A 110,183-nucleotide genomic window follows, 5' to 3' on the forward strand; every position below is an offset into this window, starting at 1 on the left:
CTCTTATGCCTCATAGGGGATTCAGTTTTCCTGAGACCTGGCACAGGCTTTATTCACCCATAAGGTCATTTAAGGCCCTTGGCATGTGTGTCACTCTCTTTGGGGGTGCTAAGGGAAGCTGGACAACAACAGTATCTTGTGCTAGTCCCTGATGTAGCCCGTGCAAAGCTTCTTCAGCCTCCTGCAACTGGGCTTGGAGGTACCATGGACCACCTCATCTCTCCAACAGGAAATGCTTCCGTCTTACCCCCCCAGCATTCACACACAGCACTTCCTCTGGCTTAGACCTCCAGCAAGCCCTTCAGCCCTCCACCTGAGTCAGCCACCAAACCCCGAATACCCTTTCTTTTCTGGGGCTCTTCCCCTCACCTTATGAGATCTCAGCACTACTGAAGAAAGCAAGAAACAAGACAGCAGCAGTCTGCAGACCCAGAAAGTGAAGCAGTTTATCCTCCCTTTGCTCCTACTATCTGAAATGCAGTTCCTGCCTAGGCACCAGCCTGCAGCAGTTCTGCTGCCCTGTGGGACTTGACCTGAGGAAACACTGGCCCCAAAAGCCTCACAGAGCACCACAAAAGCGATAGCAGAGACTCAGCCTTGAAGAAACGAGCTTTGCAATAAGGCAATTTCCGTCCACAGCCTTCATGTCCTCCTTGGGGATGTAAAGAGGAGTAAGGAGTGCACACTGGCCATCTGAGGTTACATCTGGTGAGTACTGGTCTCTATCACCACTGGGGGACCACAACTGTCGGTCCATGGATCAAAACAGCTGGGAAATCTCTGTTTAAGGCATTGCCAGGAGCAGGAAGCATTGCCAAGAGTCAGCTGCAAGGGACTGAAAGGGACTGAAAGGGACTGGCAGAGTGAGGAAAGGCACTGCAGGGAAAGAAGGTGATCTCTCCTCAGCATCCTTCTCAGCACGCAGGGAGTAAGAGTATGAGGCTAGACCAGGATCACTCTTTTCAGCAAAATGAAAAAGGGATTGCAAAGGATTGAGAGGCAGGAACAACCTAACGCATCCAGAGATCAGGAAGGCACAGAGCCTCAATGGTTTATCCAGGTCTTCTAATGCTTTTGATATTTCATTAAAATAAGGTACTGTATTGAAGGAGGATTGGAGGGCAGTAAAAGCGTATCTATCTTTAAAATTGGCATTAGTGGTGATCCTGGGAATTACAGACCAATGAGCCTTACTCTGAACTAGGCAAATTAGCTAAAAAGATAATTAAAGTGCAAAGAATAAAACATCTAGATGACAGTGGTGATATAACAGGAACAAACCAACACTGCTTCAGCAAAAGTATTCACGCCTCACGCATCTAATAGGATGCTTTGTGCATGTCAGCAAAACAGCAGATAAAGGAAAAGTGAGGTGGTTTATCTGGACTTTCAAAAAGCCTCCATCTACACTCCTCACACTGACTAGCACCATTTGAAAGCAAAGCAGTCAAAAGTAAGATGTAAGCAGCTATTGAAGATGAAAAACAGGTTCAAAGAACTGCTAAAACACAATCAGTGGTCAATCTGGTGAGGGATTTCACATGCAGCAGCATCTATATGGGTAATAGAATTAACAAGTGATCACAGAGGCAAGAAGACTTTAGCAATCTCCTCCTCTCTTTATGTAACTCTATTACAAGAGTACCTCTGCCACCTCTTCAGATCACACAAGAGCGTCTGTGTTCATCAGTCCTGGAGGAAACTGTGGAAAGCCAGTTGAGCCTGTGTTATCAGCCTTCACCCTTCTTCTGTAAATCCTATACTATTTAATGGATAGAAAAAGGGAGAGTCTCAAATCCTCACTTCCTAGAGGCACACTCTTTCCTGAGCAGCTCAGCTTGCCTTCTCCCTGTAGATTTTCAAACTGCATGATTACGGAAAAGAAAGCTGGAAGCTGCATTTTAAAAACCCAGATAAAAGGAAACTCAACAACAACAACAACAAAAAACTATTTACAGCAACGTGACTTCGAAGCCAACTTTATTTTGGAGCTGCCTCCTGCCTTGGACAACAGCCATGATGATGCAGGACTCTAATGACAAATGTGAGAGGTGCACAGCAAGCCATGCTGATAGGAAGCACACCTTTCCTTGCCAGGTGTGGCACCCCAAAGGTTGTCCATAAGACCAATGCAATCTGGGCCATGTGTCACCAAGGTCAACACAGCATCTGGGTGCATAAAGGATGACATACAAAGAACAAAAGCTTGATAATGGCCTGTCCTTTCTCTGTCACTGTGTCACCAAAGTGCAGCCGTACTGGATTCTGTGGGATTGAAACCTGGGACACACAGGGGTGAGTCCCATTTCTGGGTTTGACTATGACAGCTCTGCCTCCAAAATGACACAGGAGGAACAGAGAGCGTAGCAAAACCAAAGCCAGTAGAGCTTTCTGAATGGGGAGAGGTAGGGAGATTGAGGCAGGGTAATATAGAAACAAGATGAATACAAGGAATGGAAAAAATAGGTACAAAATAACACTGGACAGGCAGAAGTAAATCATATAGACTGCCCAATAATACCAGAACAGAGGATATGCAATTAGAGTGAAAGGCAATGCATTTTGAACTGATCAAAGGAGAGACTATTTTTACACAATGAATAATTAACCTGTGAAGTTCACTGCCACGGGATTTTACCGAGGACAGAGGCTTAGCAGCATTCAGAACAGGAAAAGCCATTGACATGAATAATGAAAATATCCACTGTTACGCTTGACAGAATAAAATCTCTCTGGAAGGGATTTTAATCCCTCCTGGCTCAGTGTAGGACCCCCGCCACTTGACTAGGAGGTGAAAGAGGAGATGTCTCCTGGGCATGTGTTCTGTTCTAGCGTACGGATGCCCACCGCAGTAGCTGCCACCTCCTTCTCTGCAACTCTCGGTGCTGGTAAGAGAAAGAGGACAGATACCAGGCTGAGGGACAGCAAAACCGCTCTCATATGATAATTCCAGTGTTCTGGTACAGGGATTTTAATTGCTTTTCATTTCCATGTCTGCATTGTTTAGCCATCTGCCGGTTCCCAAAGCCTAAGAAGCTTGGTGTCTCTGGAGGAAAGGAGAATTCAGCCTGCCTTCTGCCAGATGAGGCTTTTGCTTTATCTCTTGGAAATCTGACCAAAGTATCCCTCCTTAACAGAAGAGTTGGCCAGTTTTCAGCTAGTCATCTTGACATCACCCATACATTTAGCATTTTCACAGGAAAGCAAAAGTTATAAAATAACTTCAGTTATCTGAAGATGGAGAGTAAATACTTAGGTGCTAACAACTCTTTAACATCAGAGGAGATTGGACTTGCTTCTGTGCCGTTTTGCATTCAGTATTTACCCGCTCTCAGAAGAGCTCCACTGCTCACTGAGGTCAGCATTGATGGCTCCCCATAAGATGTTTTGCATTATCGCTTCTTTCCAGAAGGAGTAAGTGTGGCAGAGGGATGCAGTTCACCGTATATCCTAGGCCTTCACACTAAGGCCACCTTTCCCTGCCTACGGCTGATCACATTTCAGCTCTTGTCTCTGCAGACCATCTTCCATCCCAAGAATGCAAAGCATTTCATTAAGATTACCTAGGCAGCCCGACACGCCAAGAAAGCAGGTGGGTGAATACCATCTCCATTTGGAACTGAAAAATTAACATGTGAATTAAGCGGCATGTGTGAGCACAAAATGCAGATACTTAAAACATCCCTGCAGAGCCTATAAGCTACAATTATTGCTCCATGAGCAGCTAAGAGCGTAGCAATACATCAACCAGGCAACCCTCCACCTGCCTCCTTCCCCCTCTAGGCCTTTTCAGAGCGTGCTGCCAGAGCCAGCCACCATGAAAAGCACAGCTGGGGGAAATGGTGCTGCTGCCTTCCCTGTAACGCCGTAGGTAACAGGCACAGCCAAAGCATGGCAAGCCCAAGTGTGGTTTCTACAAGTGCCCTTGGAGAAGGACTAGGGAATGACCTATTGCCACCAGTTCTGGTGTTCAGCTTGCTGGCTCCTGTGAGATTTGGGCTTGATCCCTGCAAAGCACACCACTGGGAGGTGAACCTGTTTTCCCCATGGGGTGAGGAGTGCAAGAAACACCCTGAGGCTAGCTCGGTCACACCAAAACCCATCTAGCCAATTACCTTCATTTCTGTATATTTAGTAAACTAATTTGGATTCTTTCTCAATGAATCTATCCAACTTCCCCTTGAACATAAGTAAAGTTTAAGCACACACAGCACCCCATGACAAGGACTTCTACCACTTAGCTACATGATGTGTGAAGAACAGATGTTTCCTCTTTTGAACCTGCTACCTGTCAGCATGGCTTAATGAGCTCCTGGTTCTTGCACTGGACAGGTGAGAAGTGGAAGACAGATTGAGAAGAGGCTGTGTTTCAGGCACTGCTTCCTGCTCTCAGGAGAGGACAGCAGAGAATGAAGCGCACGTACAAGTCCCAGAGGAAGGGCGGATTGGCTGTGACCTTCTCTCCCCCCATCAGAAAGCCAAGGTGCTAAATCTGGGGCTCTGTGGGGCCAGGCACTTCTACGGTGAGGTACCAATCAACTCATCTTTGCAGGTCCAGGCAAGTGGCAGATGCTTGCTCGCTCTCACGCATCAAGCACTACTGCACCCAGTAGCCCTTGCTCCCAGGTATTGCTGAGGGATACACCAAGTCACATCACAGGGTCACCCACACGGAACAAATCAAACCTATGTGATACTAGGGGTGGGGGGGGAAAGGAAGGAACTAAGAGCAGAAGGCAAAGCAAATAAAAACCAACTGCTTGTGATGGAGTGCTAGTAAAATATTGGAAGAGATGCTGAACTTAGCCTCAAAGAACAGTATATACCAGGCATGGGGAATAGTCCAACACCCATGGGGGTTGTGATAAATCCAGGAAATTATTAATCTGTCTAAATAAAAAGGAAGAAAGAGATAAAAATATTCCTCCTACAGAGGATAAAGTGTTTTTTTAATATAACTCAAGCAGCAAGGTATCAGTGCCGTTTTTGTGGATTACTATAGGCGATTATATACACAGCTAAGTAGGATGAAGTCAGAAGAGGGCTGATCGTCTTCTGGGAAGACATGAATTAAAGGGATTTTAGAAAATGAATAAAGAACTCTAGATAAGGCTCTAATGGATCAGAGGATACTGCAGCCATGCTGTTGTTACATTAGGGTAAGAGCTACCTGGGGGAGGCTTTTCAGCAGCAATTAACCCTTAGTCAGTCAACCTTTCTAAAGCAGGTAGCAAAGGCATGGTGCTGTTGCACTGCCTACATACTGAGCCTGTCAGACCTTGAAATGCCTCTTCTTGGACTCTCTTGTGTAGCCCCAGACAAAGGTGGCCAGCTGAAACGTCCAAAAAGCTTGTAATTCATCCCCAGAGAAGCTAGGGAAGACCACTGCTGATTTCTCTCCCTCTGCCTTGCCTTGCAACAGATCTGGCTGCAGTTCTTAAGGCCCCAGATCCCAAAGGTTGCTGGATTCTTCACTGGCCACAGCCAGGCAAGAAACAAGCTCTTGGATTCTGACACCTATACCTACACCTCAGGATGTGAAACGAGCTTGCCAAATTCATTTCACACAGAAGCTACCATGCATTCACCAGGCCTTAATAACACTAGCTGACAAAGATTTTGCTAAATAGAAAATAGACTATTCCAAGAGAAGCTAGAAGACCTGAATCTCTTCTCACCTGAATAAAGTAGAGGACAATTTGCCTTTTCCTTACATGAAAGGTTTCCTCTACTGAACTTAGATAAGACTGGAAAAAGGTAAAGCAAATAACTTCCCATCTCCCTCCTGTGACTAAAACCCCACTGTCCTTCACAGCAGGGCTTACGCTAGGTCTCAGGGTGACTACTCAAGCAGAGCCCCTGGAGAACAGATCCTGCAGCAGCAGTGCTCAGCAAAAGGGAAGGTGGGAAACACTGTGCCTGTCACTGCGGAGGTGAAGAAGCCAAGAATCAAATGCCAGAAACATTTCCACAGGAGAGACAAATCCTCCCAGCCAGCAGTGAGGAACAGAGCTCAGTGTAGAGAAGCGGAGGGAGCGGTCTTTCTGGCTGATGTGTGTGACTATCTCTGCAGCTGGATGCGATACAAGGGACCAGCAGAAACTTGTTTTACACATGAGGGATGAGATACTGGTTTGTCTGGCCTATGAACCACTGGCTGTGCCTGTAAAGCTCTGAAAGAGCAACCTCCAGAGTGCTCTGGAGTTGCACTCTGGAGCAACCTCCAGAGCGGTCACTCAAAACTCCAGAGTGACCACAAAAGAGTCATTGCCTGCCTCCCATCCATGTGTCCCTCTCACAGGCACAGGCAGGGAGTCAAACACACCTCACACACACACAGCCTCACCTGTAGACCAGTGCCTGGTCACCTGGAGAGCATATCCCTGCTCCCACAACTCTGCCAATTAAAAGCACTCAATTTGGTATCTTTCCTGGGTAGGACAGAGGGGATTTGTCTATTGTTTGTCTTCTCTTGAATGTGCTGGGTTTGCAGCTCACCAAATAGAGGCATGTTGGTAAGTCCCAAGCTTGCAGTGAGAAAAGAAAAGCTCGCACAAAAAACTTCTAGAGAGGCACCAGCCACCCAGCGATAGGGGGGTTTTCTTGTTTTCCTCACTCCTCTACTACTTTGACCCTCAGCAGAGGAGCTTTCAAAGCATTCCGGCGTGTACTCAGTTCAGCCTGTCTTTCAATAGGCAAAACAGTTTTACTCATCTCTACTTCCAGCTTTCTGCCAGAGAAGGGCAGCCAAAGCTACTGCAGTTCAAGCTGAGAGAGGCAGACAGCACGGGTCAGGATTTCCTACAGTCCTGCAAGCTGCTCCTACAAACTCTGGGACAGTTGTCTCAGGAGATGGCTGCAGATCACCCCATGCTCTGAGCAAACAGGGCAGGTTGTTTTCCCCCACAGTGCCTCCAACCTATTCACCTGCTGCTTCGTGCTCACCTGGCATCATGCAGGAAATGTATTGTCCGTGTGCCTCAGTTTCCCCAGGTACAAAAACCGATTATTTTTCTGCTGTGTTTCCCAAGGAGCTGCAATCCGTTACTAATTAGTGTCTGCAAAATGCTTTCAAGCTCCTCAAAGGAAAGGTGCAAAAGAAGGACTAAACATCATTAACAGCTTTATTTTACACACAGCAGAAAATTAATGAGGTGTTGGCTCCTTGTGAACTGCAACTACCATCCTGCTGAGTAAATTTTTGCTTTCTTAGCAGGTATAGCCCACATCTGTGTTCCTGGAGCACTACCGTTTGGGATGTTATCCTCTGAACCGAACCGCTACCAGCTCCTGGTGTCTGCTCTCTTGCCAAGGCCTGTGGATCTGCCACACACAGCTTTTCCATTCATTTCCCTGGAGGTGCCTGAGATGCTGGTGACAGGAGACGGAAACTGGAGGGGGAGAGCCAGGAGACATTGCAAAGGGGTGAGGTGTCTGCTTCCAGGTTTCTAATAATAAATGGCAAGGGGAGGCAGAAATCAGTTAATATCAGTCTCCGAAGGGAATGGCTCTGAGGGCTTCTCCAAGCAGCTCATCCAGAGTGTTTCTGTTGCCAGTCCCCCATTGTTGGGGCATTCGAATGGCAGCTTTGGGTCCCTGCTGCTTGCAGGGCTGGCAGCCACTCAGGGACTGCAAGAGAAATCATAAAAAAATTGTTCTTGCTAATTTAAAAGTCAGGTCTCCCATGGAGCACATTTGGAGTTGGAAGGAGCATTGCCTCAATGCAGACAGTTCACAGAGTGGGTCTTGCCTCAGCTGGCATACCTGCTGCCTTCATATGCCAAACATATGCCTGCTGGCGAAAAAGCATTTCCCTCAGCAGAGACAAGGACGCAATAGGTCCCAGCCGTGCCCCAGGCTCCTCCAGGGCAAGGCACCTGGAGGTGCTGGGTGTTGGGGACTCCTCCTGCACCTAGGTTCTGCAGCACCCTCTGCTCCCCATGGCCCCTCTGCCCCTGTGGCAGGGAAGCACAGAGGCAAGGGGTTCACAGCTGCTGCTCCCCCTGCCCCACTCTTTCACCCTGACATCAATTCACCCTGACATCAATTCACCCACATGCTCCACTACTGCCCACAGACCCTCAGGGCTGCCAGGGAAAAACAGGCAGGCTCAACATGGAGTTAGGGCTGCCACAAGCTGGATTCTCCATCACGTTGTCTTTTTATTGCCCACACGCTGGGCACCATGGGATGAAGAGCACTTGGACAAAGCTGTCAGCTGCCAGGGCTGCCCAAAGTCAGGACAGCCTGCACAGGAAAGTGCTGCCTTCAGTGTACCCCATGGATCTGCACGTGGGAAATCCCAGGAGAACAGGGAACCCTTCGTGGTCTTCTTGTCTCTAATCCACTGCAAGCTCTGCTGCTGACAGAGACCTCCAGAGTCCAAAAAGCGAAGCAAGGGAATGGCATGTTTTTTCAAGGAAGGAACCAAATGACCTCCACCTGCAAATTTCCCAGGATGGGGAGCAACCCACCTCACAGGAGCAGAGTGGCAGGAGCGCTCTGGGACCTAACACTTTCATGGTATTTCAACATCTCCAGTCCCAGTCTGGGTCCTCTTTCTTCAAAGGAAGTTACAGCAACCCTAATACATCAGAGACTGGTGCTCCAGGACAAGGTCGCAACATGTTCCAGTGAGACACAGGTCAGTTTATCTGTAAAGGCCTCAGAAGAGCATCTATAAGCGCGAGCGAGGTCAATAAGGCATGGTGTTTGCTGGGTTGTATGTAAACAGAGTCAAAGCGCTCCCCTCGAAGATAAACATGTGTGGAAAACACCCAAGTGCTCTCCACCTGAGAGCAAAATATGTCTAAGCCATGTTTGTCAGTCTTAGCAGCAGCTGGTATGCAAAATGGCTCTGTCTGTCTATTTGTTTCCCCTATAGATGTCTTCCTCTGTTAAATGGCACTTCTCCAGCCTCTTCCAAACCCTGACAGCATCTCTGAAGCAATACGCTTGATGTCATTTCAAGGACTGGACTTTGGAGGTTGTAGCTAAGCAGTTTGGCTTATTTCCTTCTCTCCAGGTTGTGAAATCTGGGAACAGTGGAGTCCTGGAGTCCTTTTGTAAAGTCACCAAAAAGCATTCAAATCCCACCTGCATGTGCCACATGCAGTTCAAATCCCAAATTAGAAAAGAAAATGCATGCCCTGTGCTGCTGCCTCTTTCCCCTACTGCTTCCTTCCATGCCCTGGTGTCCCTACTGCCTGCCAATGCCACGCTCACAGCCAAGGTGATGGCTGTGATACACAGCCTGGAGCAGCACAGCCAGCTATACCTGGCCTCATCTTGGAGATGTGCACGCTGCCTCAGGTTCAGAGCCATCAGAGGAGCACAGGGCGGTCATATTCTTCCTGCAAGAGGAATGAGCCCAACCAGGGCAGCTGCTTTATCCCTAATATATGAGGGATGTTCTCTAGTTGGAAAAGACAGATGAGCTTTTGGACATTTAAACCTTTTCTCAGGTCTGAGACACAAGTAGAGATGGCGCTGATGTTTAACTTCTTTACTTTAATCAGCCAGACAATCTGAGAAGAAAAGGTAACAAGGCTATTAGCCTGCCTCACACAGCCACAGCCTCTGCTGTCCACAGAAGGAAAACCTTGCAGCAAAGGCAACTCCCCTTTCACACCAGCATCCTGATGGTTGAGGTGCCACCCTTGAAACAAGGCAGGAGCACATCAAACTGTGCCTGAACCGCCTCAACCACCTCCCAGCTGAGGTAAAAAGTCTCTCGGACTGTATCCACATTGCTCTGTCAGAGCAGCTTCCAGAACCAGCAACAAAAAGCATGTTCCTGCATGCCCCCTGCACAGCTTGGACACAGGACCCCATCCAACCTTTAGGCTGTGTTTAACCTGTATGCACAGGTTCACTCGACCTCCTTGAGGATCCCATATTTGAACACAGTTTGACTAGGCTAAAAAAATACACTATCAACCCTGAAGGAATGCTGGGAGGCTGGCTGTAAGGGGAGAGCTGGAATGGGATCTCAGCAAGGGCACAGACCCTGTAAGCATCTCATCCGAATGTGGGTTCAATTCCTGCTCCCACATTCAGGACTGCTCAGGCCCAAGGAAGGGCAACATTGCCCAGCGCAGCTCACAGCCTGTGGCTTGAGCCCAGCTCTCTGCAAGGGACAGGAATACAGTTGATACTTTGCATCAGAAACAGTCTTCAGGGTTCACCCAGAGCTGGTTCACCTTAGCACGAAAGGGAAAATACTCAGTTCTCAGCACTGATTTCAGGAAGATGCCTATCTAAGGAGGCACAGCCCACAGTCTTGCTTGTTGAGGGGAGAGGACTGGGGGCACTCCTCCATGGACTGCTCTGATGCTCACGCTTCAGGGTCTTGCAAAAGATAGGGAGGGGTGCAAAGCATCTCTGAAATGGGGACAGTGTCACATTGCCAGGAAAAGGGAGGAAGTGGGAGCTTGAGCCTTGCGGAAACACAGCCCTCTCTTGCTAGCAATTTCACAAGAAGTGCCTTCATGCTGTGTCGGAAGAATCCCAGCAGCAATTGACAGGGAGTATTTCAATCAGAAATCCATCTCCTGTAAGGACTGCTTTGGGGCCCGAATGGAGAAAGCAACCTGCAATCTACTTTGTATTGCTGAGCACTAATGGGGCCAGCTCAGATGGAAAGCAGATGGAGAGAAAGTGAATAAGGCCTCCAAACACTGGGGAGAGCGCGGAAACAATCAGAGCACTGACTGCCACAATACGGGCCAAGGCCACTTCAACCAGCTCTGCAATAATCAGAGCCCCAGCTCTCTCTCCCCTCTACGTTTGCCTCGTGACATTCAGCCAGTGAGCAAACATTTTCCTGACCGCACACTAGATTTAAAACCACTTTGGCTGCAGCTTATCTCAACAAATAAAAGAACAGGAGCTGGTCTGAGTGCGTGACTCTGCTCAGCTCTGTCTACAGACAGTTTGTGCACAGCTGCCTTCACTCTCCCTGCAAGATTAGCACCCACTGTACACACAACCTGATGGATAAGGTGCTGTCTGACCATTGCTCTGTGTAGTGCCTAAACCAGAGCCACAGCTAGCTGGTCCAGCTATTGCTGCCACTGATGAGGGGGAAGTGAAGGGAATATCTGCAGGGCATTTGGGAAGGAAAAGGTTGCCCAGGGAGGTTCTGGATGCCCCATCCCTGGAAGTGTTCAAGGCCAGGCTGTATGAGGCTTTGAGCAGCCTGGTCTTGTGGGAGGTGTTCCTGCCCATGGCAGGGGGGTTGGAACTAGAGGATCTTTAAGGTCCTTTCCAACCCGAACCATTCTATGATTCTAGGAAAGCACCAACTCAGTCACCATGCACATCCCACATCCTCTCACCAGACAGAAGCAGCAAGCCTGCTTCTCCCAGGCTCTCCCTCTCTGGGCTGGCCTTGGCTCCACCACTCACTCCTGCCAGGATTCGGCCGGCTCTGCCTTGGAATCTCCACCAGCTGCCTACACTGCAGAGAAGCCTGGAGCTGCCTCAGCAGGTCAGCTGGGGACAGCATCACCCAGCCAGCTCTGCCCAGGCACGGTCCAAAAGCTGCCTTGCAGACAGACCCTTGCCCTGGAAGGAAGCCCGAAGGACACAGCAGTCACACAGGGCAGCAAAGCCCAGCTATTGCTGGCCTTTCTCATGTTGCCAAAATAAAGAACTGTGATCTTTTTTGATAATCTCTGCACTAAATGGAAATCTTCTGGAACTGATTTTATTCCCCAAATCCCTGCCCCAGTAGGTTCAAGGGATAACTTGGAGTGAACATGAACCGTGGTTAGGTTGGAGAAAGGCTGGAATATATCAACTAAAGTAACACAGGAATGGCTACTTGGTGCCGAGAAGGATTTCTGGCCAAAACAGAGAGGAGCACAGACCAATTTAAGGCCCCATGAGGAGAGGAGTGGCATCCTGCTCTCTTCACCAGGTGCCTTTCATTCTTCCCCCTCATGAGGCACACTGCTTGCCATGGGGTCCTCCTGAAGCCAGGGCACTGGCCAGATTGGACTCCTCATCTGCCCCAGTACCTCTGTTCTTCCTGAAGAGTTTCGGAAGGCCGCAGACACACCCCTGTGCAGTGAGGCAAAAGGGACTGCAAAATCTCCGAAAGTTTTATATAACTGCAAAGCCGTTTCCCAGGAAGCTGTATTTGTGCCATCGTTTTATATTTCAAGCCTGTTCCAGTTCTCTTATCTTTTTTTTTTTTTTCCCCAACACTAGCAGCAGCAGTGTACTTAGCCTGGTAAATAATGCATACTGCTCTCACTGCTATGCAGACAGACAAAGACAGGTAGTGTATCAAAGAATAAAATTGTACAGCGAATTGCGGTGTAATAGCTGTAATTTAGTGCCCTGTGGGTGATCAGAGATTCAGAAAGTATCAGAGACCCATGCTCCGCACTGACTGGCAAGGTGACTGGAGATACAGCACAATGTTTGACCCTTGGATTGTTTCCAACCTAAGCGGAGCCATAAAAAATTCAGGAGACCACGCTGTCTCCCAGCAAAATGGTTTGTGGGGTGGATAAATAGATGGATTTTGTGTGTACGCACACACAGTATATTTATGTGGGCGCACAGAGATAATCAAAGAAACACTGATCAAGACCTGGACTACTTATATAACAGAAATGCCTGGGGAAGCCGGGGGTGTATCTGGGTTGTTTTATATTGTCTGCTTGCAAGAACGAAGGGAAGTCTTCGTTAGGGCGCCAGCTGGATCCCAGCTCAGGAAATCTCAATTCATTTCACATGCAGGCTAGCAGCTAATGATGTGTGTGTGCATGTCTGTCTGATTTCAGCTCTTTGGCCATTTCAGACTTGGGGGCATTCAGATTCCTTGCCAGGTTCCCATTTCTGGAGCATTTGTCTCCACCAATCACCCAGGAAGTCATTTGAGAAAGCAGAAATGATAGTAGGAGAAATAATGCTATTTTCAGACTCCCTAGTAGCCCCTTGATCAGAGGCAGTGAGCCACACATAGAGCTCAGCAGAGACCTGGAAGGATATAACCACTCTCTTTCTACCTAAACAACACAAAAGCATGCAGGGATGCAGAGGGCTGTCACCTCCCATTTGCAGACAATTCGGTGTAGAAGCAAACTCCTTTATTCTCCCTGCTCAGGAAGCCCAGGGCACACCTCCTGTCCTCACAAGCCTCTTTCCCATTGCCCAGAAGAAACGAGAAGCAAAGGGTTGGCCACGTCCTTCTAGGATCACAGGGCCTGCCCACAAGTAGCCAGCACCAAGCTAAGCAAGGGGGGCTTTGAAGCAGGAGGGTGACAGGGAATCTTGTAGGACAAATACCCCATGGAATCTGGATAAAGAACATGGCACTTTTGACAAGCAGCAGATGTGGTTCAGCTTCTTCATGCCTTTCACAGCACCATCAACCAAAAGTAGAGATCTTAATGACCCTTGGACAAGGAGATGGGGAAATGCCACACACAAATTGAGTGGGAAAGTCAAGATGGAAACAGAAGAGAATTGGGCACTGGCCCATTAACTCCTAACAACTGCCAGGCAAAGGAGGAGATGAAAACGGGATGACTAGGCCAGAAATGGAGACTGTGGTCACCAGATGACTGAACTAGAAACCAGCTGCCCAGCATGGGACCAGAAATGCAGTCGCTGCCTCCGATGCCAGCACAGATGCATGTGTGAGCTCTGTCTCACCAGGCCAACCTCATCACCCTAAATGTCTGCAGCCCATTTGCCAAATAAGTACTTCCTGTCTCCCAGGAGCCTGTTCAAGGGGACACATCTCCAAGAAAAGGCTAAGGCTCTTCTGAATGTAGCTGAGGGACCCCAAGGTAAAAACACGGCTATAAAACCAGTCACACAATTTTGTAGTGGCATGGAAGCCCAGGGAGGGTCTCCTCAAGAGACTCTCCAAGACCTCACACACAGCTCAGAAGCAAACTTGTCCTAGGGAACTGCGACAGCCACGTTTTCCCTCCCCTGATACTTGCCAAATGTTAAATGCAGGGCACACTGTTCCACTCAGCCATGCCATGATTCAGAAATACACAGCTCCCCATGACTTCCTGGGCAACCAGCGGGACCCCGTATTGCCTCTGCACCACGGCACCCGTCTCTGTGATGGATGCACCTCTGCTGGCTGCAGAATATACTTGGCCATGGGGTTGTGGCCCCAACAACACAGCACTTCATAACGCTGCTTGGGTCTCTCTCTGTGTTCTCAGATATTTATAAGGGACGCATCTCCACAATATATCTGAGCACTTCACACACGATCAGATATTTCTTCTTGTAACTGTGCTCTTACCCTTGCTCAGTAGATAGGAACTATGCCCACACAGCTTCTTAGACCCTTGAGGTGATGCAGTATGTTTTGGGGAGGACAGCAATGCTTTCATAAAACAAAGAACATAAATGGCTGGGACAGGCCCCTAAAAATGCCTCCAAACTGGCCCCTGCCATAAGAAAACTTGGGCTGACATGTTCCGGGAGAACGGGCAGAGACTAAAGCAAAGGGGAATCTCCAATTTTCAGTAATTCATTTGGGCAAATCTGTACCCCTCAGGTTTTCAGAGTGCGACGCACCCACCGGACCCACAGATCTGTCTTAGATCACATCTCTAAAAGCCGTTGCTCCAGTTCTCCCACGTCCTCCAGACTAACACAGCACGATTTGGAGTTCAGGTTCATCCAGCATCAAAGCGAGATCTATGATTACATGCTGTGCCTGGCTCTGTGAAAAGCAGAACTCCATCTGTTCCCACTGCAATTACTGCACTGCATAGAGAGTCATGATCTTGCATGAGGCACAAAACTCCTCAGAGCCCCTCATGTTTGACCGAGGCATGTAGGACACAGGATTTCATCCAAACAGAATCTATTGATGAGGGCAAACATCAGTCCCTGCTACAGAATCCCTTCTTGGCCCAATTCTGCATTTCATCGATGCCAGTTTTGTCTCTGGGTAGGTTGTTTTGATTAATTTCATTTAATTAATTCTATCATCTCAAGCTGTTCCCAGAATTTGTGTGGAACCCGTCAAGGTGGGAGCAGAGAACATGATGCACACAAACTGAAGATGCAGCTCATTGGCTTCTCTATATTTATCTTCCCAGAGGAAAAAAACACTCCACCCTACAGGAGCACCTTTCAGCCTGCAAAAGCCTGACGGTGTTTTCTGTCACTCTTCTATTCCCTGGTGGCATTTAATTCTGCAACTGTCCCCGCTAGGGATGGACACTTCTAAAGTGGAATTTGTGTTCCCTGGTCATCATCACAAAGATGCAATTTCACCCCTGCTTATAGGGCTTGGGGAGAAAGGAGGGAATTTATGTGTTAGTCCTATAGGAGGGAAGTGGGGGAAAAAAAAAGCTCCACAGATCAGTTCTAGCTCACAGCACCTCTCAGCTTGCTGTCTGACTCCCTTGCACTCAGTTTTCTCTTCCTCTGGGAGGTCAACACATAGCCTCTGCACCTGGTGACATCTCTTGCTTATTCCTTTGTGCTGGGAGTCATGCTGTCCCTGGGATCCCCCATCCTTGGCTGCCCCCAGCAGCAAGACGCTTCCCACCATCTCTTCACAGGTGCAAGTACACAGACAGAGGAAGACTTGCTCTGCCTGCTCTCACCTTGGCTTTCCCCTGCCCCCTAACACAGGGTAGTGACTTCCTTCCTTTTGTGATCCCAGTAACCAGCTGCATTTGGTACAGCTGGGAGGGGAGAGGAGACATGGCACTGGGCTAGAGCTGGACAACCGCTATGTTGGGGAAACATGTTCTCAGAAGGTGCCTGGAAGGTCCCTTCCTGTCTCATGTTTCACGAGGCATTGCCTAACAAGCTGGGGAAGGACACGCTTGGGGAACAGGTTCCCCATGGTATCCCCAAGGATAAGAGGTCAGGCCCCTGGATTCAGTGCTAGCCCAGCTACCCATTTGCTGTAGAGACTGGGTCAGATACTGCCTCACACTTCACATCTATAAAGTGAATATCTAGCCTCAGCTTCCGCTCGGACTTGTCAGAGGACTGATTCATTTATGCTTACAAAGCACAGTGAACCTTGTAGATGGAGAAGGCAAAAAGAGGTAGGAAGGCAGTAGATCAGGAGTGCCCGGGAACATTCTCCTAGACACATCCTGCAAATTAGTACCAAATGGCTCACATCCATATTATTAAACTCTCTTAATCTCTAAAACAGACTGACCTCACGCAAAAGCCCACTGGGAATGGTCCTCTACCTATTATGACTCCCAACTCATGCCTGGAAATTGTCTGGGGCAGTCCTAGTGGGACCAAGCCAAACCATGCCTGGGGTGTGCTGACACTTAATTCTGATGATTGCGTTTGTATTCTGGGAACACTTCCTGATGTTGTTTAATTTACTAGTAAAGACTTAATTACTAGTGAAGACTTACTGTCTGTTCTATTAAATTACCCTCAAAGTCAGCATTGCCCTGATAAAAATCAGCAAGTGTCCCTAAACCTTCTTGAAAATGTTGATTCCTCAGTCATTACCTCTCCATCTCCTCAATGAATGTGGAACAAATTATTAAATAATCAATTTGTTATCACTTAAAGATAATCAGGTGATAAGAAAAAGCCAGCAGAGAGAAAGCCAAGAACAAATCATGTCACATCAGTTAACTTTCCCTGTCACAGTAACTGGAATAGTGGAGAGAGCTGGTGCAGAAATTCAGGCTATCTTGATGTGTAGTAAAGGCTTTTTGAAAAAATCCTGTATGATATTTGTCATGGGTATGCACTCTGAAACTAGTTATCAGTAGTTTGCAGTCAGACGAGGAGGACTTACAGAGATCAGTCCCAGGACTGCCTGGCCAGATCTACCAACTAGTTTTCTCAATGACTTAGATTACAAAATAAAGTATGTTTATAAAATACATGACTGGCCCCAAGTCTGGAATAGCTTGGAAGACTGAAGGCAGGATAGGAAAAAAAATTATCTTGACAAATTGGATAAATGGCTCATAATCAGCCAGCTAAAATTCCATAAAACTGGTGCAAAATCTTGCACTGAGAAGGAGAAAAAATCAAATGCATCACTAAAGAAATGGGGAACAGCTGGCTAGACCACAGCACTGAGGAAACGGATTGAGGAATTACAGGGCCATGAACCGAATATGAATCACCATTGTGAAGGTATTGCATAAAAAGTCAAATTTCATTATTGGCTGTATTACTAGGGCATACTGCCTATAGGACAAGGGAGGTGATTTTTTGCTTTCTCAATACCCCCAAGTTAGAGAGGTTTAGTAAGACAGGCTTAGTCTAAGTTTGGACTGGAGGAAGGTAACAAACACTGTAAGAGGTGCAAAACACATCGTGTTGAAAGAAGCGGATTGAGTCTAGCAGGGAGAAAACAGAAGAGGGAATGATGAACCTCAAATATATCAGGTTGTTATAAGAAAGGTGCTGATCAACTGTTCCTGATATCTCCTGAGAATAGGTCAAGATGCAACAAGATCAATTAGGTTATAAAGAGGAGGGAAACCTTCCCAGCTATCAGTCAATGAGCAGTGTAACAGGTACCAAGGAGGTGGTAGCATCCCTGATGTGTTAAGGGCAGGTAAGGCAAACACCTGCTTGGGTGTTGTCAGTGTATCTGATCCTGCTTCTGGGCATGTAGATGGAGTGACTTCTGAATGTTCCTTTCAGACTGACACTTGCGAAATTTTTAGTTTCTCTAACATCACTTCATCACTCATTTTGGCAGCAGGGATTTGACCCCCAATGCAGCAGGGACAGCCTAATCACAGACCCTGAGCAGGGTCTCACCAGGGCCTTATCCAGTCTTGTTACTGGGTATGTTATTTGGTGTTCTCCTGTACATCATCACATCCTGCACCTTCCTCTTACAGGCTTTGTGTTAGACCATCCCATTCAAGACATCATTACTAAAAACTATTTCATTCTTTTCCTCTCACCCCTCTTGCGCAAGGTTCGTTCCATACCCTGATTGCTCTCACAGCTAGAAACTTCTGATTCCCAGCTTAAATATGCTTGTGGCCAGTCAGCAGCCACTTGATATGGAGTATCAAAGTCATACTCATGTCTGTGGATATTCTAACATACAGAAGCTGATGTCATTGTATGTGAAAAACTTCCAGATCTGTTCTTTAGGTTTCAAGGAGGAAAAGATTATAAATTCGCTGAAGAAAAGGAACAGTTATTATTTCTTGCGTCAGCACATAGATGACCTGAATGACATTACAAAAGAAATGAAGATGTAACACAGGAAAGGCTGAAGAGAGGGTGCCAGCTGAAGGCAGAACCAGGAGACACAAGACCAGGTGACAGGCATAATGAGGTCATCAGCTTAATGTATTCAGGAGGGCCAGGAGGAGTAACACATGAACTGAAAATTGCTACTTGCAATGGTGGCTTGCTTGTGAGGGGGGAACCAGTTCCCCTTTTCTGTCTTCCCAAAAGATGTGACAACAAAGGTGACGCTCATCTGCCTGCAAAATAGTATGTCTTTCTGCGCTGAAGCGTGTATGTAAGAATTGACAGTCCTCCCCTGAATCAATACTCACCTTTGTAAAGGAGAAAATGCTTTCTGCTGAACTGATGGCTATTTCATCCCATTGCAAACCATAACAGATGGGTTTTCTTCAAACCTCTATGCATTTTAAGATTGTATTTACACTCACCAAACAAGTCTAAAGGGGGAAAAAATAACATTCTCCCACTTCTTCATTTTCTCTCTCCCCCTGGTGCTGTGCTTTCCTATGGCTGCTGTCTGGGTCCTACTCAGTTTCTTTACTGCCTTCTGACTGAGCTGTTTCTGCTAGGAAGACAGTTATCTGTGTCTCACCTTGGAGGTGGGAGTTCTGGCTCCTTTGGGTTCAGCAGTGTAGGCTCTGTAACGTAGAGTCAAGTACCAGATTGGGAAGCAGAGAAAAGTACAGCTATCCCTCATTTTCTCCAGACAGAAAATGAGACTGATGCTGTTACCAACATGTGCCACCTCCCCTAGTAAAAAAAGTAGGGGTTTTTTTGAAAGAAAAGTGAAACACACAAAGTACGTATCAGTATTATCACTCCTTCAATGACAGGCATCTGCACTCCTGCCATCCTAGCAAAATTTCAGTCAGCAGAGGGTACTTAGCTAAAATGAAAATTCAGTCTGTGTTTCTAATAAATGCTGCTGCTGCCCAATGTTCCATTTTTTGGTCAGCAAATAGCTCTTCTGTTCTCTGTCATGTAGCAGTCATGTCCTATCCTGAAAACAGATGCATTTCAGTGGTGTTTCTTGCCTTTTTTTTTTTTTTTTTTTTCTACAAGATAGCAGTGTTTCACAAAAAGCCTTCTTGGGTCAGGACAAAAGCTTCCATGCATATGTAACGTGCTCATTAGCATCTTGCAATGAACTGGCTAGTGTGCACAAAGCGCTGCCTCCTGGTAGGTCAAGAAGGTGGCTTTTCCTGCATCTGCTTTAGCATAAAGCTAGTGTTTGGGAAAGAAGGCCCAAGGACAACCTGAAGTTTTCAGTGATCATTAATTCACAGCAAAACAGCGGTCCTGTCGGTGCCTTGTTTTTCTGGGGGATCACCTTCTTCCTAGGCGAGCCCCGGCCCCCAGCAATACAAGAGCTGGGCTGGAGTGGCCTGAGCAGCGCAGAAGCTCGAAGCTGCATGGAGCTGGCTCTCCTTGGGGGAAAACGAACTGATCAGCCCAGGTTTGCCTTCTGACAGGCCCTGAGAACGTGCCTGGCCAGAGAGCACACTGGGAACCCCCTCCAATAGCTCCTCCCGAGGGAGCAGGGGTCTCCGAGGGGGTGAGAGGCAGGTCCAAGAGGTCCCACTGCAGCTTCCCAGCCTGCTGGTCCTTCCCCAGCCGTCCCTCAACTGCCGCTGCTGGAGCAGGCAGAGCTTACTGCGGGCAGCACCCGCACAAAGCAGCAGGCGCCGCTCTGACTGCCGTAGGGCACCCTGCCGTAGGCCCTCGGCTGTCTTCAAACCATGCCAAAACGGGCTCACACGGCCTGAGGAACCGCCGCCGCCATCCCCAAGCGGCATCAGGCAGCAGCGCCCTCACCAAGATGGCGGCCGCCCCACGGCGCAGCCCCTCACCAAGATGGCAGCGGCCGCGCGGACGTGGCCGCTCTCGGGCGGTGGCGCGGAGGCGGCCGCCTGCGCATGCGCGACCGCTGCCGGGCCGGGGACCATGGGCAGGAGGCGAGAGGGGCTGAGCGTGGCCCGGGAGGTGAGGGGGGGGGCCGGTGGTGGCGGCGCCCGGCTCGGGTTTGGCTTGGAGCGAGGCGTTTCGTAAGAGAGTGGTGGGTGCTGGGGAGGAGCGGGGCAGCGGGGGCTCAGGAGCACGGCGCTGACCAGGCTGCGCTGTGCTGGTGGAGGCCCGGCCGCCATCTTAACGTGCGAGGGTGGCAGAGGAGGCTGAGGTGGCATCAGCCCGCACTGGAAAGTTCGGTGCTTGTCCTTCGTCCCATGCCTTTGGATGAGGGATGGCGTTTGGTGCCCTCGCTCCCGCTGAGCCTTCGAGCTAGTGCAGGGAGAGGCAGTAAGTGCCTGCGCCCATGGCGGCTGCTGCGGCGGCGAGCTCTTGCCCCTCGCCAGCAAACCTGTGCGCAGCCCGGCCTGTGTGTGCGGTGGTGGAAGCCAGCAGCGTGCTGGGCACAGGCCGCTGCTGTTGAGGAACCCAGTGATAAACGAGCATGTGAGGGGCCTGTAAATCACAGCAAGGAGAAGGGGAAAGGACTGGTTTTTAAAGAGTGTGCCTTCCTTATAAAGTTGCTTTTTTTTATTGCTGTGTTTGGGTGTTTTGTAATCTCCTGAGTGGCAGGAGGGCTGCTGGTAAGCTTCATTTAAGCTTTCTATTTGCGTTAACAATCTGAGCTTAGTTAAGGTCTCTCCGAAGCATACTTAATTCTGGCTCCTGCCCTGGGCAGTGCTATCTGGACTGACTTGGAGGAGGCAGTGGAGAGCCTGTAGTTCAAGTCTGTGGGTTGTGGGTACTTTGGGGATGGCAAAAGCCTGAACCTTCTTAACAAATGGCTGAAATGGGGCAGAGTCAATCCACTGGTCACCTGTTTGTCCTGAAGTCTTTCAGATGAGCATATGTGCAGCAGACCAAGATAGCCATGGTGGAAAGGCCAGGGACAGAACTTGGGTCTTGTTATATATGCTTCATCAGCCAGTAGCGTAAAGATGCGTGTCCTTCTGCGTCATATGAATGGGAGTTTGGTTTATAGTAGTTTTCTGGTTTATTTCATCTAGTTAGGCTTTCATTAGAGAAACAGACATTGCTGGGCACTCTAACCCAAGTATAACCACTCTCCAAAGGGAGTCCAGAGGGGAGTGTGCAGACTGTCCAAGCTTCTCTTCACTAAGCCTAGCAGGGAGAGTTGAAATAATGAATTTTTGGTGTTTGTTGTTTGAGATGTGACAGACAAGGAGAGTTGAGCTATTAGGGTCTACCTTGCAAAAAGAGCAGTGGTAAAAATGGCGAGCCGTGCTGCCACAGCAAATTCTTGCAAAGTGTTTGGGGACTTGTGGTATCTCTAGATTTTTATATATGTTTTTAGAAGTTGTGATGATAGAATACAGTACTTTTGAAAGGACTGTAGAACTACTCTTCCTCAGTGTGTTATAGATGAAAACTTAACCTCCCACTGCAAAGATAGTACTAAAAGATAAAATTCTTCCCCCTTGCAGTGATGAGAAAGGTACTGAATAGAAGTTAGGGAGGAAGAAAACAAAAACCCTTTAAGCCAGAGGAAGAGAGGGCTGTGTTTTAGGTGTCAGAAATGCGTGACAACGAAGATATTGATTTCATAATTGAAACTTTCATTTGGTTCAGTATTACCTTCTGAGCTGTTATGATTGTAAAGAAAACTGTCTAAATGAGTCTTAATATGACATGATGCATGGCTAGCTTTGAAAGGCCTAATCTAGGCAGAGTCATGCTTGTTTAACTGAAGTCATGATGGTAAATGAATGCCATTTTCTATATGGACACTTATCAGATTAGCTTGCACTTACAAATTGCAGGTGTAATTGATATGACCTGGTTTAAACTGATATAAATGTGTCTCCATAATGTGGTGGTGGTGGTTTAAACTCATGCCACTTCTCCTTTCATATAGCTCCATAGTCTTTTGACAGCCAGCCCCATTGACAGTGCTGAGCTGCGCAGAACTTTCTTGATGAAACCCATCAGGAAAATGAAACTGGGAAGACTGGTTCATTTTGTAGTAAAATATCAAACATGGAACGAGCTTAAGAGAGTGACAAGGATGATCAAAGGTGTGGAAAACTTCTATGCAGGAAACAGCTAAGCATACCAGGTCCTTTTAAGCTTGAAAACATGACTGCAAGGGGACCTGATAATAGGTCTATATCCTCTGTATGCTATTTGTAGTTTTAAACAGAGAATGAACATTCACTGTCAATACAAAACTAAGGCTATCAAATAAAACTTAGCAGCTGACAAGCTCAGAACAAACAGGAGGGGTTGGTTCTTACCATGGTCTGTGGCTGTGCTGTGAAACTCCCTGCCACAGGATGTTGTAGCCCTTAAAAATATACTTGTGGCCCAGACAACTGGAAAAAAAAATCATGAAAGCAAAAAAGTGTGGCTATTAAACACAAAGAGAACACCCTGTGCTCAGGCAATGCCTGAGCTGCAAAACATCAAGCGTGTGTTTGGAGAAAGTATTGTAACGTGTATTGCTGCTTCTGACAAGGCAGTGGCTGATCAGTGTATGCAAGAGTATAAAGAATAGGGAAAAGGCCAACATAGTCTTCACTCAGTTAAGCTGTTCTTACAGCTTTTTTCAAAAAGCTGTGGGTGGTGCTGTGCGGTCACGTCTGTGTGCTATCCTGCAAAGTCACTGGTCTGAGCTGAGGCAGGGTGGGAAGACTAACTGGGTAGTCTCTGCAAGGCTGAAGGAGGAGATGCAGGTAGGATCCATCCCTTTATCCTTTACCAACACAGAGGGTTGATCTGCAGAATTTGTCTTCAACTTTGCTGGTGGATCATCCTCTATTGTGTAGTAGCTTGCCTAGTAAATACTTCCAAGCACGCTGCAGGCACAGCATCCGCAAAACGATTTGCCAGCATGCAAAATGATTCCAAGAGCATGGCGAAAATGGAAGTGTGTACATGAACTGCAAGTTATCATTTGAATTTAAACAAAACTCATCTCTGCTGGACTGATTTTAATAATCCAGACAAATTTGTGGATTCAGGAACCACTGATTCTTCTGTAAAAATAACTGCTCGAGTGTGCTGGCAGGTGACAAGGCATGAGAAGACTGCTTGGGGAAGGTTTTTTTTTTCCTTTGCCCCCACCTCTTCAGTTGGCTTTGATCTGTTTTATGAGGGTCAGAAGACGAAAACCTCATTACCTAACGCTGTTGGATATCGACGTATGTGTGATATGGCTCTTTGCCAGTATCTTAATTAGGGAATTCATAAAAGCGGAGGGTGGATGCCAGTTCTTGAAAAGCGCTTTTAGCCTTTCTGCTGGAAAGAAAGCTTTTATTAATTCATTACAAAATGTATTAAAAGGGATCCAGCTCAACTCTGTAAGCAAAGCTGCTTCCTTGCCTCTTTGTCTCTGCCTTTATGTGAGCCATTTCGGGCTCCCTGCCCAAGATGGTCCCAACAAATGAGATTTGTAATACGCATGTAAGTCAGTTTGGATTGAAATCCGCTCCAGGTCTCTCTGGTTTAAAAAGGTCTCCAGATTGCGAGCAAGCGTTGCCAGAATTCAATGAAAATGGCTCAGTGCCTTGTCATACCTTGTGGAGCAAGGGAGGCATCTGGTCTTAGATCCCTGTGTGTGTCCAAAGCTGCTGGGACTTGACTTTCTGGAGTGGCTCTTGAGGATCAGAAGGGCAGCTCTGTGTGCCCTGAGCTGCTGCCTGGATGTGAAGCACCAGTTTCACTTGCCCCTTTTAACTGACACTACTTAAAAGATGTTGCTGTGCGTGAAGTCCTGCGTCCCTGGTACAAGCCATGTGAACCTGAGGAGCTGTCATGTGAGCTTTCTGCGTGCTGCACTTCACCTCTGTCCCAGAGGATCCTCTTCATGGAAAGCAGAGCCAGAAAGAACGAGGGTTCGTCTTTGTGACTTGTAAGCCACTGTGCTGAGATTGCCACTAAAAAGATAAGTCAGTGTGAAGTGCAGTGATGGTTCGGCTAAGTGAGCTTGGCCCTTTGTTTTCATGCGGGCTTGCAGTAGGCCTAGGTGCATATCTCAACTGACCTCCTCATGTATTAGTGGGAGGGAAAGCTTTCCATCCACAACAAGCTCAGGTGTGGACGTGCTTCTAGGACTGCTCTCCTGGAGAGCTGCTGCAGGGAATTATGCCAAAGCTCTACAGGTTTTCTTGTGCTACAGCTTTACAGGCTACAGCCCCCTGGGAGTTTCCTTAGCAGCCCACAGAGTAATCAGTAATTCCCAGGCATTACTCTGATTTCTCCCTGTGCTTATTTTCTATTTCTCTCTTTCCTTTGCCCTACAGTGAAGAGTTACTTGGATGGCTGAGCTGCTGAGAGACTCCTAGCTTGCAGGAACAGATCCCAAATCCCAAGTGAGGCAGTGGCACCGACGTATCAAGATAGTGCTCTGCCCATAATTTAGGTTGGCGTCTGAGGTTCCTTGTGTAAATGAGCCACCTCTAGGAGGCAGATAGTATTGTCCTAATTTAGAAGTAGGAAAACTGAGGCACAGTACATGGATAACATTTGGGAATTCTCACTCTTGTCCTTCCTTACAACCCCTAATGCCTCAGACTAGTCTGAAGAAAAGAAATAGTGAGATTCTGTAGGAAAAATATTTTGTTAATTCAGCAATCTGTTCCTCCTTCCTTGCTTTTTCTTATTTTATTTTTTTATTATTTTCTGTCCCTTGTGCCCCCAGCTCAGCAAAGCTGATGGTGCAGTTCTAGGGCATGTAGTTTATTAGCAAATTATTGCTCTCCAGCAGGGGACCCGAACTTTGGTTTTGATTTAAGTGCAGTAAAGCCAGTTGAAACTTTTAAAGTATTATGTGGAATCTGGAGATTTTTAGTCAGCAGAAAGTAAAAGCATTGGCAGAGTTGGGTGGAATATCCTCTTGTTATGTCTCATGAAATGACAGAAGTATGGGCAGAGAACCTACTAGTGAGAGCAACTGCAAACTGAGCAGGAGGAGCAGTCCTGGAGAGGATAGGAAGTGCAATGATATGGGTAATTTAGTGGTGGGTTTGGCAGCTGACCAACCAAAGCTGTCATTAAATCGTATTATTTAACATGAGTTTTAAATGTGTTTCCAGAGAAGGCGTGGTGCATTGTAATAAGTTTACTGGCTAAAGAGGAGTCAGGTAACACATGCTGAAGTTCCTCTTGCTGTGCGTGTATGTGAGGGTTTCCAACAGATAAGGGAGCAGAGACGCAGCCATTTGCAAACAGTAGGAACTGGTGAGGGAGATAGTAATTTTTAAATAGGACTGGATGGACACCCCACCTCCACTGCACTGCACTCAAATTATCTTGCTGATAAGCGTGGTCGGAGCTGACGTGGGTGAAGCTCTTAGTTGGCCCTGAAGCAAACTGGGGCAATGCATCTCGCTGATTGAGCTGTAGTGGATCACAGATAGTGATGAGCAGCTGGAGTTAACATTCTAAACTGGTACAGCTGGATATGGAGGAGGACAATTATCTTTGCCCTAACTGAATGCATTTTCAGCTAACATGCTTCAAAAATAACCGTGTCACCATCCAGGCAAACCCAAGCATTGCCAAACACAGAAGTGCCATTCCTGTGCTCTGGGATCAGGTGACATGCCGTGGTGCTCCCCTTGGGCTCAGAGGAAGCTGTGCAGGTGCCTCTGGGAAGCTTGGCATCTCAACAGCCCTGGCAGAGTTGCCTAATAACAAGGGACTTGGAAATTGCTGTCTGGTAAGATGCAAAGATTTATTTGAGCCTTGTTGTAGGTAGACCCTTCCCCAGGTCTGCTGTACTCCTTGCAGTGAGACTGTTCAGCTGACTCGCTAAACTTCTTTTGGCAGCCTGCTTCGTTCTCTCCTTTACGTCAAGCCTGTTCTCCCATCCTACTTAGTTATAATGTTTGCCTACCTTTCCTGAGCAGAAAGTGTGAGATTGCTAATGAGCTCAGGACAGAGATGATCCCCAAAGTAGCAATAATTAGGGATCACTACTTTTGATTTTGTTTCCCAGATCACTGTTTATGGAAGTGTTTGTGCTCTGGGTCACCTCTGAGGCTGATGTCCGGGGCAGCTGGTGTCTCATTCCACCTCAGTACTTTGCTCGGGACTATGCTGCCTCTTAGCTTCTGGTTTGTGAAGGCTCCCACCACAGAGAGGCCGTGCTGCCAGCCATCTAGTCGGCCTTGGCCTTGCTTGGAGAACTAGGCACAGCAGGAGTGTTGCACTGAGTAACTAAAAAGATTGCCACCTCAGGTCACCAAGGGTATTTTCTTTCAGGCTAGGATATTTTGTTCTTATTATCTGATTAGTCCCACTGTTGCCCTGCTGGAAGCAAGCCTGAAAGACAAACTTTATTCCTAAAGATGTACACACTCTGGTTGTCAGGCAGAAAAGAGGAACAATTCCCAGAACTGTTGTCTGTGGTAGGATTCCCTACTGGGCAATCCATTTGCACACAAGTCGATCAACCTTCTTGTACGTATCCACAGTTACTCTCCTCCACAGGAAGACACGGGGGGAGGGTGGCTGTTAGGAGACCTGACAAGGAGACACAATAAGATGACCATTGTTTTTCTGCACGGGAACACGTTGCTTCCAAAACTTGGTGCAGGTCGAAGGTGTGGAGGCAGTGGTGAATGCGCTTTTGAGCATACTGTGCGCACTGCTGTTGGTGTTGTAGATCTAGGTAAATGAGACAGGAGGTATCAGTGTTTCCCCTTTGTCCCCTCTTCATCCAGGCAGACAGCCGAGAGTGCTTTGTAGTCACATCCTGTGAACTTCTGCATCCATTCATAGCACTAAATCAAAACCTTGTCCCTCAGGCTTTGGCCAAGGCCCGTCTCTCTCATTTTATCGTCTTTTAATTGCATAAAGATGTCTTAGATCACATCTTTGCGTGCAGAGCCACATGCAAAGAAACTAGAACAGGCTGGAACAGGATCAGATCTTAGCAAAAAGGTCCTGGCCAGCCACACAAGTGGGAGTGTAAGAGCTGGCTTGGCCATGTCTGGGATTGCAATGTCCCAGTTGCCTGGGGTATAATACACGCTGATCCAGGAGGCGATGGGCTCTCTGTGCTGTGACGTCTACGCAGAGCTGGGGCTGTTCGTCCCTTGATTTGGGGAGGAAGGAGGTGGAGTGGCTGAGCTGCCACCCTCCCCATCTGAGTGGGGATGGATCCATATTAGCTGGGAGAGAAAATGACAGTGACTGCTGTGCTGTTTTTCAGATTGATGGACTGGAGGAGAAGCTGGCACACTGCAGACAGAGCATGGAGGAGGTGGATCTTAAACTGCGCAGGGAGAAGCTCAGCCCTGAAGGAAGGTATTGTTGACTGCCTCCTTTCACAGCTGTAGCTGTGGACTTCAGCTAGCTGTCATCCTGCTGTAGTACTCAGCAAGGGCTCTTGAAGGGATGGGGATGTGTGGTTCCCTGTGACAAGGCTCTCTTCCCTGAGCTTGGAACTTGCTTGGGGAACTTTCCAGGATAAGTTCAGCGATACATGGAGAGAGCTTTATTTTACTAACACCCTCACTCTCCAGCCTGCATTACAACCAGCAAAGCAGTGCCCGAAACTTGCCAGTTCACTTGCAGAGCTGGCTCCTGGTCTGCTAGGAAACAGCTCTGTGAATCTGGCAAAGGTTCACGGCACGCTGCTATTCAAGCCTTGCTGAAGCTGCCTGGGTTCAGTCAGGGGAGACATGCAGCAACTACTACTGAGGGCCAATCCAGGTGGGATGCAACTGGAAAAGGGGCTGAGGGAAATTACTCTCTGCCTGTATTGCAAATGTGCCTGGATGTAGGGATGCAGTGACACGCTGGCTTTTCTTGGGAAAGGGAAGAGGGACAATTCCCCTGAAATCTGTCACTGACATAGAAGAGGCAACTGTAGGCTTCTAGAGCTGGGACTCAGGCAAGGAGTTTGACCTGGATTTTGTATCAGACACAGGCAGAACCTGCTTTTTTCTCTAGAATGTGAAGCAAGAGATCCTAGATCACCCAGCTGATTCTCAGATCTCTCTGCTTGAGGACATTCTTCCTGTCACCAGCATCCTACTGCCCTGCTCCTAGCAATAATGGTAAACTCAATCACAGGCCCAGGGAGCAGTCCTGTTGGTCCTGGTGTCTACAGTACTGTCCTACAGAACCCAGTTAGAAATGATCCTAGCAGTGGTGACATCTCCACATCCTGATACTTATCAGCCTCAGCTTAACTTCCCAGCTTTACTGGGGTTTTATATCCCCATCCATAATTTGACAGGGTTCTGTATCTTCCTGACCTTCATCTCTCTAGCTCCTTTTCTCAACCGTCCTTTTCTAGGCCTAAATTATTCTTATGTTTCCTGTCTTTATTCTTTATCTGATACTTTATTCTTTATCTGTACCAAACCTACAGTTGTGGTAACCTGACAAGGGGGAATATATCTGTATGGTTTCTCTCTGAAATATAGGGCCTAGAGCAAAGAATTAGGAATAGAGAGTCCTGGGGCCTTTTCTGAATTTTACAACTTGTATGGAAATGGAAACAGAAATTCTGTTGACCTAATCCAGACCATTCGAAAAACCCTGGAGGAAGGGGCCATTATCAAAATTATTGATTCAAGTGAGTAGTATACAAAGGAGAGCTCTGCTTTCCCATTTTGAAGTTCAGTTGTCATGGTTTCTTCGTGTCTCATTCTCAGAGCCTCTTCCCTTGACTCTCTTCACAAGGCAAGTTTCTGAGTAGCAGCTCAGTCATGTTGGTAAATCTGTCTTCTCACTTCCTCCTGGCTGCACTCCACACTGCCTTTCCCCAGTTGCCTTTCCTCTCCTGTTGCTCTGACGTAGCTTGCTTTCTTGCCATTCCTTACTTAACTAGCTGTACACATAGATTTGGATCTCTTTCCTCCTACAGGTTCTTGCTCTGCCCCAAGGGGAACAACAAACTCTGTTACACTTACTGCCTGCTCTGTCTCATCTGAACTGGGAGATAAATTTGTTAGTGCATGTTTATTTATATGCACACAGTCTGAAAGGAGTGACCGCGTCGTCACTGCTGTAATGGAAACGCTGCTGCTTTCAGGCAATTTGTTTTGCATTTATATTTTAAACTGTATATTAATTAATCATCTTGTGCAGTTTAAGACAAGGGCTGGGTTGGCCTGACTTATTCTTTATTGTTGTTATCCTGAGTCTTCAGTCTAATAACAGGCTATTTAACTGGTTGTTACTGGGCTTGGATTCAGCTTGTTTCCTTGAGTTAACCAATTTGTGTATATTGGATACCTCTAACAAAGGGATCCCAGCATCAATTGGTGAGAAGAATTAGCATTCCAGCACTGAGCCAGATGTACTGCAGGGGCCGGACCCTGCAGAGTGTGTGTAGGGACCCTGCCCCATCCCCCAGCTGTGTCAGAACTTCCTACCCGACCTGGGGAAACAGAGCAGGGGGCTTTGACACACTCTAGCCTACTTGCGTACGCTGACACTGTCCTGAAAGGACAGACATGAAGCCATTTGGGGGGAGAAAAAGTAATCTAAAACTGCTGCATATCTTATTTTGCACAGCTGGGGGTTTCTAAACTGTCACCTCTCCACAGTGAAGGGTGAGGGGCTCATTCTGTGAGCAGATATCCTCGGCAGTAGGACAGTCTCTCTTCCATCATATAAGCAAAGAAATAGGCTGTGTTGTGCCTCGCAGGTAATGAGCTCCTCTTCTCATTACAGAAAGTCACTGGAGAGAGAGAGAAACTTACTAATGACCAAAGCTGACAACTATGGTAAGAGCTTCATTAAAAATGGTCCCTCTGGGCTGGATGGGATCAGTGCTGCAGCTTAGCTTCGTCTTCAAGCTCCTGCCACCTCTGACTTCTGCCTTTGAATTTAGGTTCAACCAAAGGGAGCTAGACTGAGGGAAATCTAGTCAGCATATTATAATAGGAGCCTGGATCCTCCCGCTTGAGCTGTGCTATCATAGGGAAAAAAATAAGCATCAGCTAATGAGGGGGGAAGGATTTCCCTTTCACATACCTCAAATTATCAGTCTTCAGAAAATCTTAGCCAACAGATTGACTTGAGTGGCCTTTTAACATCCTCACTTCCCCCCCCCTTTTTTTTTTTCCTTTTTGTTTTTTCATAGAGGTTTGGTAAGCAAGCTGGCAAGTGCTATCTGGAGTGTAGCAAAATATACCTTCCTTAGGGAAGTTTCTCACTGCATCAGTTTCTGGGGCTGTTCAGAACAGGAGCATAGGGATTCCCACTGATGTGCTGTAGACAGTTAAAATGAGAGTCCCTCTGAGCTGCCACACATTTGACAGCACTTCCATTCCCCTGGGGATGCTGCTTTGTGTGTCTTCAGGTTCCTGGTGTTGATCAGTGTATTAACTGCTTGACAGCACTGTGCAGCAGTGCAAGCACCAGAAGTGTTCTAGACCTGGAGAGTTGAAAGCTGAGGCATGGCTAGCAAATTTATAATTTTGACTCATGTTAAAGGACTGTTTCCAGAAGACTAACAGTTATTTTAAACAGATTCAAAGCTGTTCCCTAAGGGCCTACCACTAGAGAATGGCACAAGAATGCACGTTGCTGCTACCCTTTTACCAGCAGTCAGCCATCATTGCTAGCATCAACAGAGCAGTCTGACAGGCTGCTCAGACAGCAGCAACAGCCTCACCTAATGGTGACGGCTGCTCCTCCTGGAACAGAAGAGACAGCATACACAGCCTTTTTAGATCATTGCTATGGCCTCTGATTAAATCTCTGTTTATTCCAGCTGACATGCTTGAGGCCATGAACTGCAGTTGCTAACAGCGGCATTGCTCCATCAGTTTAAGCTGGCACTGCTGTGCTTGGAGTTATATGGCCTCCTGCCCCTACCACCTCCTCTGTAGCCTTGCAGGTTCAAGCAGTTTGCTCTGTGATTGCATGTGAATGCTTGTACCATGTTGAGGAATGGGGGCAGAAAGAACAGCTAAAAGCCTCTTTGGCTACCAGCATCAGTTTGGGAACCTGCAGCACCAGTGAATTCCCCCTGGAGGCTGCTAGTGCAAACTGTAGAGGTAGTAACTAGTGCAGTCACTGAAGCTGAATTCAGCAGCAAGAGCAGTCTGCCTCTGGAGACAAAGTCTGCACCCAGCCTTTTCCTGGAAAATAATTATAGCTGTTGGGCCATGTAGTGCTTTAGGCCTCACTTCTCACCTATACCATCAAGCAAAGTCTTGTGGAACAGAACTAGCAAGAATCTGGTTCTCATCTCTGGTAAAGGGAACGGAACAGAAATGGAGAACAGTAGGACTCCATACTTTTGGTAGCCACCTCCTTCCTCTCTTTGCATCTGTGTTTCTTCTTTTGTAGGCCAGGGAAAGTGACCTGTCTCTAAAAAGCTGCAGACCCCAACAGAATGGGTGTCCAGGCTTAGACCTATTCCACACTCATCCTTCTGGGGCACAAGGAAACCCAGATTCTGCAACATTCAAAGGTGGCCAGAGTTGTATTTAAGTAAATTTAGGCACTAGGAAGAGGTGCTGAGCTGTTATGTCTAGAAGATAGTAAAAAATAGCTCTCTACCCTCTGTCTTCTTCATTCTCTTAGGGGAAAGGTCATTCTAATGACCCATTCTGTCCTTAGTAGGGTCCCAGAACAAGGTCATTTGCAAACAGGAACTGCTCTGGCACTGAAGTATTCCTAAGCACAGCGACTGAGAGTGACAGGATAAGAGTTTGCAAATGAAAGGGTTCCTGCTAGTTTACTTCCTGTTCAGCATATCTTATTATTAGCAGCTTTGCATACTGATCCCAAAAGAGTTGCCCATGGCCAAGGTAGTATTGTGCTTTTAAGACTGTTTTGAAAGGAGATGTAGCTGCAATACGAATAACATTCACAAGCAAGGCTTTTGTTTGTTTCTCAGAGAAAGAACTGAGTGCACTTCGTAAGGAAAATCGCAAGAATGCTGCTCTTGCTGTGGCCATGGGGTTACTGATTGCTCTTATTTATGCCTGCTGGACGATGTGATTGCACTCCAGAATTCTCCCTGCTGACCCAATGACTCTCCCGCAAGGGTGAAGATCAGCATTCCAAATTGTTGTTCCTGTTTATCCTCTCCAAGCCTCCTTGTAGGGAAGCTTTTTCTTTGAGAATTGAGGGGGACAGGAGACCAACCAGAAATCAAAGCACACTTGTAGGTGGAAATCAGGTCAAGCAGAGCTCAAAGTGGTGCTGTCTTAACCCAAAAATGCAGTCAAGACCATCCAGCCTGAAGCAGGAAGGCAGTATGTTCTCCCTTTTGGAGAGGACTTCTGTGGTTGCAGACAAGTGCTCTCTGCCCAGCCCAGTTGGAATACATCCCACCTTCTCGGTTCCGTTCCTGTGACCTAAAGACTCCACCTGTCCCCAAAGCTGAGCTAAACAGAGATGTTTTCTCCTCCACAATGACTTACAGGACCAAAGGAATCCTACTACCTCCACAAAACAGATGGGAGGTAGGTATCTCCTTTTCTCCAACTTGACATCTAAGTGCTTGGGCTTTGAGGAAGTCTCCAGTGTATCAGAGTTTGGTAGCCATTTTGTGTCTCTGAGAATCAAAAACTGCAAAAGAGAATTTACTATTAACTCCTAGGGATGGAAGTGCCTCTGCAGGGCTTTAAATAAAATAATTTGACCTTGTAACTTCTTGGTTTTTTTTTTTTTCTGTTTTGTAACATACTTCTCAGCCACTGTTTTATTCTCATCCTGCCATCTCCCTGCTGGCACGCACTGTGTCAGTTAAGCCTAGACTGGGTTAGGCACTTAACATCACTGGTCAGTGAGGTCTTAACAGTGGGTTATTGGTCTGTTGTGGCGTGGTATCTACACAAGTGTTCGCTTCCTTTGAGTGGAAAAGCAGCCTAGCATGCTGCAGAGGAGCGCTGGAGACTGTCCTCTGTAGTCCCCTCTCATTCTGATCCAGTCACGTACACTAGAGGTAGCCCTGAGCATGCTCTAACTTGCCAAGAAAGCCTTTAAAAGGGGACTGTCTTGAAAATTTAATTTGTGTAAAGCATTTCTCTGTCTCCATGCTAACACACTGCTGGCCAGAATTTTGTGGGAAGCAAAGTAAACAAGCACTGCTGTAAACTAAAGGGGCTGTATTGGTAATAGAGACAACAAAAGCAGAGAAGTCAACACAAAATGATACACAGCCTAATAACAATACATTGTGCAATTAATGTACATAAACATTCCCTTCAGCAAGGCCTTCCTCACCCCCCCTTCCCAACATAATCCCTCTGTATTTACCCTGCAGCAGGAAAGCAAGTAGCATGGTGCCTCATGCGTGCCTTCTTGAAGGGGGATTCAGAATCAAGGTTCAGTGCATCAAAAATAAAATTAAAAATAAAAGCAAATTAAAATCAGGAGGAGCTGGAGGCAGCTGGGTAAACAGAAAGTATCTGTTCATAAAAGCTACCCTGTAGACTAAGCAGGTTGGTTTGTACCCTCAGAGGTCTACACTCACTCTAGTGTACTTCCTAGTCACCCTTCTGTCTGCCAGCCCGCAGGAGACCTGAGTGGAGGACGCAACACTTAGCAAGGAAGCCTCGCAAAGGGAGCAGCATGCTTTGCTGGCATTGGAACAGCCTCAAGGCGGTCCAAAGAAGTGCCAGAACTCAAATTACTGATTGGTTTAAAAAGCTAACTGCACACAGGCCTGGGAACCACACTGTTGGAGGTTCTTTATTGCCCACTGGGAGAGATTCCTCCTTACCCCTCATGGAAGTGCCTTTGCCAAAAGAAAACTGCCAGTGAGCTCTTGTCCTTTGGGGCGGGAAGGGCCACCATTTCTTTCATTTGTGTTTTACTGATGCTTGAGAGCAGTGGGAGTCTACATCAGCAAGAGGATGCATTAATGGCATGCTATCCCTCAGCTGCTTTGGTAGACCTAACTGTGTCTGGGGACTAATAATCACCAATGTGGAAAAAGCACGTTTGACCCACTTCACTTTTGGCCAGAGCTTCAGAAGAAACAGAATAGCTGCCCTGCACAATATTCAGGGCTACCTATTTGTAAGCTTACCTCCCATCAACTCCTGAGCTTTGCCTCCTCCAGTTTCCATTGACCAACAGACCATGCCAACTTCTGTGCTGCTCCTTTAGCCAGGGTGTGGTTCTGCAGTGATCAAGCCTGCATATAATTTTCTCTGGTGCAAGGAGTTGCAGCTGCTAAGTTCATTTATACCAAACTGTAGAGAATTAATACATGGCTATATGGAGACAATTTACTTGTCAAAACATGGAAGTGCTCCAAGCTCTGAGAGCACAGCCTACTTGTAGGATGACATTTGACTGTATGCTGAGAATGAGCACAAAACCTACACATGGTGCTGGGCCGTAGAGGGTGGAGGTGGGCTTCTACAACACACCATCCTTGCTCTGGCTTCTTTGGGTAGGGTGCAGGGCACCCAAGCACCTGCACACCTACAAGTAAAAATTTCCATATCTTGCTATATAAAGCTTGTTCAAATCATACATATGGGTGTGGAAAGAAACAAGAATCTAAACAATTGCTATAGATTCTAGGAGAGCTATAGCTTTAAGGCACAGTTCAGACAACCCCTAAATCATTTCCTCCCTTCTGCCAATCTGTTTAAAAACAAGCCAAGAATAAAAAACAAACAAACAAATAAAAGGGCAATTTTGCTGCTTGGCCAAAAGCAGTCAACTGTGTGTTATCTTCTGATTTACGTGGAAGACCTGGCAAAAGCGCCATGGAAGCCAGAAGTGAAGGTAAAACATGCAACAGAAGACAACTTTGAGCCCAGCACAGAAGTGCATAGAGAAGTCTGTTGGCACACAAATACCATGCTGAGAGTTTCACAGCTCTGTGCCTTCACCCCAGATGCTGCTCTAGGGCCAAATGAGACATGGAGGGTTTCAAAGCCCACTCTGACATCTAAAAGGAAAGTTTGGTAACCTTTCCAGTGGACATTTCCTGTCAAGGGACAGGATTTCTTCTGATTAACCAACATGGTCAACGTCAGGATCTCTTTTCACTGAAGCCCTGGTTTTTGTTTTTTTGTTTTGTTTTTTTTTTTTTAAACAAAGTCAGATGTTCCCATGATTTCCTCCAAAGACCTCCAGCATCCCAACCTTCTTGTGCCTTCCCTCCCACTTCCGCTCTCTTCTCTGAAAACATTGAGTAATAGTGTCAAGTACCAAGAATGAAAGCACCTTGGTCTCACAAGTACCATGAGGGATAGACACATTCACAAATTAACCCCAGGCTGCTGGGTCAGAATCAGTAACTGACCTGGAGAGGGGAAATCCTTGTCACAGCAGCTTCTAGAGGTCTGAGAAAGCCCTGGCACTGAGCACATCAAATCCGTGCCAGGAACTCTACTCATCACCTGCATTGGTCTTTGTCCAACAGGATACCATCATATAGGAATTGCCAGTGGCCAGCCAAGTGCCTTGATAAGCAGAAGTGTTGGAGACACCATCAAGAATACATACTTGCATCCCAAAGCTAGCATTCCCCAATGAGTTAACACCCTCCACTGGGTTGTGTAGGCCTGTGATGAGGCCAAGGAGAGAGACAGCTACCAGGAACAATGCAGGGCTGCTTCAATGTGCTGTTGCCCAGCTCTGCCACCAGGACATATCTGCTCCTTCCCATACTGCCAGGGAAGCACAAGCCTGGAGAGTTCTGGTACACACAGGGCTCCACAAACCTTGCTTAATGTTTGAACAGGAGCAAAAAAAGCTGCCAGCCCCTTGGCCTCAAGCATGCAGTAGGTCAGGACAAAAGGGCGTTAGGCCTTGGCTCCAGGAGTCACCGTAGGTACTCCAGCAGCAGGCGCTACCTAGGCCATACTCTTATATACACTTGCCAGGGTAGAGCCTCGTCCTGTGCCTTCTGCATACCACCCCCTGGTTAGATCATCTCCAGGAAATCATCTCTGGAGAAGACCAGGATAGATGTTGTGGAGCCTCCCCACAGTCTCATCACTCCCTGAAGAATCCAAGCCGGGCTCAGCTTCCCCTGCATGCCTCAAGAGAGCAGAGTTAGGGGTAGTGTGCTTGGATGAAAGACAGGACATCCTCCTTTGATAGCTTCTCTGGATCTTGCCTTTTCTGAGAGTCGTGCACTTTGACACCTTCCCCCCACTCCCAGAAGAGGCGGCTGTAATGGCAGACGCTGTGGGCAGAGAGGAAAGCAAGATTAGTTTGGCTGGGGAGGGGGAAGGAAAACACTGTCATCCTAGCCACAAAGCACACTACAGAGACAGCTCCTTGCAATGGGAGCCACACAGAGATACTCAATCCAAGGGGCGTCTTCGAAAAAGACCAGTGCATTCATTCACCTTACAAACTACAGCAACTTCCAAACCTAAGAGATTTCCATGGAAACAAACGTGTTAAGTCTAGCTTCGCTCAAGATTCAGTTCACTATCTGCTGGAAGGAGACAGGTCATTAGGGAAAACCTACCTCCCTCCAAGTTTTTGAGAGGATGAAACTGTCATTGCAGGCAATGGAAAGGCCTTAATGAAGAATTTAGAAAGTCTGCCAGCAGCAGCAAGCAGCAATCTAATCACTCACCACAAACCTACTAGAATCAGTAATAGCTGTCCTATGGAGCTTTGTAAATGAACAGCACTTCACGCTGTACAAAAGCGGGTAGGATCATCCCCTCTTTCCCCTCATGTGAAATAACCGAGCTCCGCTTGGCTACTGAGAGTTCTGGTCCTACAACGCCATCTCTCACTCCATCCATCAAGCACAGCCCGTCCTCACTGCATCAACATAGTCCCAGCCATAATGAAAACAGAACTGCTAATTACTACCAACACAGCAGCCTTTAGTTTTGTACAATTACTGACACTTAATATTCATAGCTTATTTAGTGCTACTGTTCTAACAAAGCAGAACTAGCACAGCAACAAGAGCACATGTCAGTGGCTAATTACAGACACATTAGTACTCACTAACCATAGTACAACACATCCCTTCTGGAGTCCCACAAGAGCACTCCCTCCGCCTCCTCAGCCATTCATGCAAGTTCCATCCCGACACACGAAGGGAAAAAGTATCGTGTGCCTCTGCTTTTACAGTTTTAAGCATGTTCTTCCATTTAGCTGGTTAAGGAAAGCTTAAGGACTCTTAGGAGCACTGCTGTAAAGTAGGTAAGGAGATTCAAGGTGAGAAAATCTGAGAAAATCCAGAGCCCTATTTCATATGAAGCTCTCGCTCAGAGGCACAGTCCGGAGCAGTGGTAGTGGAGGGCATCTCTTGAGACTACCTGAGGGCAGGGCGTGCAGAACATCTCCACCCGTGAGCCCTGAGGTGTCACACAGACTCAGGATTTGCTGTACTTAAGACGTGGCCTTAGCCTAGTACTCAATAGATACAGATGGAGTTCAGCAGCCACAATGTCAATGACTGTCCAATGACAAGCCATTCCATCTTTTCCTAAAGAGCTGCTGCTTTTCTCTCCCACTCTCTCTTTAAATGGCTCCCAGCTACCTACAGCTTATTCCAGAGCCTGGGCTAAATGAACTGGGCTTTGCTTTTAAATTAGCAACTTCCAACCAAACATCTTAAAATACAGGCATACAGCAAATTACAGTTGCTGGGCTCAATGTCCACATCCCTGTGTGCAGGGAGGTTCTGTAACTTGTACTCTGCTGCAGACAGGGGAACAAAGTTGTCAGATGTATGTTATTCATAGCAGTTAATTGCAAAAAATCCACGAATCCAGATCAGCAGTTTCCTAAAAGCCTGAGAACGCGCCAGTTTCTGCAGCACACCCTGCTGGTGACCAAGCTGCACTTGCACTGCAAACGACTGCAAGAACATAGCACAGCACGCCTGAACTCCCTTCCAAATACCCAGACACACACAGACCCACACACAGCTATCCTGCCATAGCCTCCGCTCTGGCTTATACTCACTGGAAGGGTGCAATGGATTCAGAAGGGAGGTCATACGTTGCTTTCTTGGTCATTTTGTTGAAGAAGAATTTCCTCTTGGAGTTTTTGCTGTATGCCATTGTCCAGGGATCTTGCAGAAGAGCCACAGGGATCAGACAGAAAATGGAACAGGAAAAAAAAAGCACAGTATAAATACACATAGTGCAAGGAGGGAGGAGGAATCTGTAATTCTCTCTGATCCTTCTTTTACTCCTTTTCCCTTCCCTCGCTCAAGAAGACCTGCTTCCCAAGCTGTTCTCTAGTCACTGAGAAAACTCCGTTCTCACTGCATTTAAAAGTTGACATTCCAAATAGGATACTTCCATATACTATTACTCTGGAAAATGTCTTCTTGATGAAAAATTATGATCTCGTTAAACAAGAAGGTCATCAGTCATGTAAATAAATGGAATTACCCACACAATAGCTAATCAACCCACAACAGAAAAACCTATCATATAAATACCCTAAACCTTATCCAAATCCAGGCTACCCTCATCACATGCAAACAGTTAATCTCTAGCCATTGGAATATTCCCATTAATTTTTTATTAAGTTTCAACAGGAGCGAGCCTGGTCAATACTTTTTACTTGAGACAGAAAGAAAAGTTAAATAAGAGCGAGGACTCTCTCCTCCTACATACCATTCACAGTCCGTACAATGTAGAGTCCTGTGGGCACAAAGTGTCGGTCATCTCGGCCAGTATAGGATAGCCGGGGCATTCCCCCTGAACTCTTGATGACTTTCATCTCTAACCTAAATGTTGAGAGAAGACAGTCATAGAGATTCCTTGTTTCTTCCTTTACCACCCTGCCACCTGCACACCCTCTCCAGAGTATCACAGTGAAAACTGACAGCACTGCATATGACAGGAAAAAATCATCACATCCTGGAGAATTCAGTCTTTTGCCTCCCCCACATGACTAGCAGGGCTTTATAGATCAGGTAGCAAATCGAGTGTTGCCATGAAGGATCTATGATGATCCACCACACTTAATCCAAATGACGTTCCCATTTCAGGTGTGAACTCTTAATCTTTCAAGCCACTGACACTGCTGCACATAAACTCAAGCGCCGTTGCTACTCCTAGTGTTGTAACGCACTTTGGCCACATCTACGGCATTAGACCTCAGCAGGATGATGCTCTAAGTCATCAGCATCTCAGAATGCTGCACAAGCTCCAACAGCTCTTTCTCCAGGACTCCTCAAGCAGAGATCAGCACATCCCACCTGCAGCTGTGCATCGGGTGGGGCCCTGAAGTCTCTCATTTGTGCCCATCGCTTACCTCACAAAAATCTTCTCCATTTCCTCCAATCTGTACACTTCCTTCACTCTGGGGGGCGAAAGAAAAAAATGTGATTTGAAAAAAAAAATTAAACTGTCCTCTTTTTCTGTCTCAGCTACGGGGAGCAGCCAGACAGTTCATCTTGTACAGCAGGAGGTGGTCAGGCATGACTGAGGTTCACCCTTCTCCTCAATCTCCTCCAGTGCCTTATTTCTCCTGGTTTGAGAAAACCTGACTCTTGCATGCTCACAGCTGGGTTGCTGTAAGCAGCATACAAGCATCCTCGTTGCTAAGGAAGCTGTGCATTTTTACCTCAGGCTGAATATGCAGAAGAGGAAGAATTATGAAAGTCGGGCGCTTTTGTTTTCCTATGAGGTAAATTCACCAAGGTCAGCCCCATGCAGGTTCAGGCCTCAGCATGCTGGCCTTGCAGTAAAACTAAACTGCCTGATATTCACCATTATTATCCTCAGGGACACCACAAATTCACTAGTTACCCCGAGGTAAAAACAGCTTTTTTTTTTTTTTTTAAATCAGTAAAGATGATTTGGAGTCATCATTCTTATCATTATGTCAAACTGCTTTTGTTATTGTTGTTCTGAGACACAGAAAGACAATCAGGAAGTTTCAAAAGCACTGCCTCTGATCTGACACCCCAAACAACCATTTCCCACACACTGCTACAAGCATCAGGCTGCAAAGAGCACTGTTTGAACACCTTTTCGCAAAAGCAGCAAAGAACCCCTCTACAACCCATTTCTACAGGTCTCCTTCTCACTTCACAAGCCACCAAGGAGAACATCCTCTTTCCCTTCCTCCAGCTTCTCTCACAATATCATGGCACTTCTAACTTGTGAAACTATTTGTCTGCAATACCTACCCTGATACCGAGCACAATGATGCTTTTATGCTCCACCGTAGCAGAATCAGTGAAATGGAAGGTCAGGAGGCGTCCAAAGCTGAAGCCCTTTGTCAGGAACTTTTTCAGGATTGTAACTAAAGCCTTCTCCTCAGGCTAACCATTTGGAGATTGTAAATGCTGGCCAGCACTTCATTTATCTACTAATAGTCAGCATCTCTGTACCGCTGCTGACCCTTCAGGGCAGACAAGGACATAGATTTTGTCTTTGTGACAAGTCTTTGCAATGATTAAGCTAACTAGGTGCTAGACCTACTGTAGCACATACTTGAAATCAGCACCAGCCAATCCACCTATGATGAAAATATGACTGTCTAATATGTGAAAGGAGCGTACAACTTCTCCACTATCAACCTTTATCTTAGGTATTTAAAGGGCTTTTAGCCTCTTTCCATTGAACGTAACAGAACTATTAAATTTCAAGCTGAAATTCACTCTCCTTCAGCTCCTTATCTTCATCCTCCAACACACTGAAACCAAAGCACACCAGGCTGAGGGGAGGAGATGTCACTCACCGGATGGGGTTCATATCTGGCCGGCTAGGTTTAGAAACAGCTTTGACGAACTTCTCCGCCAGCTGAATCCTGAATGAAAACAGGAGAATCCAGCAATTTCGCGAGATCTTTGGCACGGCAGGTAGGTAGCAGTTTCAGCAGAGAAACTGCTTAGACACTTCAGTACATGCAGACTGCCTCCACTGCTAACCAAATCGGTACTGAGCAAGACTTTTTCACCCTGCCCTCCAGTTCAGTGCCCAGTGATACTGGCTGTTACCCATTAGGAATAGGTCTTTACAGCTTCCTCTACAAGCCCACATGCTACTGAACACATTGAGGTATCACGAGGAACGTAGGACATCATGTCCCTGAGGAAGGAAATAGCGGGGCTCGTTCCTTTTCCCTCAGACAGTTATCAGCTATGTTCATTCATATACCCAGGATGCTCAGTTTATCCAGACTTGTGCCTGGTTCACCCCAGACTAAGAAAGGAGCTAGACGTGCCCTCATACAGAGGGTACAGTTGGAAAAGGCTATACACAGTTCCCTTCAGAGCAGGTTCATTCACAGTTCATCTTTATAGCAGTGTTTCAGCTGAATGCACTTGTCTCCCTGTGCTCAGCATTCTGCTGAATGCTGCTTACAGTCACTCGTACCCATGTACACGAAAGAAGCTTCTCCAGATCCTACATACCTCTGGTTGAAGTGTTGCTTTCGAACGTCATTGCCATTCAGCACCAAGACATCAAGGATGTGGATGGCACTGATTTTTCGCTGGGCTTTCCCCTAGGGAGGGTAATACAGAGAGACTTACTACTCAGATTGATGCTATTTCAGCTTTGATTTATAGCCTGTTTTTGACAGGACATCGTTCTCTTCTAGCAAGAGAGCACCTTTCATAGAATCATAGGGTTGGAAGGGACCTTTCCATGTGTTAGAAGCACACAAATTTCCTGCTGCCCATTGTACAGTAACATGCCATCCTCCTAGAATTCATGCATCTCAACTATACGTCTCTGTCTCAGGGGAGGGAGAGAGGGCAGGACCACAGCTGGCATCACCAGCTCTCTGTGCCTGGTCAGGTACCAGAGCATAAAGCCCAGTACCTCACAGCATAAAACCCAGCATCCTCACCTGAGGTGTCAGAGGACAGGCAGAATCCCAGGCAGCAATACCTTACACTGTGCATATACCACGAGAGTCTTCCCCAAAGCCTGCAAGCACTACTGAGCAGTTATGTACTCAAAGAGCCACAGAACCCATTAAGTCATGTTGGCAATGTCATCTGCTGCTGCTCATAGGGCAAGAGCAGCATGTCAGGTCCAAAATAATTTCAAAATAATGTTAAAAGCTCATATCTCTAGCAATGGACATAAAGAAGGAACTTAGTCCAAAATAGTTTCTCTAAAGATCATATACAAAAAAACCTTGCACCTGGCACAGATGGAACATTTATTCTTCAGTATCTTACGGAGAATACGCGAAACTGCTCATTATATTTGCAGCCACTTGGTAAGGGAGAGAATAGCCTCCTACCTCTCCTTTCAGCTCATGAACAATCTCCACAGAGAGAAGGGTATCTCGTGGCAGCTCAGTTTTCAAATCCAGCTTTGTCCAGCGATCTGATTGGCGACCATCCCAGGTGTAGATCTGTGATTTCTGTGTGTAGAAGAGTCAGATTCAGCCAAAGCCTCATGAGGCCAGGGGTGGAGGGGAGACCTCTGACTAAGTGTAGAGCAGCCCTCAGAGAATCTTTTTGTCCTAGGCTGTCACAGGCAGTTTCTTTGTCAGAAGTTTTAAGGAAGAACCTTAATCTCTACAGCAAAGGAACAAAACCACTGATTCTAATCTGACAGTGACTTGTCATACCCACACAAAGAACCATAAATAGAACAGCTTTAAAAGGACAGTGAAGATAATTAGAGGCACTAGCAAGAGTACAGGTCTCTGTGTAGGCTGCGATTACAAAAACAGGGTTAATTAGTGTGAAAAGCAGTGAAGTCAGGAGAAAGAAACATGAAATAAATAGCAGTCTCAGGGACTGGTGATGGGGATCCTTTCCGGCCTTTGAGGACAGGAAAGGATGGGATGAAACTGCAAGGCAGAACAGTAGCATTAAAATGAACAAGCAAAACTCCCGGACTGTTCTCAGCACTTACCCCTAGCCCCAAGAGGAACTTCTGCTCACTTCCAGACACCATACACCGGTAATCTAACACTTGGCGAATTTTTTCCAATGTACTGGAATTCAGAGGAGTGGGTTTGTAACTGAAGGTATCAATGTCTGTACCCTAAAAAGCAAAGTAAGGAAAAGGCAAATTAGACAAAATACATCAAACAGGTAGGTAAATGCAACTTCTACATGAAACAATAATCCAGGACTAGCTTCTTCATCTCTAAATTCCTATGGGGAAAAGTTCTATTTGTATGAAAGGACTCAGAACAAGCTTCTGGGTAAGGTCTCACCTGGATCAGCTCAAAGAACTTGGACTTAGGGTCTGAAGATGAAGGAGCAACACGAGCCTGATCAGGAATCTGAAAACAAATCCAAACAATTGGTAATACGCATTATTCTTTGGCACATTCATAAGAACCTTTCTGGTTCCAATACATGACAGAACATCCTGCCCCCTGAAACTCCTCCTGCTCTTGGGAGTCCAGTGGCTGGAGAGGTCATCTGGCAAATAAAAGGTCTCACGTGTTTTGCAAATTTAATGTAGGCATACCACATCTCATAGGAAACAACTGGCAACTTCAGAAAGTTTCAGGCTAAATCTTTGCTTTCATACATGTTTCAATGAAATACTGTTTCACTGAAGACACACAATTAGCCTGTGAAACTGACTGCCATATCTATGGCCCCACCGCAGTCAAAAGCTCAGGAAAGAGAAACTGCAGACTCATAAAACAAGACCCTTTGGAGAGCTCTGCTGCTTGGGATCTAGGTGCTGAGTTCACTGTGTGTGCAATGAAATATTCGCAACTGCGGCAAAGAAGCCTGCTCAGTTAAGCCATACACATAATGAATCAGAAACATCCTGTCTGCTTACATAAACAGCTTGAAATGGTCTCTGAATTTCCCACAAGACAACGTATTAAACCTCTGGCTAGAAAGTCCTATCTGTACTGCAGCTCCATTCTTGTTTCACCACAACAAGGACACCTTCACAACCTCCCTGCTTGGCAGCTTGCTTACCCCCCATAGCTGGAGACATTCCTTTCGGATTTCAGCCTGCCGTGGCTCAATCAACGTCCTAGAGAAAGACAAAAAACTCTTAAATGGTGAAACCTCCTTGCTCTTGCAGCATTACATATCCCAGCCCTATAAAACTCGCAACTTTCAGTGTCTGGCTTGAGAATGACAAATGCACACTCATCATCAACAGGTTACACAAAAGAGGATGCTGCCTTTCCTCCCCACCCTCCACCCATCTCCAATCCCCGTATTGGCTTTGTTTCATGGTCTGCACTACTCCATCACATGAAAGTACCAAGTATTTTCAAGGAGTTATGTATTAATATTAACTTATCCTACTCCATCACATGAAAGTACCAAGTATTTTCAAGGAGTTATGTATTAATATTAACTTATCCTAATCTCCAAGAGCTAGGTATATAGCCCTGTCTACAAATGGCAGTGAAGACCTGCTGAAGGCCACACACCAATGTCAGTGTTAGGATTAACTCTTAGATAGGCTACCAGACTCATTCAACTTTCTACTACATACTCTCTCCGAATGAGACTTGAACAGAAAAGTCATGCCAGGGAAACAGCTATACATTGCGATGACTTTAGTTTTACATAAGAAATTCATGTCATAAGCTTTAGGTAAGTCTAGGTATGTAACTTAGATGCTTTGAATTGCCCCTGGAAAATGAAGAGTTATAAACCACACTCAACTTAGATGGTTACTATAGAATTGAACATAGCAGCTGGCAGTTACTTTTCTGCTTGCATTCCTGCTAAGAAGCAGGCCTGCTTATGGTAATCAGAAATCATGCAACACATGGAAGCCTTCTCAACAAGGGTGATAACAGACCACCAACTTTCAGGACTCCTCCAGCCACCCACACATTTCTGCAAATAACTCAGGCAGAGACACAAACTGAGCTACCTAAAAGCACTATTCACTTTCCTAGCTCCAAAGGCCAAGCCAAGTACCAGCTCAAATCAAGAACACACTAGAGAAGGGCAAAGCAATTCATTTACAGTAGGTTAAGTCAGTCCTCACCAAAAGCCAGAGGAATATACTCACGTGTCTTGAACAAAGGCACGAATTTTGGCTAGTGCCTTTATCTGAACTTTGCAGTGGCTGAAAAAGAGAACAAGCTTCAGTCAGGGAGCAAATCAATCACCACCAAGATTGTTCTACTGTTCAAAACAAGGAAGAGTGCTGGGACAAGAGGAGGAAGCCAGTCTGATCCTCAAAGCAGCAGTAGATCACTGACAACATGATTCAAAGTGACAGCAAGACCACTGGAAAGAAGTAGGCAGTAGCCTCTTTTCCTTTTTACGCAGTACTCGGAGGCCAAACAGTTACTAACAATATTTCTCTCTGCACAGGGTCCCTCTGCTCTGCTAAGCCTCTCAGGGAGCAAAAGCAGAGTGGTGTCGCAGCATCAGCAAGTACCTCCATGAGCGCAAGAAGCTACAACTGAAAGCCATGTTGGTTAACCTGCCTACAGCCAGCAGCCCTCCTTGCCCATGGGCACTCACCTTTCATTGGACTGGACAATGTAATCATAGAAATCCTGGTCGCCTTTGATCACGTTCAATGGGACAACAAGATTCACATCCACATCAGTGTTGCGCAGCTGGTTGAGTCTGATGTTCACCATGAAGAGATAGTCCCGCACGTCATCAATACCTAGCTTTAATCCTTTGCATATCACGTACCTGCAGAGCAAGGCAGAAAGATCATGTGGGTTCAGTTCTTCCACACAGCCAACTTTTCCTGCCACATTCCCATTTATCAGGACAGTTTCCCAAATCCCAGGGATTCTTTCCTCCTGGGTATTCTTAGGAAGGTGCAATCCCACCTATCACAATGTCATCATACATGTTCTAGACTCGGGAAAGACTGGGAAACTCAACCTTATTGAAAAACCCCACAGATCTCCCTCAAGTAGTAAATCAATTCTACTAAACTTGACAGGTACAATAACACCACACATAATATGCTCTAGCTTCATTGGAAACCATAACTGTTTCACGTGAAACAGAATTTGTTATATATTTAGTTCCACTGCTTTCTCCCCAGAAGGGTAATTTGGCAAATATCTGCTTTACCTTCTCAAACATCATAATTTGCTAAGCATCTAAAATGTTTCCTCCTCCAAGACAACTGCTAATTCAGGCAGGTCACAGAGCTTCCACTACACTTACCCAAATCCATCTATCACTGTATGTAGAAGACAGGGTTTCTTTAGTAGTCCCTCACACTCAAAAATCTCACCTCTCCGAGTTAGCAGGGCGACTTGTCACAGGTTTAAAGATGCACACTCGCTCAAAGCAGCAATACAGCAGATAAACAAGTCCCACGCTGAATGGAGTAAACAGGTCAAAGGTTTTGCAGACAAAATGTCCTCCTAGAAAAAAGAGAGGAAGCACACCGATACCAGCAGATTATAAGGAAACAAGGAGATACTAGGCACCTCAATAACTTTCTCCTCTGCAGAACTGGCAAGAGTGTTTCTGTACAGTTAAACAGCATCTAAAACACATTCATGAAGTATGCCAATGGGGCTCCACAAACCATCTTCCCCGCATCTCTGCTGCGAAGAGAAAAGCGTTTCCCCAACCAGGATCAAATCAGTATGCATGCTGTCTCACGAGCAAACCATCTATCTACCCCCTATTCTCCCCTTTCAGGCCCAAACTGTGCCCTGTGGCACAGCAGCATGCTATGCAAAAGCCTCTACAGAAGCAGAGCTCTGATATGTGCAACAAGGAACCTCAGGCTGGAGGAGAAAACTAACAGATGTTACCTAATCAGAACAACTCACCATCTAGAAAAAAAAAAAAAAAAAAAAGGTCTATGTCACCCCTTGCCTTCAAACAAGATTCCCCATTTCCCCAAGCAAAAAGCAGTCAGTCTTACAGAGCTATTATCTGCCCAGACAGGAAAGACTTAAAGAAGGTTGCTCCTTTTACCATACCACATTTGAGACTACTGCTAAGTAAATCATTGCCTCAGGTACTTCTAAACATAAGGCACAAGACAAATGATAACATAATGAACATTTTTATCTCCTGCGTCAGTGCCAAATGCTAACTAAACTCAGCAGAAGAGAGGAGCCATCAAAACCAGATAGAGCTATAGCGTCTATCATTTGGCCATAATCAGGGACAGGTAAGGCAGTGTGAGACATCTCTTGTTCTGATCTCAGAGATGGCAGATTTAAAGGAGAAAAGCCACAATTTAGAGGGAAGGATGAACTGGATAAACACCACTCTGTTCCAACCAGCCTGTTAAAATATTCAGGAAGCAGCTGGTCCACCTAAAACTCGAATATACTGTCCAGTTATCACACTAGCGACCTGAGCCCAAGACAGATACATAACATAACACTTTGAAAGAGCTTTAAACTAGTGCACTTTACCTCATACTTTTAATTAAAGCAAAACAGACATAGATAATCTTATTTTTCAGCCACAGTTCTCTTAGCTTTGTGACAACCATCTCAGGATGTATCCATACACACTTAATTCTGTGCAACTTAGCCTCACCGCAGAGCGGACTTTGTGGCAGGTTAATAAAAATTGTACAGCATCCTTCTGCAATGCCATCCACACCTTAGAGAAGGAGGAAGAAGATTAATGGATAAAACATACCTGTCCGGACGATGGACAGTGCTGTAAGGAACTGGCAAAGCATGAGCTGTTTGCTTAGGATTTCTTGCAGATTCTCCTGACCTTCCACTGAGAAACCCTGCAGAGCACACAACATATGATTAGTATCTCCACAAATCTGCTCGTGAAGCAAAGAATTCTGTACAGCTAAATCACAGAATAATGATAATTCCTCTTTCTTTAAGATAGAAAACACTGCCACTGGGAATTTTTAAGGCAAGCCTTGAAGAATTTCACACTGTAACTACAGACACATGTCAAATATCCTAGTACATGCAGACTGAGGTATCAGTTTTGGTCATTAGTGCAGGAAGAAAAAGAAATGGACCAACCCCATCAGCCATTAAGAAATGCACTCCCTTGTGATCAGTATTGTCCAAAACAAAATTCCGGAAAGCAGTAATGTTCTCTGGGCGAGTGATGTCTCCATCTCCATCAATCCCTCCCTCTCCTAGGGGTAAAAGAGGAGACAATTACTAACATGTTTGCAAGTACAGACAAAAGATCAGTATGTGCAGGTGATCTATTGTATTCAATCAACATTTAGTCAGAAACTACAGACCTTGATAGGCAAATAAGCAGTAACACGTTCCCTTGTTCACCACCGAAGATTGCTTGTTAGTTAATGAAAACTATTCAGATTGTGTGGTCAGGGCTAAACAAAGCCATATAATAACCATGCTCAAATTATGAGTTGTACATTAGCCTCAGCAAAAGACAAATGGTTCACTACCCTCCCCTGAGATGAGAACTGAATACATGACGACATAATAGTCTCATCCAAGTACGAATACACATAGCTGAACCTACTAAAAATGTAAGGCTCAATCTCACTGCACAGCTCATCTGTAAAAACACATTATTACAGACAGGGCAAAATTATTTACATTGTGCATTGACAATCTTCTCTTAAGAATTCAAATCATTACAAAGAAACACAGTACTCTATTTCCAAACACAATGTAATCTGTAATTTAAAAAGCAACCACAAAAAACCCTGCCAACAAGTTTATAAAGGGAGTAGAGAAAGGAAAATAGGGTTTGTGTATACTGTATTCCCATACATCTCTTTTTAGAGAGAAGTAAATTGTCACCCAGGTTGGTATTTTAGAAAGCTAACCTAAGGTGTACTCTAGAGCTCACCAATTCTGACTTTGAAGAAGCCTGAACTTCTATTTGGTATTAGTTCCTATAAATCTTCCACAACTACAGCTTCTATTAACTGAACTGGAGGACTAGAAAGCAGCAGAGATCAGGATGCATGATAGTGCTTTGATAACTAAATTCCTCGTCAATCATCCTGTCAGTATGCGAAGTGACACTAGAATTTGTTACCGTTCTTCACAACACAAATATCATGGCAGTCTACTTCCTTCCCATCACTGGAAGAGAGTTTGTACACATCTCACTAGATTTTATAGCACAACAGACAGAAAGGGATCGAGAAAATGCATCAAAGTCATTGGGCTATTCATTTCTCCAGGTATCTCCATCTCTCCACAAGAACACCAGTTTGCAGTGAGTTATGAAGATCCAAATGCTGCAGGCCTTAGAACAATGTGTTTATCTGCCTTGCTGCCCTTGCCATGAACCTTCTCTTTAACAGAACTAATCCTGAAGCACTAACCATTCTCAGAGAGTTCATGGTCAGGTGTCAAAAGTGGCAGTCAACAAGAGTCAGAGTGGTAGAGGGAAAAAACAAAGCACAACAATGAAAAGCAAACCCTTTTCTCTACAAAACAGTCACACTCGAGTTTCCTATATACAGTCTGAAATGAGAAAGCAAGAATACTAACAAGCCTTGTATTTCCCTTCCTATTTCTAGAGGATATGCAGATAGAGGGCTCAAACATATCAGCAAGCTTAACAAGTTACCATCCAGTGAGGCGAGATGCAGCAATTGTCTGTGTACACCTGCTTAGTCTGTCTCAAAGCAAGGTAAAACCTCTTTAGATTAGGAAGCTAATTTAGTAACAATGATTCAGATACAGCCTCTAGCCCAAATCTGTTTTATTTATCTTTACTAAGAGCTCACAATCAATTATCAAAGCAGAGCTAGGGAGGTCTGATATAGAAGCATACTGCCAGTCAGGCAAGTAAGGTTTCTACTTCTGGCTCTGCTAACAGATCTTTGAGCAAGCCAAGGGACTGGAGCACCTCCCCTATGAGGACAGGCGGAGGGAGCTGAGGTTGTTCAGCCTGGAGAAAAGGCGGCTCCGGGGAGATGTTATAGCCCCTTCCAGTACCTAAAGGGGGCCTACAGGGAAGATGGGGAAGGACTCTTTATTAGGGAGTGTAGTGATAGGACGAGGGGTAATGTTTTTAAACTGAAAGAGGGGAGATTTAGATTGGATATTAGGAAGAAATTCTTTACTGTAAGGGTGGTGAGGTACTGGAACAGGTTGCCCAGAGAATTTGTGGATGCCCCATCCCTGGAAGTGCTCAAGGTTAGGTTGGATGGGGCTTTGAGCAGCCTGGTCTAGTGGGTGGCGTCCCTGCCCGCCGCAGGGGAGTTGGATCTAGATGATCTTTAAGGTCCCTTCCAGCCATTCTGTGATTCTGTAAGTCATCTCACTCTCAGTGTTTCAGGCTGACATCAGTGAAGTGGGAAAAATACTGTCAAGCAATCTTAAACGACTCTACAATTTTCAGATAAGTAAAGCACTCAAGTATCAACTATTACAACGGAACACACATTCACAGGGCAGACTGGAAATCTGTGCAGAAAACTTGATATGAAAGCTCACCAATCTGAACCCCTTTCTCAGATGGCAACCCCCTTCCACTTTGCAAAATTGTTCCCTATAAACAGGCTTCTCTTAGATCCCCATGCTGGTATCAATACCAGCCCCGCTCCTGATACAGAGGCTGCAGCATAAGCAAAAACATCAAGTAACACTCGTGCATGCAGTACATACCATAATAAGGTTCAAAGAGCTCACTGGAAGCAGAATAGAAGTCCTCTAGTTTAAAATCGTTTGGTCCTTTCAAGGTCATGCCAAATCCTTTCGCATGCCACTTCCGCCTCCATAGGACATACTCAGAGAAGCCTCCAGGACCAGCACACACGTCAGCAAAGTAGAGCAGCTCTGCATCTCGCTCCTTTATCAAGGGCCTCTGCAAAAGGAAACTGAAGAAATTCTACTGACCCAGTAACAGCTCCCATCAGTCAAAAGACAAACACCATAAACTGCACTACCCAGTCAGAGAAGTCTCTTTGGAGCACCTGTTTTCCCAGCTAGTATCCTAAGGATTCTCCTTTCTCCCCACCTTCTCCATTCTCTGAGAAAGCACTGCTGTTTGAAAGTTAATTAGAGGCCCTCACCCCATGGAAGTCCTTAGGGTTTGTAAACATGTAGTCAAAGACATGGTCCATATTTGCCATCTTCATTGCAGCCCTGTGAACACATGAACAGGGGCCTATTAAGTTTCAACCTTGGCTCCCAAGGCTGAAAGCAGACATAAATGGGAAAGGGGCTACACTACCAGAAGTTCTGCAAACCTGTTCAGGAAGAAAACTCCACGGATCATCTCATAGGGGTTAGACCTTGTTCGGGCTCGACGCATTTCTTCTCCATCCAACTCATCAAATACACTCTGTACAAACAGAAAAAAAATTGAGCTGGACCTGGCAAGGCTTGAGGGATAGGTAGTCATGAGCATTTCCTATCCTCATGCTTCTCTCTCCTTAGACAGAAAACTCCGTGCAGGGTTTGGTTCACCAATACAAAATGTTTTTCTGTCACATCATGATATTCACTCGTCTTCTAAGCCATCCCAGTTCTTTAGCAAATTATTTCACTTGCTTCCCCAAAACTTCAGTTCCTCTCTAAGGAAGGGGACTCACCTTGCACTGCAGGACGTTACGTAAAAGCTCTTCATTACAGAACTCTGTTTCATCTTCAATCACCATCTTCCTCTGGAACAGGATGAGAACACAGATAACAAGTAGCAAACATGGTATCAGTCATTTCAGAATGCAACATATACCGGTAATGGATGAAGGCTGCCAACCACATACTAGGCTGTATTAGCAAAAGTGTAGCCAGCAGGCTGAGGAATTATTTTCCCCTGTTAGGGCCGGATGTGGAATACTGCATCCAGTTTAGCACTCGCCAGTACAAGACAGATGCACTAGAGCAAGCCCAGCAAAAAGACCACCAAGATGACAAGGATACTGAAGCACCTCGAGTACAAGGAGAGACCGAGAAACAGTTGGTTCAAAATGGAAAGAGGGACATCCTATTGCTGTCTGTAAGTACCTAATGGCAGAAAATAGAGAAGATTGATCTAGGCTATCAGAGACGGACAGCAACACGACAAGAAACAATGGACACAAGCTGCAACGCAAAATAGGCCGATCAGCCATATGGAAATTTTCTTTTGTCAACTAGGTTATCAAACACTGAAACAGATGCCCAAACAGGTTGTGAAATTTCCATCCTTGGAGATACTCAAAACTCAACAAAACAAGGCCTTGAGCAACATGTAGTTGGACCTGCTTTAAGCAGGAGGCTGCACTAGCAATCTCCAGAGGTTCCCTCCAGCTTAGGTTATTCTACAACTCTTTGACAAGGCAGTTGTTTCAGGCTGAGTAGTCCTGCGTTGTCTTAGCCTGGTAACTACTGGGATCTAAAAAATTACCTTCCCCACAGTCATCCACTCCTTCAGTTCCTGGGCATCAGGGATTTCTGTGGTACACTCGAGGCACCAGTCCACTTCCTCGTAGGCACTGGGCTGCAAACACAAGACATGGGAAGAGCCAAAGATGTTTTTGTTAGCAAAATATAATGACTAATTGCTCCCTAAAAGTTTGCCTCCTGATCCTAGCATAAGGGGTTATGCCATGACTTTAGGACCAACCATAGAGGTTTTTTCTCCTACTCTAGAAGAGGTCTTATTTGTTTGGATTTAAAAATTAAAAAAAAACCAAAAAACAAAAAACAAAACAAACGACAAAAAAACCCACCAATCACACACACATCACCAACAACCAAAAAAAAACCAAACCAAAAATCAAGTAAAACCACTCCACCACAAAAAAAACCCCATACCACTTTCCTCTCCAATGAGAAGAGTCTGATAAATAGTCAAGACAAAGCAAAAGCCTACCACCCTCAAGGTACATTTTAGAGACACTGCAAAAGAGATGCGTGCCAAAAAAAACCCAACTTCGTGATGGTGCTTTACATATTCTTTCTCCCAGTTCTTTCTGAAAGGCTCCCTCATTCCACAACTTAATTCATGCTTCAAACAATTTTTATAATCTTGGGAAGGAATTGTAGCAGTTAAGATCAAAGTAATGCTACTCCTCCACAAAGAGAGGCTGCTAAGTTCTACTAACCTTCTTATATTTATTATAGTAGTATCATCCACAAGGGTTAATCATGCACTGAACTGCTGTGAGCCGTAGAAACACACTGGAGAATGAGACCTAAACCAATGAGCCTACAGAACTCTCCTGGCTCTCAAGGAATAACCTCTGTTATTATTTTCAACTGCTGAAAGCAATTCAAAGAATGGAGAGCAAAGTACCACGACATGCACCATACATGGCTTGACAAGCATTGCCATCCTTGACTAACAACGGCTGGGACCTTCTGGCTTACTCTGCGGCTGCCACATCCCTAGGATTCAGTGTTGTGGTTTGATTTTTCTTTTTAAATACAAACATACAGCAGCTATTTCACACCAAATAATATAAAAACTGGGCTTTACTTTCCTGACAACATCTATTTCTATTTCCCAATGTTCTTCCGTGTTGAAGAGCTTGACAAGACACAGCAATAGAACATCTAAGTATTTTATTTGGGACTATTAAACACACCCAGAAAAGATTTAAATAATAAAAATAAATATCACCTAGACAGGCATGGAAAATGATATACAAAATAAAAATGGTAAACCCAAAAGAGCTTGATAACAATTTTCTATCACATTCACTACTGCAAATTCAGAAACAAATCCTACAGACCACAGCAACAATCCACCTGAAACCAATTTCGTGCCAGAACATTAATACACATGACAGAAAACAAGTTTTGCCATGCTGTTATGGGACAAAATAAGGCCTGGGTCCACCCAGCAGGGTCACTTAATAGCTAGGCAGTTTTAGCAGACAACACTAAACACCATTCCCAGTGGGCAAATCCTGAACACAGCAACAGAAAAGGGATTCAAACCAGGAAGTACTTACCTCTGGCTCATCCTGCCAATCAATATTGAGCTCCCCATCAAATCCTTTGAGGGTCAGCCCAAAGCCTCTCCTTCCCTTCTGATTGGAGGCCTCAACAATATCCTTCCTGCCTTGGCCGTATTTTCCCAGACCTTCTCCTTCTCGGAAGCCCATCTTGGCCTATAAAGAAAGCAAAGGGAGCACACTGAGGCAAGTGGACTTGAGTTTATGTACTACTACTAGGGTCAAAGACTACAAGGGAAAATGGCGCATCACCCTGAAGTGACTCGAAGGCATTGAGCATTTTTAATCTCAGTTGTGGCTTTCAGGACTTAATACTGAGTTCACTTCACTGAAGCAGAGCACATAAAAACTAGATCTGAAGAACGATGTTTCAGACAACAGCAAATTACAAAAGGTTCAGTAATGCAGGAACTGCCTGCTCAGAGGGAGAAGTAGTGAGGAGCCTGGGGCCATTCATCACAGCGTTCAGTAAGCATGGAAGGTTCATAAAACAAAAGATGCTGGCACAGGAAAAAAAATCATGTTGCGATGATATTCATTGTTGTGAACATGCACTCGCATACATTTCAAGCATCACTTAAAACTTGACCTAAAACTCAGAGGAGGAATGCAAGACACACTGCTCCTGAAGCACATTCTCATCTCTTAGGTTAAAAGAAGTATGTTCATTAACTGCTAGTTTTTCAGGCTTTTCTCTTCATAAATTTTAGCAACAAGAGAACAACAACAAAAAGCATGAATGCAGTCAATTTCAATCCCTCCAGTATGCATCTACAAGACAATATGTAAATAAAAGACTCAAAGATTAAGTTTCACTTTGAATGAATGTTATCCCCATACTCTTTCCTGTGAAAAGCAACAAAAACATTGTTTATTACCAATCTGTATGAGAAACAATACAAGAATATATGACAGGTTTTATACAAAAGTACATGGTGTTTTCCCACTGCCTTTGCTATCTGGGTCTAAATCAGACCTTGAAATATATACACCAAATGTGACAGCCACGGAGCCTGTTACACAACGTTTTCTTGAGGACAGAATTTTGAACACCTAGTAGTCAAGGACTATTTTCCTTTTACTTAGCTAATGCTACCAAATCATTCAACCGGACTTGATACCACATCAATCTTTATATTCAAATTTATGAGGCCTTACAAGTAAAAGCCTCCCAAATTCAGTAGTAAAAGCTCCTGTATTGTGCCAATTGAAAACACACATCCTAATTGACTCAGGAGAGAACTCTCCAGGTGAAACATAGTCTTGTGCTAGAATCAGCAAACTGCAGCCCCATGCCAAAAATGCCCATGGACAGATTCTGAATCATCAGCAACAGGATTTATCTACAGAGAGGCACAATCAGCAACTCTCAGCCTATGGATCCCATTGTATTTTTAATTCAGCAAGAGCTGAAAGTTCTTTTTTCATGCAGAGGTGTGATCCTGCTGGTCAGCAGCATTCCACCTCCTTAAGAGGCAGCATCTCCCTGTTCCCACTCCTAGGAGCAGCCAGCACTTCCCAGCTTCTAGTAGAAGACTGAACTTCAAACTTGGCAAAGGCAGGCACAAGCTGCCCTAGCAACATGAAGATTGCTGACGCCTGCTCCTGTGAGTACAGTACCAGCACAGAACAAAAGGAGACCCGAATCCAGTCCCCCATTGAGTCCTAAACTTCCTGTCACATTTCAAGTAATGCACAACTAGATATCTCATCTTCTCTACTGCCCTTGGAAATAACATGTTGTTTCTCCATTACCAATAATGGAAGTTCTTTCAGGATTACAAGATACTTGCAATACCACAGTGACAAAGTTTGCATCAGGAAAAAGTGTAAAGGTGTGCACTGAAAGAGACTCCTCTTCTCTACAGCCTACTATTGCCTTTAAACTCAGGAAGAAGTTGCTGAATTTGGGACTACCATGAGACAGAGACAATCAACTATTTTCTTAGAATTTTCTAAAAGTACTTTTTTTCCCCCACACACACTAACACTATGCAATCAAGGGGCTGGCGATCACCTTCAAAGTTCAGTTGTCACATTCGCTATCATTCGCAACTCCCTGCCTTTCCAAGAAATTTCTGGCTCTACATAAAGCAGAGTGTCACTACTTGAAAGAAAAAGAAATACCTTAATAATTGAGGTAATAATTCTACAAGGGTATGCCAGCCAGCCTCCGAGACCAAACAAATTAATGTCAATCGCATAATTTGTTAAGGCCTTCCCTACAAGGCATTTGTTAACTCAAGCATTGCAAAATAACACATGGTAGCGCTCTCTTTTCAAGCTCAGCAAGCTGCCTGACCCAGACATCCTTCCCTTCACGTTCACCTCCCTGCTCCTAGGGCTTGAATATGGATCAACTTTCTTTTTTAACAGGTCCACTTAAACCAAGCTATCTCAGCCTCCTCCAGTTGCTCAGTAGCTGGCTCAAAGAAGCACAGAATCCTGCTACAAGGATAATCAGAATCAAAATCTCTTAAAACAGACTGGTCTTCTCACTTTGCTCTCATCAGGTTCTAACAGTTTGGTCCAAAACTATTTTGACCTACCATGAGCTTTTGGGAGACACTGTTATACATTGAGTAGCGAGATGAAGTACCCTCCACGAGAGAGTCTTGTTTGAACTCATTGCTGAAGACTGGTCTTTTTTCATCACTCTCACTGTCAGACCCACTGCTGCTACTGGAAGACTCTGAAAACAACAAAAAGAGTGAGAAAAGTGAGTACGAAAATAAAAATAAAATGGAAGAAAGACATCTCAGTAATCACATTAAGAAATATACAGCATGACTCATTAAATCCTCTCAAAAAACACATAGAGAGGATACTTCAGTATCTCAAATGCGCTATGGGAAGCACGCATGTGTAATATAAAATACCTCATGGAACCAACAACTGGTTATCCGCCCCACACACAAACTCTCTGAACCAATGGATCCCCGGCCTCCCAAAGCGCTGGGCAAACCCCAATACAGCAGCAGAGCAGGCCACAGCATGACCACGATAGTACACTGTGGTGTGCCTGACCTTTGCAATGATCCCGAGGAGCTGAGAAAGTCCACAGAGATTCTCTCCCAAGAATAATGACTATTACTGACATCTTGATAAAACATACTGGATTTTTCTCAGTTTCCTACCTAACTACAGGTGTAAACGCATCCTAACTTAACCAAAAATCTACATCGAGTACACCGGCATCTACCAAATGGCCAACACTGCAGAAAAAAAAAGAGGGTTTTTTTTGCTAGACTAAGGGACTATCACTTAGTCCCCATATTAAACTTCAGTTTGATCCCACTTCCCACCTTAGTAGCAAGGATCCACAAGTTCACGACAGCAAATGAGACAGTTTTTCACCCAAGTGACAGATAATGTCAGAAGACACCAATCTAGTTTAAAAATACCCTGACAGAGATGAAGATTTGAGGAAGAAGTTAGTCAAGTCAACGGTCCAATCAAGGTAATATCTACCACCATACGTAACAGGCACTCAAAATAAACTTCTCTTGCTTGAAAGTCACCTAAGACAGATGCAGCACAGCCTTCATGGGCACCAAACAATGAAGCTCTGTCTCTGCCCAGCCGCACCCTGGGATTTACTTGGGAAGAGCCCAGGCCTGTATGAGCTGTATAGTCCTCACTCCTGCTCTAGCATTGTGAGATGCCCAAACCTATTTGCTCTGGGCTGGATGTAACTGGGATCTGGGCAGGAATCGTGGCAGTCAATTATTTGTCTCACAGCCTGCTCCGCACCAGGTAGGTAGCGAGGGAGGCCCTACAACTCACTGAGTCCTTCTGCTTCTCCTCTGGTAATATCACTACCAAGATGAAGCAATGGCATGTATTTCCTTCCTGAAATTTGCCTAGCACCACATCAGTCATACTAAAATTAATGCTGTGGGGCAGGCCATACGGACTACTAGAGCAGCAACCCACAGCAAGCACAACCACGCTCTTCATTGGACCTCTGCCTCTTGAGCCTCCCTTGTTTGACGAGCGCTAGAACATTCTGCGCTACTTCATACAACTAGAAGAAGCTGAACTACAGAAGTTACCTGGAGGATAATGCAGAAAGTTGTTGTTAGCAGAATTAATCTTTTTCTGTTTATCGCTTAAAAAGGAATTATTTAGGTACATAGAAGTGTTAAAAAAAGACATTATAATTATCTAGAAGAAGGACTGAACTTCTCTCACGTTTTTCTCATTTAAGAAAAAACAGATTATTTCTCTCCCAACTCACAGATCTATTTTCCCGTTCTGGAAAACCAAGCATCAGTGAAGTAACAGGAAACAGCTGGACAATCAGTAAAGAAAGGCCATTACAAGAAAGTGAAGTGAAAATGAAAGACATTGTAGGGAAATACATGACTGTAGTTAAAACCCTTTCATCAATGTGTTCTCAGTGCCTATTGCTGAACTATCAGCTTTTAAGATTCAGGACTTGTGTCCCCACATAGCTCCTATGCTAGAGTTTTACAGTGTCAACCTTTGAGGATTTCAGCTTGAGACATGGAAGGCTATGATTTAACTTGTGTTTGCAATATTATATACCCATCTTGATTTTCAAATGTCTGTCTGTCTGTCACACAACCTACATGTCTCTTTCCTTCACAAAGTTCTTAGGTATGAACAGGATCACAAAGGATTTTGCTTTAGGGTCAGTTAATACTTTCTGTTTCTCCAATACACAGTTTCAATTAATTTTGCTGCCTGCTTTTGAGCTGTGTCTTATTTTCCAGAGGCTCACGATGTGCCTCAAAGGCCACACCCACTACACGAGTCTCAAGAAAGTCCCTTCACAACTCTTGCTTTTAACATTTGCTAGGCCATGCTCAGCTGAGATCAGATCTCATATCACTTCTCTCCCCCAACCTTCTTTCTTTTATCGGAAACTACAATGGGTGTAACAGACTAATAAGCAATTAACCCTACCCGAAATGTTGTCCTTGAACTGTATCAACTTGTTTCTTAAACACTAAGGACTCACAGCCTATTTTGACTCATACATGAACTCAATAATCAAAAGAGGGGTAAAAAAGAAAATAACAAAAATATTGGTTTGAATCTTTTAGCTCAGCCCTGAGTGCACACAGCATTCCCTACCCCAGCTCTCGCACCCTGCACCCCTAACCTCCTCACCCACCTACAGCCTTGCCAGACAGATGCACACACCATACCCTGTCACTACAATTACTCCCAAACTGACCCACTCATCTTCCATACGCATCTCCTTCCATTTTCACAAGATGAAGGCTTCTTTCTGCATTCAGGCCCTTTCTCACTAACACTTTATGACCACAGGAAATCCCAAGACTCAGGAGTAGCAGGCATGACCATGAGGCAACCTGAAGTACCATCCTGGGAGAGTTTAAAGCACCCTGCAACAGCGATACCAATTGCGTAGGGCACTCGCCTCATCTTTGGTATGCCTCAAGCTCCAGATCAGAAAGCACAGTCCAACTTGAGAAAAACTAGGCAATTTAGTTAACTCTGAAATAGTTTTTCTTTCTGAAACCGAACACCTGTGAGCTCTCACAACTCCCCTTACCCCCAAAAAAATCACAGTGAGCTGGCAAAAGAGATGGTGCTACAATGCAGGAGTCCAAATCAGCCTGCCCTTTGTATTCATCTCAATTTCTCCCATCTGCAAAAACGTGATGATTACTGATTTTTTATTTTTATTTTTTGAACAATGAGGGATTATGACATTTCTTTCCAGCACAACACTCACAACTCCTCGCTACTGAAAGCTTCCAAAACAGAAATAACTGCTGAGACTGAGAACATTAATGCTGCTCATATATTATAAGAATCTTTACAGCTTTGGACCATGCACTTGTCATCTACCTCAAGTTCTGTTTTCTATGTCTGAATTCATACAATTCACAGACCAAACTGTTTACGTGAGATTTTTAAAAAAGCATAAAAAAATTCACACCAATCCAAGGTTGTGAACAGAATTAATGTAGTTTTTCTCCTAAAGAGAGAGTATGCCCTTGACATTCAGGCTATCAATTAGGATGATTTAGCAGACATGAGTTCAATTCCTAGTTATTTAGATTCCTCGCAGCAGCATATACGTTGTCTCCAACCTTACCTTGAGTAGTATGATTACTAAATTGAGTTTCATCATCTGAAGTAGAACTGAGGGTCAATCCCAAGTCTTCTATCCTCTTCTTCTGCTTCTTTTGGGGGCTGCTAAATTCAGGTTCTGTCCTTCTCTTCATTTTTGCTGAAAGAAGAGCATCACACTTGGTAAACATTAAGCAAATTAACTTTCTCCTGCATGCTGAAGGGTAAGGCACAGCAGCACTGTGGCATAGATGATTTTATGGACTATTCAGTATTATGCTTCTCAACCTAAGTTTGCTTTAGGTAAAAGCATTGGCTTCTTTTGAACCTACCTTTTTTAATAGCTAGTTTAACTAAACAAACATGAAGTCTATGCAGAAGCTTCTCTGTTACTGATTACTTGAATTTCAAATCATTTCTACAACCTACTTATCATTAAATGCTAGTAGATAAAGGCAACCCACATGTCAGCATTTAGATAACTTAAATATATGACAATTGATCACAGATTTATTTTATCCAAACACTAAAAAAAAAATAAAGAAGAAATAGGAGAACATGCAAGGTGGAACAAATTTCTCACAAGAGCCTCAGAACACCTCTGCCCTCCGCACTGCAAACGTGAATTAATAAAAGAGCTTTTCTACATTACTGCCATAGCAGAACTTTATTAAATATGTGTGCTCAAGTTGGACGGTGTTTGTGTTTTTCACCAGGAATCACTGGCAAGATATCAAGCTTCTGGATGTGGCTGATAAACTTTGCATAAACCCAGAGAAAGGACTAATGCTTAAGACGGAGTTAATAGAAGCTAGCTGGGAAGGCCTGCAGAGGACAAGAATCAAGGAATGGGAAAGCAGGTGAAAATTAAAAGGCACAGATATATGGAGCACTAGCTAAACCTCCCTGCTATTGATAACAACTAATAAAAACCTGTTGGCGTTTATTATACTACACAGCAATGCTATGCTATGTTTTTCTAGCTAGGGCTAGAAACGATGCCCTGGGGCACCAATTTGAATCCTCTGTTATCAAACTTATTTCCGCAAACACATACAGGGCAGCTAAAGATCAATTCCTTTATTCGTCCCCACGACTCTGACTGCAAAATCACCCCACGACTTCACTGCACTGTGGCTAAGAAACCTTTCCCCTGCTTTTCCATCTACTGCCAACTCATGTTTATCTGCTCTTGTATCAATTAGGGTTGCTTTTGTCTTTTTTCCTTGCTTGCTTATCTCTAAGAAACCGAGAGCCATTTTCGGTTTCTTCTGAGATATTATTTCAGGTTAACACATTTTTAGTTCACTTCTGCTACCTTTCTCTCGAGATCCCCCACCCTCCCGACCCCACCAAGGGTCCCTCGGCGCATCCCTTTTCCCGCTACATTTCAAAACGACGCAAAATTAACGGCAGGTTAAGCGGCACCCCATCCCTCAGGCGACACCAGCTGGGAAGGAAAAAGCCCTTTAGCAGCACAAAACCCCACAAGGGAGGGGCCCGCCGACGCCTTGCCTGGCCTCTGGTACCGGGAACGGGGGCCCCCCCCCCGTTCCCGGTACCAGAGGCCAGGCAAGGCGTCGGCGGGCCCCCCTCAGGCCGAGGGGCACTCACGGAAGAAGGAGGAGGCGGCGAAGCAGAGACAGGCGAGTTGCTCGGTCCGTCTCCCGAGGGCCCGGCGGCGGTGAGGCGGGTCCGCTCCTGCTGCTCCTCCGCCGCCGGCGGCGGTTTCGTTTCCCCGCTCGGAGCCGTCGCCGTCGCCGCCCCCTTCGCCCGCGGGTCCTCCCTCAGGCCGCCGGCGCGCGGCAGTGACGCACCGGAAGTTAGCCCTCCCCTACCCCCCGTCGCTAAGCAACACCGGCAGTGAGGCAGCATGGCGGCGGACAGGGCCTAGGCCTGGGCCGCGCCGGTCTTCCCGCTGCGAGGACACCGGCAGAGCCCGGCTCTCTGGGGAAGCGCGTAACCGCCGGCCTCAGTCCTTCCCGGTGGAGGTGAGGTAGGGTCGCGTAGGGGTGAAAATATATTGAAATTCTATGTAAAATGCTACATATATATAATTTTTTGTAAATATTTTGTGTATTAAAATGTATATAGAGTGTATAAAAAGAACGTATTTAAAGTGTGTTCGCACACCTCCACCAGGAGGTGAGGTAGGGCTGCACAGGGGTGAAAATATATCGAAATTCTATGTAAAATGTTACATACATATATATAAAATTTTTGTAAATATATCATGTATAAAAATGTATATAAAGTGTATTAAAATGTATAGAGTGTATAAAATATATATAGTGTATAAAAAAATGTATATAAAGTGTGTTCACACACCTCCACCAGGAGATGAGGTAGGGGTACAAATATATCAAAATTCTATGTAAAATGTTATGTATATTTTTTTGTAAATATATCATGTATAAAAATTTATATAAAGTGTATAAAAAATTATGGAGTGTATAAAATGTATGGAGTGTATAAAAATGTATACAAAGTATATAAAAAATGTATATAAAGTGTGTTAACACACAGGTAATTCAACCACTGCCTTAGAAGTGTCACTTTCTTAGAAAAACAGCTTTTTTCATGCTACTGAAGGAGACAAACCTAGCAGTTCCCCTGCCGTGGGGGTGACTGCAGGCAGCATGCCCCCATGCCGGCTCAGGGCCCTGGCTGTTGGCTGGAAATGTCATTGTTCTTCCAGGAAGCGAAGGTTTCCTAAGAAACTGGCTGCCTGTGGAGAAGCCAATAACCTGCTCACCACCAGGCACTTCACCATTAATTACCTACAGCTCCGTTACCTGAGCAGAGCCAGAAGAGGTTTTGTAAGGCCAGTGATGACAGAGCTTTTCACATAATAAAAGCCTAATACGTGTCTACAGATTATTTGTCGTGAGGGTTTCAAACACTAATTGAGCTGTCTTGTAAATCACATTAAGAGGCATACAGCTCAATACACAGGCATAAATGCTTAAATCTTAAAAAACAAAACAAATATGGTAGCACCAAGGGACAACAGTATACTATTTGAGAAGTGTAGTTTAGGATTTATCTAGTCCCTGTAAGGTATGCGTCTAAATATGTGAAGTTATGGCAAAAGGGAACGGCAGCGCGGAAAAAAGACTATGAGCAGGAAGCAAAACATTGAGTAGTCAGAGCTTATCTTTGAAAAAAAAAAAACAACAAACCCAAAACCCACTTATACTGAGGGGATGACACAGCTGGATTATTAAATTGCCTGTTACATGTTCTGCAAAGTTAACTGACAGTTGTTGCTAAGGCTCACCACACGCTAATGTGGCAGACTACACATGCAAGAGAAAAGGATTGTCAAACTATCTTGGAATCCATAGATCTGCAGGAGTTAAGCAGCGCACCGTCCCTGTGATGGTCCTGTTCTGCGATCCATTAGCACTCCCTCCCAGCTATTCCTGCTGATTTTGATAAGCAATATATTACTCTGATTATCACACTACATGACATCTCCAAGGGGACATTCAGATGGACAATCGAGTAGAAGAAAGGATCCAGACCTCAGACCAAAGGAGAATTAGAATTAGTATTAGAAATATGGATATCTTTTACAGAAGCTCAATAGTTCACCTGACACTTCTGTATGTCTAGGCATCAGCTCTGAATCTGATAGTAGTTTTACTGCAGGAACTTGGTGAACTGGGAGGAGAGCTCTGCTTTTGTCAGTGAAATTCTTTTGCAAGTGAACAGTATTATAACTTAATCTCTCTCCTTCGGCCTTTACACACTATGCACCTACTGGTAACAGTGGAAACGGTTTGTTATACCGCTTATAGTCTTCATATTATAGTGAAAAGAGGACACACACAGAAATCACACCAAAGAACTACTCTGTTACTAGGAGAAGCATTGTCCTTCTCTGCAGTATGCATAAACACCAACATAACAAAATAAATATATTTAGCAAAACGAAAGGAGCGAAAAAAGCAAAGCAACATGGAAGAGATACAGAGTAGAAGAATTTGCAGTCCTAGGTAACCAGAGTATTTTCCTCCTACTCCTCTTCATCAGGAATGCCTGTTCCAAACATCAGCCTATTTCACAAGCATTTTGAGGAACACTCTTCTCTCAGACATCCTAGAGCCTATATTCGCAAAAGAAACTTTTAAGAGCACATATGGAAAATGAACATTAAAAGGGATAGAGGAAAACTCAAGATGTTTGAGTTGAGCCTCCTTCACAAAAGAAACCTTACACTAAGATTTTAAGAAAGTTTCCTGGCCCACAGATCAGACCTACCTCCCCTGTTTAAGTCCTACCAATCAAATCTGTCAGAAATGCACTGCTTCCTTAGGACAGCATCATCATTCATGCACCCTTTTAATGGGATCTTTCTTTAGTGGAAGAAGATAAGAGGTATGATTGTACCTACTAAATTACTGTTAGGGTAGCCACAGGCCTGAAGAGTTGGGTTATCTTTTATCAATTCCTGAATACACAAGTCTTTCAAAGAACTTTAAAATAGTCACACTGCTTACAGCAATTAAAACCTGAAGCAAAATCATTATAATGAGACAGTCTGTGTTTTCTAAAAAAAAAAAAAAAAAAAAAAAAAAAAATCAAAGAAAACCAGGAGAAAGTTGTATCAAGGAAGACTAACGCAGAAATGGATTTATATTTTTCTTCTTAAACAAAATAAACATAGAAACAAGAAGGTACATACAAATAGCCAAAGAAATATTACAGATGAGAAGAGCTTCCCCCATCCTCTTCTCACAGTGTAAAACAGTCCTTTCCATGTAACAGCTAAGTCAAAAGCATACGCTACTGAACATGGAACTTCATAGACAAAGTCATGATAGGATGAGGCAAGACTTGCTCAGTCTCTTAGGGATGAGTGATTTGCTGTGAGGGTAGTACAACCCACGGCTCAACAGCAACGTTTTGTAAACAATAAAACTAAATGCTTCCTTCTGTATCTTGTGGTTGCCTACAGATGCTGCTTTTCTCCCCTGCCAACAGGATATTTCTCTGCTGCTGACAAGAACTATACGTGTTTCTGAAGTCATTGCTAGTACCTTCTGGATGTGCTGCTTTCAAATTCTAAACCCCTTTGTGCAAAAACCTGAAGAGGGAACAAACCAAACATACTACATGAAAAGTACACTAGCTAAGGAATTTTGGAAGATTTAATCTTCTCCATCCCTATCTAACTGAAAATGAGTAACATCACAAGAGCAAACAGATGGCCAGCAGCTCAGATTACAATGTACTTAAGCTGACAGGGTCCATAACCCACCCTTTGTTTCCTTTACTGCCAGAGGCCTGAGATGACTCTAGCTGCCATATGAAATTCAAGAAGAAAACCCATGTTGGCACTTCTTCCTGATACACCTCTCCTGCCTGCTGGCAGGGATGGCCAAGTTCTCAAATAGCTTGGGCCATTCCCTCTGCTGCCTGAAATAAGGGAAGCATTTAAACATGTCATTCACTAAGGAAAGGGCAGTGATGCGTACAAACTATTAAATTACACTGAATAGGTCACAAGCAATCATGGAAGCCTAAGTTTTGTAGGTCAGCCATCTAGCAAAATGGCGGTTTGTTCTCTCGCAATCCCAGTTTTGTTTTAGAGATCAAGCTTCTGTACATTCATTTAAAAAATAAAGGTCTTTTTTCCAAATGCTGCTAGTTCTCAGCTCCAGCCTCTTCATAGAATCTCTCCTTTCAGACATCCAGTCCACTCATCCGGCAGTAGTCAACCAAACACCATTAGGTTGGTTCTGGGCAGCACATAGGCAAACGAGTCTGCAGTAACAGTTTTTAGATGATGTAGTAGCTTTCATTATAGTAAGAATCCTCCTCAGAGTCCTCACTGTCACAACTGCTCACTGAAAAGATGGAGGAGACGGAAGAAATGACGCTGCCATCATTGTCCATGGCTGGTTTCACCACCGCATTCTGTTTCTCTGCATTCAAAATACACAGATACAAAAAGTTAGCAGTGACCACTGTACCTACAAATGCTGCTGAATTACTAGTTCTCTTTGAAACTTATAGCCTCTCACCGTCAGTTTGCAATAGGTCTGGTCAAGCTGTATGGCATAGGCCTTTTTCCTGTCAATTTTCAGCATTAAAAGACCAAAGGGCTTTTTTTGGTTTGTTTTCTTAAGTTTCCTATATGCCTTTTCCTGCTAAGATAGCAAAGACGAGAAGGAGACATTCTCCATCCCTTCAGTGGCACACAACTGGCAATGGAAGTGGCTAACTGTCACAGTGCCTTGCCAGGTAAGAAAGAGGGAAACAACAAAATATGGTAAGGAGCCCTCAAACAATGGTTGCTCAGGACACTTACGGTCCCATCAAAACCTCCGCACATTTAAGAGTGAAAGCCTGTCCTATTGGTGCCTGTTATACTAAAGCTCTTGGAAAGGCTTCTTGGGAAGCTCTGACTGAACTTCCCAAGGGCCTCTTGGATCGTTATTTCTCTTTCAGTTGATTTTTTCTTAGGAATTCTTGTTTAACTAGACACATGGTTATCTTCATCTCAATCAACATGTTTCCATCATTGAATAAAAAGACCACCCATAAATGATTCATCCTTCCTCCTGAAGCATGTCATGGTGAAGCTAAGTGATTTCCTACTAACTAAAAATCATTTTAAATAACTACAGCACCTATCACATGCAAAGGTAGGCTATGAGCTTTTTTCCTTTTTGTTCAAACAAGCACAAAGACCACTGGTTTACCAAACAGAAATGAAGGGGGCTCCAACAAAGGCACCACTTCATCCCGTCACCATTAGCTACCTGATGAGACACTTCAATCGTGCTACGGCCTGCTCTGCAGACGTGCATATTACACAAGAGCGGCGTCAGTTCTGCAGAGGTGACAGCAACTCACAAAGCCGAGTTGGGCAGCCTCTGAGCAATGTAACATTTCCTGAGGGCATCAGACTGAGTTGGTTAAATAAGCGACAATTTCAGATTTGAACTAACACTGCTTAGCGATGTCATTCTACGTCACCATGGAGAACCTGAAATGTTTCAAAAACACCTTTCATTAGGTAAAAGCCTTGACACGTTGCAAAATGAAGGATCATGCATTCACCTCTACAAGGGGAAAACAAGCCAACTACTTAAGGGAACACAGCAACAGAAATTTGTTAAGGGGCAGCAGGAAGAGATTTCTATATTTCGGCACCTAGATACCAGTGTCAAGTGCTCTAGAAACAAATTTGGAAAAGGGAAGCAGAACAGGAATACTCCATCCTGGAGTTTTACTTAAAGCTGTCACCATAATGCACAGTCTTTTAGCTACAACCAGGCAAGAGATTATGCATTTAAGTCACAGTGGCCAATTCCATAAAAATTAACATGGCAAAGCAACTACCAGCTCAGCCACACTCTTAGATGACACACTGACATTCCCTTCAGAGATTTCCTATACGAGTTGAGCACACAGAAGAGAGTTCAGAGTTTCTCATCAGGCACTGCTCTGCTGAGTTTTTGCAATGATGTAGTCAATAGCTGAATCAAAAGGTGCCTGGTAAATTTTTCAAGGCCCATTCTCTATAGTTTTGCTTTTATTTAGTGATCTCGTCTGAAACAGCATAACCTTTAGTACGGTTAAGTTGTCCCGCTTGACTGCGCAATTCACACTGACTTATTTTTCCAAACTTTTTATTAATTTTATTATTTTTTTTAATGTGCAGTAAAGCTAGTTACACAAAATACCTTAAAAAAATCAATTGTCTAGTGTTTCTGCTGCGTTCCCTGAGCATCTCCTTGGTATATAGGTGCCAAAGAAAGTTGTACAAAATAGATGGAATGAGAGATTGTACTCATCATGCCACATCCACCCACCTCTCACCTTTCCGCTCTCTGATAAGGGTCAGGCGATGCTCTTTCATTGCCACATCCAGTTTTTCTACCATCCTGTCAATGCAGTTATCCAGCACCAGAGAGCGTGTCTTTGATTTGATCTCCTGCCTGCAGATAGGGCACTCCACTTTACGTTTCGTCCACTCATTGATGCAGTAGGAACAGAAGCTGTGCGCACAGTTCAGAGTGACTGCCTGTGGAATTTGAGGGAAGAATACGTATCAGTGCACGCTCACACAAGCATTAAGTCAGAAAAACAGTAGATAAACACTTCCTTTAAGGGAAGAGGAGGACGCCCAAAGCCCCCATCTTCAGTCTTTGTAGGGGTTACACGTAAAATAACTCTCCCATGCCAGAGTGCAGACACATTTTACAAGTTGGTTAATGGATTCAGTGTAGATCATAGCAAGTCAGAAACACAAAGAACTAATTTTATTATAAATTTCTCCAATGTGAAAAGGACTGAATTATGGAAAAACTCAAGATACTACAGAATAGCATCTTAAATCACTGAGAAACCAGAAAACAAAGCTTCAGCTAGCTCTTAAGTCATTATAACAAGGTTAACACACCAAGTAGTAGAAATGACTGTAATGAAACTGAAGTTCTAGCAAAACACAAACAGAAATAATGTCTACATTTCAGGTGTCACCTGCCTACTACTTACAGATTCAAATGAAAGCAGGCCAGTTTCTCTTTCTCAAAAAAAGAGTTTATCTGAACAATATAAACAGTTCAGGACTTGAGTGAACACCACACCTCCCCTCCCTTTACCATCCTCTTCCTATATCTAAACCTGAAGGATTCCAACCCTAGTCAACTTAAAGCAAGATCCACTATAAAATTGTTCTTCCCCAAGCAGGCTGTCAGCAGCAGCTCAGAGCATCAGTGCAAAACCACCCAAAACTGCTGCAAGCCTATATGCTTCTTTGGATTAAGCACTCATCTTTATGCAGGTAGGAACACTAAAGTTGAATTTGCTGCCCAGAAGAAGAGTTAGGGCAGACAGAATGAATTTCTGGACAAACCCTTACCCGGAACTCACTGTGGGTCTGCTGCAACTGCTAAACTAGCAAAGGAAAGAAATAAGCTTGACTATTACTTTAATACAACTAGCGAAAGCTTCTCAAGTCTCTTCTTTACTGGCAAACCCATACCGGCTTAAACATACCTCAATAAAGTGCTCAGAACAGATTGTGCACTGCAACTCATTCTCCAACACGTCATTCATCTGATTCAACACCTCTTCTTTTTGGGCTCTCACCTTTTCCTTCTCCTCCTAGTGGCAAAGTACACATGGTCACATATCAACAAAGAACAAGATTTTACTCAATATAATATTGGAAGGAAGCACGTGTGCAGGGGAAGATAGTACAAGTAGAAAATCATACAACTGCCAGTTTCCACATGTCAAGTCTTTGTCTATGATATACCCAGATTTGCAACCTCTCTCCTCTTTGTAGTCACGGCACTATTGAGAATATTCCTGACCACTGTAGGGAACTTACAAGCAAGAACAGCAGCCGTTACCAAAATTGCCTTCAGCCTAAAGAAACTACCAGCTGGATCAATCTTTTCAGAATCTCTTTCGACCTCTTCCTGGCAGGACTTTGGCTTAAGTGAACCGAACAGTCCTTTGATGTAAAGAGCGAAACACCCAACAGACAAAATACCTCAAATACTTAAAAAAAGGAATCATAACATTTATTTGCATTTAACTGGACAATAGTTTTTTGTTGCTGTTTGGAGTTGGATTAGGCTCCTAGGTACCTCCTCTATCTTCTAAAAATAACAGAGAAATTCTTCCAATTCAAGCTATACTTGTAACAGCAACAGAGTTGCAAAGATGACATTAAAAAAACCAAAACAAAAGCAAACACCCAGAGGTAGATAATGTGCTAATTTCCAAGAGTAAGACACGGGAAAGGATCTCCTTAATTATTTTTCCACTCATCACCTTGTGCCAAGGGCAGGAAGAAATGCGGCTTATCTCATTCATTATTCAAATTCCATGTTGTTTCAGTCCTACACTCCCTTGCAGGACTGTTGGAACATTGCAGTTTTACCTGAGTGCACTCTAACTGAAAATGAAGCCCCTCACTTTTCAAACACACTCCTCTTTTTATTTATTTCCTTTTTTTTTATTTCTTTTTTTTTTTTTTTTTTTTTTTTTAAGGGAAGGGTGGAATGGGCCCACTTCTCCTGCACAACATACAGATCAGGTGCCCTGGGCTTTCTTTATGACCGAGAAAGATCTAGTAATGACTCTTCAATACTACTTCATGAAGAGGGCAAGGTGTACCTACCCGCAATCCTGGAAACTAGAGTCAGCTGCCACCTCAAAATGCAGGAGTTTTTCAGTATAGGAGGCAAAGTACAGTCAAGACAAATGATAAATAAACCATTTCCTCTGCTGCAGCATATGGTGTTTAACTTACGAATAAAATTAAGAATTCAGTTATACCTTACCTTGGTTTCTTCCAGTTCTTTATTCTTGGCTCGAATTATCTCCTCAAAATCTTTTTTACTACGGCTCAGTTCTTCCATCAAAGCATGATGCTGTAACAATACCATCCCAGAAATTATAAGAGTGCCATTATCAGCTATCCTATTAAATATACGTGGCCATAATCATGAGGTTCAGCATACTCATTTCTCCTACTCTGCTCCTAGAAAAGCAACACACGTCTACATAAATTGGAGTGTTAAGGCATTTTAGCCTTAACATTGGAATGTAGTGCCAGTTATTTATAACCTTCCCAGTGTCAAGGCACTTCTCATTCCCTCTCCCAGGTTACTCTTTCATTTCAGTTAGGTTTTACAGTCACCATTTTGAGTGCATCTGAGACATTTGAGTCTCAAGGGGTATTTGACACATAAGGATCATAAAATCCTGCTACTGTATGCAGGGTTACATGAAGCTGTTTTCAGATTAGCTTTACAAAAGCAAAGGCCTTTTGGAAAAAGCTTAGGAAACCTAAGCGTGTGGCAATCTCTTTCAAAAACATTCCCAACCAAGAGTGTTTGTAACCAATTTTTTTTTTCATCTGGTTAAAATCACCAAAACAACTTCCCCAAAACAGATACCTAGCAGACAGACCTCACAAAAAAGCCCACCAGCCCAAGGACCAAATGCAAATAAAAATCACTACTTAATGCTTTCAATCTGAATGCATATTCTCACAATATTTCTGGCAAATAGCAACTCCCACAATGAGAGGTATGCCACTTTCTGACAGAAATTTGGTCTGTAGATGAAAATCACCCAATCTGCACCTGAGGCAAAGTCCTATTCTTCTATCAAGAGGTCACAGCACTAACAAAGACTTAAATATCCAAGATACACAGTTAGGCCAAATCTAGACTCATAACTACTTGCCTCTTGCAGGACTTGGGCCAGTTGCTCCTTCAGATTCTCTTCCCCGTGTTGCCACTTTACTCCCTAAGGGAAAAAAAACAACAAAACAACGCCTTTTTGCTGGAAGAAAACACTCAGAGAAAGATAAAAAAAATTAAGAAAGCAAGGGACAGAAATTTACCACTTTGCACACTCTCTTTCAAGGATATGCTTAAAGAAACAACACTGTTTTTCAGGAAACCCTGGGATGCCCCACTCTATGTGTACATCAGAAATTAGAGCCATCATTTACTATGAAGAGTTAAAAGGCATATATCATTTCCAGTTACATACTTGGAACACCGACAAGCTATTCTAGCTGTGATGGCACCAGCATGTTCATAGCAGCAAGAGGTCAGCAACAACTTAAACATGAGAAAAACCTGCTCTTTAAGCACATTCGAAGACGCCAGACATAACCACAGCTCCAGCTGAACTTCCCGGTGTGCCCACGCACACAACTCCAGACTCTCTCTACTTCTGATACAGGTATCTTGCCTTTAGCAGCACACTTTAAAGGGAGTAACTGATAAATTATGAAACTCACCTCAAGATAAATTCTTACTTCCTTTAAACCAGATTTTGAGCAAACTTAAAATTGAAAGGCTTTAGTTTGTTATCTAAAAAAGCTACTTATCAACATACTGCTTGAAGACACTTACAGATTGCAAGAAAATGTTTCTTGAAAGTATAAAAAAAAAAAAAAAGGAAGGTCTGCCTCCAGGGATTAAGGCATACAATAATTCACTTGCTTGGAAAGGGAATGGATTTGCCATGCAAACTGGGCATTAATTCAGCCATATACTAGAGAGAAATTCACACTTATGGTGAATACTTTTCAACTTGGCCTCTCTGTAACCACGGGAGGTCAGGCAGAGACCTTGGGTTGTTTTTTTTAATTTAAAACGTGCTTTTTTTACTCACTGAAATGATTTACTATCTTGCTATAATGAACCTGTTTGTAAAAAATTAAAAAACCTTATTTTCTGCCTTTTTCCTAATTCCACATGCAGCCCAATCCCTTCTGTCTCTGCACTTTCTTTTGGTACACATGCCTGGAAGTGAAATACTTCCATGACAGTTTTAACAGGAGTAATTCACACAAACATTATTTGTGTCACTGTATGGTTCAAGATCTTATTTTGGATCTATGTCTTATATTAGGCATTCCATAAAAGTGAAAAGACACAGGCCAAAAAGTTTACCACCGTTATACCTCAAGGTTCTGCTGCTCTTTAGAGAATGTCCTCTCCAGCTCTTCCACCTGCTGCTGCTGATGCTCTTGTTCCATGCATAGCTGGTCCTGCAGCTCCCGCAGCTCCTGCTCCATTGCCAGGATCTCCTTCTGAGCACACTTCCTGCGCTTCTGCTTCACGTTCAGTACTGCTGTCTGCTTCTCCTGCACTTTGACCTTTAACTTCATTATGTCTACTAGAGTTTTCCTCAACATTTCCAAGCCAGTCCATGACTGTGCAAGACCAGAGCCTTTTGGCTCCTTATGGGTGACAGACAGAGCGCTCTCGGAGTGCACAGGGCTACTACCCACTGGACCACTATCCTCCTCGCTTGGTCCAGGAGAAGGCAGCTTGACGTCCCTCTTCCCTGTTAAGTGTTTGGCTTCTTCTACCCTTCCCCATGATTCACCCAAAGGTTCATTGCCACAGGACACTCTGTCTCTTTTGGATTTGGAGTTTGAAGGGCCTTCTGATCCAGATGTCTCCGATTCCTCCAAACTAAATTTACGTTTAGTTCTTGAACTCCTGGCTTTTCCCAGGTCATTCCTTCGGGCTAAAAAGGGTCTGATTTTCTCCCATTCCTCTTTAATTACTTCATACTCATATTCAGCAGTCTCTTTGTTTTCCAAAGGCACTCCCAATTGAATACGATCTCCTTCAGTGATAGGATACGTTTTTGAGGGATCCAGGCGCTGTTTATTAAGCCAGACTCCATTTAGACTCTGCAAATGAACAGAGAATCAGCAAAATTTAATATGGAGTTACAGAATCCTCTGCAAGTTATTTCTGGCAACTGTAAACATATCCAACCTCTTCAGTGTTGCAATCAGAACAAGCCACCTCTTTAAATAAACCTTGCAGTGTCCAATTTATTGGCTTAGTGTCCCATTTATTAGTTACTGCATTATATTATTTACTGTGCATTATTCCTGCATTACAGATTTTGTGTACAATCACTAAGAACATTAATATATATACTTGTGCAGAAGGAAAAGAATGAACTCTAAAGGGAAAAAAACTGCCCAAAATCTTCTGAGTAAATAAGAACTAACCAACAGAAAGAAAAGACTCTGCAATAGATCATTGTCAAGAACATACAATATTGTAGTAATTATTCTTGACAATTAATGTCACCTGAAATCCAAGAAGAAACTAGAAAAGAAAATGAAGCAGAGCTTATACTGCTTAAAGAAAAAGAGACAGTAATCCATAAATACAAGAATATAAACAAGAAGTAAAATGTTCTTCTAGAGATAATGTTCAAAGCAGAAAAAGAGGTTTTAAATTAGGCACTAGCTCAAGATATCATTTAGAAAAACAGCAAAACTGATCAAGATGAACTGCAGAATCATTAACAACTGATATATCTCAAAGCAATTCAATAAAACAACTTCAGAAAATGGTAGCAGTGATAACACAGAGGAAGTGTTAGTAGCTAATCTACCATAGATGTTTCCAATCATGCAAAAACCGTAAGGTTTTCAAGTTTAAATTCTGCAACAGAGTTTAAGAGCAGTGTAATTTTAATAGTAGCCACTCCATTCCTTTCTGAGTAATCTGCTGTTGACCCAAACATCCATCAAATCTGCATGACATGTTGAACATTTTTTGTTCTACCAGTGCTGTTTTAAAGCAAGTTACTGATTTGACAGTTTTCAGCCCAAATAAGAAAGTGGAGAGATCATGATATAAAAAACCCCATGTTTCTGAAGTCAAAGTGAAACCTAGCTGAGGACTCTGATGTCACCACTTTATTCTAATCAGCTGAGGAAGACTTTCAGAAGAAACTTGTTTGAACATAATGCAAAGCATGTTTTTTCTAACAGCAGATTCTTGTTGTAGTTGATTATAATTAAAGCAATAAGGAGTATCAGTTTATCCTTTCATTAGCAGTACGTTATCCTTTTGAATACTGCCAAAACTCATAGGAATTTTTTTATTTAAGAAAGCAACACAAAACACGTTCACAAGCTGCAAAGTGCCCTTGGTGAGACTACAGTTGTCTGAAAAATGCTAAACCAAGACACAAATCTACATAGAGAAAGCAATACAGTTTCATCCCAATTGCAGCAGACTGAAGCTTCCTGCTGGAAGGGCACAACAGGCAAGACACATTCCCATGGACATTCTATCACATTTATACCATACTGTATCATAGCCTATACATTGTTTGAGTCCAAACAGGGCACTCTCTTCAGTGAATCTCAGAGCACTAAGTCTTTAATCAGTCTCTGTACCTTGTTATCCTTGACAGTCCACTGCCCTTCTGCATTTTGCTGGAAAACACAATGCTTACGAGAGATCATCAAGGGACAGGTTTTTGACACCAGCTGGTACGTGAGATCTAATCCTCGGCCTATAGTTACCTAAAAACAAAGTAGTTTAGTTACCACAATCAGCAATGACATGGTAAATTCAGTTTATGTCATTTCAATTTAACTACAGCAGGAATCTATCTAGATTAGCATCTTATAGCTATTTCCAAAGAATTCAGGATAATACAAATTTTTTTTTGCGCTTAAAGTCAAGAGTAGACAGAAAATGGAAACCTACAAAGTTTGAATTATTCTCTTCCTCTCCCGTTGAGGAAAATTTGATTGCTCTAAGGCAGGTTACAGCCTTGGCTTTATGGAAATCTTCCTCAGGTGTAAAGCTGCACAAAACCACTCTCAATCCACCCATGTCCCACCTTAGTCATTACTTAACTAAATACCATTTCTGCAAACCAGTACAATTGGGTTTGGGTCTCAGGATTACTTCTCACTCTCTTCTTTCACTAGTTGCATCTGTTCCACTGTCTGCAAACAGGAAAGATGCAGGAAAAAATAGACCAGAAAACTGCCATCAAAAAACGCACATGTAACCATGCCCTAAACGCACAACACTCTTGTAAATCACACCATCAGTCTTACAGCACAGAAACTAAGCTACATGCAGTTCATAACCTGTGGTGAAAGTGATCTAAATAATCTGATTAGACTCTAATAGCATCTTCTGGAAGAAGGGACATAATTTAATTGTACCGTTTCACAGTATCTTATTAAATCTGATCTAATTGCAGACTCCCATTTAAAGCACAGCTCTGCTCGCCCTCCCTCCACTGCCTCCTTTGCAAGATCTGATGATCGTACACACTTTTCTTATTCATCTGTGCAAGTTTTCAGTCAGTTCATCATGTCATTAGACAACTGCATGGATCCGATGTAATACAGCAGGAACACGCAGCCAAAAAAAGCAGGACAAACACCTTTTAGCAGAAGCCCACAGTTAAATCAGATGAAGAATATTATAAAAGGGCACTGTTTTTTATGCCTTAGATGAAGGATGTCCTTCCTTTCCCCTGCAATCCCAACTCATTTGCATCACACCTTCCAATTCCTACGAGATGGTAAGATGCTGCAGTCAAGAAAAGTTTGTTGGCTACACATCACCTGAGCAGGTCTCACCTTGAGTTTAAAGCAAGAACTCAGATTTCCATGTCAACTAAATCCAAGGAAGCAAACTAAGATCATGAAAGCAAAGTTAACCATGTTTGGTCCCTACCTCTTAAATGCTTCATATGCATTAGTGTTCTATCAACATGGATTGCACATGTAAGAAGGACAGGCAGATTCAGCTATAAACTCGGCTTCACGCTTGTCCCTGCAGTTGCAATAGGAATGCCTGACCCACGTGAACCGTCATTAGTGCCTGGTCACACACACCTGCGTGGCCTCACGCACTAGTACAAGCGATACCAAGTAGAGCCAGCCACAAAAGTTTCCCTCGATCAACTTCACTGCGCAAACTGGGGTGGGGGACCAAGACGTGACCACTTTCTTGCTGGAGGCGGCTGCTGCCCACAGAGCCCTGGCAGACCCCGGCACATCCCCACACCTCAGCAGTGCAGTCTGGTGTGGACACTTAAATCCCCAGTGAAAGCAGTCCCTGCTGACATGCCAGACTGCGGCCTGGCAAGCCTGCGGCAGCGGGATGCCGTCAGTCGCCCTGTTGCCTGTGACAGGGGCTGTAGCGCTGTGCAGACAATCGGAGTCGTAACACCTTGAACAAGATTCTCTGCACCATTAGCAGAGCCCCGGCTGCACAATTAGCAGACATATTAACTCCAGCCCTTCACCTAGCACGCCTGCACACCTCCTGGCCTCAGATCCGTGATGGGAGAGTAACGGAACTACAGATTTGCTTGAAGGGCTGCCTGTCACTGAAAGATGAGCGGGGTGCCGTTTGCAATGCGTCAGCACAAAGGAATCAGGCACAGCACGGACCCGCCAGCCCCAAATGCCCGATAGCGACCGCTGGGACGGCGACCCCCTGACAGCACCCCAACCTCCGCAGGGGCGTGTGGGCGCTGGGGGTATGGGAGAGGGTACAAGGGCCTATTTGGGCTTTTCAGTTGAAAAACACGATCGCTGAAAAAAGGTTATTCTTGTACCATACCGAAACACAACTGAAGCAGATTTAAAACACGACCGCGTTTATACCCGAGTAACTTAAGCCACGAAACCCAAAATGCTTTATACGCTGTTACCCTCGCCAAAGCACCGCCCTGATAACTAGGCTGAGGATTCCCCACCACCACCACCATCCCCCACAGCAACAGCTCCTGCGTAAAGACGAGAACGCGTTAAAAACGGTGAGCGGCCACGACCTCGGCACGTCGGACCCTCACGCCCGCTCTCCCCCTCCCCTGCCCGCCGCGGCGCCCCGCCGAGCCGCCCGTCGCGGGAGGCGGGCCGCGCACCGGGACGGACCGGCCGGTTCCTCCCCGCCTCTCGTTAACCGGGACGGTGCTTCTTCCTCACGGGAAGCGCTTTGAGGAGCGCGGGGCCCCTGCACGGGCCGCCACGGGGCTCCGGCCAGCAGACCGGCACCGGTAACGCCCCCGGCGGCCCCCGGCGAGAGGCCGGAGCCCGTGGGGGTCCCGGCCCGGCGCCCTCACCTGCGTGCCGGCCTCCAGCAGGAGCCAGTCGCCGCTGGCCCCGACCCGGCGGAGGCACCAGGCCAGGCCCCCACTCGCCGCCATGGCGCCCGCCCGCCGCGACAGGCGGGAGCAATCGCTGCGGCGGCGGCGGCACCAGCGCTCTCGCGAGGCGAGCAGCAGCACAGCGCCCATCAGCCCGTCTAATCGAACTCCGAGCGCGGGATAGGGGCTGCGCATGCGCCGGAGGAGCCGGCGGGGAAGAGCGCGGTGAAACCCGGAGGGGAGTCTTCCGCTATCCCGTCGGCCCCTTCGGCCGGCCGCGCTTCGCCCCGCCCTTTCCGGAAGCCGCCTACCCGCCTTCCGCCCTCGGCCAGTATGGCGGCGGCCAGCCGGCTGCGGCGGCGGCTGTTGCTGGCGGTTCCGTGGCGATGGCGCTGCACCCCCCGCCGCGGGGAGAGCGGCTGCCCGCCGGCGGGACAGGTCCGCGCCGCCTTCCTCCGCTTCTTCCAGGAGCGCCACGGGCACCGCCGTCTGCCCTCCGCCCCTGTGCGGCCCCGCGGAGACCCGCGACTCCTCTTCGTCAATGCGGGCATGAACCAGGTGCTTCCCCCATGCCTCCGCCGGCCTGCCTCCCCCCCGGGGCTCCGGACCGACCCCGACGGTGGCCCGGCCCCGCAGGTCCCCTCCAGCGGCTTCCCGAGGCCTCGTTCTTAGAGCGCGGCCCGTCTCGGCGTGACCCCGTTTACCGGGCTCCCCTGCGGCGGGGCGGGCTCATCGCCCCCCGGCCCTCCCGTTCGCCGCTGGCAGCGCGCTGTTTGCTTTTCGGGAGCCCCAGGGACAGTCGTCCGTCCCGTCCCCTGCCTCCGCGCTGGGTGGCATCAAGCAATAGCGGACGTCTCTCTGCCTTGATTTCTAGTTCAAGCCCATTTTCCTGGGCACAGCGCACCCCCGGAGCGAGTTGGCCCAGCACCGGCGGGTGGTGAACAGCCAGAAGTGTGTGCGTGCGGGAGGAAAGCACAACGACTTGGAGGATGTGGGCCGAGATACTTACCATCACACGTTCTTCGAGATGCTGGGGAACTGGTCATTTGGGGATTACTTTAAGGTGGGGCAACAGGAGCAAACCCAGGGGGAAATGTGACCTTTCTTTCAGACATCTGCGGTAGTGCCACAGGACTGTCTGTGGAAAGCGTTTTAGTGGGCTCCAAATTACTTCTTGGGAGCTTTGTGGCCTGGAGCAGAAATAGTCAGCTGGTGTGATGAATCACAAAGCGTGCCCTGCAGACTCTCAAAGTGCTCAGCCTTTCAAAGCTGTGAATAACACATACAAATCAAAGTTCTCTGTGTGAATACCAGTGTTGACTATGTAATATGGTGAAAAGAGGCTACCGGTTCATTTGATGCTTGTAACTAGAAAGTTTGAAAAGGGAAGAAGGATAAAGGATGCTAGTTGTTTTGCCAGTGAACACATTTTTTTCCTTGGAAAGAAAATAATCCATGTAACTCTGCTGGTAAGCACATGGGTGTAGACCATGCTGTGATCCTGAGGGTCTGTCAGCAATTTAGGAGTGTCATTTTTCCACAGGCAGCAGTGAGCTGTCTCACTAACCTGACCCTCATCCTGCTCTTTGCAATAAGCCTTAAAATTGGAAAGGGAGAGAGCAACTGAAATAAACGTCTTTAGTGATTGACTCCCATTCTAAAGAGCTTTTCTGCGTTGCTGTGCACCCTGGATTAATGTGCTTCGTTTGTGTTTCCTGTCTGCTCAGGAGGAGGCGTGTAGCATGGCCTGGGAGCTCTTGACAGAGGTCTACGAGATCCCCAAAGATCGTCTCTACGTCACCTATTTTGGCGGAGACTCCTCGTTGGGGCTGAGCGCAGATGAGGAGTGCAGGGACGTATGGCTATGCCTGGGGTAAGTGTGTTAGAGAAGAGGTTCTGAGCAGCAGGTGCTAACATTTCAGTCTCCATAGTCTCCCATTTGTTCTTTAGTTCGTGGAGTCAGATACGGGGGTGAAAAGTTGGTTTATAAATTAATTTCATTTCTGGTTTGTTTGGGCTGTTAAAAGTCAGCTGGGCTCTGAGCATTCTGGGGCACTTGACCTATAAGCTGTTTCTCAGATGTTATCAGTCTGGGGGGCTGTGTACCTAGGACTGGCTGGCCTGGACAAAGTCTGTGAAGGCTCTCCTTTGCTTCCGCTCCGTTGTGAGCTGTGGAGAATACATTCTCCTCTGAAAGCTAGCAATGGCTGCTTCAGTGTGAGGATGAAGCTGTTGCAGGGAGCACTGCTGTGATTTGGGAGCTTGTTCCATGCTGCTGTATGTGGGCTTTGAACCCAAGGCAGCCAGCTCTGTGCTGCTGCTGGTGTTCAGCCTTGTCCATTGTGATGAGGTCTCGTCTCTGCTGGGATTCCCTCCAAGGAGGAAGGCGGCTCCACAGATGTAGTGGAGAGCCTGTCTCTGTCAGCAGGAGCCAGACAGAGTTTGCCAGCCATTCTGGGCAGTGAGTAGGATCCTGTCTGGTTTGGTCCAGCTTGTTCCTGCTAAGGAGAGTAATTCTGTGTGAACAGAAGCAAAGGAATCCTAATACGTTTGGTTAATGATTTTGTAGTAGTCAGAAAGGATTCCTCCCTTCGAACTTTCTCTGCGATCTAGGCTACTGTGTGCTTTGTGTGCATGCCCCAGAGCCTCTGTTGTTTGCCTTTCCAGGGTTCCTGTCAGTCACGTGCTTCCTTTTCCATTGAAGGACAACTTCTGGGAGATGGGGGACACAGGTCCCTGTGGTCCCTGCACAGAGATCCATTATGACCATGTGGGTGGTGGCAGAAATGCTGCGGCACTGGTGAACCAGGGCAGCCCTGATGTAGTGGAGATCTGGAACCTGGTCTTCATGCAGTACAGCAGGTACCCAGCATCTGGTCTGAACTCCCGAGCTTTTCCCCCTTGTCTGACTCCGAGATCATATGTGTATATTCCCAGACATCTCACTGCTTTCCAGGAGGTGGCAGTACAAGAGCAACAGAGAAGCTGTGGAGATGTGTCCAGTGTGGCACTTCTTCCCCTTTGCTTTATTTGTCCTGTCTTCCTTCAACTTCTGCTCCCTGTTCTCCCTCACTGCTGCATCCCAGAGGTCTCCTGAGGTCTGCAGCAGCCGGGAGAAACCTGCAGAATTAGGAGAAGGCCTTGAGCCCCTGTTCAGGGAAGGCCTTTTTCCCTACATTACAGTCTATCCTGGCTATCTAATGGCCAGATCCTGGCTGTCTGACAGCGCCAAGGCTTTCTTTTGTTGTCATTTGCTATTTCCATCCCCTGTCACTCTCCCTTTCTCTTTGACTCACCTGCGCCTTTTCTTTGACCCTGAACTGACCCTTGCTTCTATTTTGCCTTTTATTTTTCCTGGCTGGCTGTCTGTCAGAGAGGTGGAGGGGAATCTGCTTCCCTTGCCGCAGCACCACGTGGATACAGGAATGGGCCTGGAAAGGCTGGTGACAATTCTGCAGAACAAACGCTCCAACTATGACACAGATCTCTTCACTCCCATCTTGGATGCCATTCACAAGGTGACAGTGCTTCTGCTCAGAGTCATAGCTAAGCAAAAGCTCCTTGAATGCGGACTGCTTGCCTGGTACCATAGTACAGCCTTCTCTACGTGTGTTGCTGTGTGGTATTTTGAGACAGGAGGTATGTCCAGCCAGGTCCAGAGCAGCATTCTAGGGAAACTGGTGAGAATTCCAGGTTGGAAATCCACTGGGGTACCAGCCCTGCTGATCCCTTTTTTCTCCATAGTTTCTTAAATTCCTCAGTGCAAGAGCATTGACTGAGCTGTCTTAGGTACGGAAGTCTTGGTCTATAATGCTCTGGAAGGATTTAATGAGCATATTTTAGGTGCACAAGGCTCAGAGGTAGTTGAGAAGCATGACGTCAAGTGTAGCTGACTGCTGCTTGCATTGAAACATTTCCTTCTGCAGCCATTGATTTCTGCTGATCTGTCTCCTTACTTTCTCTTTTAGGGCTGTGGGGGGCCCAGATACCAAGGTCTGGTCGGGGATGCTGATGTTGGGCGTGTGAATATGGCCTACCGCGTGGTGGCAGATCACGTGCGCACCTTGTGTGTGTGCATCACCGATGGCATCTACCCAGGCCTCTCTGGAGCAGAGTAAGGACATAAGGAAATGGCATGGCGTGGAGCAAGTTAGGTCTAGAAAAGAAATATGGACAGCCAGAGGGAGAGATTCTGGTATGAGACCAAGATAAGGAGTGCATGAGCTTTGGGGAGGCAGGAAGGTGAGAGCCTGGAAGAGGTTCCAACCTGCAGGCTCATCCTCGGGTGGGTGTAGAGTGTGGGGAGCAGCTGGCTTGTGTCAATAGATCAGGCCAGAGGAGTTCTGTTGGGGTTGTGCTGGACGTGGGAGCTGGACAGGGTTGCTCACATGGCTGCCTGGGGAATCCTCCTCTGCTTTCAGACTGGTGCTGCGTCGGATCCTGCGCAGGGCTGTCCGCTTTTGTTCTGAAGTCCTTCATGCTCCACCTGGGCTCCTAGCCTCCCTGGTGCCTACCGTAGTGGAAGTGCTGGTGAGTAAAAACTGCTGCCTTGGGGGAGCAAAAAAAGAGTATCACACATGTCCTATTCATCCCCATGTCCCTTTTCTGTACGCTGTCAGAAGACAATTTTGGATGTAAGGAACTCCAGGAGTGTATCTGGCGCTATGCATCACAGCAATAAAAATCACTTGTCTCCTGATCATTTGTGGTGGGAGGGAGCGGGCTTAGTGTGACCAGCGACGCAGTCAGCACAAGTGTGTGTGTAAGTCTGTGCAAGTGCATGTTGTTGTTTCCTGGGGGCAGTGGCTTCCAACCTGTCGTATCTGGTTAAAACTATCTGAAGTTGATCCATGTGAGTACTAACAGTATCCTAAAAGACAGTGCTTTCTTCCTATTGTGGATGGATGTGTTTGCCAAGAGATGCTGTGCAGGGGTGAACAGTGGCGGGTCACAGGGAAATAGCCAGGAGATGGTAGGTGTAAGTCCATGTATGATTCTTCCCCTGTACTTCTGTACCTTGGGCTCTGTAGTGGGGCTCCCTTCACGCTCATCTGCCTGAGAAACCTCTGTAACGCTTGTGGCATGCTGTGAGATCCCCTGAGGAAGATAATGAGGATGTTGTCACTAATGGAGGCTCATTCCATAGGGAGATGCCTATCCAGAGCTGACGAAGAATGCAGACCAGGTGAGCAATGTGGAATCCCCTGGAGAGAAACCCCCTCTCTCATTATCTTAGTGAGGTGCTGTTCTCAGGGGCAGAAGTCACCTCTTCCTTGGGACTTAGCTGGAGGAGTTTGCATAGCCACCTCCGTAACCATGTTCTTATGGGTGGGCTGAGATGTGCTGGGAACACATTTTTATCCTGGGCACAAGATGTATCTGTGGCAGATTTCCTTGTGGGAGCTCTGCTAGATCCTTACCAGGCACTGCTTGTCCTGGTATAAGGCAGCTGTTGCTCTAAAAAAGCTACGGTAGCTTTTTTTTTTTTTTTGAGTGCAAGTACAGCCTGTCCTAGCCTGGATACCTTTTGTCCAAAGTGGATTGGTGATTTAAGGCTAGTCCTGGCTTGTTTCTGCTGACAGCAACTGTAATGAGCAATTTCTCTGTCTGTTCCAGCCATGCAATTTTAATTGGGTCACAGACATGAATGTCTGGCAGGGAGCATTTTTCAGCCTCCAGCGTTCCCCAGGTGGATGGTCAATATTTCCTTGACAGGAATGGTGATAGGAGGCACAATGACTTTGGCACTGTTTAGTAATGCATCAGAGCCGTGTTGTGATGGATACTTACCGAACAAAACGGCTTGTTCAAGCAGACACAGCACCCCTGTTAGACATCTGCTTGATGTGCTTTGAGCTGACCATAGCAGGGAGCCCAGTGGTAGTAGGGCTGAGCTGAGCTGGGGAGCTCCCTGAGGCATTCTGGCTAACCTTTCTGATCCTTGGGCAGATTATGGGTATCATCAATGAGAACGAAGTAGCTTTTCTGTCTTCCCTTGAGCGTGGGAGGCGCATTATCGAGCGGACAGTGCAGCAGATGGAGCCCTCCACAAATTTCCCAGGTGAGTCTCGCTTCTCTGACAAGCTGTGCTCAAAGATGGTTTGATCTAGGCCCTCACAAGCATTGCAGTCAAAACTCTGGTGGATGTTTGCCTCCCCCACATGTTTTCAGCGACCTTCTAGCCCTGGACAGAGGAGCAGATACTGCTCCTTTCTTCAAATTACAATTGTTTTCTAGTACTTTGTTCTCAAAACAAACTAGGCACCAGGAAAGTTGGAAGCATTCCCTTGCTGTATTATTGACCTGTTAACTGGGTCCTTACAAGACACAGGTGAAAGGAGGAGCTCAGGACCCAACCAGAGCAGCCGTCTGTCTAGATGCGCTGCACTGAATTTTAGCAGGGATGGGGTTGTGGGGCATCATTAATACTCGGCCCTGTACAAGAATCATTACATGGCTTCTCTTCCCGTCCCCATTACCAGTGTAGTTGCACACAATTCAGGGGAATCGAGTTACCAAGACACACACTGGATTGGTCCCATCCAAACAAATCTTGAGATGCCTTTGCTTTCTGTGTTGACACAGAGTTCATATCCTTCTTTTTGTCCTGCAGCTGAAGTAGCCTGGTCTCTCTATGGGAATTTGGGATTCCCTCTGGATCTGATTGGCTTGATGCTTGAAGAAAAGGGAATCAGTTTGGATTCAGCTGCTTTTAATGAACTTGCTCTGGAAGATGCAAAGGTAAGGGGGAGATTCATGTTGTCAGAAGAATTCAGAGCCTTTCCTCTCACCTGTGAGCATGGAGGCAGAATTCCTTTCACTACTGAGGCTCTTTCGATGCACCACGGGGCCATGTGCCTTTTCCCTGAAGGGAAAGTGGATCTGAAACAGCATTGTGGTCACAATGCCTTTGCTTGTGGGTGCGGGACCAAAAAGTACTGTCTGGTGATTCTCTTCAAATGAGTAGAAGCGCTTTATGATGCTCATTGTTGCTAGAGTGGAGATTATCATAGAATTATACGGGTTAGGAGTGTCACCTGTCAGTCATGTGCTCCAGCTCGTCACACAAAGCATAACCAGCTTAGCCCAAAGCGCAAGTGATTTATGAAGCTTACAGAATCTTCTTGGTCTCTGTAGTGCTGGAAGACTTGCACTGCCCACCCTGTGTAGTAATCAGTTCAAGGCCTTGCTCTCCTGAGCTTTAATGGCCTGGAAGTTTCACAGCTACACAGCAAGCTGTGCTGGGGGAGGGTTTGTTACCTGTTGCTTATGGCCTGCCTCAAGGCTAGTACAGGGTGGTATTGAGTGTTTGTGGGGTTTGAAGGAATGGGGTTGGTTTAGCAGTAGCCTCTATCAGCCTGGATCTAAACCAGCCTTTTCGGGGAAGGTGGAAGAAGTTGTTCCTAGCCTTATAGCTCCAGTTATCGATTTGAGTGCCCCCAGGTATATCTTCCATCTAACTGTGCCTTTTCTCCGCTGTAGCGTAAGGCTGGTGGCCCACAGGCAGGACAGCTGGATAACAGAAACACATGCCTTGATGTGCACTCGTTGGCTCAGCTGCAGAACAGCAACGTGCCTACTACTGATGATTCTCCAAAGTACGCCTACAAGCTTGGGCAGCATGGACAGTATGGTAAGTGGACGGGTCCCGTCTGTAAGGCAAGCTCTGCCTGAAGGCACTGGAATCCTTCACAAGGCTTCTTTTACTGCCTAACCTCATGCATGCAGAACACGTACTTTGTGGTTCAAACCTGCCCACCTTGCTACTGCATCTTTTCTCTGCCCCTGTACCTCATCCCGAAGTAAATGCTTTTCTTATTACTGTTGGTGGGTCCCCAGGAAGGCTCTGGGCTGGTGACAAGGCTGTGAGCTCTGGGTTGGTATTACTGTGCAGTGGTGAAGCAGGGACTGTTGATTCTTACTAGAGATAATTCTGTCCCCAGCAATTAGACTTCTGGGTGTGAGTGCTAGGGAGAATGAGGAATGATTATGCAAAGGCTTCAGGCAGTTGTTTGAAATAGTGCACTTGCTGTTTCTTTGTCAGACCACTAGATGCCAGCGCAGGCTTTTTATCAGTGAGGGTAACTGGGGTTTCTGATGCTCTAGGGAAAGCATAAAGCTAAACCACAGAGTAAGAGGTGGTGTGGCTGTCACAAACAATTAGAGATAGCTGTGTACAGCCAGCTCCCTCTTACCCAGTGTGCTGGGGGCAACCCACATTAAAGTGAGGCAATTCAAACTATATATACTACAGCGAGAGCATAATGGAGGGAAGAAAACCCAGCAGCGACACTGGCTGGAATCTCCAAGCTAGCACTGTCCCGCTTCCTTAGTCACTGAATCATGGAATAATTGAGGTTGGAGGGGATCTCTGGATGTCCAATCTCTTGATCATCATCTTCATCAGCTTCACAGTTGCATTGGGTTGCTCAGAGCCTTGTCCATTTAAGTTTTCAGTATCTTTTGGAACAAGGATCCCACAGCCTCTCTGTGCCCTGTTCCAGTTCTTTATCGTTCTTAGTCTGAAAAGTTTCTTTGCTTATGTGCCAACCAGAATTTCCTGTGCTCTAGATGTAGTTTCCCAAATGCTAAATAGGGATGAATAACTGCTTTCCTTGACCTGCTGGCTGCAGCCCAGCAGGGAGTCAGTCTTCCCTGCTGCAAGGGCACCCTGATGACTTGTGCTCAGCTTGCTTCCGAGGACTACAAGGTTTCTGCCAATCCATTTCTGTAGCCTGCTGAGATGCCTCTGAAAAGCAGCCATGGTCTTCAATATATCAACCAGTCCCCACAAATTTATTGCCATGCACAAGCAGGATACAGGTACATCCTGTCTTGTCATGGATAGTCATTAATAAAGGTGTTAAATGGTTTGGGCCCTAATATCAGCCACCAAGTAACTCTGCTGGTAACTGAATATCAGTTGAACATTGAACTGTTGAGCAATTCTCTGTGGGGCCAGCTGCCCAGCCAGTTATACACCCACCTTATGGTCTGCCTGCCCAGTTCATGTCACCCGACTTTGGCTACAAGGAGGCTACAGGAGAGCATGTCAGAAACTTGCTACATCAAGGAAAGTGACATCCTTGTCTTCCCTTGTCCACCAAGCCAGTGATCTCTTCATAGAAGGCAGTCAGGTTGGCCAAGTGTGTGGTGTAGCAAGATGCAGACATGTGTGTGCCACATCTTGCTCTATCAGACTTGTGTGGAGCCAGCCTGGGCATCCCAGCCTGGTTACCTGCTACCCAGCAGGTCTGTCACTAGGTAAGCAAGGGGTGACTTGGTTCCAAATAACAGATTCTTTATGCTTTCTTCCAATAGCCGTTCCTCTCCTGCCAAGGCAAAGGAAAGTGTCAGCTTTCAGTATAGACTGGGTGTTGGTAGGGTTGGTGTGGGGAAGTGACCCCTCCTTTCATGTTGCAATCTTACAGGTTATATGCTCTAATTGGTGCCATATTCTTCTCCCTGACAGAGTTCAGCCCATGCCAGGCCACTGTCCTGATGCTGTACAGAGATCAGTCTCTCCAGAAGGAGGTTGGGGCAGGGCAACGCTGTGGTGTCATCTTGGACAGGACTAACTTCTATGCAGAGCAGGGCGGACAAGCCTGTGACCAAGGCTACATGATACGTTTAGGACAGCAGGTGAGACCCTTTGGTGCCTGAACCTAAGGCTGCCATGGATACTGAGGCCAGGCAGACTTCCCCAAGTGATATGCCGTTTTACTGTGTTAATTTGTAAGCTGCTGACTCCTGATAGTTCTCTTGGCTTTGCCTAGGGGTTGGTGGAGTGAGGGAGAAGTAGCAGTAACTTTACAGAGGTGGACCTGTTGCTCTGGTTGTCTTTCTCAGCCCTTTGCAATTTCTTGTTGCTGGAGAATGATGGAAAGTCTTTAATGTGCTGCAGTCTTGCCAGCTGAGCTTGCAATGCAGGAGAAGGCAGTCAATGATGAGAGAGCCCACAAGCTGAGTAACTTGTCTCTGACTGGTCCTGGATAAACGCAAGCAGTGCCCAACCTGCAACCCAGTGCAAAAACTCTTATCCCTCCCAAAAGCATCAGGGAGGACGCCCACCTCTGCAGTGCCTTGCCAGAGGGAGAGCTTTCACCCTCTCCTAGGAAGTTACATGGGATGCAGCTTTTTCTCCTTCCCACATTCCAGCTCTTGAGAATCACCCGTGGGCATTGATGCAGCCTTTTTAGCCTTGCAGAATGTGATAGTGCCTTACTCAGCACTTCTCAAGCTGAAGCAGGGATCATGTTTCTCTTGCCAGTCCAGTGAGGCAGAAATGGCACCTTGGATGCCTGACACAGGTGCCTTGGCAGCTGCTGTCCATTTTCTTATGGACAAGCATCCTTGTCAGAAAAATTCATCAGCCTGGGTGGTGGTGGTGTCCCTCCGCTGCAAGCTGACAGCCTCAACGTATTGTGCAGTGAGTGGCTGGATGCAGGGAAAGCCTGAGGCACTCTGGTTACGTTGGCAGTAAGTTTGTCCCTTTTTCCACCCCATTCCCATGTTTTAGAGATCAATGGCAGTTGCGTTTCCTAGTCGGATCAAGTATGCACCTATCACAGGTCTTTGGATGTTCCCTGTGTCCTAATTCATCTTTCTGTCTCTCTGCTCAGGACATACTCTTCCCTGTAGAATCAGTTCGTCTCTGTGGTGGTTATGTGATCCATGAGGTCACCGCTGTGGAAACCCTGCGTGCTGGGGACCAAGTGCAGCTCTTTGTGGATGAGGTGATAACTTGCTGTTCTTAACCTTTTCCTGACCTTGCCTGGAGAGTTTTGTGATGTCCTGAGTAACCTGGGCACGGCAGAGCCTTGTCCCTTGTATTCCTGAGACTGCTTTTCATTGTGATGTGCAGTGGGAAGGAGACCTCACAAGTAACTCTGTAATCTTCTGTGAGCCATTAGTCGTCCAGAAGTATCCAGCCTACCCTTTGCTGTTTTACAGAGGAAAAGCTAAATTTGCTCTGTGACATAAATTCATCTGACATCCCCTCACAGGCAGCCTTTCCCTTATCTCTTTGTGCCATCCCCTGCTCCCCCCCGAGGTGTGGAGCACCAGCACTCCCTTCCAACTTGTCTGTGCTTTCAGGCTCAGCGGCTAGCCTGCATGACGAACCACACCGCTACCCACCTGCTGAACTTTGCGCTCCGCCACGTCCTGGGTGACAACACAGAGCAACGAGGGTCCCATGTGACAGCAGAGCGGCTGCGCTTTGACTTTGATACCAAGGTGACTTTAGACTTCTGTTTTCTTGTTCTCAGCAGTACCAACATCCCAGTACTGGCCTTCTCTCCCGGGATTTTTCTCCTCTGACCATAATGGCTTCTTTAGAGACAGGTCATGTTTTATCTGAGTGATGAAACTTGGCTCCCTGGACGTGACTGGCTCTGCTTTGCATTGACCTGACTCTGAGCAGGCCTTGCTGTGAAGATGAATGGGGGTCAGAAGGGAAAGGACCTAGCAAGGCCAATGATCATGGGGCTGACCTGAGTAGTGTAAAGGGGTCTCCGAGACATTCACCAGCTTGGCTGTGTCTGTGTCAGAGGTCTGTGCTGGTCATCCAGGGGAGAGGGGTTGGGAACTGAAAGCTATTGGGTCAGGCTGAGCACTGGCCCTGGTAACCTATTGCAGCGTCTCTCTTGAAGAGTTTGGTTGATGCTCTCTGATAAAAATTCCTTCTCCCTTGTGGGAGGAAGGGGTGGGAGGGTCACGATGTTCACAATTCCCTTTTACAAGCAGGGAAGATGAGATGCAGGGGGAAGATGGTGTGCCCAACCTGAGTTGCCTGAGGTCCTTGCTCCAGTTCTCCCTCCTTTGTTCTTCACCTCTCAGGAGGCTCCTCTTGAAGATGGCTGATTTACTTCCTCAGGGCCCTGTGACTGTGGAGCAGCTGCAGCAAGTGGAGCAAGTGGTCCAGGATGTGATCAAACGAAATGAGGCTGTGCATATTGCTGAGGTCCCCCTCACGCTGGCAAGAAAAGTTCAGGGACTCCGTGCAGTGGATGAGGTATGACAGGATGGCAGGACACATCTTCATGAGCCTTCTCCTCCAGCAGGAATCACCTGGGTCACAAGAAGCATTGATGCAAGAGGCTTCTGCAAAGGAATTGACTCCCAAAACTCATGAAGGAAAATAGGACAGAGATGAGATCTCAGGAGCACTGTGTTGTAAAACATGGAGGCTGGTAATGCATAGCCTTTTGCTCGTTTCTTTGGACCAAAAGCTTGTAGTGTCACCCAATTGTTTCTTTCTCCCCATAGCGGCTGGTCGCAGGGGAGAAGCAGTGCTGCCCCTGACTCTGGGGCTATTCTAGAATAGGGGAAAAGTGAGGTAGAGACCTGAAGCCTTGTAGCTGGTCTGTAAGTGCCCCTGAAGGACCATGTTGTTAGCTGCTGATCCCTGTCTCCTCTGTCAGGGGTATCCAGATCCAGTGAGGATAGTGTCCCTGGGGGTCCCTGTGGAGACTGTGCTGACCCGCGACTCTGAGGCTGCAATGCAGACCTCTGTGGAGCTCTGCTGTGGGACGTAAGTGACTTTTACTTGCAGTCAGAAGGTGTGTTTGTGGGCACTAGTGGCTGAGGTAGAGACATTCTTGCAAGCTCCACTCCCTGTCCCTGTGCAACCAAGTTTCATCACCGGAAAGATCTTGTGAGGACAGGATGGGCTAGTTATGAAGCTTTGGAAGTCCCAGGGTGAGAAAACTTCAGTGAAATGCAAAGCATTTTTCCTTGCTTCATAGTCTGAAATCACGGAAAACCTGAAAGCTGCAGGGCACCAGCAGAGTGTGGGAAAGAGCCTGTCAAACTACAGTTACAGGGCTTTGGCTTTGCAGGAGAGCTGGGGACCCAGAAGGAGACTCTGAGATGCTTTTGAGATCTTGAGACTGTTCTGATTATTTTAATTAATTATCTTCGCCCTTTTCTGCTTTTAGCAGTAATGAGAGTAGAGGAAGAGCTAATAAATCTTAGGACGATGCTGACAGAAAAAATCTAGGAACAAACTGGCCTTTGAGCAGATACAGCTGAAAATGAGCAAGTTTCTATTCATGAGATCATTCTTGTGGGAGTAGTGGAACAAGAAACCGCATGAGAGTGGAGATGATCAAGCTTCTTGTGAAGCTGTCTGAAACGATTACTTGTGGTAACAGAATCTGAGACACTATAGTTGTCTTAACATCCAATGTTGAATAGCCAAGAAGGAAAACAGGAGGTTGTCAGTGCCCCGTGACTGCGCAACTACCCTGTGACTGGAGTCTGCTGGCCACTCTGAACTGGCCTGACAAGAGAGTGATGGAGTTGGAGGAAAAAAAATTACTTTCTACAAGGTTCAGTAGCAGCTGAGTAGAAGAGAAAAATCCCAATTCATCCCACTGCCGGAGGAAAGCAAGGCAGAACTTGGCTATTATGCACTGTTTGACAGCAGCCTGCTGGGCAGGTAGCCCAGAGGTTCCTCTGGAGTAGCCTCAACTATGCCGTCTCTTGCCTGACAGGGTGCCATCAGGATTTTAGGGATGGGAAAGGATTGAAGCTATTGGGAGTGGGCAGGGGCTGTTGGACTTGAGACTCATCTAAAATGAAAGCAGGCTTCCTGATTTCTGTTCCCAGAGAGCAGCTTATTTTCTGTCCTATTCTCTGCTGACTTTGCAGACACCTTCTACAAACAGGAGCTATGGAAGATCTGGCCATCATCAGTGAGCGTCAGCTTGTTAAAGGGATTAGCCGTGTCATTGCAGTGACAGGGGGACAAGCCAAACAGGTAAGAAAGGGGGAACTGAGATTTCTGCTGTGTCAAGGCAGTGCCAGAAAGACCCAACTTTGTGGGTTCCTGCTTAGACAATTATATCTTCCCTCTGCTTTGGCTGGAGCCTCCCTGCTATGCCTGATCTGGCTTCTTCCTTCACCCCTTTACCCAGCTCTGCTGCCGTATCTCACTGTTCACCTCCACTTCCCGCATCCTAGCCTCCTGTCTCCTCGACCTTCATTCTTCCCCTCAGACCCCCTTTTCCAAAATAAGAAGTTGGCACAAAATATCAGGCAGTCTCTAGACTGTAAATTTCAGCCCCCAGGTAGGTATTTTTTAAAGGTGTGATCCTTTGTGCTTTGGTTTCACCTTCTGCTCGCCTCCTGCCTATCACAGTTGGATTTGTACTTTATGGTTACAGGGCTGTGGCCTCATTCTTGCAGCCCTTTTGCTTCTTTTTTGGTATTTTTCCCTGCTAGGCTGTGGTTCTGGTCTGGATGGGCCTGTATAAAAAGTAAGCAACCTATTATTGTGTCTGTGAGATCGCTCTGTCCTTTGAATACCTGGGAGTGTCAGGGGCCCTCCAACCTTGCCTGCTTCCTTTAAGGCTGCAGTCAGAATAGAGTGACTCACTGTCAGTGGAACTGGGAATATTAAAAGCAAAGCCCACCCCTGCAAATCTGTTGCTTTTTGGCTGGCTGGCCCCTCTGCATCTGTGTCCCCAGCAAGGCTTTTCTTGGTGCAGAGAGAATGAAAAGCTGCAGGGCACGTCCGTGTGCTTTGCTGGAAGTGCTGACCTGGAGAGCCCCCGAGAGGAACAGTGTTAATCAGACAAGGGAGGAGACTACAGGCATGAGTGACTTGAAACAAGGGATGTGTATCCTAGCTAGGCAGAGCAGTCCTTGCTGTCCACAGCTTTTCTTATATACTCTCTGCTCTCCTGGTCTAAAGTCTAGCAGGACCATCATGGGCACAAAGATCTGGCAGAGAGGAGATGCTCCAAACCATAAGGGTTTTCACTGGTGAAAAAAGCTTGTATTACCTTTTTTATTAACGGTAGCATTGGTGTTGGGGAAGATGATAAGAAATGCACCAAGACGAGCTGAACTGGTTCTTGGGAAATGTGCTTGAGCAGTTAATGAGTTTTCTTTAGTTTCTAGTGTTTCTTTTGTTTCTTCCGTCATTAGTTTCAATATTGTATTTGCTAATGAAAAAAGAGCACTAAGAAGTAAACGGGGCTCCCAAGTTTGTTTTTATTGAATTCCTCATGATTTAGTGTGAAATACTGAGGAAACACAAATGCACAACAGCTTGGTCCCCTGGGTGTGACCATCTAGTGTTGGCTGCAAATCTAGAGAGAAACGTTCTATTCCAGAGTCTCTTAGGGACAGTCGTTCTTAAAGCCTCTGTCTGTAGATGTCTTTCCACTGGATGCAGAGCAGTACTTAGTGGTTATGACCCTGCTGCCTCCCCACTTTCTTCATCCCCGTTCATTTTTTCTGTTGCTGTGTTTGAAGCATTCTCTCCCTCCTCCTCCTCTCCAGGCCCGGGAAGTAGGCCAGTGCTTGGCTATGGAAGTGGATTCTGTCTCCCTACGAATGAAGCAGAGGACTACCTCTATTCCTGAGATGCAGAACCTCTCCAAAGAAGTGGGCCAGTTGACCAAAGTAAGGATTACACTCATGTACAGAAAGATCCTAGCGTGGTCTCTGTACACTTGAAGCACATGAATTCTTCCCTACCAGGTTGTTGTGGTTTAACTTCAGCCAGTAGCTAGGACCATGCAGCCACTCTTGTAGTTCTCCCCCTTCCCCTGAGAAGGGCAGGGAGAAGAGGGAGAAAAAGAGGGAAATGGAAAGAAAAAACAACTCGTGGGTTGAGATAAAGACAGTTTAACAGAATAATAACAGAAAAGGAAAATAACAAAAATAATGACACAAGTCACTCTTGCCACCCAGTGAATTGGTACCTTTCCGAGCAGTGATCATGGATTCCTGCCCCATAGCCAACCCCCGTTTATATGCTGAGCATGACCTCTATGGTACAGAATGTTCCGTTGGCTGTTCCGTTGTTCTGTCTATGCTCCTTCTCAGCTTCTATGGGAAGCTGGAAAGAGTTCTTGGAAAGTGCAGATGTCGTCTAGCCAACAACAAAAGCAATATGCATTATTGACATAACCTCTCGCAGCAATCACTAGAAAGAAAATTAACCCTTTCCCAGATGAAACCAGGACAGAGGTTCACGTCTTACCATGGTCAATAGCAAGGGTGTGTTGCTAAGTGCTGGTGCCACTTTGGTCACAAAGATTTCAACCGGTTTCTAGGTAATTCTGTTGCAGATGACCTGCTATCAGAGGGAATGTGAGAGAAGACAGTGGTGGGGAGGGTGAAACAGTGAAAAAAGGTCCCCAGGCTTTATATGCCCAGCTGAAAAGAGAAAGCTACATGCCACGGTGACTGGCTGGCCTGATCACATAGGAGTATAAGAGGGTCTGGGAAGAGGCCAGGCTCCAGCCTGACCTCCTGGAGAACTAGCAGTTTATTTCTAGGTACAGTTTAGTGCCCTTACACAGAAAATTGTCTTGCAGGTGGTGTCTAACACTGCAATGCCCCAGTGGCAAAGAAAAGAACTACAGACTATCCTCAAAGCACTACAGCGAACAGCCAACACAGCCATCAAGAAACTGGAGGTGCAGCAGGTACTGTGGCAGCAGCACGCTCACTTGCAGCCTGCTGCGCAAACACCAGTGGACCTGGTGTCGCTGTCACTCTTCACAGCCACTCAGTCGCGAGGGTCCCATTAGAAGGCAGAAGAAAGGAGGTACAATCACACACGGTGCAACACAAGCCCTGTGTTGGGCTGATTTCACTGGCCATCATTTAAAATGCAGTGAATGACTGACTGGGCTTTGGCACCTGCAGAATCCCTGTGTCTCTCTGCCTGAGTGGATGGAGAGCCCCATATCAGCACTCTTGGCAAACACCAACAGGTAGATGGGCATCACTTTGCTCTTTATACACGGGGAAGATGAAGTCGCCCTGAAAATGGGCTTTACAAGGTCACACAGTAAGACAGTGGCAGGACAGAGCCTTTCTCCCCTATATGAATATTGCTCTGGCTTCCTGCTGCATTTGTGTCTTGCTAATTTACGTTACTCCATTAAAAGCCCTCTGGAAATGCTTATTTGTGACTTAATGTTCTAGCAAGAACTATTCTTCTCTTGAAGCGGGAGCCTGCACAAGACATGAGGCAATGTGTAGGTCCAGGAGAGAGGCTGAGGACCGAACGGGTCACTCTCTATTCCACTTTTGAAAGGGTTCATCTCTGCTTGCTTTTGAGAAAGGATGGTTGTAGAGGTCTTCATGTGAAGATTTCAATCTGCTGGTTGTACTTCTGCTAACATACATCCCCCCTCTATCCCACAGAGCAGCGCTTCCATTCCCTCTGTACATACATTGTATATGTAATATCCCCATCCAGCCCACCTTGTGCCACCTGTAGCTCCTCAAGTGCTCTGTGTTTCCTCCTCCAGGCTGAAGAGAAGGCACAAAGCCTGCTAGCAAAACATTGCAACCAACCTATCATCATTGATACCGTCGCAGCTGACTCTCTCTCTGTGAGTAATCCACATTACTTGTTGGCCCAGCAGTACCTCGGGTGCTGCATAGAGTAAGAGGGAGCTGCTGGGCAGATTTTTGGCTGCATGCTACGTTTGTTGGGTTTTTTGCTGTAGCCTGACCCCTCTTCTCCCTGCCTCTCCTAGATCCTAATGAAGGTAGTGAACCAGCTGTGTGACAAGTCTCCTGGCACATCAGTCCTGCTGCTCAGCCCCCAGGTTTCCGGTGAGGTGCTCTGTGCCTGTCAGGTGTCCAAGGTAAGCAGAACCCTGGTAGAGATACAGGGAACCTGCCTGCAAAGGGGGACTGGATCCACTGCTCAGCAGGTCCCAGTTGAGGCTTTTCCTGGGACTTTTCTCAGTGGTGGTTAGTCATGGAGGGGTAGGACCTGAGATGACCATAGTGGTACCAGGTATGCTTTCAGTCTTTGCTGGGCGCAGATATCCCTGGATCGTCCAGGCTGTGTTTGCCCAGGGGCAGGACACAGCATTAGTGTGTAAGCTCAGCCTTTGCAGTCCTCCTGGTCACGGCTGCCTCAGGTTGGTGAGGGCCCAGGCTGTGTAAGGAAAGAACATTGTTACCCTTCTTCCTCCAGCCTGCGGAGTGCTCCACAGTCCAAATTACTTTGCTCTGTGTCTCTTCCCCAGAAATGCCTCCCCGCGTTCTCCGCTGCTGACTGGGCCGTGGCTGTCTGTACGCAGATGGAAGGGAAGGCAGGAGGCTCTCCCGTCGTCGCTAAGGGCAGTGGAAATGCCAAGGGCATGCAGGGAGCCCTGACTACTGCACTGCAGTTTGCTCAGAGCAAACTATGAAATAACTGTGATGCTTTGGTGGCAGGACAGCTGTGTGCAGCCCAGCTGCAAGCTATATGGACACTTGATGCAGAGCACGTGTTACACTCTGCTGATCTGAAAGGTTTAGCCGCTCTCACACTGAACGTTGCCACAACAACTGCATTGGAGCATTTGCCTTCTGGCCATCGGGGATCAGCAGAGACCCCACTTCTGATCTCACTCATGGAATGATGCTGCCTGTTCTCAGTATGGACGTATGGGGATTGAGCCTTGGAAAGCATCAATTGCAGCAGCAGATCTACTACTTCTGGAATGGTGCAGTTCTTGTCACAAGACCAGCACCAAGAGGCTTCATGAGAGCATAGGCAGATGGCACAGTGTTATCCTAAAGCCATTAAATGGTAGAGAGCATTTGATCCTCTGATGTTTCTTGTTAGCTGCATCTTTTTCTTTTTTTTTTTTTTCCTGTTGTTGTCCTGCTCTGGTTCTGTCCCTGCAACCCCACAAGTCAGCACACACTCTTGTAAGCAGTCCCATCCTACTGCAAAACTCGGAACACCCCTCTGACTAAAAATGCTCCTGTAATTTAGAAATGGGGGGAGAAGCCCCCACCGCAGCCTGCAGGCTCAGCTTTTTCAGCCTATGCTTGTTAGGCTATGTAATGAGTGGTGCCAAAGCCAGTCCTCAGTACTGAAGCACAAAGGGAACAAAATCACCCCAGCGTCTACCTCTTTGCTTTGGATGAATGTTCTTATCCTTGTTTCTTCCCCCTACTCCCTTGTAACTCCTTCCTTCTCACACTGCCTCCTGGCTTCTTACTTACCAGCACCTAAAAACCGATCTGGTGAGTTGTGTGAATGGGGGGGACTTTTGCTGTGTTGCGGCATGGAACTCCCTGGAGCAGGACACTTAGCTGTGAGGTGAGCAGGTTTCCATCCTGAATTGGTCGCTTTTCATGAGAGCTAGCAGACACAGTAAACTCGACTAATAAAGCCATTTCAGACTTCAGTGTTAGCGTGATGTCTAGAGCTCTTAGGCAAAGCACAGCTATTTTAGATACTGCGTTGACCTAAATAAAGAGAGATCACAAATGGTAGGTGATGCAAAGGTGCAACAGGATAGTGATACAAGCAGTTTTCACCCTGTGAGCAGCAACAGCAGCCTGCTGGGCATGAATTTCACCAGCAGTTAGGGTGTCACTTGCACTGTGGAGGAGGCAGTAGCTGCATGCTTTTGGGGAGAGGGGGAGGAGAGTTGGAAGCATAGTGATGCTGTGATGGATGGGGAGCAGGAAATAGCTGTCACATAGATAAGGATTGGTGAAGAGGATGTAGCGGGCAATGGCCCAGTCTCCTAATGAGAGACTTCCTCCACTTTTCTTAGCTGTCTGCACGAGGGGGAGAGCGTGAATAGCTGCTGTAAGCAGAGCCTCCTCTCCCTTCTCTCTTCAGCAAACAGCTCACCTGGGGAAAAAGGGAGATGGGACTTGCATGCATCACTAGAGGACAAGGGGTTTTCTTCCCTATTTTGGTGTCTGTCCAGCCCATTATCTCATATGTGGTACCTCAGGCTCCTCATCTTTGTGGAACAGGGAGCCTTCCACTGTCCCCAGAGCTCCCCACTGTCCTCTTCTGCTCCCCCAAAGCACTGGCCGCCACAGTTGCAGCAGGACTGCAGACTTTACCTATTCAGTAAATGCTACTTTTACCCAGAGAGCTTAAAGCAGGGCTTGTTGCAAAGGGGGCTCTGAGCCAAGGTCCCTGGGCACCAGCCCTGCTGCGAAGTGTTCAGCCGTCGAAGGGGTGCACAGGCCCCTTTCTCTCATCACCCCGCCAGCGGGGCAGGGTGCTGCTCACTGCACACCCTGCCCACGTTCCCACATCCTGCAGCAGAACAGCTCAGTGCTTTCCCGAATTTCTTTCCATTTCTGAATGTAGGGGTGTTGCTGTTGCTCATAACATCTCTGCGAGGAACCTGAGTGCAGGGGAGAGCTGGAACATCCAGCGCAGTGCTTCGGGGACCTTGTGACAAGGCTGGTAGGGTGCTGGAGAGGGTTTGTGGTGTCCCAGGGGAGGGTTCTTGCCATGGGTTGAAAGCAGTGTTAGTGCCCGGTGTTGCACAGCTCCTGTCTTTCACTCGGGCCACAGCGGTACCAGATGCAGGGAGGGGCAGGGGTGCTCAGTCTTACCGGGAAAGCGCTTTCCCGTGGTGCTGTTGTGTTACTGTATTAATAGCTGCTACAGGAGATGATGTCTCCTTTCGGTATTGGAGAGTAGGTGTGAGGAGGAGGAGAAGAGGAATGCTGGGTTGAGGAATGCTGCTCCTGCACTGTGCTCCAAAAGCAGAGCCTGAGCTTGCCAGCACCAACCTTACAAAATTAACCCCCTTCAGCCTGACTTTCTAGCTTAAAAACCACTGACCCCTTGTAACATTTTGCATAACCCCTTAAGGGCCAGGAGTCTGCACACTGACCTTCAAGGGAATGCCTTCACTGATGGCGAAGATGAGCCTCCTCATCATTCCCCTGGAGGTCCAAGGGCTGCTGCTGCAGAGGTAACCGGAGCAGTGGCCCTTGGGGCTGTTGGCAGGAGGTCCATCTCCCCTGCAGGAGCTGTTGGGCTCTCAGCATTGTGAGATGAGCGAGCAGCAAAGGCCCAATGGCTCAGCACCCCAGCTCTGCTCTCCTTTCCCATAGGAAAAGTGTCTCCCTGCCCTCAGGGTGACAGACCCAGCCCTACAGTGAGAAATAAGCCCCCACCTCCCAAGCAGGTGCACTATGGGAAGGCTTAACAATCCTGCAGCCGATTCCTGGCCATTTGGGGAACTAAAAGGTGTTGCTTATGTGATGGAAGTTAGAGCTTGGACAAGCGATGGTGGAAGGTGGGCAACGGGAAAGGCCCACCACAGCCTTACCCTGCACACAACACCAGCCAGCAAAGGTTGCAGGGCTCCAAAGCAGAGGAGGTCTGTCAATCTGGCCATCCTACATGGGGCTCTGTGGTTGGTCTCAGGTGACCTCTGCAGCCAGGCTTTCCAGAAGACAGCCCAGAGTGGCAGGAGGCTGCTGTCCCCACAGCTCATCAAACAGCTCTGGAGGTGGTGGCAGCACACCTTTGTGCGGGGAGCACTCAACCACCTGCATGGCCCTTCCCAGCTTCTCCGTGCCCACTGACCTGCGGGGTCAGATGAAAGACCTTCCTAGGCCGGGGGGAGTTTCTCTGCAACAGCCACCCACCATGTGGCGTCAGGCCAGTCCTGTACCGTCTCCACACCAGTTTGATATCCACGTTCCTCAATTTCTGCACCTTCAGTTGGAGCTGCAGCCCCTTCTCTGGCATCTGCAGCAGCCCCAGCATCCTCTGTGCCCGGGGGTGCTGCATCTCCTGCACCGCCTTTCTATAAATGTTAAAAACCATCTGGTCAGCCTGCTGGCTCTTCTGCCTCAGCCAGGGCAGTCTTGGGGGCACCTTACAGCTTGGAACCCATTTTCGTTCTCCTCCTTTGCAGCTCTTGGCCTTTTGGGGTATGAAATTCAGTATTTCCTTTCCTCTTTATGAGCCTGCAAGGATTTAAGTGGATCATCAACGAGCTCACAGCATAGCCAAGTCACAATCTTACTGCATCTCATAAACTCAGTAGAATTAAACCTGCTTTGTAATTGAAGGAGAAAAATTACCTTATCCTACCAAAAAGTAGTTTTGTGGAGGCATCTGTGGTGCCCATTTCCCCCCAGGCTGGTAAAGTGGGTTGCGGCAGTAGAAATGCTGGGTTTTGAGCCGTGGCCATGCCAGGTCATCGCTGATCCTTGGAGACAGCATTTCCTGCCGTTTTCCTGGTGAACCCCTAGTGCACAGGCTTACGTCCCTTCCTCCCCTCTCCCTGCCACAGAAGGACAACACATTCACGTCCCATGCTGCAGCCACAGTAGCTGCCAGGTTTCTGCCTGGGGACACCCTGTATTTCAGTGTCGGGTCAAGAGGTGCTCAGCTGGGAGGGCCTGGGGGAAGGAAACATGAGTTTTAAATGTAGTTCTCCAGCCAAAATAGCAGCCTACATTCCCTCACAGTCATTAAGGATCTAAGGTGTGAGCAGTACCCTGGGCACTCATTTGCAACTCCAAACACACGCACACAGAAGGGACAGGGATGGCAGGAAGCGGGAAACTAATTAAAGAGATGATGGGTTTTTTTTTTCTGTGAACAGGTGCTGTCAGGTTGGCAACACCTCCTTAAGTCCAGATGGACCCCAAGGTCCCTTAAGGGCACGTGCAATGCAAGAGTTTGCCAGACCCAATCCCAAGCAACTACCTGACTTTGGCAAAAGGGGAGCAGAAACTATGTGTTTGTCTCTTCTTGCCTGCTTGGCTCCAGGAGCTTTTCCCTCAGTAGCCTGGGCTGTGGAGCGAGAGGCTGGCACGCAGCACCTGCGAGAAGCCCAGCTCTCCCTGGCCACCCCTGCCACCCCCAGCCCTGGTGCTGGCTGCTGTAGGGATCCAAGGCGTTGCACTCCAGGTCCCATGGGACTCCCTGCGGGAAGGTGCTAGGATCGCAGTGGTGGTAGTGGAGCCAAGACACACAGAGGATGCCAAACGCCTGCTGAGACACAGGTTCAAAAGCCACAGGGCTTCCTGCTCCCTTGTGGCTGGAGCTGAGCATCTCCTGCAGATGCTGAATGTTACGCAGCGTGTCCAGGCCCAGCTCTGCAGGGTGGGAGAGCAGCTCAGGGGCTGGTGCAGGGAACCAGAGCACGGCTCCTCCCCTGCTAGGACACCCCATCCCTGCCACCAGTGCCTGCAAGAGGTGGCCAGTGGGCCATGAGGAGCAGCTGGGTTCCCGTCAGCACCCATCGGCCACTACCTCTTGCCCCAGGATAGTAGCAGTAAGGGCTTTCCCAGCGCACAGCAAAGTGTGGCACTGAGTCCTTTGGGCTAAGGCAGATCCCCGGGGACCAGCCCACCAGCAGGGAGAAGCAGCAGATCCCCTGCATGTGCAGGGACATTCTCGCACACCAGCACATGCCTCTCAAGCACCCACCATAAGGATTCTCACCTGCACTTACACAGATCTCCCTTCACGTGATTTGAGGTGTGATTTCCTTCACACCACCTGGAAACAGGTTGCGCAGAGAGGCTGTAGATGCCCCATCCCTGGAAACATTCAAGGTCAGGCTGGGTGAGGCTTTGAGCAACCTGGTCTAGTTGAAGATGTCCCTGCTGTCCCATACTATGTATGCATATTCACTGGTTTTCCAAGAAATGATTACCTATCCATTAACTCATTATTACAGGTTACTGCCTACTGCCGCATGCACGCTAGAGTCTCTCGGTGGTCTTTAGAGACATCTGGTGGTCGTTTACTTCCTCCACTCCTCTTCATCGTTGTGACTTCTGAGTGAACTGCAGGCCTCTGCTCTACTTCTTTATTCTTGCTGGCGCATCGAAAGTGTTAGTTTTGACTAGTCTCTGCATTCCTCAGTAACCCTGGGCCCCTTGTTTTGAGAGATAAGCTTCTACTACAAGGCTATATTGACCTAAAGCATTCTTTCTTAAAAAAATAGGAGATAATTTCTAACATTTAGTACTACAACTGTTGCATCTGCTCTTTGTACAGCCTTAAGGCACCCAGTCTCTTAAATTAAGCTCCTACTCTAATTTACAGTTCTAATATATTAAGCACCTAACTTCAATTAGTTTAAAGCTTTAATATATCAAACCCTGCTTCACCGCTCCCAGAGCAGCTGGGTGCCCACACCGAGCAGCACCCACACGTGGGCAGCCCCTGCGCGGCACACACAAGGCTGCAGTGGTGAACCCGCGAGCCCAGAGCACTCGTGGCAAGGCAAGGACATCCCATCCCTCGGGAGCAGCTCATGGCCACCTTGAGCTGGTGCTGCCGCTTATCTTCCACATCCCAGCTGCCCGGGAAAGGAGAGGATGGCTCCGTACTAGAGGTGTTCAGCTGAGGGATGGGCAGCATGCAGGGGGTGCGGGCAAGGCAGGTGCAGCCCCGTGGCTGAATCACCCCTCCATCCCTGGGCCCCTGGCACCCAGGGAGCACTGCCGGTGTGCCGAGCGTCCATGGAGGCAGGAGTGGCATTTCATAGGGAATCCCAGCAGCTCCTCTTTGGTGCCTGCCCTTCACAGCCAGCCCGTTCCCCAGGCGAGAGCAACGGCACCTTGCAGGCATCTCCTCAGCTTGGGTTGCAGCTGGCGTTTCCCTGCCGCTCCGCTGCAATCCGAGCTCCTCTCTCCTCCAGAAAGTGCTGGGAAAACCCAGGGGGGGCTGGAAAAAGGGCTCCACTCCTCCTCCATCCTCCTCACCACCAGCACCACCACCATCCCAACCGCCATCGGGAGCACCCTGCTACCGAGCCCACCCTCCTGACCAGGACACAGACCCATGGAGGGAAATCGAAGGATGAAGTTTGATTGATTTATGCCATTCTGGGGCTTAGCCTACAGGAGGGTGACTGGTGGGGGCCCAGGATGTCGGCACAGAGGGTGTGCCCGTAAGGCTGTCACGGTGTCACCTGGTCTGCATCCAGAGAGCCACGCACCACTGCATCCTTCGTGCACTGCAAAGCCCCTCACCCTACCGTCGTGCAAGGAGAGCAGGCTCCCAGGGGGAAGATGAGCAAAGCTACATCCATGACCAGCCCCAGGCATTGAGGCTCAGCTTCCCACCATGTGTAATGGCTTCCCTGAGACTGGAGAGGGGATGGAAGGAGACCCTGTCCTGCAGGGTCTGCTGTGGGGGAGATTGGAAAGAACTCCATTTCTCCTGCGTCTGTGTTGCACCCAGCGCCTGTGTGTCGCTTTTGCAAGCCTAAATTGTGAAGTCCTACCATCCGCAATCAGACTCCCAAGACTCCCATGGGGGCTGGCGACCTTGAAGTCCTGCTGCGATTCCAGTCCAAAACCCTTCCTGTGTCTTCAGCTGGCTGTGAGATCCCTGTCCCAGAGCCATTGCCATCAGATAGTCTGTTCTTTCTGAGATGCTCCGCTCTGAGCCTGCTGAGAAAGTCCCCGAGGCTACTCAGACACTGGGTTACTATTCCAGTCCCTGACCAAGATCCTGCATCTCCTTATAGTCCCTGCCCAGCCTCGTTTCACACACTTCCCTCCTGCTTTACATCAGGGGTTGCCTGGCCCTGAGCTCCAGGAACGGGAAGATAAATCTGAGCCTACGTAGACCTTCTTTTCACATGGTGAGGAATTATTTACACTCGGGTTGGGATTTGCTGCTCTACTAATTTTGTTGTCTCCTCGTTTGCCTGTTTGTCCCACATTTCAGACGGTGTTCCCTCCCTCCCCCTTCCTTCCCTTGCTGTCCCCACATGCGGGTGCCTTTCCTCCCTTCTCCTCCTCCTCCTCCTCCTCCCGGCTGGCTCGGATAGGCAGGTGCAAGAAGAAGCCTCACAAGGAAGATAATCCACCGACTCAAATATCACCGAGTTTTACCGAGAAAGGGGGAAAGAGACGCAAAACGAAATGACCTTTAAAGCAAGCGAGCCCTCAGGTTCCCTCCCCCACCCAGAAGCGGCTCCTCTGCTCCACTGTAACCTCCTCCCTGTCCCAGCATTTATTTATAAGCACCATCAATAATTAAAAAGCTGCCTGCCTGCCTGCTTGCCATGGCTGCGGTGTCGACAGAGGCATCTCTGACGATTCCTGGCTCAGCCTGGCTGCTTTGCTCACCTGGGCTTTTAATTTTCTTCCCCTGCCTTGTTAGAAAGACCATAATTGCCTGCCTGGAAGGAACAGGAGGTCTGTCCTGGCCTTCCTCGCCAGGAGAGCCCCCTGCAGCGGGACGGTCACCCCCAGAGTGACCCGAGAGCTGCTGGTTCTCACGGCCCCGCAGCAGCAGCACGGGGTGGGATGTCTGGGGTGTCCTGCCACAGAGAGACAGGCTCCAGGAGAAGAGACTCCCTCCCTTGTCCGCATCTGAGGGCCGGGGAGCTCCCACGCTGGTGGCTCCTTGCTGAGAAAACCGCAAGCGAGGGCTCTGTGGCTGGAGCCCCCAGCCCCGGGGCAGCACCCAGCCAGGGAGATGGAAGACGGAGAGACCCACCTAGCCAAAAAAAAAAGTACAGTCAAGCGTAAGGGTTGGCCCTAGCAGGCGGAGCTGGAGGCCTTACAGTCGAGGGGTTACAGCTGGGCTTGGAAATCAGGGATGCAAGGCGCTTACAGTAGCCTGGAAGAGGAACCAAGGGGCACAACCCGGGGACAGGCCAGGCACAGCTGGGCTTGGCGCATCGCTGGCACTTAGGAAGTCCTTGGGAGCACTCTGGGTCACTCCTCGTGGGTTCAAAGGCCGCCTTGCAGGCATCAGGCGAGCTCTGGCCCTTGAACAAACCCTCACGCGTGCGTTTTCCAGGCCGCCCGGCTCAGCAGCTGCAAGCAGAGCCTGCAGCGTGCCAGGGCTGAGCCCAGCTCCCTTCGCCAGCAGGATCCTGGTGCGGTGACGGGGGGCAGAGGGAGGCCCAGTGGTTCTCCCTGAGCTGCCCTGTGATGCTGCTGGCGTGGCAGACGCACAGACAAGCAGGGGCAGATAGCTGCAGCCGCAGGCATTTGGCAGCCCCCACCCAGCTGCCCCCAGCACGCGGCGAAACACCTGGGGCTCCTCTGCTCCACTGGCTGAGGCCTGAAAGGGAACAGGAAGGGGGCCGGGGCTCTGCTGTGGCCCCCACACCGCGCTGCGGGGCTGGGGAGCGCCCAGGAGCTGGGCACAGCAGCGGCAAGAAGCAGATCTGTCACAGAGCATGGCTCTGGAGGGACAGTGATGGCAGCTGGCAGCTCCCCAGCCCTGCCGGTGCCGGGCTCTGCTGCGGTGAGAAGAGGGCACCAAAGGACAGTGTCAACTCAGCAGCCCTCGACGCGCAAGCTCCCAAGCTGTCCTATCCCATCAGCGTCCCGCACCCGCCACAGTGACCGCCCTGACATTGTCCTTCGCTGTGACCGGGTGGACAGGGTCCCCCCTCTGCCAACCCTAGCTGTCCCGCACCAGACCCTGCAACTGCTCATGTAAGATGTATGAAGCTGCTGCTGGGGGACACCGAGGGTCTGAGAGATGGAGAAGGCACCTTCTTCCCCAGGTGCTCCCACCTCCCCAGCCCGCACAGCCCAGCTGGCTCAGGGGTGCTGCAAGAGCTCACCCCACTGCACGCCTTCTGTGGGTCAAGGTTCTGAGGAACAACCCCAGCCTTCAAGGGAAGAGGTGGACCCCTGCAAGGCGTATCGGATGTCCCTCTGCAAGGGGTATCACAGGCAAGCTGGCCTCGGAGGCGAGTCAAGCAGGGATGATGCCCTCATTGCAAATACAACAAAGCCTCTGCACCTCGGAGCTGCTTTCTGGTGGCCACACGAGGGAAAGATGCTGCACTGCCTGCCCTGGGCTTTTCAAAATCTCCCCGTGCACCGCCTGTGCTGTGGGACCTGATCCCCCTCCACGTCCCTCTAGAGCGCTTACCCCTGTGGCAAGCACCTTGGGTTTATCAAAACACAGCACAACGGGAGAGGTGGAAATAAATTGGGACAGGGAAGGAGATGACACAGAGTCACAAGCTAAAATGCAAAGCACGGGCCACCCCAGGGAAAAATAGAAACCACTCAAAACCAACAGAGTATCTCCATGAGAGTGCTGGAAAACAGCCTCCCACGAACTCCCATCCCCAGCCTGGGAAGGGAAAAGCTTCACACCTGCTCTGAATGTCGTGAAGGCTGCAACAAGCCCAGACAGGAATAGAAGTCACTAACTAGATGCTTTCCCTCCTCCAAAGCGAAAAGTGCAGCCAGTTCTCCTCTCCCGCACGGCACCCAGCTTGCCTCACGCACCCGCTGCCAGGTTTGTCGAGTGAGGTGTCACCATCCGCGTTGGAGAGCCCTGCAGAGAGCAGCCAAGTGTGCAGGGCAGGGAGAGGCATGGCCAGCACAGCCGAGGGCAACTGGCCACAGCCAGCACCCTTGGTGAGGACGCAATGGCACCCCATTTCACAGGAATAGACGTGCAGAGGAGGAGGGCTAGCAAAAGCGTTCAGTGACCAGCGTTTGGATACTAATTACCTCCGTCGTGGCCTGACCTGCTGCAGCTAGCCCTGTTTCTGTGCGTTTCTCCTCCTGCAGTCTGTTAAGGGAGATGTCTTCCCCATCACCTCCAAGGAGATGGGTGGCAGCGACCTGGCAGTGAGGGGACACATGCTGCAGGGACAGGATCTGTGGGAACTGCTGTGACACAGCAGTGACAGCGGAGACTCTAGAGCTCAGGCAGTGCTAATGGAGATGCCCATCCTGGGGTATCAAGAAGAGCCAGCAGAAAGTGTCAGAGTCCCGCCAGGAAATATGAGGGATTGCTCAAGGGGCCACCCAGTTCTGTGCCAAAAGCAGTGGACTTTGTGCTAACCCAGCCATCTGAAGCCGAAAGGCTGGGAATATCTGATTAAATCCTTCCTGAGTCCCTTTTGCTGCCCAAACGCAGCCCCAAGCCCCCAGCAGGGCTCACAAATAGGACATTGCTGCTGCCCACAGCCTCTGAGTCACACTTTCTGGCAGGACGGTTGCTCTGCTTTTCCCCTTCTCCTTCTCATTTCAGTAAGGGGGAACTGGGGGCCTGTCCTGCCCCAGAGGAGCTTGCTAAACCTTCAGACCTGTGCTTTGCAGGCAGGGAACTCCCCAGTGGTGGTGAGCAACCCCAACTGAACAAGATGTTTTTCCAACAAATAAGGAAGGAAGCGGGGACAAGGGAGCGTGGAGGAAGCAGGGGCTGTGGTCACAGCCCAGGCATTGCTTCTTAATTATAGCATAGCCAGGGAGCTCTGCTAGCAGGTCCCAACGTCAACCCCACCGCGACTGGGGCTGAAGACCAGGGAAGCTGGGGCAAACACAGCAGCCTGAAGTCTGGCTGTGCTGGTTCTCCGCCTCTTTACTGTAGATTGAAAGTGTGGAGAGAAAGGGAGGAGAGCCTGGCACAGCTCCTGCCGGAGCCTGGTGTGCCATCTGGCATTTGGATGCAGCGCGAGGGGCTGAGTGGGAGGCAGCAGAGGGACCCGAGTCTTCTGGCCTGACATTGGAGGGATCTCGGAGCGAGGGAAGGAGAGAGGGCTCCAGCAGCAAGGAGAGAGGCGTTTGCAAACGGGAGCCCTGGGCACAGATCCTGCCCACAGAAGGGTTTCCGTGATTCAGTCAAGAAAACATACGATCTGGAAAAAAAAATAATTAAAACCTAAGGAAAGGCAAATAAACTGTCTCACCTGGAGAGCTTCAGCTTGGCAGGATGAGGCAGTGTGTCCTCCCTTTTCCTCTCATCCTGCTACAAGCAGCAAGGGTCACTGAAGGAAAGGGGTCTCTGTGGTGGAAAGCGTTGCCAGCTGCTGAGCTGAACCAAGTGGGGATATATCCAGGTTTTAGGGAAGCCGCAAGGATTTGTTGAGACACCGTGCGGCTGTTCAGATGGGCAGGATGGCACCGAGGTGGGGTTAGCAAAGTGCAGCCTTAGCAAGCATCTTGGGCAAACACCAGGGCCGGGGGTGTCCTGCCCCAGAGCCAGAGTCTGGGATGTACAGGAAAGGTTTAAGAGCCATCCACCTTTGCCTCTGTCTTCCTGGGATGTGACTCCTCGGAGGCGCAGCCTCAGTGGACAAAGAAAACCTCCCGCACTATTTTTGTATCTGAATTAAAGTTACCTGGATGAAAGAAACCTTCCTGCTCTGGAGTTCAGGCCAGAGGTGGAGTGGTGTAAGAAGGAAAAAAGCATTCCCCTTGGGCAGGTCGTATCCTGACTAACCCTATGGCACCCGGGATGTGCCCCGTGGGAGACGGGGGACAAGTCCAGGTGTATTCTGGGACTGGCTTGCACCAGCAGCGGAGGAAGGATGCCCCTTTTCACAGACCTTGCTGCGATGCACGGTGGTGGGCATGTCAACCACAATGACAGGCCAGATCCCCTGATTATTTCTTCCCCTGTCTTGTTTCTTTAATTAATCTCAAAGAGAGAGCGTCCAACCCATCTGCACCCTCAGGCTTTTGGGTGGGATCATTTATCTCACCACCCCTCAGGGCTCCTGTGTGCCATTGGAAAGGCCAAAGGGTGAGATGAGCTCCTGCAGCCCCCACCAGCTGGAGGGCTCTGCCTCCTGCCCTGTGCCCAGCATCCACCGGCAAAGCCTGCAGGATGTCCCGGGGAGAGAAGTCTCCGCTCCCGCTGCCGGGCCCTGCTCCCCACAGAGCCGCCGCGGGCAGCAGATGGGCCGGTCTCTGCCTGCCAGCGCAGGCAAGGGGGCTGGAAGGTAGGAGGTGGAACCAAATCCAGTCTAATTAAGGGTAATTACCATTCATCCCAGGAAGCCGTAGGAGACAGAGCCCACGTTCTCCCTGCCTATTAATAGTTGTCAGCAGCTGCACGGTTCCTGCTGGGACCCAGAGAGAGCAGAAAGCTTTGGGAGGAGCGGCAGCACGGAGAGCATCCTGCTCCCCTGTCCTTCAGTGCTGGCTGTGCAGGGTTTTTTTTCCTCCTTCCAGGATGCCGTTTCTTTTCCTGCTTCCCCAAGGACTCCAGGAGATGCTGGCTGCTTTTAAGCAGTGTTTTCCAGCAAGAGCTGCAGGGAGCCAGCCAGACAAGGGCCTGGAGACAGGGCTTTGGAGCCAGACCCTGCTCTCCTCAGGATCCTCAATTTGCTGAGTCCCCCCAGTTTTGGCAACTTTCTGTGCTCCTCATTGAAAGGGTAGAAGCCATACGTGCAAGAGGACTCCCCCGGCGCCAAGGACGAACCTCGCTGGTTCCTGCCCTAGTGAATCCCGTCAGTGTCAGGCAGACATCAAACACCAACTGCCTCCTCTCAAACCTGACCCTCAGCTACGCCTGCCGTTCTTCCCCCCTGGAGAGATGAACCGCACCTGACAGATTGGGGGTTGCCTCGCTGAAGGCACCAGCTAGAGAAGCTGCCCTGCAGGGCGTAAAGGACTCAAATGAAATGGTATCTTGACCCGGTATGGTGACTTCTGGCTGTCACAGTGTGATGTGAGGACAAAGGGGGCTGCAAGAGATGCACTAGCAGAGCTGGCCGGGTAAACACGTGTACAGAAGGAGCTGGTTTTTTCCCCCTTCTACTCCTGCTACCTCCAGCTGCCACCGCAAACAAACAGCCTGCCGCTCGCCATGGGCATAAACCTCACCAGATGCGTTTGTGCAGTCCCCAAGGAGACAGCTGGTTGCTGGTGCCACCCCACCAGGGAGAAACCGAGAAGCAGATTAGAGGAGAGGAGAGCTGCTTGGCTGCAGGGCATCTCGGTGGCCGGGCAAAGCAGGCTGCAGGAGGGAAAGGCACCTTTCTGTGCCTGGGCACCGTCTTCTTCTGCTCTGGCATTAGGCAATGCCTGGCAATAGGCCCTGCCCCAGCAACACCCAGCACAGTTTCACTGCCGGTGCCGCATGGCTGTCAGCAATCCTGGCACTCAGAGCTGCTGGGGCGAGGGTTTCCCTTGGGTCCCCTTCTCTCAGCTGCTAAGCTTGAAGTGGAAGATGCCTAGATTGTGAGGGACCGCATCCAGGATCTTCTTCAAGAGGAGCAAGGCTCTGCTTCTTGCTGGAGCCTGTTGGTGAAAGAAACCAGGACAGATGCAGAGAAGGGAAACTTAAGAGCAGAGGTTCGGGTCAAAAGAGGGAGCTCCCTGGGCCAGCCATGGACAGGCAACTTGGTCTTCAACTTCTGCAGGTCCCTGCAGCACACGGGCTGCGTACAGGCCACCAGTCTCTCTCCCTGGACGACCTTCAGCAAGCGCAGCCTGTGGTGCTATAAAAGACTATTTGGAGATGAAGCAGAGGTTTGGAGCTCTCTGACAAAGCCTGAGCTTCTGGTGTTCCAGCTTGTCAAGGTTTAGGCTGGGCTGGCCACTAAACAAATGACAGATGTTTTCTTAACCCCTCTCCCTTCCCAGAAAGGGAGAAAGAGTAAGGGGAAGAGACTTATGGGTTGGAAAAAAACTAAACTAGCTTTAATGAAATATTAACAATAAAAAGAAAAGACAATAATATTAATAAGAAGATAATGAAATATAGACAAATAAATACAAAACCAATATTGAGCTACCAGGATGATGATCACATCGCCAGCAGGCAATGGGAAAATCCCAGACTGAACTCAGCGGCGGACAGGAACTGGATTTAGGAACACACAGACCAGCGTTAAAGGCAGAAGAATGGGTAGAGTCTTCCTTCGATGCCAGCCATTGAAGAAAAGAGGGTTTCAGCCCTTTGCTCCCTCAGCTTTCATACTGAGCATGGGGCAGATGGGATGGAATGGTTGGTCAGTTTTGGGTCATCTGTCCTGTCCCCTCCTCCCCACAGCTGGGAACCCTCTACGCTTTTCCGCTTCTGACATTCCAATGGGGCATATGACAGTTAGCTGACCTTGGATGGTATCGGAATAAGTATAAGCTAGAGCCTCTCTGCGTACCATCCCTTAGTATTAACTATAAACATCAGAAGTTATCACTGCTCGAAGCAGACACTGTCTGAAAAACACACCCTTAATTTCAGAGACTGCAGTTAGTTAGGAGAGACTTAACTGAAAAGTAAAATTACTGAAAAGAAAATTGGTTTTGTTCTACCTCAAACCAGGACACAGCTCTAGTAATCACACCCAGTTGTGAGCTTAAGTCATGGGCAGGTAAAGCAAG

The 110,183-nt window shown here is 47.1% G+C and overlaps 4 protein-coding genes across 7 annotated transcripts; 2 read left to right on the forward strand and 2 right to left on the reverse strand.

The window, feature by feature from the left end:
• The first annotated feature begins 20,075 nt into the window (after positions 1-20,075).
• Positions 20,076-32,808, forward strand: CCDC167 (coiled-coil domain containing 167). The gene is made up of 4 exons (XM_074579733.1): positions 20,076-20,196; positions 27,395-27,489; positions 29,872-29,924; positions 32,051-32,808. Exons 1-4 carry the CDS (start codon positions 20,158-20,160, stop codon positions 32,152-32,154), a joined length of 291 nt encoding a protein of 96 aa, XP_074435834.1. The 5' UTR covers positions 20,076-20,157; the 3' UTR covers positions 32,155-32,808.
• Positions 32,809-33,251: 443 nt separating this feature from the next.
• Positions 33,252-61,703, reverse strand: CMTR1 (cap methyltransferase 1). Of its 2 annotated transcripts, XM_074579732.1 has the most exons (24): positions 61,527-61,703; positions 59,938-60,072; positions 56,390-56,532; positions 53,838-53,996; positions 52,286-52,378; positions 51,489-51,560; positions 51,144-51,238; positions 50,967-51,039; positions 50,560-50,758; positions 47,974-48,092; positions 47,624-47,720; positions 46,245-46,377; positions 45,506-45,685; positions 45,045-45,101; positions 43,985-44,042; positions 43,255-43,323; positions 42,948-43,079; positions 42,325-42,447; positions 41,483-41,574; positions 40,807-40,875; positions 39,373-39,420; positions 38,730-38,842; positions 38,068-38,176; positions 33,252-36,313 (listed from the first exon to the last, which is right to left on the reverse strand). In XM_074579732.1, exons 2-24 carry the CDS (start codon positions 60,065-60,067, stop codon positions 36,181-36,183), a joined length of 2,496 nt encoding a protein of 831 aa, XP_074435833.1. In that variant the 5' UTR covers positions 60,068-60,072; positions 61,527-61,703; the 3' UTR covers positions 33,252-36,180. The 2 variants fall into 2 exon arrangements, with proteins under 2 accessions (XP_074435833.1, XP_074435832.1); XM_074579731.1 differs by lacking the exon at positions 61,527-61,703 and having other exon boundaries at positions 59,938-60,103.
• Positions 61,704-63,752: 2,049 nt separating this feature from the next.
• Positions 63,753-77,525, reverse strand: RNF8 (ring finger protein 8). Of its 2 annotated transcripts, none has more exons than XM_074579737.1 (8): positions 77,331-77,525; positions 74,629-74,757; positions 72,373-73,113; positions 71,139-71,201; positions 70,229-70,318; positions 68,931-69,038; positions 67,749-67,953; positions 63,753-65,845 (listed from the first exon to the last, which is right to left on the reverse strand). In XM_074579737.1, exons 1-8 carry the CDS (start codon positions 77,502-77,504, stop codon positions 65,700-65,702), a joined length of 1,656 nt encoding a protein of 551 aa, XP_074435838.1. In that variant the 5' UTR covers positions 77,505-77,525; the 3' UTR covers positions 63,753-65,699. The 2 variants fall into 2 exon arrangements, with proteins under 2 accessions (XP_074435838.1, XP_074435839.1); XM_074579738.1 differs by having other exon boundaries at positions 67,742-67,953.
• Positions 77,526-77,655: 130 nt separating this feature from the next.
• On the forward strand, positions 77,656-95,931 carry AARS2 (alanyl-tRNA synthetase 2, mitochondrial). 2 transcript variants are annotated; one of them, XM_074579734.1, is made up of 22 exons: positions 77,656-77,912; positions 78,229-78,417; positions 79,082-79,227; positions 80,022-80,216; positions 80,728-80,872; positions 81,323-81,468; positions 81,776-81,884; positions 82,501-82,539; positions 83,304-83,415; positions 83,968-84,095; positions 84,837-84,987; positions 86,827-86,996; positions 87,977-88,090; positions 88,452-88,592; positions 89,233-89,370; positions 89,780-89,889; positions 91,011-91,119; positions 92,649-92,771; positions 93,692-93,802; positions 94,637-94,720; positions 94,868-94,978; positions 95,369-95,931. In XM_074579734.1, exons 1-22 carry the CDS (start codon positions 77,688-77,690, stop codon positions 95,531-95,533), a joined length of 2,961 nt encoding a protein of 986 aa, XP_074435835.1. In that variant the 5' UTR covers positions 77,656-77,687; the 3' UTR covers positions 95,534-95,931. The 2 variants fall into 2 exon arrangements, with proteins under 2 accessions (XP_074435835.1, XP_074435837.1); XM_074579736.1 differs by having other exon boundaries at positions 77,675-77,912; positions 80,059-80,216.
• The last annotated feature ends 14,252 nt before the right edge of the window (positions 95,932-110,183 follow it).

This window comes from Larus michahellis, chromosome 3 (genome assembly GCF_964199755.1).
Source record: "Larus michahellis chromosome 3, bLarMic1.1, whole genome shotgun sequence".
NCBI classification, from domain to species: Eukaryota; Metazoa; Chordata; class Aves; order Charadriiformes; family Laridae; genus Larus; species Larus michahellis.

Excerpts from the sequence above, each read along its gene's own strand:
- RNF8 (XM_074579737.1), bottom strand. The coding sequence starts at position 77,504 with ATGGGCGCTGTGCTGCTGCTCGCCTCGCGAGAGCGCTGGTGCCGCCGC. Across the intron at positions 71,202-72,372 it reads AAGAGCAGCAGAACCTTGAG|GGAGTAAAGTGGCAACACGG; the intron begins GTATAACGGTGG and ends TTTTTCCCTTAG. Across the intron at positions 67,954-68,930 it reads GTTCTGAGCACTTTATTGAG|GCAGTCACTCTGAACTGTGC; the intron begins GTATGTTTAAGC and ends CAAATTCCACAG.
- AARS2 (XM_074579734.1), top strand. The coding sequence starts at position 77,688 with ATGGCGGCGGCCAGCCGGCTGCGGCGGCGGCTGTTGCTGGCGGTTCCG. Across the intron at positions 84,096-84,836 it reads TTGCTCTGGAAGATGCAAAG|CGTAAGGCTGGTGGCCCACA; the intron begins GTAAGGGGGAGA and ends TCTCCGCTGTAG. Across the intron at positions 93,803-94,636 it reads AGAAACTGGAGGTGCAGCAG|GCTGAAGAGAAGGCACAAAG; the intron begins GTACTGTGGCAG and ends TTCCTCCTCCAG.
- CMTR1 (XM_074579731.1), bottom strand. The coding sequence starts at position 60,103 with ATGTTTACCAAGTGTGATGCTCTTCTTTCAGCAAAAATGAAGAGAAGG. Across the intron at positions 51,040-51,143 it reads GGAGTTTTCTTCCTGAACAG|GGCTGCAATGAAGATGGCAA; the intron begins GTTTGCAGAACT and ends ATGTGTTCACAG. Across the intron at positions 41,575-42,324 it reads TTCATGAGCTGAAAGGAGAG|GGGAAAGCCCAGCGAAAAAT; the intron begins GTAGGAGGCTAT and ends TACCCTCCCTAG.
- CCDC167 (XM_074579733.1), top strand. The coding sequence starts at position 20,158 with ATGGGCAGGAGGCGAGAGGGGCTGAGCGTGGCCCGGGAG. Across the intron at positions 20,197-27,394 it reads GGCTGAGCGTGGCCCGGGAG|ATTGATGGACTGGAGGAGAA; the intron begins GTGAGGGGGGGG and ends GCTGTTTTTCAG. Across the intron at positions 27,490-29,871 it reads AAGCTCAGCCCTGAAGGAAG|AAAGTCACTGGAGAGAGAGA; the intron begins GTATTGTTGACT and ends TTCTCATTACAG.